The sequence below is a fragment of the Grus americana genome, chromosome 1 (genome assembly GCF_028858705.1).
Source record: "Grus americana isolate bGruAme1 chromosome 1, bGruAme1.mat, whole genome shotgun sequence".
Classification (NCBI taxonomy): Eukaryota; Metazoa; Chordata; class Aves; order Gruiformes; family Gruidae; genus Grus; species Grus americana.
In genome coordinates, this window is record NC_072852.1 from 109,016,765 (window position 1) to 109,160,943 (window position 144,179).

General features: G+C 40.6%; 1 protein-coding gene across 2 annotated transcripts; it reads right to left on the reverse strand.

The window, feature by feature from the left end:
• Positions 1–21,985: 21,985 nt before the first annotated feature.
• SAMSN1 (SAM domain, SH3 domain and nuclear localization signals 1) lies at positions 21,986–116,758 on the reverse strand. 2 transcript variants are annotated; one of them, XM_054811403.1, is made up of 16 exons: positions 116,683–116,758; positions 104,212–104,349; positions 97,853–97,893; positions 95,483–95,520; positions 93,949–94,035; positions 89,427–89,494; positions 85,634–85,702; positions 80,538–80,661; positions 79,022–79,398; positions 40,407–40,478; positions 39,680–39,835; positions 37,499–37,619; positions 35,917–36,068; positions 33,410–33,616; positions 32,246–32,396; positions 21,986–23,248 (listed from the first exon to the last, which is right to left on the reverse strand). In XM_054811403.1, exons 1-16 carry the CDS (start codon positions 116,704–116,706, stop codon positions 23,043–23,045), a joined length of 2,031 nt encoding a protein of 676 aa, XP_054667378.1. In that variant the 5' UTR covers positions 116,707–116,758; the 3' UTR covers positions 21,986–23,042. The 2 variants fall into 2 exon arrangements, with proteins under 2 accessions (XP_054667378.1, XP_054667384.1); XM_054811409.1 differs by lacking the exons at positions 79,022–79,398; positions 80,538–80,661; positions 85,634–85,702; ... (4 more) ...; positions 104,212–104,349; positions 116,683–116,758 and adding an exon at positions 61,456–61,642.
• Positions 116,759–144,179: the final 27,421 nt, after the last annotated feature.

Below are 144,179 nucleotides of genomic sequence, written 5' to 3' on the forward strand. Positions count from 1 at the left end.
GATGTAACAGAAGTAGATTAATTTCTGCTGACTTGTTGGGACAGAGAATGTATATCTTCATATGATCTGGAGAAGCCCCAAATGTTTCCCATCTCAGTCTAACAGCTCTCTTCTTGCTGTCAGGCAGTCCCAAAGTGAGCAGAGCTGACAGATGTCAATTCTTTCTGATTTTCCCTTTCCTAAGGACCTTGACAGCTTCGGCTTCAGGAACAACAAACTTACTCCCTTTTTTCCCCTTACCTGCGTACTCCCACCGTAGCTGTCCTCTCTCTCACAAGGAGACGTATATCCAGTTCATGTCATGCAACATCAGTGCTTTACCCTCACTTTGCTGAAAAGGATCCAAGTACCAGTACGATGTGCACCCTGTCCTCTGTCTGCCGTATGCTGTGGTAACCATCTTCCATGCTTTCATTTCAGAAGCAGTCAGGTATGACAGAAGAACTGTAGGAGAGATAGAGAAATATAACGATGTGCTACTCAAAAAGAATATAGTTAGGCAACTGCTACACATCTACAATACCTGCAATACCCATATATGTGCAAAATAAAACAAAAACAAATGGTAAAGAAAAGTTTTGTAATTGCAGTGGTAATAGATAATCCAAATTGAAAGATCAGTGTCTGCATCCTTGTTGCTATTACATTCATTTAAAGCCAAACAATAGTTGCATGTCATGCTGTGTATGGACACAATTAGTACTATGCTGCTTTTTGAAGTCGGATTACACATTCTGGCTGAATATAGGGAAGATACAGCATGTCCAGATAGTTCTAAAGGGCATGAGATTGGAAGCCAAATAGTTAAACCTCTTTGGTAATTTGATTTCATACAGTAGATCTCCCATAAGATAACATTGAGTTGATTGTTACCTGCAGTCACTGAGGGCTAGTAATCCATTGCCATTCTGTTTCTTCGTTCCGATTTCTATATGCGGGTGAGGATGCTATGGATAAGCCTGTTTCTGTGTGACTGGTTTACGTATTTTAGTTTTGAATTGTACAGCCCTAAAATCTGATCAGGACAAGCAAAGCCTATTTATTTTTTCTGGAAAGTTCATTAGACAAAAACCTTCACTATCTTAAACCTTTCCCTGGTTCTCAGAAGAACTCTTATTTTTTTAGTGCAGATTGATAGATTTTAGCTCAAATGTGTGATAAACAGTTAGGAGCAGAGCCCTTCCTGTAAAAGGCAGTCCTCAGAAAAATGCGGTTTAGTTTGCAGGCTATGATAATCTTAATGAGATAATTCATGGAGGGCCTGCCAGGAAAATCAGTTTACCATCTCTATGCCATTTTTAAACAACGTGTATTATCTGTCTTCTTTTCCTCCTTTTTTGACAGAAACATGAAACTTTCTTTATCCTGTACTAAAGGATGGCAAAAGAAACAGAGGAAAAAAAGAGTTTTATTTTTAAACACAAACATTTTAAACGACTTGGGGGAAGTGATCACTGCTGGGAAACTGATCCACCTCTCTGCTCCTCCTGCTGCTGATCTCCATCCAGCTGGGTGCTTTGCAACCTCCCTGGCAACCTCGCGGAGCACTGGGAGAGCCCTACGCACGGAACACGATGGTGAATCATGTGCCTGCCCCTCTGGGGGGAGCGCACAGTCCGATAATGCCGTCTGGTAACATAGTCTTCCTGGCTCATTTTCAGCAGTTAACCAAAAAGTCCATTGCAAACCCAGCTGTGCAACAATATTTAGAGCTAAACACAATTGAGAAAGTCTGGATCGGGGAGAAAACTTTTCATGATGAAAGAAGGCTGCATTTGTTGGATAGTGCTTTAACCAGCTGAAGCGGCTGGTTCAGCCTGCTCTCACCACCATTGCGCCTTTCTGCAGCTATTTTCCAGCTCTTGGGTTTTTTAATATAGAATAAATGTTCTGTCTGCCCTTACATTTAAGTTATTCTATGTGACTGTAACATTCTGCTTTTCTATCTGAGCAGGCTCTGTTCCATCTGAATAGCAAAATGGATAGAGGATTGCCATAGTTAGAGAAGGAAAAGCCATGTTAGACTGGAGTCCATCATCCTGTAAGGATATGATATAATACCCTGACAGAGGCCATATCAGATATTAAATTGATATAATACAGAAGTGGTTTACGCTATCTGAAATTATAGTGAGAAAGAGCAGCCCAGGAGTGGATTTCTTGTTGGTGCAATAGCCAAGTTACCCTATGAGCAAGAGGTGATGCCCAGACTATTACAAGAAACAGGCCACCGGGTTAGTTCATGTGGTTAAGTCTTCTCCAGCATCAGCCCTGTGCGTTTGGGACTGTAAGGTCCGGAGCAACGTGCTCTTGCGCTGTGCTGTGGTCCTGTTGGCTCTCGCTAGCCGAGCGGGAGGGGACTGATGCAGTCCTTAGGGCTTGAGCCAAAATCCATCAAGGCCGAGGAGAGTTTTACCTGTGATTTTGGAGCAAACCGCTGCCAGGCTCTGCACAGCCCCGGAGGGAAGGACGGGGCTCAGTGCCGCGGTAGGTGGCACTCTGTCCCCAGTCAGCCCGGCCTCCGTCCCCGCAGCCTCGCAGGACCTGGGCAGCTGGAGGTGGTAATTTTTGCTTAGCATCTGAAGGCAACGCTGATGTCTTGCTGGGAGGATGAAATATCCCATGGCATGTTTGCAGAACAAGGGATATAAACCTTTTGGTAGCCTGATTGGACCCAAAATTAAATGGATCTGTTCTAATTTCTCTTGCATTTTAATTGATGCAGCTGTAACTGATGCCTTGCTTCTCCCAGACTGAAACAGGTTTTGAAAGAGCCCTTTAAATGTCTGTTCCCTCACTCCTCCCCCCAAATGTCAGGTAAACCAGCATTTAACAGTGCTTATTAAATTTGTTCTGCACATTAATACAGTCATGGAAACTGGCACTGTAGAAATATTCTCTTTCATAACAGTTTTCTGTAGATTTTTTCATCAGAATATGAAACCATGGAATAGAAATGCTTTTATGGTCTTCTGCTGCTGGAGATATAATTGTGAGACAAGGAATATCTTTAGTGCAGTGCTTTAAACTCTCACAACAGTTTTTTCTCTCAAAATAGTTGTAACAAAAATACATTGCACCAGGTGTCCTGGTTTCATTTCTGCATGCTCTCTTCTCAGAGGTTTCACATAGCTCAGAAATGGAAAGTCAAACTACACAGCATGCATCTGCTGCTGATGGGCATATACACAGGAGTAGACTAATAAAAATACCACATTTCTTCTCAATACAGCGTACATTTCCACTGCTGAGTAAATACTAAACACAATGGCTGAAATCCTGTTACGAAGGCAACCAACTCCCATGTTATCTTTATATATATACATACTCCCTACGCTACTTGAAAAAAAAAGTTCTTGTCAAGATTTGGTGAACTGAATGCTTGATGAGATCTGTCTTGTACCATATGGAGTATGGTATGTAGTCTCTAACATCTTGTTAGTATTTATTTCTGTGTACATATTTTCAATATTAGAACATGTTGTATACTATAGCAAGCAAGTGTGCATAACTCAGTGCTGCTCCAAAAGAGTGAAGAGAGTAGTTGAGGCACCACTTACATAGTAGTTCTTATCCAGCTGTCTTGGCCACGACTGACTGGGGTTTTTTTTTGCCATAAATGTTTTTTTTGAGGATCACTCAGCTGTATTTTATACCCAATGAAAAAAAAGAAGGGTTCCCTCAGTGGGGGTTTAGTGCTCATGCTTATGCTGGTGCATTGCCTGTTTAATCAGGACTGAAAATTAACTCAGCAACACACTCCAACAGGGAGGTTGTCTGAAAGCCCAGAACTTTGTGGGCTGACCTAAACCATCCTTGAAGGCAATCCTTGGTTTCATTGCATGTGGCCTGGGGAGTACATATTCTTGAGTGGACGTTGGACTGGACAAGTTTGCAGCTTCTTATAACTCACCATGCTTTCAGCAAAGTACTGCAAGTAATATTAAGGTTTTTAGGAGTGACTCTTTTTTTTTTTTTAAATAAAGAATATTTAAATGACTGCAGCTTAGAATCCTGTCCCAGCAGCTTGGGACACTAAATGAAGTTATCTCTGAAGGTGTTGTTCGGCCCCCCCCACACACTGGCAGTGAGTGTCTCTGAAGACACCATTATCAGCAGGTAGAAAAGGGGTCACAGAATAAGCTTGAGAAACAGTGAAATGGTGTTAGGGGAGACTACCTCCTCCAAGTGAAGTCTTAACCCCATCTGTCTCTTGCAGCTGTAAGTACTGAGGCAATTTGCAAATACTTTTCCCATCTTCTCTGTTATGTCGAAAAAGTTATTGTCCAGAATTGGGGAAATTCACCTGTAGGGGACTCTCTCTCTGCCTTTTTTTTTTAACCCCTAGAGAAGTGTCTGTCCCTTCTCTCAGATCATGTAATAAGGCCAGGAGGTCCTTATCCATGTCCCTCAGTTAGGTTGTTCTCTCTCCATGGCTTGAGTCCAAGTACTTTCAGCTCTTTTCTACATCTCAGAAGTGACACCATTCTGTTCCCATTTTTAGAAAATACCAGTGATACACCGAGGCTGAGAAAAATCCTTGTTCCTAAATAAACTGTTCTGGAAGAAACTTTTCTTTTCTCATTTCTTTCCCAGCCTTTTCGGAGGTTTCCCTCAAGTGGTTGTAAAGGCAATGCTTGTAATTAGGGAAACTCTTGTTCCAAGCACAATTGATACAACAGGAATAATAGTATTTTATTTTCCTTAAAGGCAAAGGTTAAATGCATTTTAACCAAAGTGCCCAAACCCAATGCTTAACTGCAATGTAAATGAGGTCTGTCCCATACAGTCATTTTCCTGGCTCACCAGCAGATGCTCAAGGAACGCACCCGCCCCTTGGAGGCCTCCATCCATCTGGAGTTCCCAAGCAGCCCTTAGGCTGAGCTTCTCCCTCTTCATCAACAGTAAGCTCCTTGCTCGCAAAACCTTCAGGGAACGTGGATTACACATGCATGGAAATGGGATTTTTAGTAACAAGTGGCCAAATGTTCAGACGCCTCCTCTAAAGACATTTGTGCTTCTAGTGAAAAAAAGAGCCTGATCCCAATAAGGAATCTATTTCTAAATTAATAATAATTTAAAAAACCCCTCAAGTCTGAGATACATTAAAATACAAGGTGACATTTGAATATGTACTGTGGGTCAGACTCGGATGCTTGAAGGCACGTTGAGTACTGTTTTACTTGCAAGTAGTTCCATTAATTTCAGTGACCCAGTTATGGAGTAAGACACCACTCAGCAAGAGAAAAGATGTTAAAAATCTGCCCACAGTATTTGATGATAATTTGATTTCTGTACTGCCTCCCAGACCCAGTCACCCCATTCTGCTTTCACCACAGTGCAGCATCTCTTTCATAGATGCTGACATCTCTAGACGGCTGTCAGCCTTTGTGATGAAGAATATTAGAATAACATTGTAGCTGTGTCAATAAAGTGGATATGCATCCATTCATGAGGAGGATATTTTTTCAGTGATTCTTGTAAAATTCCTTGGATTTTTTTCTGTTAAGTTTGATATTCAGGTTTCTGTGACTATGGTAACTTATGTGCATTTGCATATTGTAGGCTGTGCAGCCACGAAACTGCATTGGAGATAATTGATTTTCTCCCCGAAGTAATTTGGTGCTCTTCACTTCAGAGATCATCCTTTGGATTATCGACTCCTTATTATTAGTCATTTGCAAAATTATTGCTATGGCTATGAGGTTCACAGCCCTGTCAGACTTTTGGCTTCTTTTCCTCAGGATTTGCTTCCTGACCAGGAAGGTTTTAATCCTCTTGTACTTGTAAAAAAAAAAAAAAAAAAAAAAAGCCAGCTAGCTCTACTGGCACCTTCTCCCATAAGGCTGACATTTCCAATCAGTTCTTTATCAACACATGCTTCTTGCCTGCCTTTACGATAGCCTCAAAAAATGTTACAAAAAGCTTGGTCAGTGATGATAACCTCTGCAGAGCACTGACCTACAGCAAGGAGAGGAGTGTTTTCCAGATGACTACAGTATATGAGCAAATAAGTAGTTTGTGCTTGCACTTGACTACACTGCCACCCTTTTCAGTGTTTCACAGCTGGACTAACACTTTGTTTATGATAGCTTCTCCCCATTCTTTTTTTTCTGTTTCAAATGAATTGATAACTTCAGCATAAAACCTCACTCTAGGCTAAATGGTACATAAACTGCCTGCCTGCAATTAATTGCATTATTTAGTCCAAAATTTTCAAAATTAGCAGAATAACCTTTGAAGATTCAGAGTGGACCGAGTGTGTGAACCTTTTTGGTTTGGGTTGGACATTCTTTTAATGACAAAAGGTGAAATTCTTGTTTTAGAAAAATTTCACCAAATGTATCGATAGCTATTAAATTTCTAAAGCACAGTGGTTGTTCATGTTGATTTTCAAAGCATTGAAGACTTACAGAAGTGGTAGTGATAATCTAAATATAAGGGAATGTTTGAGTTTCAGATACTGCTATTTCTCTGTTTGCACTCTATTTTCATAGCAAGAACGTGGCATTTATCAGGCTCTACAGACTTCAAACACTGCAAGTAGTAGTAAGAGTGACTCAGTGCTTCCATTACCATCTGTGGTTCCCCATCTGCACCTTTGATGATTTCTACCTTGTAGTTAAGGTAATCAATGAGTAGGAAAGCTGATTTTAGTTGTGTAGTTGTATGTGAACTAGGCATGGGGGTGCAAATGATGGAGCTGTCGCAGTAGCATCCATGGCAGTTGCACAGTAACTTCCACGTTGTGTGTTCATTTGATTGTAAATCAAGCTCCATGAGCTTCCTGCCGAGCTCATCATCCTGTGGGAAAAAGAATGCAGAACTGGGACCCAAAAACATATATATAGGTTTACTAATATCCTAGTCATAGTGCTGGAGCAAGACTGATGTGGAGGTATGGTGTTTGGGGACAAAACATGGGATAACAATAAGGGCTGTGATTACTGATAACGCTTCTTTCATTGTATAGTGTTCATTTCTGCAGCATTCATATACATGCACATGCATGTATATATACACAAACCTCCTGTTTTCCTCTGAATTGAGTGTTTTCTGTTTATTAGGAGCCCTTGTCGTCTGCCCGTGAGGGGCTCAGGAAAATCCTCGTGCACTGGAGAAGGATTCTGAGTTTCATTAGTCTTAGCCTAGCCCTGGCAGACTCAGCCACATATTTCTCTGGTAATGGCGATTGCTCAATCTTCTCTGTAAACTTGTTCCGTTGCCTAACTTTTCCAATAGTTATAACATTTGCCTAATACTAAATCTAAATTCCCCCTTGCTGCATCTTAAACCCATTACTTCTTGTTCTGTCCTTGTTCTCTAATGAGAATAATTGGTCTACGTCCTCTCCATAACAGCCCTTTACATATTTGTAGACAGTAATGCTTCCCCTCAGTCCTCTTTCCTCCAGACCAAGCAGGCCCTGCTCTCGTAACCTTTTCTCAGAGGTCTTATTTACTAACTCTTTAATCATTTTTGTTGCTCTCATCTGAACTCTCTCCAATTTCTCTGTCTGTTTTAAAATGTGGTGCCCCAAAATGAATGCCGTTCTTCGAACAAGGCTTAGCCAATGCTAAGTAGAGCAGAATAATTATCTTGCTTGTTTAACATGAGGTATTCCTCAGCATGGCTGTTGCCTTATCTGTCAGAGCTTGGTCCTCTGGCTTCTCTGTCCATTTGTTATCCTTTATAACCCCACAGAAAACAGGAGCTTTCTAATGCAATGTTTTTAGGGCAAAGACAAATAAATTAAGTCCCAATGTCTTAATTACCACCCTTTCCAAAGGAGAGGCACTCCCCTCCCCATGTGCTTACAACATGGAGGAGCACCCGGCAGCTGAGCTGTCGGGTCTCGGGTAGGTCCAGGAGGCCCTGAGGTCCCTCACCCCGCCCCACAGGTGCTCCTTGCCACAAGCCATTGTGCTGCGCCTCACGCTCCCCTTCCCCGCGCCTGCCATGGGGCTGTGACCTCCCACGCCTTCCCCTCACGCGTGCCCTGTCTGCTGCTCACTGCAGCCCCTGCAGCCGGAACACTTTCCTTGTGTGCCATTAATGGAGACCAGCCCTCCCCTGAAGCGTTGCCGTGACCTGGGCCTGCAAGAGCCACCATTCCCCAGGAGGCTTTGCTTGATGAGGTGGTTTCAGCTTGGCTGTCCTCATGCATGCATGAGCTGGCAATTTCAGTGCTGTCTCCCCACATCACCACGCAGTTCAATGTTACTTCTCGGGTAAAACCCAGTGCTGAGCCCATGATGGCTGCCACAAGCCCACATCACAGAGCAGTGTGTGGGAAGCACTGCAAGAGCCCACCTTTGGGTGAGATGCACCCCGCCATTTTTAGTGAGGGGAGCCTCGCACGGATGGGAAGGATGGGTCTGGGGAGGGGGAGATGGTGACAGAAACAGCACGGGCAGAGGAGGAAGAGCATATTAATTTTTTCAGTCACATCCAACCAGTGCAGGATGCATTTATTTTAATTCAGAAACAATTATCATGGCAAGGGTTTTTATTTTGTTTCCGTGAACTGTTTGCCTGAGCATCATTCCTGATGTTTGGTCGGGCATTTGGTACAGAAGATTTGAGGGGTGAGGCCGCTTTGCAAGGGCTGCCCAGCAGCATGGGATCTGCTTGGGCAGTGTGGCCTCACAGCTGGTGGCTCGCTGCTCGTGGCAGGCTGGCACTGTTTTGAAGTTCCCTCGCAGGTGGCAGCTAAGAGGTGATTTCCAATGGTTATGTCCCAGCTCACACCATTGAGAGCTGAGGTGGTAGTACCGTCAGATGTACATGATCAAACACAGAGTGATGCTCATAATAGCAGTCGCCAGTGTTTTGTGTAGGAACCTTTAGCAAAACTTGGGTCTCTGTACGTTACAATTTATGCCTGCAATACAGGGACAGCGATACTTCCCAAGGAGTGCCACGTGCCATACTTAAAATGTCTGACAGGCTTTGGAGCTTGAGCCCTCTCTTTCAAACATCCCCTTTGACTTTGCAGAGCTTGGAGTCGGCCCTGGAGACCCTCTGACTGGAAGGGCTGCTGAGGATGATTACTTCTTTCAGAGAGCAAGACAATACTTGCTGACACACCATTTTGCCTGCAAAGAATTAAAAACTCAGCGAATGAATTCTGCATAAGTGTTCCAGTCTCAGACTTTGAGGGAGAATGCAAGTAGTAAAATTACACCCGTGTCCCAGGCTCAGTGTTCAGCAAAGGCGCTGGGCCAGAACTTCAGCTTTGCTGAGTCCACGTTTGTTGACGCAGAGTGAGGAACTGGTTATGGCTTCCTAACTCCTGGCCTGGCTGCCAGCCCACAGCCAGGTTGGAGCAGCTGGGGAGCTGCTCTGACATGTAGCATCTATCGCCATCTCCAAGGGCTTAGCCACAATGAATATGGACGGACAGCAGTATAACCTCAGCGCATCCTCTGCGTCCTTCTTTCTCCTTCTTGTCTCTGCCTCCCCTGCTGACATGCCCCTTGGAGCAAAGGTGGCAAAGGAGCAGCAGCGTGCTCTGAGGGAACGTTTCAGTGCTGGCAATCAATCATGCATGCAGGTAGCACAGCTTCTCTCTTTTACCTCAGCACCTCTTAAGCGATGCAGAGAATGTGCCCACAATTTACGAGGCTCCTGCTGAATGCAGCCAGCATCATTGACTGCTACATTTTTCCAGATCGGTGCACCAGTATGCTGCTTAATAGACCTCTGGCATAATGTGCAACAGTACTGAGCTCTATACCTTGGAGCTAAAAATCAGGAGACAGGAAGAGATGAACAGCATAGTTGTTTTTCATGTCGCACAGAGTGAAATTACACAGGAAGTAAGACACCTCCTGAAGAGACACAAGAAGAGATATCTTTCTCACTTAAATTAAAAATAATAATTAAATGCCAGATAGTTAGAGCACATATGGCAGATACTGCACAAGAGCTTTTCTTGCTAAGAAAGTGACCACGTAAGTTACCAACTGACTTTAAAATGACTGAGAAAATGTAGTTGTAAAAATCGCTACTGCTAATTTACCTTCTGGCAGGAGTAGGAGAAACCAGATTTGGCTGGGCGTATTACGTCATATAGTATTAAAATACTGTGGCTTGTAAAGAGCATCTGAACATGTGAGTACGTAGTGTCTGGGTTGCTCCATGCTTGACTGGTGAACTTGCATGGCCCTGACAAAAGCTTCACATATTGAGCAAAGAACTGTGAAACCCAAACCCAGCCGACTGCATAGTCTGCTGTCTCTTTTGGCTTTGCAAAGGTGTGGAACACTGACTGAAGGTGGGGACACTGGAGCAAGGTCTCCTCAAACCTCCTCTCAAATCTGGCATCTCTTTGGCATTTCTTGCTAGCCAGGGTCAATACACCTGCCAGAGGAAATCCTTTTCACAGGGAATTTCTCTTGCTGTCCCAACACTAACCCTGTTCTGCCTCAATCGCAGCAGGTAAGCAGGACCAGAATGGTCCCTCCAAAGCACTAGAGGGTTTTCAGCACAACCTACATAGCAAATATCTCTATATCAGATCTTGCACCCAAGGAAAGATTTTTTTTTCACCTTTCTGATTTCATCCCTTTCACTTCTCACAAGCTAGCATATTACTCATATTTAAAGGAAAAGTACAATTCATTTTAAAGACCACCCCACTCTGTATCAAAGCCTTTCCATTAATCTCAGCAAATGTTGGTAAGTTGTAAACCTAACTACTAAGGGACAGTCCTACAGGGAAGAGGGACTCATCACATCTCTAATCTCTCTGATTCTAGAGTTTAGCAATTTTCTCTTGTGAAGATTTGCCTCCAAGAAATATGTGCATGAGTATTGTAACTGGGGCTTAACTGGAACTGATCTCCTGTACAAATCTTCCCATACAACCCTAGTTTCTTCATAAAGAGGAAAGAATTGCTGCATTACAGCAGAATAAAATTGTCTGCACAGAGCCCTGGCACAGTATTACTGCCCCACATGGGCTATTTCATGCAATCAAACCTTAAGTGAGGACCTAACACCTACAGGAGTTTCAGCTCCCCAGTCAATGGGAAGTTTGGGGGAATTTCTTCATAGGCTCCTGCTCTTTCAAACTCCCAGCATTACCACAGGTTCTCTGACTCAGTGGAATAGTAGTTAAAAATAAACGAGGGGTATGTGAACTCATCTGTCTGGTGTCCTAGGCCAGAGAGAGAAGTGGAAAAACTTTACTGTTCAGATCAGCAGCATATAAACTCAGTTCTTCCCTGCTTGTCTTTGGTTACTTCTCTGATTGCTGTCTGGGAGCAGTAGGGGAAGGAGAACACCACAGCCTAATATTTTCAGTTCATATGAAAAGCTAACCAAGACAACTTTGCCTCTTTCTCCTCCATCCTTATAAATGATAGTGATAACCTTTACAGGATAGAATAAGAAGGGATCAAACAGTTGTTATTATACCTTGCTCCTTTGAAATATATAGTTCCAATTGTCCCTATCTACTTTGCTACTGAGCTGCTAACAATGTGGTAGTAGGCTATCAATAACATTTTTTAAAAATTATCTTTAAGGGGTGAGTGGGTCAGGAAGCCCCTCTGCCTTTTAGAGACCAACCCCAAAAGCAGATTCCTTCTAAACCCAGCTGTTGCACTTAATAGGGCTTGGCACAGCCACAGTGTCTACTATCCCAGACCTTAAAAGATAATTTACAACAGAACTTTGAATGTTTCCTGGCTCAATGCATTTTTTAATATACTGGATCATTTGCATCAGTGTCTCTGTTCACCTTATATTTCATGAGTAAGTAAATTGTGGGAGGTTAACCTTTTCTATAAAAAAATAGTACTTTATGTGAAAGTCAATATTGGCACAGTCTGTAGAAGAACCGTGTCTCAGCTGTCTGGGTATATGTTTTGTCTGGCCCTCCTTGCAAGTCTTTTGGTTTTAATCTTTTCTTTCTTTCTTTCTTTCTTTCTTTCTTTCTTTCTTTCTTTCTTTCTTTTCTTATTTATTATTTTTCCTCTAAGGCTAAAAAAAAAATTAATAAACTTACATTAGTATCAAATTCTTTAAATTGTCAAGTCATACTTTGGCTAGCTTTCCCCCCTGTATAGTGCTTTGCGCCATAGTGAACATTAATGCTTACAGCACATCCCTTCTTGAGTAATTTATAGCATTTAAAAGCTTAGATGATCTTGTGGGCTTCTTGGTTCCTTGGTGCTTAAGTGGACTCTTGGCTCTGTAGCAGTGATTCCAGATCTAGCAGGCAGCAGTGTGCCACTGCAGTGCTTGATTGCTACCATACTCATCCAAGGACATAACTAGCAGTATGAAAGATTTCTCCAAAGACTGATGCACACAATTAACTGAATTACTTCAACAGGGTGTAGATAGGATAGATTTAAAGTGGAACGTGTTACTGTGCCAGTGGCTGTATGAGGATCGCACTGTGCCAGTCGAGGGGGAAGAAAATCCTTCTCTGCCAGTTCTCAATGAAGAAGTTCTTGCTGTGACAGCAGATCTAGCTCACGTGCTTGATTTAATGCCCTCAATTACCATATCTTTGTAATTATCGTCCATGTCTGATAAGTCTTGTGGAAACTATCAGGTCTTGAGTAGAGGATCTAGGAGTCTTGTAAGAATATGATGTCTTGAATTGATCTTTCTGTTTAATGTTTCATCACTCTGCTACCGATTGATCATTCTTTGAATAAAATGATAGCATAGCTGTACGCCAACGCTCGTGATTCATTTTCACTTAGCTAATCAAAATGTTGTTTCACAAGACCCTGATGATGTTCAGGATGCCTTTTAGGAGGTATTACCTTACTCCTCGCTGGCTGACTCAAATGGTCTTTCTTATAACGCTACCAGACCAAACCCCATGATTTATGAGGCATGTTTTCCTCTAGCAAATAGTTCTTAAGGGGGTACAGAACCGTTTCATTGCAAAGTTTTTCAACCCGTAAGAACTCATAGTAGATTTTTTTTTTTTTTTCACTTGAAGGATCTGCAGCATCTTAGCATATCCTGGATCAATAACTGCGCATTTTCTCTTTTTACATGAAACTTAGGGATTAGCAGAAGATTTCTAGCCTGGTCCATACAGATCAACCATTCATCATTAGGTAGCCAAGCCAAGCATGTGTCTTTTCTCTATCTCATGCTGAAACCATAATGCTAAGATTCACACAGACTTGTTTGTAGGAGGGCCTCTTTTAGCAATGTGACCAAATTAAAATAACATTTTTTTGCTTCTGCAGTCGTCATGAACCGTGTTCACGTTTGTAGCTGAATTTTGAAAGGCATACCCATCAGACAGGGATGTGACTGTTACTTTTTTAAGAAGAATAGTTGCTCTTTTTACAAATGTAATCCTACTAAGTTAAACAGTGCAATGGAGTTTGATGTTTGCTATAGCAACGAAGTGGTAAGTAAAGATCACCTTTAGGAAGGCTTACGCACTGAAGCAGGAAGGAGCAGTGAGTCAGGGTACTCTAATGTAGTTAAGAGACTCTGTAGTTCTTAGGCTTCAATAGTAGGCGAGTGTTTCATAGGCCTTAGGGACACAGGTGAATTTTACCCAGAAAACTAAGCATTTTTCTACAGTTTTATGTCCAGTATAATTATGTTTTCAAGTTTTAGCATATTTTTTTATATTCCATGAGCCTCAGTAGCAGTAGCATTGGGAAAATTACACTGTAGCACTGAATGCTGTCTGCCTGCAGCAAAGACGAAGTTCATAAAGGACAGAGAAAGCACAGAGCCCCTGTTAACCTTCTGTGAATGAAGTTGTGTTAGCACACTCCAAGAAAGCAATCTTTTTTCCCCCTAGGTCTTTGTACAGTCTCGTATGTTTTCTTTTCTAAAGAGAGGAGACACCGCTGTAGTCATTTTATAACTATCAGCAGTTTCAAAAAGACTGTGGAAGCATCTGGTAGGGCCAGCATTGTGGTTCATGATGTCAGCCGCCACCTTTCATGTTATTTTTTAAGAAGTGAGTTAAACTGCCTCTCAAACACTGACAGGTTAAGAAAAGTCTGAGAAAACAAGCCTTTCTATAAGTCCAGTGATTCACCTGTATTTTCCTGAGTGTGATTACAAATATTCTCATTTGAAGTGTCACGCATACTCCTCCTTCACAGACCAATATGTCAGACCTCTAACCACTTGCTTTTGCTTTCTACAACATTGATGGTCCTTTGAGTTAGCAATGCTTGTGCAATTCCAGATGAGAGCTCCTAGTGCTCACGTGGTACCATTTCTTCCTGATTAAGCAGAACAAGTGAGCACCTGATTGACTTTTACCATAAATGCTGACATTCTGCAGCCAAAGGGGAGAGGGGGAAAAAAAAATCTTTGATACTGCTTAAAGCACACAGGCCATTTTTAGTGAGGAGTTCCATTTCAAGAGATTTGTTAGTGTAGTCTTGGATTAGCGTATGCATCGAAAGCTTTGCTTAGGAAGATTTTCATCCTTGAGGCACACATTTACCAAAGCTCTTTGTTGTTCCAAATCTGTATGTTTATATGCTGAATAATGAATATTTTTTTAAAAGCTTTATGCAGCCACATTGTGACACCTCACCAATTTCAGCCAATCTCTCTCTCTTTTTTTTTTAATATATATTTCCTAACATAAAACTTTTAGCAAAGACTTTTAGCAATTTACAAGTTCTTCAGTGCCAGGCAACTGAATTGCTGAGATGCTGATTTAAAAAAAAAAAAAAGGTATCTTATGCTGATTTTGTTTTAGAACAAGCTGACTAGCTGCAATTGAGGTTAATTGACCTTTATAATGGATACACAGGACAGTACTAAAGCTGTATACATAAACTGCAAGTTTATTTGAAAGCAAATTGTGTTAATTGACATTCATTGTGCATCTTTCTGTTGTTTATTGCTAGTTGCTCATGTGAATAGTTTGTTGATATTATAGATAGGACAAACATTTGTTTCAGATAAATAGGATTTTCAGTTGAATAGGTTTTAATTAAATGATCCCCTGTACTCAATTTTGAAACTATGAAGTACTATACAGTATGTAGCTAATCCTGTTATCTAGGATCTTAAATTGTTGAATCGTGTCTCACACAGATTTGTTTATTTTTGGCAAATAATATCTAAATTCTCTGCCAGTTGTGCAAGATTAAGGTCTTTTTCCAGAGTAAAACATGAAATTATGGTGCTGCAGAGACTGAGTTTATGCAAGAATTATAGGTGGTTGGTTTGCCTTACAAGGCAAGCCGGTGTTATATTAAACACATTCACTGCTGTATTAAAAGCGTAAGTCAGAGTATATACGGCTTCTCTCATACCTGGTCCTGTTCTGCTACGCACTTCTTGTCTTTCCTTTCATAGACCTCACTAACCACCTGAGGGCCTGGCCTACACAGCCGCACTCTTAATGCTTTTCACAACATACAGTATTTTTGATCCCGTAACTCAGTTCGACATAGGTCTACAAATTCAGTCCAAACCAGTTTACTTTCCTATTTTTTTCACCAATGAAGGAAAGCCATAGCTGACAAAGTCACGGGTCATACAACCACTTCCACTAATGATGGCTTTCCCTTCATTCTGAAAGCAAAATGAAAAAGCAACCCCTCCAAAGCCCCAAATGGAAGAAGCCTTTTCTAGGTTACAAAGCACATTTTGCTTAACAAAGTTAAAATGAACAAAGATTGCTAATGCATTTTGTCTAAAAATAAAGCAGAACTAAGAAGACAGGTAGATGTCCTGTAAGCATGTTCATAGCATTAATTGAGTGGTGCAGAACTATTAGTTACGCTAATAATCTTCTAGCTCCTTCTGATACTTCATCCCTGTCTTTAAATAGCTATGCAGCTAGACAGATAGGCAAGGAAATAAAATAAGTATTTACTGTATATTTTTACCACAAAGGTATTTAAAGAGAAGTAACTGTTCTTCCAGTAAGGTACATTTTATTTTAATATGCCAGTGTAAAGAATGTGCTAGTCATTCACCTTTTATGTTAGAGATGAGAACAAACTTAGGAGGCAAAGCAGTTAGGTAAGATACAGAGAGATTTCTTTGAAAGCATGCAAGTTCCTCAGTTTTGCTGTATTCATTGTTCTCTGAAGTGTATTTTCCCCACATGAGTGGCTTTCTCTTTCCATTTCTTCTACATCTGCACTCTGTAAAGTGTAAGGTTATTTCCAATAGTATTTTAAGAAGTGCTTTCTCTGGAGGATGTTTTTTTGATCGCCACCAAGGGACTGCTCACAAATATGATGGTGAACATTTTAGAGAGGTTTGTGATATAATGTGTGTCACAGACACAACTTACAAATACCTTATTTCTTGTCATGGAAAAGTGGCAAAAGGCTGGGGCCTGATTTTCAGCTCTGACTGAGCTAACCGTCTCCAGGAGCAGTCCCTGAGACCTGCACTGAGTACTTGGCATCCAAACAAAGCACATCAGAAGTGTCTAGGTGAGGGTGTTTAAAAAACTGAAAGAGTAGAAGCAGCAGAGGCTGGCTGTCATGACTCGTATTCAAACTTGATCGCCAGTCAGCAAGCAACTCTTAACCCTGGTATGCTAGTTTGGACTCAGGGTAGCTGTGATTCATACAGTTTGGCTCCTTCTGCAGGAAGGCTGAGGCTTGGGAATCATAGAATCATAGAATAATAGAATGGTTTGGGTTGGAAAGGACCTCAAAGACCATCTAGTTCCAACCCCCCTGCTGCGGGCAGGGACACCCTCCACTAGACCAGGTTGCCCAAAGCCTCATCCAACCTGGCCTTAAAAACCTCCAGGGATGGGGCCACCACAACCTCTCTGGGCAACCTGTTCCACTGCCTCACCACTCTAAGAGTAAAGAATTTCTTCCTAGCATCTAATCTAAATCGACCCTCCTTCAGCTTAAACCCATTACCCCTTGTCCTATCACTACACTCCCTGAAAAAGTCCCTCTCCATCTTTCCTGTAGGCCCCTTCAGGTACTGGAAGGCCGCAACGAGGTCTCCCCGGAGCCTTCTCTTCTCCAGGCTGAACAACCCCAACTCTCTCAGCCTGTCCTCACAGGAGAGGTGCTCCAGCCTTCTGATCTTTTTTATGGTCTTCCTCTGGACTCGCTCCAACAGCTCCATGTCTCTCTTGTTCTGGGGCCCCCAGAGCTGGACGCAGTACTCCAGGTGGGGTCTCACAAGAATGGAGTAGAGGGGCAGGATCACCTCCCTCGACCTGCTGGTCACACCTCTTTTGATGCAGCCCAGGACACGGTTGGCTTTCTGGGCTGCAAGCGCGCACTGCTGGCTCATGTTGAGCTTCTCATCAATCAACACCCCCAAGTCCTTCTCCTCGGGGCTGCTTTCAATCCATTCCTCGCCCAGCCTATAGTCATGCTTGGGATTGCGCCGACCCACGTGCATGATTCAGGTTGAAGTCCTCCCACTTCCTCCCTTGGCCATACGGACATGACTGGTAGCCAAACAGTGTCAACTAGCTTGCCCACAGTCTCACAAAACTACCCCATGGCCCTGCACACTCTTGACTTGTGTCCGTGTCCCAGTGCTGAGTTGCTCGACATTTCTACACCTTTGATGTTCCACCCAAAAAAATCCACATATGGCACACAACAAGACAGCCCTTCCATATGTGGAGAACACCTCCAGAAACTGTGACTGAGGAAAGGAGACCTGGAAAACCTGGGCTGCACAGCTTCTGTAATGGGAAAGTAATGGGACAGTAGTAAGGGTGCATCTAACCCTCATTCACTGTGAGCACAGAGGAGCTATGGAGAATCAAACTTCAAAACCTGAGATCTCTGAAAGTGGATAATTTAATAAAGCCCAGGGTTTGCCATAGCTCCACGTCAGAGCACCAGTGAGTAGGGAGGCATTAATGTAGTTGGTTGGCATGGGGAATGCGCCTTAGGAGGTGAGGACATGTGGGCTCTGCCCAGGGAACATACATGTTGTGTGACACTGGTCAGGTTTAAATTAAGCAGCCAAGGTATGTGAGCTGTTAAGGAACACCACTTGCCCTCCAGCCCTTTTGTACCTCATTTGTGCATGACTTCTGGCACAGGTAGATTTTCTGTGCTCTTGCTGTCGGCTGACAGATCTCATGCCTAGCAGACATCACTGGGCATGTCAGACCATCTCAGGTCCCCCTAACCTATCATGGAAGTCCTCCCACCTGTTTCCTCCTTCTAGAGAATACATGTTTCCCAAGAAATTCAAGTTCATTGCAATGACTGCTGTTTATTATGCCTACATGATGTGACTCTAGATTTCACAACTGTGTTTCCCTGAATGTATTACCCATTGCTATCCCCAATTCCGTTTTGCCTTGTGCTTGTAGTGGCATTTTTTCACCTTTCATAGACGGGGAGAAATAGAAGATTTGACACCACTTTTGTTGGTCTTCCAGTGAACAGACAAGCCCTTCTTCTAGGGCCAGGTAAAATACAGAGCTTGATAGAATCACTGGCTGGTTGTCAGTCTGCAGCAAGGATGCTAGCTAGTGCCAGTCCTGTGGCCAGCCCTCAGGGCTTCGGAGGCAGACAAGGAGCTACAGGCTTATGGGTTGATCATGTAAGACAGACACTGGACACATACAAACTGGATGCTCTGAATAGCCATTTTACAGCCTTTTCCACATTCTCCCCTGAGATGTAGGGAAAAATCTGCCCATTGCCTACCAGGAACCAAAGATCAAGGACGCAAGCGAACACCTCATGCAGGAACTCTTAGACCAAAAGAAGACGCTTATACCATCCTGTGTGATATATTCTTGGAACTGACCAAAGACCGTCATTGCACAAAGCAGTACTACAACATACACAGCCAGCAGACACGAGAGTGTGATGCAAATAACCTCTTCAGTGGCTAACATAACCCAAACCTCAGCTTCGAGCTGTGAAAAAGAGGCAGAGGGTTTGCCATGCTGTTACTAGAAGTGATAGAACTACTTCCCTCTGACATGAAGAAAGGCTCAGCCATCTATGATGACATGTGACTCATTTGTGAAACTGCCATTGAGGCTGTCTTAGGACAGAAACCAAGCTGCTAATGTGACCCAAGAAAATGAAAGAGTCTATGGTATGTCTTCCTTTAACTGTTGACACCACAGAGTTGTGTGTGCACGTATGCATGTATCTGTGGGCAGAAAGAACTGTACTGACTTTGGCTTGATGGAACAGCTAATTTCCAGGGAAAGGGGCAGGTTGGACTCACCTGTGAACCTAGTGACATCTAGAAACTGGTCTGTCTGGTTCACAGCACCCAAGGTATCCTTTCTTTCTTTCACTATTGCCTTGTGCTCTCTGCACCAGTTTTCTTTTGTAATGGCTCCACCAGTGTGATGCAGATCTCCTGACAATGCCAGAAATTATTTTAATTGCCACTGCCTGGGACCAAGTACTATGGTATAAGGACCCCTTGTATATCATAGCTAGTGAGATGTGTGCTTCCTCATATCACAGGAGAGACTGGCCGCTCAGTGGTAGGATTGAAGTACAGGATGGATAACTGGGTGGTAAGGTGGGTGGAAAATTGGCTGCAGAGGGTTATGTGAGCGGTGCAAATTCCAGCTGGCAGCCAGTAATTAGTCGAGTCCCTCGGAGGTCAGTCTCCTCCGGAATTTCCACAGGTATGCCCACGTTCTGCCTTATGCTTCATGTGCTCATTCACGCCTCAACAAAATGAATGCAAACCCCTCCTTGCTGCTAACCTCTACACTGATGTGTGTATGCCCACTGACTTTCAAAACTTTTGTTACAAAGCCAGGAGAGCAGGATGCTGACTCCCAGGATCATCAGGCTAGTCCGTGTGGATCGCCGGGCTGTGGTCTGGCACTCTGCCACCCTCTTTAATGGTAAAGCAGCCCTCCTTTAACGCAATGCCAGCTGCGAACGGCAGTCAAATGGGGCTGAGCATGAGGCAATGCCGCTAAAAGCGACGTTAACTTTGACCAGAGGTGGCTTTTCCCTGGGGACGAAGGTGCCTGCCATCACCTGAATTTTTCTGCAGGTCACCTCAGTCTTTCTCAGTTACCGGCTTTCTGCCGCGGGCAGGCAGCAGCACATGTGCCGGCAGCCAGCCCCACGCCGCAGCCCCGGGGGGATGTCTGCTGCACCTGCACCGCAGCCCTCTGCGACAGGGGAAATCCCCACCGGCTAAAGGCTAGTAGGGCTACCTTTGTTAGCTTCTCCTCTACTATTACTGACTGGTTTTGCATCTTTTTGTATGCTTCGTAACTGCAGGGTACAATGGACTCTCAGTTATCTCCGAAAACGAGACTTACAAACCTTGCAGTCCTCCTTAATTGTAGAGGAAGGTTAATAAAAATGGACATGACATCATTGAGCAAGCTACGGAGAGGAACAGAACCTCTGCTGCTTGCTTCTCTTCCCTGTCTCTGGGACATTTTAAAGATTCCTGTACAGTAGCTCAGTTCTCCACCAGACTTGCTCCAGCAGTTGCTAGAATTATCTTTTATTCAGATTATCCAGCACTAAAGCCTATCAAGGACTGTTTCTGCTATTACAAGCAGTGTAAATAACAAGACCACTGCAACAAAAGAAGGTTGGTTATGCTTCTTGTAGGAAACGCACTTTTTTTTTCTTTGTGGTACAAAATTTCCTCATTCTTTTTCTCAGAATAGCTCGAGAGAGCGGAAGTTTCTCAGCTTGAGATCTAATCTACTCTGCCTTCGCAGCAAGTTACAAATGTCTTGAATAAGCTTTCAGTTGACGCATTTTTCTAAACAAGAAGCCCTTTGGACAAAGCCTTACCGAGTAGAGACAGGAGTGGTTAAAGCACAGCTCATGCCCATAGTTAGCAACTGGTTACCCTTACACCTTTATCCTCTTACCATCAGCCCAAATTATGCAGGGTTTGATTTCTGTAAAATAATGGCAGCTGTTGGGTGTTTTGCTCTATGGAAGGCCTTGCCTGTCTCACTGTAACTAGTTAGGGAGGCCTATTTTCATTTGTAAACCTATGCGAATAAACATTTCTCAGGGTATTCATATCACAGTACATCTCTGGTCTCTGTGGTTGTTAGTCCTTGACCCAGCTATCTGAGCTGTTTTTTGACAGTCATAATCATATTTAAACTCACCTCAACATATTTTTACAGGTTCAGCAATTTCACAGATGTCTAGATAGAAGCAACCTGAAGACTAAACACCTCTGCTGCAAAAGCCAAAAGATAAGCCCCTCTTAAAGGAATTCAAACTGCCTTTAGTCCTTCTGTAAAACGAGGAGATGATAGAAGCCAATCCAACTACATTATTTCAGAAAAAATTAATAAAGTCATATTAAGTGAAGTCAGTACTGCGTGTCATGACACACTAGTGGTTAGAAAAGCATTAAGAAACAAATACAGCTGCTTGATACAAGCTCCCACGAACTTCATCCCTTCAAGGGATTCTGCCTCCCCACCACGCCTGGCAATACAGGGTCATTGCTGCTAAACGAAGCTGATTGTTGCCAGCGTAAAAAGTAAGTTAAAACCAGAACCAAATCTTAGTGTCTCCCTTTCTTGTTTATTTTCCTAAACAGATTTTATTTACTCCAAATCTTTGAAATCTAGTTAATGCAATTTTCTAAAATTGCTGGTTTTATACTATCGCCGTCAAAGCAGATCTGTGTATTAGGAGTCTGACAGCAGTAGACATGAAAACTACAGAGGCATTTCCACTGGACCAAAAAAAAAAAAAGGGGGGGGGGGGAGAAAAGAAAAGCTTTCCATTTGTTTATAGCCTCTTCAGAAATACTTTTTTGGGGGTGGAACTTTCCATGTTTCATCTGTTCTGGAGGTGATTTTCTTTTAAGCTGTCAGCAATATGTGGAAACTTTTTAACATAAATGCAAAATGCCTTAAATTATGAAAATTGTGTGACTAATTGGTGAGCAAAAAGTTTCTCTATTGATTTAATACACAGATTGTTATGCATGATAAAAATGCTGAGTGGAGTTGCCATTTACTGTGTTAGTCTTAGAACAGAGCAGACTTTGAAATGTAATGACCACATTAAAAATCAAGTAGTTTTTAAAGGGCTCAAACACGCGATTCTGTTTATTTTTGAAGGAAGTACTCTAAAAGAAGACAGGCAGTTAAAGTGTGTATTCCAGTGCAAAATATACTGGGAAATGACAATAAAATCTCACATGAAAGACAATAGTGCACAATAACCATATTATCTTCCAAGTTTTGGATACAAACAAATACTCTATTAACAAACTTCACACCACACACAAAAGGCAAGAGCTTCACAAAAAATGATCATAAAAGCACAGCATTGATACTGTTTTGTTTCGTTTTGTTTTGTTTTTTTTTCTCCAAGCTTGTATTCTCTGTATAATGCTTGGGAAGAATGAGAACAGGTGTGAAAATAACAATAAAGAAATTGCCAGTGCATAAGCCATTCAGATGGCTATGTTCTCTAAAAGATAATGAACACAGAAAGCTTGATTCAGATTCACACTACAGTTCTTTCGTACCTCCAGGACAAAGTGTAGGAGATGATAGTCTACTTTAGAGCCCGTTTTGGAGACGAATGGTGTGAAACAGCTTTAATATTAATGAGAATCAGCTTGGTACTTTTCAAAGTAGGATGTGAATGTATCCACCTTTTTATTATGAAGATATGTCAATGAAAATACAATCTGTACAAATATCAGCAAAACACATCTGAAAAATAGAGGCAGTGTGATTAATCCGTATCTTTTTAAAATAAATATGTACAATATTTACATTTTGGACAGTTCCAGAAATGAACACATCCAGATTATTTACGACTACCTAAACCAATTCTCTATTATTATAGAAAATGCATTTTCTGTACAAATATTTATAAATACATATGTATAAACTTTTTCAATGAAATGTCTGTGGATTCATTGAAAAGAAAAGCAGGAGATATTCTTATTATCATCTAACGTTTAACTATCAAGTGTCTACATATTAAACAGTCTAGAGCATTGTACATCAGACAGAAGTAGATTTTCAGTGTTGAGAATATTTTCTGTTCTGCTTCTGTGACATCATACCAGCAAATCTGATTGTCTTTTCTGAAAATCTGCAGAAAAGCAGCAGGACTGATTCAATTTGACTCACTGATTGTTATTGACTGCACCATGTCAGAGAGGCTCTCTGGGTCTACTTCTTCTTTACCATTATCTGAATTTTCTGATGAGACGTAACAGCCAGAATCTCTTGGGCAGTCGTTTAATTGTGATTTGTCAAAGCCATCATGAGGGCTTAAGCTCCGCATCTCCTGACCACCCTCTCTCTTCTGCTGTTGTTCAGCTAGAAAGAACAGAAAAAGAAAGAAAAAAATTGTCAAAATAAATATCCTGGGAAAGAGTTAGAGATAGAAACATGACTGATCTTTAAGAACTGTAGAAACAGTTGGTATATACACATGACTAGATCAATATCTTGTGTCTATCAGAAACAGAAACCTCAGCATCAAAGAACTAAAAATATGATTACACGAGTATAACAACATCTAAGTTGATGTTGAGGTTGGTTTTGATCCTGCAGTGTGTTGCTCAGAGATGAATGCCGGAGACTTTGGCCTCATCCTTTAAAGTGAGGTCCTTTAGGCTGTCCCCTGGTACAACAGTCACCATGCGTGGTCGCTGTGCCCACAGTAGAGGTGGCAGCTTTCCCCCTCCCACACTCATCTATTCCAGAGCCTGCTTATGCCATTAATCATGTAGCCTACTGCGCCTTGTTTGTAACACGCTGCATTATAGATGTTGTGTCTTTTGAATGTAACCCCCACCATTGTACCTACTCTGTGCACTGTCTGGTGAGACATAATGCGCTGGTCTTCAGAAGCGCTCAGCGTAAAGATGTGGTAGTCAGGTATTCTAAAGCACTGGACTTTTCAGAGGGAGTGGGTGGCTGATGGAAACTTCCTAAGCTTAGCTTGAAATCCAAAAGGTTATTTTCCAAAACACAGTGGCCTCAGCGAAGCTGAGATGCTTAACTCCTGCTGTCTGGTTTTTGACCACTGTTCCAAAACTAAGTAGAAGCAAAGTATCTTGCAAATAATTTGTCCTTGTTTAGCTGCTGTACGACTAATCTATTCAAACTCAAAAATCTGCAAATCAGGGACAGTATTGAGACACCTCTCAAAAAAAGCTCAGCAAGCTGGTGCCTTGCAGACAGGATATACCTGTGTGTCATGAATCTAATATATCTTGTGGTTAAAGTTCGTGTTCATATTTTCTGGCTGTGAAATACAAAAATTTCTTCAGAAAATAAGCTATAAAATGTAAAATCTTTCCCTTTCATACTTTTCTTTTTCCTTATCGCCCTCCTGTGACTGCATTTTTACCTCAAACTGTGACTTGCTTTCCAAACAAAGTATAAGGAACTAAATGGTTTTACCCCAGATTTTAGCCCTTCAGAAAAATGGTACCTTTTTGCTTTTGCAAAGAAAGCTCCCTTATTTCACTTGACTTGTTGCTCAATGGTTAAATAGGTAGCTTCGAATCTTTAGTCAGATTTAAGCTGTCTCAATTCAAGTACGAGCAGAATGGAAGTCCTAGTTCGTGAAGGATTTTATCCTTCATCAAAATCTTAATCTGGTTTAGCTCTAGGGTGGAATCCCAGAATTACAAAATTTCCACAAGGAAAATTCATACTGACATTTGTTTCAGTTGTTGGGAATGATAAGCTTTAGCAACATGGGAAAGATTTACAATTTGGACTATTATTTTTTTCAAATCTTGCATTATATTGTATAACAAAGAATAAATTAGAAATTAAAAATTGAAAAGTTTCACTCTGAAAATATCAAAATGGAACAGCAGGAGAGTTAGGACCTGTCGTCTTTGTGTGAGATTTCAATGAACTTACTTCACGAAGCATTTTGATATATTGAGAAATATTTCTAGGTCCTGACAGAAGTCTTGAAGATTTGTTTGGACTGATTAATTCTGTTTAATATTTTCTAACTTTCGGTTGCCTAATTAAGTTAATAAACTAATCTGATTTTGAAGAAAAGAATCCAACACCCCACTTAGTAATTTTTGCGTGAATGGGTTATAGGCATAAACTTATGTATTTAAAAAAGAAAGAAAATAAAGGATTTCTGATTACTTTAAATACTTTCCAAGGAAGAGAAGTCCCACCTTGTTGCCAAATAAATTAATGGTTAATTGCACTTGCGTGAAAGAGTACACCTTTCATCAGATTTAATTGATAACTGTAACCGTTTGATCTCCTTCTCACCTTACAGAACATAGTTTGTCATGTCAAATGTTATCTCGCTTTGCAGGGAGAATATTTGATCACGTAGGGTCCAATTGATTTCTGATTTAAGTCGGGACGGAATTACAAAAGGCATTACACCAATGAAGGTATTACTGCTACTATTAGTAGCAACAGAAGTAGTTTAGCACAAATAGCAGCAGATGCCCTAGTAAAGCCTTGTCTAAACTGTGTCATTAGCTCCTTGCACCCATCCCATCCGCGCCAAGACAACCCAGGTCTCGGTCACTGTGGGCTGACAGAGCTCAGCCTGGGGCCGTGGGGCCGTGGGGCCGTGGGGCCGTGGGGCTGCGGGGCTGTAGGCAGGGCTCCCCTGCCCTCCGCTGTAATCCCTTCATCAGCCTAATGCTGCTTGCTGGTACTTTTATCAGCTTCTGTAGCATCATCTGCTGCCCCGGCAAGCAGTGACCTAAAAAGTGTTAATCCTGTTTACATTTTCAAGGTCAAAGAGGGACCTCCATCCACTATGTTTGTTTTACAGTGGAAAGAAGACCAAGTAACTAGCAGATTAAAAAGAAAATACAGTTTCAGTCAGTATATTAGTGCCCTGTAACTAATTGTGATAATCTGAGTAGTTCCTCTGTGAAAAACAGATCCTAAATTCTTTTGTAGCGATGTCTTTTTCTTGTGTGTTTCAGGGAAAAAGACACTGACAAGCCTGGAACTGAGGATTTTTAAACTCTGAATTTACATCTGTTAGGAGAATAGGAAATTTTGATTTAGAAAACATAGAAATGTGAAACTTCTGACTCCTCCCATAACAATAGAAGAATTTCTTACATGAAAAACTGAAAACCAAAAATGTTCAGGAGTTTGAGACAGTGAAAGCATTATATTTTCAATTTTTCATTCTGAGCAGAAAAAGTTGAATACCCCCATATTTAAGAAGAAAAGACGGAAAGCCAACTTTGACACTTTTTTTTTTTTTCTCTTTAAAGCAGCCTTAAATACTATGCAGTAACTACTAAACCACTTGAACGGATACTGAGTATTGTAAATATATGTAGCATACAGCTTTAGATGTTGCTTCATGAGAAAAGAAACTATGGCGTTTTTTTCTTTTTAGCTTTTGGCTCTTACATTCAGTTCCACTTAATTCCTTCCTCTAACACACACATGTTCAAGGTCCACATTAGTAAAGGTAAGTTTACTGTCTTAATCTTTTGGACATCAGAAGAAAGATACAGTGCACAGGAAACAGGAATTGATAAAATTAAACTGCCTTTAGATGTTGCAGAATCATCAGAAATAACTATCTTATCAACAAATGGAAGTCCTATCTTTTTTCTACAGTAAAGCAGTTTCATATAAGATAAATAGCTTTCAGTCACTGTTGTCTATGATATGGCCAGAAAAGTCCAAGATATGCATCATTTTGACACATATATTCTAATACTACTTTAGACGGTAGGATTATATTCAGACTTCTGAAAAAAAATGCTAAAGCCTTGTTAATAGATGTGCAATTCATACTTATCTTCCTTGCTATTTAGATCTCTGAAATGAATATTTGTTATTCAATGACACATATGTGCATGACACATGCAGGCATAGATCTCTTTTTTTTTCCTTCACCAGCTTTTTTCCCTTTTTTTTAATAAGTTTAAAGTCCTGATTAGGAAGGCACTTTAAGCTTAGGTTTAAGGCAATTCAGCTCAAGAATGTACTGAGGTCACACTGACTCCCATCCGGTTAGGTCAGTTTAAACCAGTTGAGTGGCAGAAGGCTTGGATTTTACCTTGGAAAAAAAAAGAAGGTCACCCAACAGCAAGCCATATTTTATGAGCGTGCCCTCTGAGAGTTTGCCTTCATGAGTTTTGCCCAGAAGGAGAAGTGGGCTAGGAGCATGGTGCTTTAGGCTAAAAGTCACTTGCGTGCCTCCCTGGAAGGTGCAGCAGTGACGTGCTGAGCAGCACGACACAATAACTAAATAGAACAAAGTGTGTCTTCAAGGCTGACGTTAGACCTCCATGAAAGCCATGTATCAACCTGTAGTGCCTGTACCAGTTAGATCACCTAATTGTTAAAATTAAATGAAAAGTCATAAAGCATCAAACTCAGAAAGGATCATTTTGAAGCAGTAAATGGTGATACTTCTTGAAAAAGAAGCAGAGAAACCTGAAGTGGGTCTGTACATGCATGCAATACTTTGGGGACTCAAAGGAGTAAACCTTTTGTGGATATTTACAGACATGCAACTTAAAAAATTGCACTCACTGAAGTCAGTGACATAGCTTTTCTGGGAGGGATACTGAACTGATGTGAGAGGAGAGTCAGTGGTGAAAACGGAAACGAGAAGCTTCTTTTTCCTCTAAAATCAGGAAGCAAACAGATGTGCCTGAAAAAAGGTCAAAAATACTAATACGCACGCAAGGATGAGCTTCCTTGGGAAATCTGGAAATATTGTGTCCAGGTCAATGAGTTGTACCACAGTACGGAAGGGGAGATTGTCTTTGAGCACTATTTGACCTTGACATGATATTGTCTAATCCCACTATTTAAAGGGACTGCCCAGCGTATAATGGTGCTCTTGATGAGTCCTCACATAGGTCCTCACATAAAGAACGCAACTGACAACTGTAAGTCATGTCCTCACCTATCCACTATCTTGCCGTCCAAGTACAATAAATAAGGAACAAACCTTATCTGGTACTGACACTGGGATTTAGAGTATGATCTGGCACTTAAATATGAAAAGTAAGCTAACGAAGTGGATTTGGGGAGATAAGTGTAAAATATTATCCCCCAAATTGGACGTATGCACCTTTTTTTTTTCTAGAAAATGAACTGTATGCACTTACCCAATGAAGTCTAATTCTTCTTTAACTCAGAATAGCTTCGAACTAATGTAACCCACTGGACTTCAGGAATGAACCTCTTGACTTACATCATGTCAGTGAGAAAAGAATCGAGGTTATTTTGCACACACAAAAACGACGTGTGTGCTGGGAACCAGTCAAGAAAAAAGTTCTAAACTTCTTTTATTACTTTACTCATTAAAGTATCCAGCAACTGCTTCACTTTAAAAATAGCATCCTACAAAAGCACAGACATCCATCTCCTGTCTAGAAGCCATCTGGGAGAAGAATGGAAAGCTATTAAGAAATACTTTATGAAAAAGAGGGGGTTTTTTCCTCCCCAGCCATGACTTCATGGAAACCAATCATTTTGTCCCAAATATATAGGTCTGATGAACTTATAGAAAATCTAAAAAGAGATCTGAGAGAGTGGGGAAGGTCATGAGGAGCTTACAAGACCTTGAAGTTCTAGGATAGCCTTGCTACGCAAAGTACTTGAAGATGGTGAATTTGGGCCTGGAGTCCCAGAAAAGGTAGAAAGAAGATAATGCAGTACCAGGAAGCAAAATCTGCTTAAAATCCACTTTGTGGTAGCATTTGCTAAATAAAATCTACTTTTTAATTCCTGGTATGAGATGGGTAAAGTTTTTCCTTTCAAATTTATTCAGGTTTAAGTCACATGCAAGATGATGAAAAAATTCTCACTGCCAGAAATCCTATATTTTGGACGGCTTTAAGGAGCATATAATGTGGAAACTATTGCTGCAGGTCTTTTGGTTAGAAAACTCAGTAAGTGTTTATTCTGCAACATGAATTACATAGTCACAAGTATGCGGCATGAAGAAATCACTTAGTATAACATACAATAAATGTCAAGAAAAAGCCAAGGAAAGAAAAAGAAATTATAAGCCCTGTAAAAACATCTGTACATTTCACAATATCAGATATCACATTAAAGAAATATTAAATCTTGTTTTATTACATTTATAGTAGAATCTAGTAAAACGAAGCTATATTCCAGCATGCTTGGCTGTTCTGAATAATAGCAGAATCACAAAAACTCGGAAACCCTTGCATTTCAACTCTGGACCATACCTGAGACTCCATCTATTAATCAAACATATGCTTCATGGAAGCACGAATGTAATGCAAAGACATGGAAATCTTCCAAGCTCTATGAGAAGGACGGGCTTAGAACAGTAAAGACGCTCCGTGGCCTTAGTATATTTTTTCACAAAGCTTATAAAAACAGTGAACTTTTACCTGGAAGAGTACTGAACTTACATCTAGAATACTGTTGGCCAGTAAACAGATTACCTTGTAGCTGTGGGTAATTATGCTACTCACTTCTAAGCAATGCAGAAAATCAATTTTAATTAAAAAATCATTTATGCTGGACTGAGTCATGCACATTTAGGAAAAAAAAAATAAATATTGACCTAGGAAAGTTCAGTTCAGATGCAGAATTCACTTTCACAGCAGCACCCAGCTCTTTCAACCCAATTTTCCAATCAGATTGATGGAAGGACAAAGAGGTCAAATGATTCAGATGAAGTCAGACTCATGCTGAGCTTATCCCCAAGATCATCTTGACTCCCCATCTTTCGTTATAACGACTTAACAGATGGCTTCTATCAATTGCAGTTGTTAGTATCTTCCCTTTTAGAGCAAGTTGTTAAATTCTGTTCTGTCACTACCAGTCACGTGACAGATGTATGAACCTTTGGCAACCAGATAAGGCAAGGATTTGATTCAGTCCTCATTCAAGACAGTATCCCAAACCAGGTAAGTGTTTATGTGTGACTTACCTTAAAATATACATGAGCCTTATGAAACTCAATTAGACTTAAATGAATGCATATAGCTGACATGGTATATAAAGATGTCTTGGTTCTGGTCCTTGTGAGTATTCATAAATTCTGGGAATATTATTTTATTGAATGTGAATAGTAGAAAGACTGGCTATATCTATCTAAAGTGGATGTGAAGCAAATATTCATTTAATCTCTTGATCTAAGACTACAGTGTCATCACTGATTTTGAAGCATGGGCCACTTTGTAAGATTTGATGTTGTTATTTCCAGAACCATTACAAGAATTAAAATTATTAAACTACCATACAAATAACATCAGGGACATGGTTTTGCCTGGCAAAGTGACTTAATCCCATGCTGCCAATTAGGAAGAACCCTATTTGGATAATTAAGGTAAATTTATTAATTTTCATTGTATGGGATATGTAAGGACCTTCTTAGGTTTGGTCCTTGCACAGATGTATGCAGAGTATTAAGAGTTAAGACACCTTCAGGAAAAGAAAAAAATTGGTGTCATCTTCTAAAAAGGTTAGGGGTCTAAGGCTGCTTGCAATGCTTTTGTTACACAAGGAATATAAATAGTAAACCGTATCCTCACTACTCCAGAATAGTTTGACATTTGCGTGGTCTGTTAAAAACCATTATGTTTTGGTTTTGTTTTTCACATTGATGCAAAACTCTGCAAAATTACAATCTAGCTTTTTGTGTGTGTGTGTGTGTGTGTGTTAAATATTGATATAGAAAATACATACGCAATAAAAGGTGCAGAAAGTATAGCAAGGCTAGTTGAAGTACACACAAATATATGTATACTCAGTTTAAGGGCAAACTAGGAAAATGATCACATTTTCTTCTGATTTCCAGGTAGATCACTGCAATACAATTCTTGGAAAATGTAACCTTTTTTTTTTCCTGGATTCACTCTTTCGGTCACTGCTTCTACATAGACAGCGCTTCAAAAGTCCTTTCCTAGCCCATCATCTCACAAAGCTGTAGACCAGAAAGAGGTACTAATCCTGGTGGGCAAAGAAAACCCTTTAAATGCCTCTCCAACATGGTTACAAGAATCTTACCTTTCCCCAGAAGCTGACTAAGAACAGGAAAGACTGCATGTGTAAATGGGTTCACGAAAAAGCCCAAACAAATAGCCAAAAAAACAGGTCAGCAAAGGCACGAAGAGGGAGATTAGAGAACATCTGCAGGGAAAGCTGAATGGAGGAGGTAGCGAGAGGCGTTCTCAGAAACCCAGAGAGATTTAAGTACTGATGCACATAGGGTGCATACGTGTGCACGCAGGTATGTGCATACCTATGTACATGTGCTGAGTAAGAAATGGAAAGTGACCTATCTGCTGAGAGAGAAAAAGTGGACAGCTGACAAGATGTTAAAATATCCCAAGAAGTCATTGCTTTTCCAGGTCTTCTTTTCTTTCTTTCAGATGCTTCTCAATTGGGAATGCACATCTGATGAAATGACTGCTCAGGATGGGTGCACGAATATTAATGAAGAAAAAAACATCTCCTGTTTTGGCTGAGTGTCTAATTAAGTAGATGCTTAGCTGAAGTTTCTAGCAACTTGACATAAATTATATAAAATTAGAAGTCAGGCTGGAGCTATCATGAAAATATAATGAGAAAAGTATTTTCTGTTCTGTATGCTAGCTTTTTTACTCCCAGTGAAAAGAACAAGTGAAGAAAATATAATGATGATCGGTACACATGCATATACACGCACTGTATGATCAACTTTCAGAAGCTCACTGGAAGCTTGAGTCAGATTCATTTTGAGAAAAGAATGCAAACCAGCTATTAGGGTTTTGTAGTGGGTCTTTTTTGGGGGGGTGTTGGGTTTTGGGTTTTTTTTTTTTTTCACAAAACCTTCCTACAAATGAGACTGATTTGGATAAGGATTTAAGTGTGGCATGAAGTGAGAGAAGGAAAAACTGTATTATTCTGTGGAATGTTGTTTTAAAAAAATAAAATTATTTACTGTAGCTATTTGAAATAAGCTCTGTTTTGGTTAAGATACTAGCATAGCGTTTGGGAGGTTTTATTTTCTGCTCCTGCACAGACCTTGTGACTTTTGGGAAGTCATTTAACCTCTCTGAGGGTTGGCTCCCCAACCATAGATAGAGTTGTTCTCAAGCAATAGTTGCTACAAATCTCTAGTTTAGGACCTATAAATGAGAATTTTTAAATCATGCATGTGTTACTAGTATAGTTAATCATGCACATAACTAGAAGAGATGTACAGTTTGCTATCTGAACAAATAAGAAAACCATCTGACTCCATGTTTCATATTTAAAAGAAAAATCATTTAACAGATGAATGTGAGAATCACTATTTCTTTAAATGTGTTTCTTCAATTAAAACTTGCACATGACTCTTAACAAAGCTTAAACACTTACTGTCACAGTCCTGTAGATTTTCAATTGCTGATAACAATCTTGCCCTGTCTTCTGGGTTTGAAATATTTAATTCAATTAGGTGGCTCTCCTGCAGATCCTTCAAGTCCTCTAGAGTTTCATAGCCATTTAGCAAGAGGGTTGAGGCATATTCCTACACAAAGAAACAAGGAAATCCTCTCATGGAAAGAAGCACTATTTTTAGTAGAGGAATAGGCACAATTTCTTCTCTTTTACTTTTTTCTCAGGTTGAAATGGGCTCCGTTCCCCAGTGTGATCAACCAGCCTTTGTTATAAAACCAGAGCTGGAGAGCAAGAGACGACAGAGGCAGAGATGCGTTGGGGTCCTCTTGGCCATCCCAGCATCTGTGGCTGAGCTGTCTAACAGAGTCCAGCAGCAAATTGGACCAGGACAGCGCTCTGCCAGAAATGACTGAATCTGCTGAGCTTCTGGGCTTTCGTGGGTCAGCCCAAAGAAAGCCTCCCATGCTGGGCCCAGGAGGGTCTCTGAGGCAGGGTACGCTCTGCCTTTGCACAGGAGGAGCCCTTCAGGGGCCGAGAAGCTGAGGGAGCCCTCACCCATGGTGTCTCACATATGGTCCCCCTTGAGCAGTGTTTTGACACAGTATGAAACCCTGCGCGTACTCCAGGGAAAGGAGTGTTTGCATCAGCATAAAAGCAATAACCGTTATTAAAAATGTTGCCTATAAATCATGACCTAATTACACTTTGACACTCAGTCAAGAACTAGGGTTGCAGAGAGGGAGAGAGGCACAACACAAGCAGAGTACAAAAAGACTATTGCTCCATAAAGGTCACAAGAAATTAGAAACCCAAATTCTAAATGTTAGTAGTGGAGTCAGACTGCAGTCCTGTCCCTGAGGTGTCCATAGTCACACACCTCCTACCCTTAGGCACACAACTGCAGTTGAGTTACAGTGACTTGACAGGTCACCACTGTGCCTCTTCGCGTGGAGTCTCTTGGCCTAACCAAATGATGTGCTAAATGCAGTTCTATAAGCCACTCACATCAGCTAAAAGACAGACCCGAAGCCGCCTTGCTGACTGCTGAAACCTGCCTTTCTACTTCTGCCTGTAAATGACATCCAAACCCAGGCTCACGGAAATGAAACATTTCAAGTACAGCTGGGAATTGCGTTGGCTGACCTGCAGGTGGACACAATCCAGGAGCTCTTGCAATGTTTTAGGCTTGGTCCTTTTGCTTCCTCTGCGTGGCTTTATCTTTCTGGGTGCAGCTTCCTCTTCCAAGATAATATCCACGTAAATGAACTTGAAGTTTCCTACTTTGTTGTTCAGCATGCCTGTCCATATGCCCATGGGGGTTTTACAGATGATATCTATAATGTCTCCTTTCTAGAACAATAAAAAAAAGCACACCACTTCTTACACATCTGGTTTGTCATATGTAGCTTTTCCTCTGTGGACCAAAACCTGCACAGAATCTTAACTAGTCAGTGCAAAGTCACTTTCAAAAATTACCTAGATTTAGCTCCTTTGCTTTTATAACATCCCAGCAAAATAATTACAGAAAATGCAGCTAGTCCTTATCTCCAAACCTTTGTGAAGGACAGACCAGCATAAGCAGCACCTTTCACCTTTTTTGTGCTCTTCTTGATCCCTAAAAGGGGATAGGGCTGCATCAGCAATCAACTTTTGCCATGAATAGTGGGCAGAGCTTTGGCAAAAATCAAGGGGACGCTGTGAGGTTGTTTTCCAAATACGTGCCAAACTACACAATAATCTTACTATCCAGCATCTCAAGGGTCTTCAAAAACTCATAGCTGAGCTATGTGAAAGGTGGACTTTTAGCCATTTTACAGTGAAAACCACTGGCTGCATTTCTCAAAGGCAATAGAGAACATTTAACTCCCTTAATATCTTCCTGTTGGTTCTTCCCAAAAGACTGTCAATTTTTCCCACTCTTATTAACACAATTGACTGAGAAAATAGTGGAAGGTGTCTTAGCAGACAGATCTAAAAGCTTCAGCTGTCCACACTTGTTCATGCACTCGCCAATGTGAGAGCAAAAAAGAGTAACAACACAGCAATTTCAAGAGGGCTTTTTGGTAAAGGTGTTCAGAGTCATGCTGTGGGAACCAAGGTCTCAGCTCAGCAAAACAGTCACTCTGAGTAATTCTCGTAGTAAAAAGGCTGCCTTGTAAATCACACAACTTGCTCGCCTGACCTCAGAACTGAGTCCTCACTTCTGGGCAGGTGCCACAGAACTTATAAAATATTGAAAGTCTTTAAAGAGTTGTCCAGCTAATCCCCATGTACACACTTCATTTGGCATTCTGCTACAAACTTAAACTCAGTTTGTTAAAATATCTGTTAACTCCAAGACTTTCAAATCTTTTCTGGTCTGGTTAAGAAATTGTAAGTTTAGTGGTCATCCTAGTTTTGGTACAAACCCAAGTATGAAATTCACAGTGTTCCAGTGACCTGGTTTTGTTAGAATATGGAGCTCAGAGCTATAAACACATTTGAAATGGAAACTAAACCAACATTTGTTTAAAGCTCCATAAGCATACATATTATTCTACACACTCATGGAGGCTCAGGAATTTCAGACATGGATGCAGATCAGGATTAAGCAGTGGCTCTAAGCCAAGCTGCAGACGCACTTTGAATTCAGATTCAGGGTACTGAAATTTTGTGAGATGCATTTAGGGGATTTCAGCCCTAAGTATTAGTTTATAATTCTAAAATATACCACCGCGGTGACTAAAAAAGGAACCTATGTGAGCCAGCAGATATTTGCAATTTCATGACCAGTTAAACAGAAAGAAATGCCCTAGGTGTAGGTGGAAGTGGAGGGCAAGTGGTGAAGACTGCAAGTACTGGCAGAGCAATGGCTGTAACATTTACAGGCCAGAGAGGAGGAGGGGGAGACTGCAGTGCGATACAGATGAGCATTTTAACAAGAAGAGGCTGTGAAGAAGAAGAAAAGATGCTGAAGTGTGAAGATAAAATCTGGATATTAAGGTGTTTTCAAAGAAGAAAAAGAAAGAAGTCCAGATTACAGATGTGAGTAATCTTGAAGGATGATGTTATTGAATGTATCTGTGCATGGAAGGAGAAGAAAAGGGCTGCGCTTTTTTAGTCATGTTCAACTGTGCCCATGTCTGGAGGCCCTTTTTCTCACTCACACAGCCTGGACACCTCTGCCATGTTGTCAGTATCAGAGAAAATTCATAGTTCAAAGGTATGCTTAAAGAAAAGCTTAATAGGAAGGTGAACTGTTTTCATTAAAGACAATAGGTGCCACTGAGCTTTTGATATATCCTAGTTGTGACTGAATAAGATGGGAGGCAACTTCACATCCCATAAGACTCAAGTTTTTCTTGCTCCAGACCTAGTATGTGGGAAGCAACATGTGTTTTACTCTGAGGAAGGCTGTGGTATCCAGGTGGATACCACGATGAGGTACCTACCTGGAGTCTATGCCTTAAAATGCCTTTAGCAGCAGTTGGCTTTGCAGCATTGTCTGAACTAAGTCCTTATAGAAGCATTGCAAAACCAGGTTGGTCTTGCTTTTAGAGTGTTACATGTGCTTAACAGTTAAAAATGCATTAGTAAATATATTCTTCACATGTAAGAAATGTCCCCCTGCATTCTCACTGGAAAAGAAGAAATCCTGGTGGTTGTCTTACCTTGATTTTCAGAGAGTCGGTGTCATAAGGACTTGGTGTGAAGTCAGTGTGAACTTTGGCTCGACCGCAGAAGGGCCCACTGTAAGGGACTTCATCATCAAACCGGAGGCTGTCCCTGTTGCTCGTTCCATCGGAGCAGCTGGTCACCCCACCTTAGAGAGAGTCAAGTTGGGATATCTCCTGCACCAAATGCCCAGACATGCAATTCTGCTCGGCAGCCAAGAGGAGAGTGTTCAAAAGCACAGCAGTAGAGAAAGAGCGTACTCTGTGTGGTTTTGACACATTCCAGGAAAAATACATACAATAAAAAGCACACTACAGGAGACTGAAGAAAATAGGTAAGAGATCTTTCATTAACATCTTCCCCACAATAATCTTTTTCTGGTGATGATACTGATAGACTACACATTTTACTTACAGAATTTTTGAAATATTACCTCTGCAGATTAATAAAATGTACTCTAAAAGTGCAATTTAGGGAATTAATTCTGCTGAACTTCTCCTGTTTATTCAGAGAAATGAAAACAAGTACTGTAGAAGTTATTTTATTTCATTATAGAGCTAGCTGAAACACGAAAGGAACCTGCATTGCAGAGGGAAATTCTAATCTTATCAACATTTCTGCCTGTCATTTTATCCAAGTTGAGCAATAAAATATCGGCAGAGTAATTCAAGCAAATTTGAGCCAGCTCTGCAATATCCCATCCAAATATGTTTTTAGATAAGAGCAGCAGTGTGTTGGAAGTAAACTCCCATATACAATTTTCACTAATCACATCACAGAAAATGATCATAAAAATGGTTTTGTTTGAGGTGATTGCTTAAGTGCACGGCTCCATCTCAGGGCCAGATTAACTACTAAGTTCAAATGGTCTGGCCTGCAGCTCGAGTCCCCACTTAGGGCTCACGTGGTGCCTGCAGTGATGGCACAGCAACGTCATCATGGGCAGCTGTAGCCTGCTGCCCAGCAAATGTCCACAGCAGAGCAATAGATAGAGAGGTGGAGGCAAACTCCACTTCTCATCAGAGATTCATCTGCCCTCCGACTGAGACTACTCTGTTGGGGGAGTGGTTTCAGTGGGGTTGTGGAGAAGCAGGCTGTCTCTCTGCATCATGACCTGAAGCCGCCAGGCCAGATCCCCATCACACGTCGTCTCAGAGGGACCTCTCACTTTGTCTGCCTCACATCTGCAGGGCGAAGGATGAACTCACAGCCACTACTCCCAGAGAGGATGCTTGTGTGGCTGCCCCCAGTGACTGCAACCCTATGGGTGCCAGCACCATAGCAGTGATAACCCCCCCAAAAAAATTTATGGCATATATACCAGCAATGTGCCCTATAACCCATGTTATTTTTTTTTACTTCAGTTAATATTTCCGTGCTTCAAAACACTCAGCTTATTTCTGGAGAGAGGTATATCTGCACTAGCTGCCACCCATTTAATCAAATTACACTTTAGTCTGCCAGACTGAAGAGCTCTCTACTATCACATTTTTGATCACCAGCTCTGATATCTCAGACTTAAACAATAACAATATTGATCCAGTGACTGAATAAGAAGTATGGATATCTTGTACTTACTAGATGAGCTCTGGCCACTGTTCAGACTATAGAGACTTTCCATAGAGTCACTGGCTTTTAGGGAGACCTTCTCAGTGTGTATTCCACCACCGGGATCACTGTCATCTTTTCCTTCTTCATTCTTCAACACAAAAATCAGATGTTAACCACCAAGAAATGTATTTGAGACAAACATTTGTTTTTTTCTTCTAAATCTAAATCTTTCAATCATTGGAGATTAACTCACCGTTACACTTTATTAAGAACCACTCTATGAGAGAAGGCATTTTAGAGGCTGATGCCTGGTACTAAGGATGCCCAGCACCACCCCTAGCATCTTATGATCCTGGAGAAATCCCTTGTCTCCTCTCTGCCCCACTCATTTCATTCCACTCCCACTCAAGCACCTAAACTGATTCTCCATCTCAGAAGACTGCAATATACCACAGCAACGACAAAGGCTGTAACAGGAAATTCACAGGTAGCCAGATAAGGTGGTTTTTCTGATTGTCTCAGAGGAGGAAATATAGCATTTAATTCTGAAAGCACATGGTGAAGTGCTACCTGAACAGCTGTGTTTTGCATTGAACTTCTGAAAATCATGGGTGCTTGGTGGCGGGCTGGCACCCCAGCCAGGGCGTTAGGAGCCAGCTTGCACATGTGTACGGCATCGGTGGGTTCCAGTACCTTGCTCACCACATTGCCTGACCTACACGTTGGCCTCAAAATCCAGTGCATTTCAGAATTAACAGATGCATGTTTCTCTCACAAAATCTAATGGTGTATGAAATTGGCCCCTTGAGTTTATATTATTAAATCACACCTCAGGAATCACAGCCTGTTCAAAACAATAAGATCCATATTTCAGTCACAGGTAAGTTAGGGACGATGTAACAACTAAATGAAATAGTGATGAGTTTTTCAAAGGAAGGAATTTCTTCAGCAGATTTCATCACGTTGTCAATGTGCGTGATATCCTGATGCAACCGAAATATCCTGCAGTACTTAGGATGTTACGTTATATTTGGCGAAATATGAATTACTCATCAGTTGGCTGATGAAGTCAAGCAAAGATGGTAGTGCATGTATGAAATAGAGACCCATACAGGTATGTATAAGGCATAGCATTGAAATGAAAGACTATATTTGTTTCCAACAAGGACAGTGCTTGTTACACTGGTCAGCAGCATAACCCATAGATTAATCGGTGGGCTGGTATTGCTTGTCATCATCTCCTGCAGGAATGAAGATCATGCTACATGTCTGTTCAACCAGATAATTCATTGAGTTTCTGTTATGTGAATCGTTGCTGTAAATGTGCAAAAGGTAAATGTTGAAATTCTGATTTGTTTTTCTTATAATATAAAAAACACAGATTGAAACTTCTTGAATTTTAGCAAAAAATGCAAACTAAACTAATGAAATAGGAATCCTTGTCTTTAACCTCCAAAACCTGTCTAAATGTATCCTGTGAAACACTATTTTCTACTTATTTATTTTCCCTACTTATTTGATATTGACACATTTGTGAGATAGGATGCAGATTAGCTAGATTTTTTAGGATGATTAAGTATGACAAGTCCTTTTTCCTTATGTTTTTTAACATTTGGAACTTACTGACACAACATATTGAGAAAACAGGGTTTGCAGTGTGTGAAACACGATATGTTTTTTATGTTTAATAGAGATAGGTTCACTAAGATTAGATAAGGTAAAAGCAGATAAGACATATGAGTTTTCATGCTGTAAGATGCTGGCTGACCTCTACAAAATGGACTTTGGAAATAATTCTTGTATTGAAAGATAAGTTCTTCTAATGAAGCATTTTGTACAACTTGAGTATCAGACTGACGATGGGGTTCATCCAATACTCCCTTGTGTCCATGTCAGGAGATGTTTTTGTGATGCTTATACAAATGCTCTTTGATGAAAAAGCAAAATTAAATGATGTAAAACTCCTATGTTTATCCTGGGCCCTTACCGTGTGATGCTGTAATTGTATATGTGCATGTGTATGTACATTAACATGCACATGAAAAAAGGGTACATCATACCAAAAGCTGTTTTAATTCAATATGTGTTACCATGTTTTTATGGATTGTCATAACTGATGACAATTGAAACATGAACAGGAAAAATGCACATAACATTTTTACTTCACACGTATTATCATCAAACAGGAGATTCTTAAGCTGTATTTACCATCTCCTCGGAGAGTGTCTTGATGTACTTTTTACCCATCTTTTTCTTCATAGTAAGGGAAATGGCTCTCATCTTCTTACCCAAACTTCGTCCATTATTTGCTGCTTTAGTTTGTACTGCTTCTCCAATGTCGCTTACAGACTCCAGCTCAGGTACCTGATTTGAAATAAAAAAGTAAGCAACTTGAAAATGGAATTCAGTGTAGTGGAATAGGAATTACAGGCAAATATTAAGGAGACCAATGCAGTTAAGATGACAAAAGTCAGTCACAGCCATTTTCCTGGGCGATCCTGTACCTAACTGTGTTTGCAGCACACCACTATATGTGTCAATGACAGAAAGAAAACATACTTTATGCTAGAAAATGTTGTTTCCAATTGTTTATTGTCCTTGATCCAAATAAGAATTGAGGGGATTTTTGCAGGGGTCTTGAAAACAAAAATGACACATCCGTGGGTTGCATACACGTGCTGGTCACTTTGGGCATGCACCAACCTGAAGTGCACTTTTGTCTTTCTGAAAAATTGTTTCTAATCTTCCCATCAAAGTACCAAAGTTTAGGCGTGATTCTCTTGTTCGTTCTGGCAAGGACTCAGTCACCCAGACAGATCCAGGTACACAAGCAAAGTTCTCACCAGTGTAAAATTTACACAATAGTTTCCCAATGTTTTTGCATAACGTCGTGGGAAAGTGAACAGAAGAAAGTAAAACTTTGTGTTATACAGACCTCAGCTGAATCATCTGTCTTTGATATTGCATGATGCCTGAAACGGTCAAAGCTTCCAAAGCTGCTTGTGCGCTGTAAAGAAAGAGAAGACAAACCGTGATTCACTGATGGTGTTTTGTTCTGTTATTAAGACTTAAATAAAACTGCCAAGTCACCCGTTTGTGTTAAAAATTCCTCCCAGATCAGTGGACTATGAACTTCTACATCCAGCTAGAAACAAACTAGGAGGTGGCTATAGGGCAAAAAAAATGTGACTATACAGCCAGAAGCAGAAAAATGAATAAGAGAAACAATTCTGCTTCAAATACTAATTAGGTAATAGATATGAGTTATTCTACATCAGTTATCAGTATATCAGTGTATCAGTTATACACAGGTATCTATGAGTTACTTCTAGGTAAGATTGCTGTCTATGAGCTTAGAAAAATAGGTGTTTCCATGGAAGGGCATCCATTGCACCTGGAAGTGACTGCCCCAGGGCTGGAAACACAGCCCCACCATTTGCCACGGGCTGATCCAGACTGCACTGAAACAGAGTGAGGCTCCAGGACACCTGCAATACATTGATGACATCATTGTGTGGGGCAACACAGCAGAAGTTTTTGAGAAAGGGAAGAAAATAATCCAAATCTTTCTGAAAGCAAAGGATAAAATGAAGTAAGGTCAAGCGACCTGCACAGGAGATGCAGCATTGTCAGATCCCAATGGATGTGATCAACAAAACAGCAGCTATGTCTCCACCAACTAACAAAAAAGAAACACAAGCTTTCTTAGGCATTGTGGGTTTCTGGTGAATGCCTATCCCAAGCCCTTTCTATCAGGTGACCCAGAAGAAGAATGATTTCAAATGGGGCCCTGAGCAACGACAAGCCTTTGAACAAATTAAACAGGAAATAATTCATGCGGTAGCCCTTGGGCCAGTCCAGGCAGGACCAGATATAAAACATGTGCTGTACACCGCAGCCAGGGAGAATGGCCCTACCTGGAGTCTCTGGCAGAAAGCACCAGGGGAGACTCGAGGTCGACCCCTTGGGTTTTGGAGTTGGGGATACAGAGGATCTGAGGCCCGCTACACTCCAACAGAAAAGGAGATATTGGCAGCCTATGAAGGGGTTCGAGCTGCTTCAGAGGTGATTGGCACTGAAGCACAGCTCCTCCTGGCACCCTGACTGCCGGTGCTGGGCTGGATGTTCAAAGGCAGGGTCCCCTCTACACACCATGCAACTGATGCTACGTGGAGTAAGTGGGTCACACTGATCACACAGTGGGCTCGTATAGGAAAGTTCAGCTGCCCAGGAGTCTTGCATGTGATCATGGACTGGCCAGAAGGCAAAGATTTCGGAACATCACCAGAGGAGGAGGTGACACGTGCTGAAGAAGCCCCACCATATAATAAACTGACAGAAAATGAGAAGCAATATGCCCTGTTCACTGATGGGTCCTGTCGCATCGTGGGACAAAATCAGAGAGGAGAAGGTGAATTGACCCAGTTTGCAGAGGTGAAAGCCATCCAGCTGGCTTTAGGCATTGCTGAACAAGAAAAGTGGCCGATGCTCTACCTCTATACTGACTCATGGATGGTGGCAAATGCCCAGTGCAGAGGCAAACCCATCTGGGCTGCCCCAGTGTGGCAAGATATTGCTGCCCGGCTAGAAAACCTAACTGTAAAAGTATGTCATGTAGATGCCCACATATCCAAGACTTGGGCCACTGAAGAATATCTGAACAACCAGCAGGTGGATCAGGCTGCCAAGATTGAAGTGGATCAGGTGGATCTGGACTGGCAACATAAGGCTGAACTATTTATAGCTCGGTGGGCCCATGACACCTCAGGCCATCAAGGAAGAGATGCAACATATAGACGGGCTCATGATTGAGCTATTGCACAGGTCATCCATGAATGTGAAACATGTGCTGCAATCAAGCAAGCCAAGTGGTTAAAGCCTCTCTGGTATGGAGGACGATGGCTGAAATATAAATATGGGGAGGCCTGGCAGATTGATTACATCACACTTCCACAAACCCATCAAAGCAAGTGCTGTGTGCTTACAATGGTGGAAGCCACCACCGGATGGCTGGAAACATATCCGGTGCCCCATGCCACTGCTTGGAACACTGTCCTGGGCCTTGAAATACAAGTCCTGTGGCGACATGGCACCTCAGAAAGAATTGAGTCAGACAACAGGACTCATTTCCAAACAAAAACCTCATAGACACCTGGGCCAAAGAACGTGGCAGTGAGTGGCACATCCCCCATCATGCACCAGCCTCCGGGAAAATCGAACAATACAATGGACTGCTAAAGACTACACTGAGAGCAAGGGGTGCTGGGACCCTCAAACATTGGCATACACATTTAGCAAAGGCTGCCTCGTTAGTCAACACTAGGGCATCTACCAATCGAGCTGGCCCTGCCCAATCAAAACTACGTACTGTAGAAGGGGATAAAGTCCCCATAGTGCACATAAAGAATATGTTGGGGAAGACAATCTGGGTTATTCCTACATCAGGCAAAGGCAAATCCATCTATGGGATTGCTTTTGCTCAAAGACCTGGATGCACTTGGTGGGTGATGCAGAAGGATGGGGAAGTCCAGTGTGTACCTCAAGGGGATATGGTTTTGGGTGGAATAGCCAATGATTTGAATTGTTTGATGTTAATTCCTACGTAACACTGCATGTCATCACTAGTATGACTGCTATATGCCATATCATGGGTATTACAGTAAGAATCACCCAGATTAACGAAGAATGAACTTTGATGAAACTGAGCAAGGTGCAGAGGTGATTAAACCAGAACTGGCTTCAGCAAGTGCCCAGCAACTTTCTCAAGACTGATATCTTCAACGCGTAGCCCGTGAGCATGGGCTGCACCAGATACACCAGCCGGGAGCTCCGGATGCAGTGTGCAACCATCCAACTCCACACACCATCTCCCCTGCCCTGAGAAGCTGTGATGACAGATGGAGCCCAGAGTCATGGACACAGTAAAGGAACTCAGTGGACACTTTGTGGACATTTTAGAGATGTTTTACAGGGGTGGTCCATAGACCAAGGGAATGATATCTGTGTATTATATCAAAGGATGGGAAGGGGTTTGTTAATGAGGTTGTGTTGGATAGTGTGGAACCTGAGCATGACATGAATAGTATGGAATAAGTGGTGGAGAATGTGCTGGTTTGGGCTGAAATAGCGTTAATTTTCTTCATAGTAGCTAGTATGGGGCTGTGTTTTGGGTTTGTGCTGAAAACAGTGTTGAGAATATAGAGATGTTTTTGTTACTGCTGAGCAGTGCTTACACAGAGCCAAGGCCTTTTCTGCTCCTCACACCATCCCACCAGTGAGTGGGCTGGGGGTGCACAAGAAGCTGGGAGGGGACACAGCTGGGACAGCTGACCCTGACTGACCAAAGGGATACTCCATACCATATGACATCATGCTCTGTATATAACTGAGGAAGTTAGCCAGGAGGCAGGATTGCAGCTTGGGAACTAGCTGAGCATTGGTTTCGGGTGGTGAGAAATTGTGCTGTGCATGTGTTGTATATTCTATCATCACCATCATCATCATCATCATCATCATCATAATCTTCCTTTTCTGTCCTATTAAACTCTCTTTATCTCAGCCCACGAGTTTTACTTTATGTTTTTTTTTTCTCCTTTTCAATTCTATCCTCCATCCCACGGGGGGGTGGGGGTGGGGGTGGGGGAGGGAGGGAGCAAACGGCTGTGCGGTTGTTTTAGCTGCTGGCAGGGTTAAACCACAACACATGAATATTATACAAGCTATAGAGTCGGTTATAGTGGTGTCAAGTGTGGCCATTTATACAGTTTACGGTTCTGTACCAACAGGAATCAGCAAGGACTGCCGAGGATTATGAATACGTTTTGTCCAAAATGGGTATGTTGCGGAGGGAGTAAATAACAGAATAATCAGGCAGGCCTCATGTTTTTCTTCCCAATCCTCCAGTTTGAAAATTCGATTTTTAAACATAAACAGGTACAATTTTTCCCTATGCCATTTGATTCTCATCCTAAATCCAAAACACAGCACTATACCAGCTGCTAGGAAGAAAATTAACTCTATTCCTGCCGAAACCAAGACACCACTCTTCAGTGTCTTTAAGAGCTTGTTTTTATATCTTCACCAATATTTAAAGCTAAATCCAGAACGACTCATTTTTTTTAAAAGTCCTTCACTCTTCCATACTAAATGAAAGTCTAATGCAGTATCAGAGTTGTTGAGCAATATCATCTCAGTATATTTCTGAGTATTCAAAATCCCTTCTGGAGGAAAAAAACACTGAACTAAATAGAAAACCACAAAATAAATACATCCTGAATGATTTAATAAGTGATTTCAGACTACCTGGCTACAGGTTTTCTTGTATTTATTCATACATTCATCCTTGCTCACGTGATTTCAGCAACACCAGTTCTTTGCTCCATTGCTTTCTTTGCCCACTCCCAGCCATGCGAACTTGTCATCTCCCCCCAGGTTTGTAAAGCACCAATCGTGCCCCCTTCCCCTGGCATCTCCAGCTACCTCCTGTCGCTCTCTGTCTGGGAACGCCGCAAGCACCAAAAGGGCCTGCAAACTGGTGGCTCTGCTCTACCACTACAGCTTTCCAATCTTCTCCACCAGGTAAGAGTTTTCATGAGGTAGCCTCAGAGGCAACCGAGGTAGATCATTCTTTAGCAACAAAAGAGGAGGAGAACAGGGCTGGTTTAATAGTCTGTCCCGTTGCCTGCCTTCACGTTGCAGACTCAGGGAACACCACCCTTGCTGCGTTCGTCCTCCAGTTCCCCACCCAGGCGGCAGGGTTAGTAACACTACGGGAGTGCCGTCCTCTGGAAAGCTGGAAACCAAAGACCTGTTTGAGCCGAGACCTAAGTAACGATTTCAGCTGCTGGCAAGTTTCTGAGTGCTGGTATGTCATAGAATCATAGAACCATAGAATGCTTTGGGTTGGAAGGGACCTCAGAGACCATCTAGTTCCAACCCCTTTGCCACAGGCAGGGACACCCTCCACTAGACCAGGTTGCCCAAAGCCCCATCCAACCTGGCCTTGAACACTTCCAGGGATGGGGCATCCACAGCTTCTCTGGGCAACCTGTTCCAGTGCCTCACCACCCTCACAGTGAAGAATTCGTCCTTTATATCTAATCTAAATTGACTCTACCTACTCTTCCCACAGCCACCCAGCTGCTGTTTGCTGCTCTGCCTCCTTACGCTCTCCTCTCCTGGCAGCAGTTAGTCCTCTGCATCAGGCTCCTGATGCCGCACAGGCGGGAGAGGTGGCATTCAGGCTTCGCAACCGTCATCTTAGGGAGGAACTTCATCAAAATGATACCAGCTACGTGGAGCACACACATACCTCCCCTGGGTGTTTCCATCCAAGAAGGACCCCGTCTTATTCTGTGCCTGCTCATAAATCACAGGGTTACTAGCCATGTTAGCTCCTTTATCTCTTACACACAGTCACTTTTAAACTAAAAATAGTTTGCAGAGGAAAAAAAAATAAATGACAAAAGCTACTGGAAACCATGTGCAACTACTTTGTCTTAAAGTCTCCATTTGAGAAGAAAATCGGCATGATCTGGAACACAATTGAAAATAAAAGCTCCTTGCTGTTTAATTTCCCTATTTTCCCACACTTATTTATTAACCAGCTCCCCCCTCTCCAAAAAAAAAAAAAAAAAAAAAATAATGTGGACATAGCAGTGGGAGAGACCTGAGCACAGTCAGATGGAAGAGGAAAGTGTACCCACATTTTGGGTCCCTGTTCTAACCACTTCAGCTTAAAAGAAAAAGAAATAACACCATTTTTTTCACTACATTTCTGGGCACATCTAACCTGAAAAATTTTTCCAGCCAAAGGTTATTTGAAGAAGCTGACCCAGATTTGTGAATATTTTTGGACAAGTAAAATGACATTTACTATTCACTGAGGGGGAAAAAAAAAAAAAAAGGAAAGAAAAAAAAAATCACACAGCTCTCCTCTTAATTGATTGAAATCTCTCAGAAAATCTCTGTTGGCTAAACATTGTGGTTTATTTGTTTGTTTTTACCCTGTGAAATTGAAGAGAACAATTTGGATTGTACACTTTAATTTTATCTAAAATTCCCATAAAGAACCTTGCTATTAAGTAGATGAACAATATCCTGTGACAAGGGGTTAGCTCAATAGTATGATATAAAAACACAGCCCCAAGGATTATGGTTCTATTAGATGGGATTAACACCTTTCGCTGGCTTGTCAACCCAGCCAAATGTGCCCTGCAGCATGGAGCGGGAGGGATAGAAAGAGGGAGGCTGGGATTCACAGCAATATCGGGAAAGTATAAAATAGTCTCACGCGGTGATCTCTAAACATACACTGACCTTTCTGTTGCAGTCAATCGCTTCAAGATGTCTAGTAGGAATAACTGTATATTAAAGTGCAGATGTGCTGCAAATACTTTAAAGGGAACAAGAGGAAAAACATTGTTTATTGTTGGTCTTACCTATAAACAGCTTGAGCACAGGGAAATCAGTTATTCTTTTTCGACCCTCGAAACAACCTCATATCCTACATGTGCAGAAGCCTTGGGCTATTTTGTAGTGTACTTCAATGTAGCTTCATCCCTATTAAATATTAATAAGGGTAACAGGATGATTTCCACTATTCCAGATAATGGTCTCGTTGCACTGGAGAGCACTAAATAGGGCTGCTTCAGCAATTCTCTATACTAACTTTTTCCATTAAGTAATCAACAGCTACCACCTTTTAAAAATGTATTCAACCCCATTATACTGATAACGAAAAGCAGATTTAGGAGCTCTGGGCTGCAAGGGGAACAGGACTGTTACTTTCAGTAGTGTCAGTCACTGCATTAGTGACAGGGAACACCTACTTTGTGAAGATACGGACAGGCCTTATTTCCAGGTGAAGGGAGGCTTTTAGAGTAAATGTAAAACTACCAGGAGAAAATATGCTATTGACTTTTGATACTAGGATTCAGCATCCTATAAAGGTAAGTGATTTTTCTGGCTGGACTCTCATGCAAGAGCTACCAATGGACACATTAAGCGAATATGAATTTGCTCAGTAAAATCTAATGGAGGGACGGTCAGGCGAGAAACACTCGTATTTTCCCACACAAGGACCGATCAAATCATTTCTATGAAGCAATGCGTTAACTTTCATCCCTTCAGTATACCAAATTAGCATAATAGAAAATATCAAAGATATTTTTCAGTATCTTAAATCCTTCTTCCGTCTTTTCTTATATCTTCAATTCCCTGAAATCCAGGAGCTTTAAATAATCATTTTAAAGGGGTAAGTGCTAAGCAATTTCTGTTTATTTTAATTTGAATAGTCTGCAGTTGGTGATCTGGTTTGTCTGTAAATAGCCTATCATTTTCCCCAGAAAATGGTATGGTATACAAATAGATAAATAACAACAAGAAAAGGTTCTGCAATCCACATCTTTCTGTTATAAAACATCCTTCCTTTGTAGGGCATATCATAGGAGAAATGAGTTAGTTCTTATGATAAACTAGTCAGAGCTCCTCCATGTCTAAAAACAACCTTTGAGCCAAAACTGACAGCAGTTACCCTGCTAAATGATCGTTATGGTTGACACCCATCTCATATTTTTCCTTGGACAGTTTGCACTGCTCAGGGATCTGTTTCCCTGTTGTGAGAAATTCTGGCCCATTATGTTTTGCTTCGAGTCCTATTCAAAATAGCTTTCAAGTCCAGCATGATGCAATGGCTTTGTACCGACCCTCTCACACAAGTAAATCTCTTCAAATTCCTCCATCCATTTTCATTTTTAGCTTCCATTCATCCTTAGACTGCCCAGACCACGTAAGCTATATAGGGGCAAGCGCGGTCACTGAGTGAAACAAAAAGGGAGCTCAGCACGTCGCCCAATTTCCTCGCCTGCCACAGACACTTGTATTCTTCCCTCTCTGCTCGGAAGAAGCCACGGCAGCTCCTATGGCTGCTTCGATCGATGGAGATAAGTGGAGCTCAGGATTTGATTCGTTTCTTCTATTCTCTGATGCTCCTAGTTCCTTCAGAGGGAGGAGACTACTCTGAGAATGAAATTAACTGTTACCAAAGTAGGGATGAATATTGCCACTCTGCTAGCTTATCTTCTTGCATAGATAATCAAAGAAATGGTCTCCTATTTTCCCAAAAGGCAAGATAGCAGTTTTTTAGCTTTTGGGATGTTCTGTGAAGAAACCCCAACCGAACAACAACAAAACCCCCCTCACTTCTGTATAAAGAATGAGAATTTGCATACAAGATTCAGTAAGTCTCCAAAGAGTAATATAGAAGTAAAAAAACCAAAGACATTGTGACCTCCCTACCTCAGGGATTTTTTTCCTATTTACACATTAGTTACACATATAGAACTTCTGACCACTAACCAAGCAATTAATATAACTTTATAGCCTGCACAAAACGTGGCCTAAACCTTGTACTTCGCCAGTCAAAAGCAATAAAAAAGATACAGCTTGTTCTTGCTAACTCAAATAGGGCAATCTACTGAAATGGCATTTTTAACTGGCTTAAAAATGACTCTATAAAAGACTGGTTGTTATCATGGTCTGGTATTCAGTAACTGCATGGAGCTGGGGAGAGAGGGGAGCAAAGTGGTCTTTGAACAAAAGTGCCACCATGAAGCATCAGAGCAAACATCCTAATTGTAATGACGGAAAATGACTGGAAAAGAAAAGCTGTATAAAATAATGAGTTAATCGTACTTAACACTCCTCCAGGTCAACAAACTTGGCTCTCCAAAGTAAACACTGAACGGCTTTTTTATCAGTACCGCTATCTGGTACCAGCCTCGGTCTCCCAAGCCTGAAGCGATGCTGACACAAAGCACATAGTTCCTGATAACCCAGCCCGCACGTCAGAGTTTCCACTAGAAACTCCATTCTCAAGTGCTTTCAAAGGGCACCTCGCGCAGGGCAGGCACCGACGCAGCTGAGGTCAAGGGGAAGCTGCCGTTCGTGAAGCTAAACAAGGGCGAGATGGTTCGCGAGGTCTGCGTAAGTCTTCCTTCCACGTAGGAAGTCTGAGCAAAAACGCAATTTCATCTGGCAAAAAATGTGCTGTGTTGATCAAACAAGTTTGTGAGGAACTAAATAAGGAAGCGATTTCAGAAACGTCGATCTTAACACTCAGAAAATTTTTTGCAACTGAGTGTTGCAAAATGTGCAAGGGGGGGGGGAAGGATCTGACTCCTCTTCCTTTAAATGCACATTGACCCTGAATTTTGAGCACCATCACCCTGGCCAGTTGCTGCAGAACGCTCTCAGTTCCTAGTGAGAAAAGTCGCTCCAAGTGCTCCTCGGCAGTCTGTCCAATGCTGGGAGTGTGCACACAGGTATTTGCAATAATTATGTAATTAAGACTTTATTATTTATATGACATTTAATTAAAAGTGACTTTCAGTGGCACACAAAACCATGAAAAGAAAATGACTTTAAAAGAAGGTTAAGGATGTGTGACAAACTCAGAGGAGCTATGAAAATGACAGTTAAGGACTTGGCATGATGTGCACATCTACCTCCCTGCTATCCTTTTTTACCCTTCATTTACACGTGGGCAGAAACATCGAGGGACAAGCCTTGAAATCCACCTTGCACAGCCCTGTGACTGCAGTAAAGGGGAGCGCTGTCTGAGTAAAGGCTGGTTAAACACTGCGTAACCACTGCAGACTTTGATCTTTAACATCTTAAATACCAACATCTTTCCTCTCCTCAAACTTTCTCTTCTCCGAACCAGACGAATTCACAGGCGAATCCTCATATTTTCAAAACGAATCACCCTGCTTCAATTAAAGTCCTTTCCCTGCTTACTTATACAGCACGATTTTATTAACGCTGTGTGTTATCTAGGTCCCGACCTTGCAGGGTTCAGCTGGATTTCTCGTGCGAGAGAAATTACTCACATGCGCGTTTGCAGGCTTTAAGCGAAGACGAAAATACATACGCGCAAAGGTGAGCTGAGAAGCACGTAGCCCCCAAGGGCTCAATTTTAAAGGGACCCCACGCCTGTCCAGCGCGCACGGAGTGGGGCAGCCGCCGTCCTCCCCCAGCGGAGGTGGGAACGCGACTACCATGAACGCTCCCACGCCAGAGCAGAAGCGGCTGTAAGGAGCCTACGGCCTCGCCGTGCTATGCGTAGACCGCACGCAGAATAGCGCGGGGAGACGCCGCGCGTCCGAGGGCTTTGCTGTTCCCTTTGGCCAGCCTGAGAAGCGGCCACAGCTGCCGGCTGCAGCACGCTCGCCTGCCCACCCCGGAGCGGAGCAGCAGGGGATAGGCGGAAAATACTCCTGCCTGGTGTGACGGTGGTTTTGGTCAGAGCCTCTGCGACTCAGCCGTTGTACCACAGCCACACCAGATCCTTTACAGAGGTTATTTTGATAGCAGCGAGAGCCTCCTTGCCTATATTATGCTTCGTTCGTGCATGACGTGGAGCTGGTCCTGCTCCCGGGGAGTCACCGAGAACGAAAGGCAGCTTCTGCATTCCTTGCTAGGGAGAGGCATGTTTTCAGTAGAAGGTGTTCCTTCAAATGGCCTTCCAGAGGGAAATGAGATTAAAAAATAACCTCTAAGTCATGGTTAAATCTGACCGTCGCAAAAGCTCGTTTGATTTTTCCGAAGGGTAAGCAAACTTTAGAAAACCCTCATACAAGTTTTACTGCTGTCCTGCAGTCTTATCCTTGACAACAGGTAATGACCAACAATCAGCTAATTCTAAGAAACTTGGGGGAGGGGGAAGAGAGAGAGTTAGTTTTTATTACTTTTAAATGAGTGTTTGATACATCATGTTGGTTCCCCTGATTAATGTTCACAGCAAACTCAGCCATTGGAGTTGTAATGTTTCTGCAAGCTTCCCTACAGCAAAGCTTAGCCATTAATTCAGTGGCATATGTCAGCTCAGCAGAGCAAGGTCACTCTTCTCTTTCAAGGGGAACCTTTTTAGAAATAATAAAACTGACAGAAAGTTCTTTTTTGCATGCTTTATGTCACCTGAGGTTGAGTGCTGCAGTTAATATCACAGAGCTTATAAACATTCCCATCTTCAGCAGTCTCCAACCCCACTGGGCTCTTGGAACCACAACTTTTTTTTTTTTTTAAAGTAATATAGTGACAGCTTTATGTGGGGCAGATATACAGTATGTAATCCTAAATGAGTAAAAAATGAGTAAAAAATGAACAAATCTTTTCTTAGGCTTTTTAGAGGAGAAATTTTGGAAGGCACTAAGAGACTGCTGATACTGCAGTGTGCATTTAGGATGATAGTGCTTAGAGAAAAAGATGTAGGATTAGGGACTTTGTCTCCATGGATGCTTGCACCTTTGGCTAAAAGAAAGGAAATTTTAAAATGGTACTGGTCCACTTTGTTTCCATTTCACTGTTAACTGATACTGCAGGTTGGAAATCTGTAGAGGCATGCAATGTAAAGAGAAGAAAAAGTTAATTGATCTATTTATGGAATAATTTTGAACTTGTAAGTAAATAAAGGTGTGTTAGTCATCTGGTATGATAACTAATTGTGACTGGAATTTATTTATCGGGATACAGATATTAGTGAACATGATAAACTAACTAACTAGCTGAAGAATAAGATCCAAACAATAGGCCAATTTTTTCCCCCTCATTATCTCCCTTCAGACATCCTGACTACACTTGATTAATGAATCTATAGTGAGATTAGCTGAAATTGCCGTAATGGAGATGCACTACAGTAGGGAAGCAAAATTCAGTGCAGTATCTATCATCAGTCACTGTGAATTTTAGTGTTGCACCAAATCTATATGTCCATTTATGTACATTATTTTTATCTTGGAAAACAAACAAACAAACAAGCAAACAAAAAAAAAAAGACTATACTCATTACATTGGGTTAACTTTTGACTCCTTTACAATGATGACCATCATCAAGTGTCACCATTTTTTCCCCTTCATGTATCCTCCCTTGTCAGAAGGCTGAGTTCCAATGCTGGCTTATTGCCATCCACGGGCCAAAGTTATCCTTATTGTGCAGTTGAAGAAAGCACACGTGGCACTTCATTGCAGCCTTGCAGGCTTCAAAAACTGGACATATTTGCACAACATATGCCTGGGAATCTAAAATATGCTCCTTGGAAATTTAAACTCATAAAATAAATCCAATAAGCTTTTGGTTTTGGACCAGTATGGAAGCTGAAAGAAGGTTTCCAACTCAGGGTTTCCTCGTGGTTTAGCACTGTGTAAGAATACTTCTTAGTGCACAAGTTATAATGTGTTAAATTCTGAGTTTTCTTTGTAGCATAACCTCTATAACTGCAATCCCAGGAAAAAAATCTAGTCGTCTGAAGACAAGATAGCATCCTGATTCTGTTCAGGTCACTTATACCAGCAAGGAATGAACACCATCAACAGCTCACTGCGGGTACTGGGCACAGCAAATGGTACTAGTCTAGTATGGGCACATCAGTTCCCCTCTCTCCGTTCGATTATCTCTGTGGTATGGGGTTATTGCGATCACAGCTCAGTGGAAAACTACAGTTTCATCTCATGAAAAACAAACGTACCAGATGCTTGGAAGCGTGTTTTCATTCTCACACATGACAAAACCATGACTGAGCTTTTCACCCCTCCCCTGCTCCCGCAACCTCTGTGAAAACCACGCATAGCTGAGAGACACTCACCAATGAGATGGTGCTACCAAGGCATAGACAGCAGTGAAGGCTTTGAGGTGTGCTTTGAACCCCAACTTCAAGGCCATACTCCAAATTCTACTCAAATCTGGCCTATCGCTGCAAAGGGGAGCGTGCCAGTTACAAGGTTTTAAGCTTTCATGAGTGAGTAGGAACATGTTGCCTCTTCCCATTCCTTCAGATACTAACTAAAATCCCAAACACATAGTTTTCAAATATTTTACCACAATTATCGTAAGACATTAATCAAGCAAATATAAGCTCCATAATAGAGACAGGAATAAAATCATGGAAACACCCCAATAGACAATATCAGGAGAGCCTTGCCATGTACTTGTGACTACAGCTGAATGCCTGCTCTACCATCATCAGTCATTTCATGCACCCTGTACACAGGCTCTGAGCTGGTCATCTATCAGTGAACCATGTCCCCTTTCCAGCTCTGTGAAGCAGTATTTGGTCTTAACATCCGATCTTAAAAAAGGAGGCAGACAGACAGACGTATAAGAGAGAAACAGTGCAGCTGCAGTGAGTGAAAGCAGTTCATGGGCATTAAAGCTCAGAATCCGCTTTGTACAGGTGAAGGCAGCAGAGAGTCAAGCTGTGTGAGCTCATTCAGCTGTCTTGGCCACTTTCTCATCTTCACACATCTGCTTTTGGCTGTGCTGTTGCTTAGTGAAGCCGATTTCTTTCTCTCATGGCTGCAGGCTGTCAGTTACAAAGCTCCATCTCTATCTCAAACATAATGGTAGAGGGAAGACATGAAACTGCACCACAGCTTTTCCATGTTTCCTGGTTGAACAGCACTCCTCTAGTGCTCTTCTCCCTGCAGAAGCCATGAGAAACATTGCAGAAAAACCTAAAGCCAAGTTCTCAAGTTTTCCAGTAGCCTCATGTCTCACTTGCCTTTCAACATACCTGAAAGAACAGCAAACCTATATCACACCTTCTGAATGAGGTCAGCATGACCAAGCAGAGGAACTTACAACTTCCTACAGTTCTCAGGGAAGTAACCATTCAGCGTCCCAGGGAAATCAAGTACAGGAGCGTGAGGTTACTTGGTTGTTCATGTGAAGATGATAAAAGAGATGAAGACGTAAAAGGGTAGGAAAGGGACTAAAAGTCTATCCAGAAGACATAATGGTGCAAAACAGCAGGTGGATCACTAGATCTTCCCAGAGAAAGCTTGTCAGCCTCAGTGCTGGGTGATGGTTAGAGATGACAGACCCTTTTCTGTTGACATTCAGCTTACCAGAAAGATGCCAGTAGATGTTGCGACTGGCAATTAAGCAGCCTGAAGACTGTGTACAGGTAAAGTCATTATCCAGCTTTCTGTGTATCCATGGAATAAATCAAAGAGGTACGGGGAAGAAAGTTGCAGAACGGTATATAATATGTATAGTCAAAGAAGCAGCTACCTTGAAGCAGTAAGAAATCTTCAAACTTTTCCCTAGGCTGGAATTTCAGTCTCAAGTTTGGGAAGAAGGAAAAAAAGTAAGAACATGCTCTTGGGTGCACTGTAAGTGGAATAAGATATAAAAAGCTAGAAAGGTAAGAGCAAGCAGGTAGACAGGAGAGAAAAAGTAGGTGGTCATTCATCTTCCTGTGGAATATCAACAAATGTACAACACACCTTCATCTGATGCATGATTCCATTAGGATGGTTTAAAGGATGTGTGACTTGCTAAATATTCAGAGTATATATAATCTGTAGCCTGGTGCCTAGCAGCAAAATGTCTAGCAAAAACACTGACATTGCTAATTTGTGGAAGAGAGAATAACTGTTTCTAACAACTGAAGTAACTCTGCTGTCTCTGTAGCAAGCTTTCAGAAGGCAAGGTTAAGAGATATTGTGATTACAGAGGCCTGGAAGACTTTCTTTTCCTTCTCTGGAGCAGGTATTGCCAGGCGTTTCTGCCCTCACATCAAGGGATTGATTCTTCTGGCTGAAGTGTTTGTAGCCACCCACAAGTTGCTAATACAAGCTGGCCAGTGATGGGTTTATAACAACTTCAGTCCACATTTATGCTATGACACAGATTACTAGAAGAGCATTGAAACCTACAGAAAACGTAGGCCACATCCTCTGCCTGTCCTGCACTGTTTTTTCCCAGCAATGACAGATATCCTGGCCAATGTTTAATTTGGGGTATTTTGGGTTTCCTAGACACACAATATCGAAGTAAGTCAACTGCTCTATAAAGCTAGTTAAAGAATTAGAAGGCAATTAAAGCTGATTTATGTCACCTTGGTAGTCATGCTACAGTATTTATCAAAGAGTACAGTTACAAATTATGTGGTTGATAGCCCGCTTTCTAAAAATGGCTGGAGAAGGTGGTTCAGACATATTTCTTGAAATGTTCTTGCTTGCTTAGGAAAACAAACAAAGAACCGAACTGGATTTGTTACTTTAAGCAAAATGAATATTAATGTGAAAATATTCCCTTTGGGAAATTTGCTCTCATTTGTTTTAAAATATTCTGCTATTAAGAACTTAAGCCTGGCTAGTGAAAGAAAACCAAGACAGGAAAGAAATAAGAAATTACATTAATTTTGTGCGAAGTTGGTGAAAATTTTAAATGTGCTGTAGTCAAAGGAACACAAAAAAGAGGCCAGGACTGGACCTGGCCACAGATGGCATTTTTTTCTTTTGGCTAGTCAAGAGTTGTGTGAGACCTCAGTGAGCCTGTGTGTTGATCTGGGCATCAAAATGTGGAGTCTGGTCATCCTAATCAGCCTTCTGGCAAGTGGTAGGAGAGACACAGCTATTCTTTCCCCGCAAATACTCTAGACCCTTACTTTCTGCTAAGAAAACAAAATTCCTCAAATTTCAAGACCTTACTAGAAGAGATATGCTAACATATATGTTAAGACACAAACAACTTTCTGAAACTGCTGTTGGAAAAAAAATTAAAAATTGGCTGATGATCAAGAAGCAAGATGACAATATAAATGAAGGAAAAATACCAGAGGTAAGAGGAGTAGTAATATGTAAAGCCTTCCACGCAGACAAGAAAAATAACCCAAGGTTAACTCTAACCTTGTTCTAGATTTTTATGAAGCCTGAGGGAGACAGGAAACACCTTCTTAAGTGTCACTTCCAATCCCTTTTTTCCCCATCTACACATACATGGTTATTACAAGTATCATTTTTTCTTTCTCTGAACCCTCCCTGATAAAGGCCCATGGGTATTTCTACTGTAAACCAGGTTCTTAAAACTACTTCCCAGATGTTGTCATCCGTTTCTGCTTATTTAACAGAGTTCAAATGGATTTTGACAAACAGTCTTTCTTCAAGAGGCAATGCAGTAAAGACCTTTAATGACAGAACTATGTGTCATCTTTGCCTATAAGCATAAATTTGCACAGCGGGCAGTACGGTGAAAACAGCTTATCATCAACTCATCACCTCTCATCATTGTTAGAATTAAATGCAAATGGAAACGAACATCTCTTCAGTCATGGTTGTGAAAATTAGCATCTGTGACATTAGCAGTGGCTCATTTATTATGCACTCAAAATTTCAGGGGGAAAGAAAAGAATATAAAACTTGCTATTTTCAGAACTCTACCAGTCTCTACCTTTGAAATAAAATTAAAACCCTCAGCTTTCCCCACTCAAGGATAAATCCTAGTTAATATTCATTAACACTGAGCAATCTCTTCACTGCAGATCTTGTCCTACAGAAGATCTAATTATGTCTTGAATTATTCTTGGTGTTTAGGTTTGCTGTACCTGTTTTCTATTTTCTATTTTCTTTTCCTTAATAAGTATTCCCTGTTAAAGAGTCACAAGCCACCGTCTAAGAAAAAAGCAGCACCAAAAATCTTGCTTATAGCATCTGTCTGCACTACAGGCTCCAAACACTTAGGCAAGCGATAAACTTGACTCAGATGACAAATCCCATTGAAATCAATGGGATCAAACCTAATTTATTCATTTAAGTGTTTTCAGAATCAGGACCAGGCCTTCAGTAAAGAATGTATAAAAAGGGTAAATCCTGGCCTCAAGTCTATGGCAAAAATGTGCATTGATTTCTGTGGAGGCAGGGTTTCATTTAAAGCTTATAAAAAGGAAAATTATTGGTATGAAATAGTACTAGGGAACAAAGTTGCACATTAAAATGTTTCCTCCCATTGGATTTGCCACTATTTTCTCATAACCCTGAAAACAAATAATAGTTTATCATCTAAGTAAGCGAATATTGATTTAATTAGAAGCTTGGACACATTTTTGCCTAAACAAAATGCACAGGCATTGACCCTGAATTGTCTTACACACCAGAGGTAAGCTGAGTTTCAAGCACCAAGCACATTTGGAAGCAGAATAAGGAAACGAAAACGTCTGAAACCTTTAGCATAAACATAGCTCAACTGTCATGTAGAATAATGACACAAGACTTCCTTCAGTCAAGCCAGAAAAAAATGGCACAAAGTCGTCTTTGCTTCAGCTTGAAGTAAAGCCAAGAATCATCAGGCAGTTCTCAAGTTTGCTGTGTCCATAGGAATTTGAGAGAGAGAGAGAAAGGAATAGGCTCTGCCCAGCACATTACATCCTGTGAAGTGCGCAAGACAACGCAGGGACGTTTTACACATTATTCGCACCTTCCGTTGTCATTTGCACCTGGTCAAATGTGTAAAGCAGTGCAAAGTGGAACGCAGAGCAGCTGCGAGATGCTTTAATGGTGTTTTATTTGTATGCTGCCACGGTAGGGTGCTGCCTGAAGCGTACACAGAAGAGGAGACTAGATCTTGTATCATTTCTTAGAATGTGTCTTGCCATCTTTCTAAATCTGCTTCACGCCACTCCCAGATACACTGACATTTGGCCCAACGTCACGAGGGCCAAAGAGGCTAAAACCCAGGTGATTTTAGGGGTCTGTCTTTCATCCTCTAAGTCAACTGCTCTCCTCCTCTCCAGCTCTCTAAGGGGTGATGGGACAGACTGCACAAACTCATAGCTGAAACACATCTGGTAAAAACATCCTTCCCCCTACTTGCTATAGTACTTCTCTGCTCTGTGGCTAAAACTCGAGCGATGCAGGAGACACATGCCTTCCCTGCAGTGAGCTGATGGAGCCGAGACTGACTCCGGCCAGCAGCGTGACTGTGAACCTCAGGGCTGGGTGCAAGACTCAGTTTGTTTATCTTCACCTGCCCACAAATAATACCGCATCTCCGAACAGGTACACCATATAAACCCAGCCGTGTTTCGTCTGACGGAAAAGCAAGGGGAGCAGGTGAGGGCTGACAGGACGCCCTGAGAGAGCTCTCTTGGTGGACGCTCTGATGTGCACAGGCTCTGCTGTGATAGCAAGTCATTGCAGGTCCTGGACAGACAGATAGGTTAGATTAGGCAGGCTTGAAAGAGAGAGCTTAGCTCTTTACTTTGTTGAATTTCTTCAATATTAAGCAGAGTATTTTTAAGCCTTAAGACTTCTCCTTTATAGTTGAGCTACCCGAGTCCTCAGCTGATGTACAAGTTAAAAATGTGCAGTCCCACGGCAGTACGTGCAGCTACAATGATAAACATTGGCAAAGGATCAGAATCCTTCCAGTATCTCTTTTGAAAACTCATGTTTCTCTCCCAATTTTCTCTGGGATGACACCAGGTGTAGATTTTTTTTTTTTTTTTGCCTAACAATGACTGTTTATTTATATAGTTTACATACAATGCATTCAGTAGTTATATGCGTATCCATGCATACACAAAAGCTGCCAGATATGCAAAGAATCTATTAGCATGACTGCAGCACTACAGAAATCCTGCTCTATGACCACAGAAACTGCAACACTACTATTTCATGGCATAGTATCAACCTTTTCATAGCAGACGTTGAGAGTATTAAGATACTACCTTTTGTCTATGTAGCGCCTAATGCATCTGCAGAAGTCCCTTCCTTAAGCACAACAGTAATAAATAAAGGTAATGCATTGCACATAGAGAACTGGCAGGTAGATACTGAAAATCTGTGTTACTCCTGCACTGGTCATTGACTAGTCCACCACTATTAGAGGCTTTATACAGGGACAGCAAATTGTCTTGAGAAGGGTTTTAACACCAGCCTTGCATGGTATTCCTTCATCTTTATCAAAAGGCATAACTGGATGCTGATATTCTTCACATTAGAAAGTAATAAAACCCAAAGGATTAAAAAGAAAAACTTGGTGAAACACTTGAATTAATGCACAGAAGTTCACACAATTGTGACAAAGACGGCTGGTCACTGTGGTTAAGATTCAGTAACCTAACGAGATCTTCCTGGTGTCCTCTTTGAGGGCCTAAGGTACCTGATTCTCCCTTTCCGCTCCAGACCATATGGCTCTCCCACAGGTCTTGTGTCAGCCCCGTGCGGACGTGTTGGAGACACTGGGACATCTAAGCTGCCTAAAGGCAAGGTGAGGTAGCCCAAGACCTCCACAGTGACAACGGCATCCTGCCCTGTGAGCATGAGGAGGTACCAAATGTTGCCGGCTTGGAGCAGGGGCAGCCAGGAAGTGATTTAGGGAAGTCACTTGTGAAATCCTGTGACTTCTGTCGGGAGGTAAGGACTTGCGCCCATGTTACCCAATTCAGAATTAAGCAACTTAAGTATTTGCATTGCTTCTACGGGGCATGTTTCGAAACATGCTACAACAAGCTAAAATTTCTGTTCCGTGCAGCACGGGGTGTCTCCTCCCATGTCCTTTTTGTGAACAGCACATTCAGCAAAGGCATTCTTGTCGTGGAAAGTTTACACAATTCTGTGCAAAAGTGGGACTACAGTACGTGAAGTGTTTCAAAGCGGACACTACGGAGGCAGAAAGACATCCTGAGACACTTTGCCAAGACCTTTCCATTTTTGTAAACATTTACAATAAGACAAAGTCAGCGCAGCAAAGTCAGCAGGTTTGACACTCAGTCAAGTGGTTAGACTCTTTTTATCCCTGCTTTACACATATGGTGAATCAAATGATATATATATATATATTTGAGAAGTCACAATGCCAGCATTTTAATAGCATGGAGTGCATTCATGAATGAATAACTAACTGTATAGAAAAAAAATTAAAAAATGAAAATCAGACTATTGTTAAGGAATGTCTTATTCTGGAAGAAAAGAGTAACAAAAACCGGCTATCGCAAATATTTAACAGACAGGGAAACAAAGCCCATCCACAGAGTCTCTCATGGTCATTTCTTGCTTAACCTATAGTGTAAGTAGATATTAATTATGCTTCTTCCCTGCAATTAAAAAACAGCATGATGATTGACCAGAAGAAAACACGTACCATACCAACCAGTGAAATGCTTAAAAAACCATTAAAATCTGTGGGAAAATGGATTCAATTTTTTTTCCAAACCCATGGAAAAAAACATTAATTTTCATTGTTAATGAGTCATAGTCTAAAATCGCAAGTGCAATACACAAAAGCCAATGCTGTGTAAAACCAGAAGACATTCCTGCTGGAGCAGTGCCTGCAATAATCTTTTAGGACCTGGAAGTCACTAAGTGAGGTGTATTCCCAAACGATGAGAAGATGGGTCTGTAAACTAGGAGGCACTGAGATACCGAGAGCAGAGATATGCTAAAAGGCTTTTCTAATCTCTTAAATTTTCAGCACTGATAAATTGAGGTAGAAATAGATCCTGAAGCACTCAGGTCTAGCAGTAGCCATTTCTCTTCAGGCTTCCAATACACTTGCAGAGGTCATTTAGCACCCAGTCCAGGGACTGAAAATAAATTTCTAGGACAGGACACATCCTTATGCATCTTGCAAAACTCTCACTTTCTTTTGTGCAATTCCAGATTGTAGAAAGTATCTAGTGTAGCACATTATCAATTTATCCAGAGTATTTCTTTCAAGCTGAAAGTATAATCATTCCTAGAAAAGTGAAGATGACAAACACTGACTGCCAAGTACCCTCTCCTCCTTTGGTTATGGTGATGCAAAAGCAAATTTATTAAAATAAGGAGCAAATTCAACAGCTTTTCTAATTCTTCACTGATTCTCACACTCTTATGTGGGACATCATCAGTTTATCATAGATGAAAGAGAAGGAGGGGATTTTTGTGAGCCCCTCTGTTAAAAGACTGATGCAGAACATGTAACAATAGACAAAGTCCAGTACCAGCACTCTTTAGTAGCTTCACAATGATGATTGCTTGAATTGGATCATTACTTTTATAAAGTGAGTATATATACACAAATAGATTCCTGAGATTATGGCACTGAGACACTTCCTAGCACATCATGAAATCCTGAAGCTCGGATTTAAAAGGAAATCCTCCTTTTAAAAATTGCTACGAATTCCTGTTATTAATCATTGACAATAAAGATTAAACATCCTTACCTTTGGCTTGTGACTTTTCTCCTTATCAGAGACGTTAGATGGTTTTCTCTTCAACATTTTTAATTCACGTTTATCCAGCTGATGTGCAACTGCTACTACCTTGTAACCAAACTAAGTACAACAAAGCGTACTACACAAGCGTACACAGGTTACGCAGTTCCTTATTCTATCAGGATGTGACTTCACACAGCTGGTTTGCGGCATGGGTGAGCCTTCTGAAGCTTGGTTTGGGGAGGGAGGGAGGAAACGGGAGGAAGCGACAGGGAAAAGAACGACAGAGGTGCACTAAGGAGATGAGTTGAAAATGAGGACATGGTTCAGAGTGAGAAATGCTTTAAAACTTATCACCTCCTTCTGTGTCACCATCAGGCCTCAGTAAGACTTTGGACAGCCTCAAGAAAATCGTCCTCTTGTCCTCTTTCATTTAGTGCCTTGTGGCACTAACTGCACCCTTCATTTCAACCTGTGCTGGGACTTGAGTGTGAAGAAGGTGTGCTGCTGTTCAGAGGACCAAGGGGTATCAATGCCCAGCAGATTTGCACTGCACTGTGGTACGTGGTCTAGCTGGTCCCTAACACCTCCCTTTTTCTCTTAGCTCTACAGTAATGCAATAAAAGCAATGAAATTAAAGGTCACTGTTGGGTAGAGAAGGGATGCTTTCTAAAGCCATCTTTTTATCTTGCGTGGTGGAACAAATTTTGCCATTCATCACAGAATTTGTACTGCCTGAAACAGCACCTTCCAGTCCTCCGTTGATTTGGCGACGAAGTCACAGGGAGGAAAAGCAAGCCTCACAGAAGGCTTACAACAAGGAGACAGAAGAGAATGACAAAGGTCCTCTTGAAAAACAGCCCAGAGGCTAAATCAAAGTGAAGGTGTTAAGATGGCTTTGAATTTCTGCTTCACTTTGCTTGGTATTATTTGCCAAAGTCAAACAAAGACAAGTCTTGAGTATCCTAAGTAAAACTTATTTGTTGTGAATCATAGGCCACAAAACCTGAAACCATGAAAAATTCCCAACTTTTTGCTGAAAGATGGAGGCAAATTCTCAATTTCAAACCCCACACTCTTGGATTGCCCACAGAGTTTAAATTAAATCTTAATTTAACACTACTAAAATTTTAAAAGAAATCTATGTCTAAGTAAACTGCAAGAAAAAGCTTCAAGATTAAGTGTCAAGAAAAAACTTTGGGTTTTTTTTTTTTTCAAAATTTTGATAACATTTTTTAATTTTTTTTTTCCCAAGCCGACTTTTACTCATAAGTTTTGCATAGATAAAAGCTCTTTTAAAAAAGCAAGTCACTGTGGAGGTCTCTTGCACCAAATAAAAATTCAGAAGCCCTTGTGAATCCAAATAGCGTACAGACCTTTCTTTCTCTATGCCATTCTTTTAATATTAGATCTGGTAGAACTCAAATTTCAACGAAAGCTAGAACAAGAAACCATCCAAATTGAAAACCAAAAGAACTGATGGTTCAAAGCCGGTAAGAAATGCACAAGTCTTATTTCTTAGAATTGCCTTTCCCAGTCCCATAAACACTTTTACCTTTTTGAAGCAGGCACGAAGAGACAATGCTAGATAGGCAAGTAGTCTCTTGGCTGAATTGCTCTCTTCTTCCTCTGTCATATGAATACTGCAGGGAGGGATAAGACATTGCTCATCAGATGAATTCCCATTTCAGTTTGCTATTTGGACTTCTATTTAAATGTTTAAGAAAAGTTTTGGAGGCTTTCTTGGATTCTGATGGTTGGGCAACTGAATGGACTGAGACTGACTGTTGAAAGAATAATTATTATATGCTAATGGTATAATGAGGTTTTCCTTTCCAGACCTTCTAAGAACAAGGTTAGTAAGAAGGGGAGGAGGAACTGGGGTTAAGGTGCCAAAATTCTGCCAGATATAATGCAAGACTGTTCTCTAGGTTATTGGATTGCAGTGGAGGACATGTTGAACCTCAACCCATTAACCAAGATGTTTCATTTCACATTTTAATCAGAACTACACTCATCTAGAACAGAGTTGAATTTATTATTGTTATTACTAATAATAACATATCAGAGTTCATAATCATTGTTATTAATAATAATCATTATTTAATTAATAATAATTATGAAGTCTGAGATATATATTTTTTCTATATCTGATAACACCACCTGATATGTTCATTTAAGTTTCTAACCATAAGTAGGTTTTACCATGGATATTTAATCAGCCTTAGTAATTCAGTAGGGCCATAACTTGTTATAAAAGCTGTATGTATGTTTAACAGTAATTAAACCTGATTATTTATCTACATAGATGTACATTGCAGTATATTGTTTTTCTTTTTAATCTGCTCCAAACGTGAGGATTAAATCAGACTCTGCTGATCATTAGACTGTGATTTCCTGTCTCAGGCCACTGTTAAAATCTTCATGATTAATAAAATGGGAACTCATCTGAAGAGTAATATATGAGCTTCCTTTCTGTAGAATATTTATTGTTAAACAGGAAGAAAGAGGCCATTTCAAGAGATATAGTACCCACCCATATCTATTTCCTTTCCTCATCCACATATCAGAAAAATTATAGCAGCTTGAAAGCTGACCTGATTATGTTCTTGCCCTTGGAAGGGTGACCCACACTAGTTTTAAAAGTAACAAAGTGAAGAAAATCAAACATATATAATATTAAGTTCATTTAATTTAGTTAACCAATACATTTAGAAATGAACTCTTTTGAATTAAAAATTGATAATAAGCTTGGTGCTTATATCCTCTGTATTTGAAGCTAATTTTTCAAAGGGGAATGAGTATTCATGCAAAATTACTTAGTTTTTTTCTGTTGGACATGACTGCAGGTAACTTATTCCATTTCCTTGCTAGTCTTTGAACCTGATCCAAACCCCAATGAAATCAATAGAAGTTTTTCAGGTAAATTTTATGGGGCTTGGATTGACTCCTCCATCCTGAAATACCCAGGCAATGTCACTCTTCTCTCTGGGAAGTCCTGTGGGAAAAAAGGCTATCCACTTAAAAATCATTAAGATACCCCATGAGAATGATTCCTACTGTCATTGTATTTATATAGGCAACACACCTTATAGATTATTATTATTATTATTCAGTTTTAATGAATGGACCATGATGAATGGTCATGGATATTGAAGTATTTTATGTGCCTCCTTCCCATACAATATCAAGTGCCACAGCAGTCCCATATCCCCATAGTGGCTCCATCCAGTTGCCTTGCCCTGAAAGGAGAGATCACTTCCAGTCTAAACTGCAAGTGTAAATTTATCCTTTCGATACCTGATTATTCTGATAAAACTAAAAAGTAGAGTGCAAAGTAGATTGAAGGTTTTAGTGTAGTGGCCACCCATCAAAAAGCAGATGAAATGAGACTTTTTTTGTATTAGCAACTCGTTTTTCATTGTCAGACAAATCTGGTCCAAGTTTAACTGGAAACTCAGAGATACCTTGGGGCTGCACATTGCTTTCCCTAATGCTAAGCAATCCCAGAGTCTGTTATGCTGTTTATTTTAATTAAAATAAGACTTGTATTTTGTACAAGAAAGAAATCATGCCTTCAGCCTCTGCTTTTATGGCCATGCCTCCCCCTATATGATCAAGCTCCCTTAGATATTGCAGAAATCTCAGAATAGCAAGTGGAATAATTTGCAGTGAATAATTTACTTAACAAATTCAATCTTTATTTCCTCAAGGAATGTTCATGAGCAGAACACAATTTCCTCATATGTATTAATTATGGGGTAGAAGATAGCTAGATACTTCCCTCTCCTGGTCTAATCTGAGCAAGGGCCAGCCACAGTTACAGTCACTGCTACATCTCAGCAGAGCTCTCTCCATAAAAGAAATGGAAAATCAAAGGAACAACTGAAAAAGTGAAGTTAAGCCCTTCCTCCCCTGCCAACCACCCATGAAAGAAGCCAGGTGTTGCAGGCTGTGCTGTCTTTATAACTATTTAAACAAAACACTCACTTTTAACTTCAAAGACTGAGGCTGTGATTTTCCATTTGGGATGCTGGGGAACGGAGCTGGATGCTTCAGGGGCCATCTCTGAAACTCCCACTTTCGCTGCAAACTCATCACTGTGAGCATCCAGAACTTAGTACTGAAAATTGGTCCAAAATGCTAAGAGACTTCATGCAACAAGGTGTGTAATTTCCTATTGAATAGGCTCCTATATGCTTTTCATCAGGAGTAAAAAATGAAGAAGCTACAGAAACTCAGAGTCTTCAAGAGACAACATGGGATTAAAGAATATTTTAAGCTTACATCCTTGATTTGGCAGTGTGTTGACACTATATCAAGACGACTCCTATCCCGTACAAAGTATAATTCTTATGAAGTCTGCAGAAACTGGCTATTCAGCAAAGCTAATAACTAACATCTGAAGTTTGCTTCAAAAACTTGATCTTTGCTAAATAATTTACATTGGGGGGATTTTTAAGGCCATACCTCCACTGAAACAGCATGAGGGAACAACAACAGAGTGGCGTCTAAGCTTGTTTACGCAATCATCAGGGTGCAGAGCAGCAGGAATACCCTCACCATGCCAAGTCCCAGGAACTGTGAATTTGGCCTCTCTCAGACTACTGGGCTTCCTTCTCTTCCTGAAAAAAATATTTTCGTGATTCTTCCTTCTCTTATGCTAAACCTTTGCCACTAAGGTCAATGGAGTCACAAAGAAATATGGCAGGGACGGGCTATAGAGCATCACTACCAGAGCTCCTACTGAATTTAAAGCCATGTCTGGTACAAAAAACGGTGGCTACTCTGTGAGTAAGAAAAAGCGTCTCATTGGCAGGCCCTCAGACTGTGTCCTTGGCATGCTCCCAACACCGCCTGGCCTAAAGGGAAAATGAAGTACCAAGAACTTATCTCAAACTTTGATCCCAACACATTCTCTTGCATTAGCAGTAGATGAACAGATCAGTCATACCTACACTATGTCAGGTTAGCACTACCACTAATAAAAATCTATACTATTGTGACAGAGGGATTCTCAAGGAGATTGGCTTTCACCTATTGAACAAATCCCTTTCTTATTATCTTGAAGAGTAACAGTCAAAGTTGTATCTATATCTTCTAGGTATTCCTGCTGGGAAAATTCAAAGTCAGCAAGGTTAGTGTCTTGTAAAACACAGCCACAGGCTTATCCAGGATCTGTGTAATAATTTCCAACAGAAGTACGTGCGTCACTGGTGGTTTTCCTGTACAATTTATTGTAAGCAGAATACACTTTACTGTCTGCGATGAATAACAGAAAGTAACTGGCAGGATGATGATGCTGTGGGTTCAGGGATGTAAGCGAACAGCACGCTGTTTCTCAGAGTGAATGTTAAAATGTAGCTCAAAGCTACATCGCACTGTTCATGCCTAGAACATCTCAATGGATTCTGTTAGTGAACACTGCGATTACTAATCAGCTACAAGGACATTTTATCCTACGTAATTTGCAGGTTTATATGACTGATGTTTTATAGTTGTCCAGCTGAAGCTCAGCCTCCCAGAAATGCATTTACAGATAAAGAGTGACAGTTGCCTTGCACATCCATTCAGAAAGCTCAAATATGAGATTTTTTCGATAAAGGGAACTGATATAAAAATAAATTTAAGTTCTCTGTTTTAATCTCATACACAAAACATGGCATGCTTCATTCGGCATTTAGAAGACCAGCTTAATGCACAAGCACTGGCAGTGCAGCAGGGGATTTTTTCAAGGTATGTACACGATGTCTGCCAGTCTATCTCTGATTAGAATCAAGATCAACAGAAGTAAATTCTGATTAACTCTAATGCGCAGCCTGCTGTCAGGAAACTCTTTGTCGTTTCAACCATCTTTTACCAGTAAACATCTCCTGCTGAATTTCTTCACTGATGTCAGAGTGTCAAGTCGCTGTGCCATCACAGCATTAGGACTGCTGTGCAAATGCTAACGTGAAAAGGAATAAAGTGTGGTACACTGCATATTCACTTGCAGGGCTTTGATTTCATTTTGCTTCTAGAGGAGAATGCTATTCTTCCTTCCTCCTTGAACATGGTTTCCAGTGGGTGAAAATCATAATTCGGAAATGAAAGAGAGGGACAAGATGGCTTTATTTGTAGTTGGTTGTAAAACTTTCTTTCTACCCATGCAATACCTGATTGATAGCCAGCAGAAACACAAAAACGCTTCATCGTCAAGAATACGTGATGGGTTTCAATCTTACATTTTATTTCCTTTTCTTAAAACACTCTGTACCAGACCTGTGGGCTTATCTGTTGCAACATTTGATTCAGGTGCTAACATTAATGGCGATACCTTCAAAATCAAGTGGGATGTGGATCGGGCTAGCTCCATCAGCAGACCTGCCAAATCACGCATAGTGGCAATAAGACTTGAGCGGTTGACTTGCTCTCATGCTCGCTTCCAGGCCTGAATCTAGCTGCAGGGAGGTCTGGCTCCTGCTCTGTATGTCTGTCTGGCAGGTGTAAGTGGTTACCCCGATCCATCAGCCACTTGCTCCGGGGCAGGGGTGACAGAGGGTGGCCAAGCTGCAGCCATGCTGAGCTCCCCCGTAAAGAAGAAGAGGGACTTTTCCTGCTGGATTTTGGCACCAAGTCCCTCACTGAGGAGGACTGGCCAGGCAATTGCTGCACCTTGTGCTGGTCACGGTTAGCGCCCTGCTTGCCTCACTCGGGCTTCATGGGATGCTTCGGGCTGGGGCTGAATGGTCGCGATGGAGTAAGTTGCTCCAGGTCAGCTGAGCCTCACTAATGGGGTGGGAACTTGCTCTTAGCCCATCAACAAGATGAAGTGAAGCACAGTCACATAAATTTATTTCATTAAGGATTTAAGATAACATGCTTTATCTCAGGCTGTGGGCTAAAAGCACTCACAGGGACAGTCATGGTACTCAGTAGGTATAAGGTAATTACGTGTCAGTAACCTGTCTTTGGGGAGAGAAGGGAACGGAAAAGGGAGGCTGTCTCTGAAACTGCTCCGTGGAAAGAGAGATGGATGCTTTGCCTCTTCACAAACACCTCACTTTTCTTTCAGATTCCCTCCACCAATCTTGATCTTTTCTCACTGTATTATCAAACTCCTTCCCCTCTCACTTCCCCACAAAGTATATGAGCTTTTGACTCAGACCTTGCATACCGCTTCTGCAGAGAATCTTTTTTTACCTCCTACTGTCACCTATCTGATCCTTTTTACTTCTTCAACACATATTCTCATGTGTGCTTTCTGCCTGCTTTGCCTTGCTGCTGCCCCAGAAAGCAGAGGCTGATGGAAAGGCAGCGAAACAGTTTCCTCCAACAGCTCCATGATCTGCTACAAGTTCCACTGAGCTACAGACAGGAATCTGGAGAGGAGTCTCACTCCAGGAGCAGCAAAACTCTGAAAGCTAGATATAGGCCTGTTAGTTTAGAGCAAGTAATTTTTTTTTTTTAATATATATACAAACTGGTGAAGAGAAATGTTAATTTTATGCTCCTCTAATTTGGGACCTGAAAGTTCACAAAAATCTTTGAAACATCTTTGGGTTCAAACACTCCTATAAACCTAAATAATAATACCTAAAACTCGAAAAAATAGCACCCTCACGTACAGACACAAACTCATTAGATTAAGAAAACAAAGTTTTAAAGGCAAGAGAAGGCATAATTAATGCTATCTGTGACACCCCAATGTCACCCCTATGCATTTATGCTTTATGATTCAGTTTTAATGATGCAGCTTTAATATATACCACATTTTCTTTACTGAATGTCTGTCTCATTCAGTGCAAAGGATGAATCTAAATGGAGGTGTCGGAGCCTGCAAATAAACTGTTTGAACTCCTGCCCTTTTGGTGCACAAGTTGGTATGTGTATTCTTGCTCGTGCAACAACCATCTGATGTATAAAATAACTTACTAGCCCCATTTTTGCAAATGAGGCAGACAAGTTAAGGGATTTGTCTAATATCACACAAGAGGTCTGTAGAAGTGCAGGGAATTGAATCTGCATTATCTACATCCTTAATCACTGGATTGTGATTCACAGAGTTAAGGAAGCCATGGTGCTACGAAAAACTGGAATAAGGATTTATTTTGTCATTATAGTTCAGTGAAATGCTAAGAAATTGTGTTAAAACACATTTACTTTGCAGTTTATCATTAACTGCATGTAATCCTCAGTTTTTGACCCTGTGGTTAGACGTGCAGAAAATTTGAGCGAATGTAGCTGCAAGCGAAGTTTTGTGAGTTTGTCTTCAAGGATTTCAGACTAAAAAAATCAGAATAATATTCTTCCTCTCTTAAAACGGCCACCCGAATTAACTGATTTTGCCCTTTTCCACCTGTACACGTCTTGCTGTAGGACGTGAGCGGTCGTCTGCATTTATCTGAGAGCAAGAATTGTCTTCTGAGCTAGCAGGGCAGCTAACGCTCCAGTCCCCTGTCGTAACTGAGGCCATAGGTATTGCTGTATTGCCATGCTGATTAATTTTAGGGAAGTTATGTGAAAGCAAGGATGAACTGTGAGGAAGGAAATCTAGGTATTAAAAAAACACCTACACAATCCAGAACTAAATATAGAATCCCTCAAAATACTTGCAAAAGTTTCTGTCTCATGATCTTAAACTATCTGAACTCTTGATTTTCCCACATCCCACGCACCGTTTTTCGTCATTTCTTGTGGTATACTATCAAACATAAGTTGTAAGTAGAAGTGAAAGAGAAGTTTCATGTCATTTAACCTAATTAATTTGGTCCTTTCCATATCTAGCCAGATTTCTTCAAATGAATTGGAGCGTAAGCACTTCCAGCAAGAATTATGTTATGTTCAAGTTTCCAATTCGCTTTGCTTATGTATTAGGGAAGGTGAACTTTTTCAATCAATTAAATGTCTACAGAAAGTCAGTCCAGAAATTTCATTACCATAGGTGAATTCCTTTCAAAATAAAAGAGAATATGCAGATACAAATCATTTCCCAGCTCTTTCTGAAAAGCCTTGGTCTTTGTCTTCTAATGATCTGTTCATATACCTGAAAGTGTTTAAATAGAAGAATTAGAGGTATGTCCACTGCATGTCCATTGTTTCACTTCCAATCCTATTTTTCAGGCCCTATTCTTGTTCATTTTACCCACCATTATTTTTTCAAAGCTGGATGAAAACCCAGTATTCAAATTAAATTTTCAGTTTCTAAAAACAAGTTTGAAATGATGCAAGACATACCCTGCTTTTGGAGAATGTCACAACAGAAGTACTTCTTTTACTGGACTTTGAAAAACATTCATTATAATAATGCTACAGCCCTGGAAATCTTAATGCCTTTCTGGCACTGAAAATACTCACTCTTCCATTTATGCCATTGCTGAGCACTGATATAATGTGACTTTTCCTACATTTCTATGTGAGGGAGATGAAAACAGAACTAATTTCTTCTGATTTATGGAAGGCTTATTTCACAAATAGGCTTTACAGGAACACTTTAAAGCGTACCAAAATGATGTACCAAAGGGAATAACTAGCTCAATCTACACTCACAAAACAAGCAAGCAAACACAATCAGCTCCTGAGCCAGATCCGAACTCCCAGAAAATTAATATTCCCTAAAAGAAAAGTCATTTGAATTAGCTAGGGAAGAAGACAAGGAATACCAGGCCTTGTTGTATGTACTGCTGCCTACCACCTACGTATTCTTGTAACTTAAGGTCGGTGAGGATTCTTGAGTCATCTTAGGTTGTGGCTTCCTTACCGAAGCCTTAGCCTCAAAAATCCTTACCCAATTAGTCACGTGGCTAGCACTTTAATTTCAACTTCATCAGGGACACTGACAAAATCTGAAGCTGAGCTTGCTTGTTCTCCTGAATAAAGATGAGCACACATAAAAGGTATGCTGAGCTAATGCAAGCACAGTGAAGATTAAACATTTTGACTACAAACGGGAAGCTTGTCACCAACTCAGCAAGCACCAGATTAGGCCAAAGTTTAGGTTTCAAAACTGAATCGATGCAGAAGTAAAACTGCATTACTTTGTGTAAGGAGATAAATTGCACTTAGAAAGTTGCGGTCTTGGATAGGCAGATCCCAAGGCACTTAATGGCTTCATTGGTCAAAACGTTCCTGCCAGGATGCATTAGCACAACACAGGATGAAAACACAGCCTGTATTAGCTGATTCATTCAGCAGGAGCACTGCTCAAGCAAAGGAATGTATAGTTTGGGGGGTTTTTTGCTTTGTATGGTGTATGGGAAGAAATTATAGCTTTTATAATTTTTTTTTTAATATAAAAACCCAAGAAGAAAAATGTCAGTTACAAAATACTGGACTGACAGCATATCCACAGAAGGATAATATTATCACAGCATAGGTATATAAAGCAGCAGATGTACAATACAATCTATTTCTTTCGGTATGCAAAAATGCATCATTTTGGCAATTCTAAAGGATGCTAACAGGAAGTCATCCTTTCATCAGACAGTTTGTTATCAACAACTGCACTTAGTTCAATTATATTTTGAATCTTAATCATGTTTCATGAAGCAGGTAGCATTCCTTTTTTCTATTAACAATTCATATGCCATTTACAAAGAATAAGTATATGAAATGCACAATTTTCCCTGCACTTTCAACAATTATATTTCCTTTCATACTACATTCATGACAGTAATCCAAAATAACTTTTCATTTCTCTCTCTAGCTGTAGCTCTGCAGTACCTAACAGCTATGTCAGAAGCAAACCCATGAAATCTGCCGAGGTGAATTGAAACGTTCTTCTGCAGTTATCTGTAACCATACTGAAGATGTTGTGGTATTTTAAAATATCTTTTACTGTAAAAAAAAAAAAAAATCACTTAATTATCATTCTATCTTATATATACTAGCACGTATTAGCAATCCAACTTTACAGAACAGTCCAGCAATGTTTGGAGGGAAAAGTTTGGAATCGTTAAGCTTTTTAGTAGAGTTGGGTATACATGCCTCTAAGATTAATGGAAAATGTGACATAATTCCCTATATAACTATGAAAAATCTAGTAAGGTATTAAAAATATAAAATAGAACAAGAGTTACCATAGTGAAGAACAGCGGCATCAGATTTTTCAAAACCTACTTTGAGACTGCATGGTCAAAGTCACCACAGATGAAGACACTAAATTTCAAATTTTTCACATTACTATGCAGGAAGCAGCAAAAATCACTGCGGGATGCAGAATGGCAGTGGCAGATATTTGCTGTCAGCACAGTGCAATGGTGCAGCTATAGTGAGGCCGGATGCCCTCCCAGGCTCCTCTCTTCCAAGCACAGAGCTTGAGAGATGAAGCCTTGCACTTTAAGAGGTGATTTTCTCTCACTTTCGGTATTTAACTGAAGCAAGCCATACAATATGTACCAACTCCCTGATGCAATAGTTTCTTAAATAAAGCTCCCTATGATAGGAGACAAAGTAAGACTCTACAGATGCTGAAGCTTCAGGACAATGAGTGCTCTTAAGTTCACTGGCATTTGTATCTGAGTACGTATTTTGCTTGGTGTTTCCAGGAAAACTAAACACTGAAAATTCGGTCATGGATCTTGACTCTCCCCCAGTTTTAAAATCAAAGTCATTCAGATTTCACCAGCATTTGACTACAACAGACACGCACAAATATATCTCAATCCCCACCCCCTCACAAGACTTAAAATTCAAAATAAGCTTTCACGAGGTTCTGGGACAGGGTTTGAACTGGGAAATAGTGAGTGCCTTTGAAATTAATCATGTGCTAGATTTAGCTGTAGCACTGTTCCTTTTTGTCTATCAGGTGCGTATCTTCAAAGCCACAGCAGTCTGGGGAGCATGGGGGCTTTCTAGCTGTTGCTTTATCCTGCAGGAGAGGTGCCGAGTACACAGGGTGAAGGGCTGAGCTAATGAACGGATGTGGAGAGCAGGTTAACAGGTGAAATTAGCTAGAATGTTATAAAAAGCAACAGGAAACCTGTCGAGGGGCTTGTAGATGAAGATATGATTAGACAAAGGAGAAGCAGCTGGGGACAGTTTCTTATCTTAGAGAACAAATCCTGTTTTCATGTCTCAGCCACAGCTTATCACCTGAACACCCATCGTCGTGGGCTTGCCCGCTTTGTTTACTGCTACCCTTTCAGCTGCTCTTCGTCCCTTCCTTGGGCAAAGACTTTGGGCCTCAGCGTGGGTACAACTAAGCAGGACTTCCTAACACCAGTAGAAAATAGATTTATACTTCGTGAGGATCTGGCTTCCTACCTTGTCACTGAAACAGGAATAAATAAGAGCTACAGCTTTTAAAAGGACTACTTATTACTGACACTGAAGCAGCTAGAGTGACCGGAGCAGTTGAAAATTGGTGTCTCAGAAAAGCAATCTGGGGATTTCTAGGCTTTCTTTTTAGTGCTATATTTGTGCCAAACGAGGATTCAAAATGTAATTGAGAAAGGTCTTCTAAGGCACATTTGGGTATCTCTCAACAGAAAGACGTTAGCTGAAGAAAGAAAAAAATGCAGAAAACAGTCAAATTGCTTAAGAAAATTGAGCAGCCAGAAAGTCCATTAAAGCCCACAGCATTCTAGTGCGCAGGAGAAACCGCTGGCTGAAATGAAGCAGAAATCTTTCCACAGCCATTCTCTGGGCTGTGCAAATGGTCAAATGCAGCTTTCTGTTTTGAAGCACGTTTTGCTAGAGAAGACCACTCTCTGTCCTGTTTGTTCATTACTGGCTGTCCATACTCTTCCTCCCCACTCCACTAACCTAGGGAACGATCATCAGTCACTGGTATCACAAGAGACCCAACAGCCTGTGTAAACCTCAAGGCAATACCCAGCACCTCTTTGAGAACCGAGATGATCTGGAGCAGCAGAGGCAGTACCGAGTGCAGGGTAAGAGCAATCATAGCAAGCAAGGCTGTTACCGGGCAACCAGGAACCAGAACCTATTAAGCAGAATATATCAGGAAATGTTAGGACAAGAAAATGACCAGAAATAGAGCTGAGAAGAAAAGTGTTTCTTCAACAAACAAATGAGTGTCAAACTAGACGTGCCTACTAAGGGTCAAAGGGAGATGCTGAGAAATGGCTTCTCTGGCAAGAAAGCAAGCTAGACCAGGAGGAAAGCAAAAATCCACAAGGTCACTGAAATGGCAGAACACCATGGCCATAATAGCAGGGCTAACATAACCATGATAAGACCGTAACAGATTCCTGAGAGGAGTATGGAGAGAATGAACACAGGCGTTGGCATAAGGTCACTTGCAGTTTTCCCAAAATTATTGTTCATTCCACCACAATGTAAGGCATTCATATTGGATAGAAACCAAGCTTTTGAAGCTTTCTACTCTCCTCTTAACCTGAAAATGGGAGAGAAAAGGTATCTTGCTCTGCAGCACCCTTAGATTTTTTCTTTCTCCTCACCAAAATGCCAGGTTTTCTCTAGTCTTGGGAAATGACCCTCATCTTTTCATTCTCACTGAATACTAAACACAGATAAATATTCTTATGCTATCAATGACTAAATCCTTCTGTTAAACCTAACCATGCTTCTAAGATACTGCAAGAAGAGAAACCCACTTATGGTAGCTCTCTGCTGACTTGTCTCCAATTGGAGATGTTGTCTCCTCTCCCTTTCCTGTAAAGGATGCCTGTGTCATCCTACAAACACAGCTTCCATATTGCACGGTTATTGGGAGAGTGGATGGGTCAGCCAGTGAAGTAGGTTGTTAAAGTATTGAGGGAGAGGAGAAAGGGATTCATCAGCTTTTCAGGCTGTCCAAGACAGTGAAGAGGACCCCTCAGTTGTGACCCCACTATGTGCTCCACTCTGTGCCTGTTTCAGGGCCAGCCAAGCCCATCAAGCTCCTGTACTTTCCAATTTTCTGACTCTAGATTTTCAATACATTACATGAGGTTGCAAAAGTCTTATGCAATTGCACAGACTGAGAAAAAGAAACAGAAGGCTGAAATGGCTTGTATAAAAGTCATACGGACATGCCCTTCTAAGTATACTACTTTGTTAGAGTAGTGAAGATCTTAGCATACGAATAACAGAAGGACAGCTTCTAGTAACCAGAAATTTAAAAAAAAAAAAAAAAAAAAAGAAAAAAAAAGAGAAGAAAGTCTGAGATAGCTGAACTGTTTTCTGCAGGGCTAAGCCTGAGGAATAAAAATAAGTATAGAAACCAACAACCTTTCATATTAAGGTCAAGTGGTTGGTAAAGTGGTGTCTGGACAATCTTTTCTTGTATCCTCTGCCTGATTTTCAGCTGGTTCATAACATTAGAAACACCGGCCTGGATCACTCATTTCTCTCCCTGATATACTTTGTGGTAATATGAAAATATGCAGCATAGTAGTTTCTTTATCCAAGCATGTTTTTTTTTTTTCTTTTTTGCTGAAGTATTCAGTATTTTCTTAAATATATTCTTCCACTTTCTAAGGAAGAACTATTTCGAAATTACATCTCCTTAGGAAGAATATCAGTTACAATAATTTCACATGGCAATCTTGACACACCAAAAAAAGCAATGCTCTGTGTTGCCCCTAGCAAAATTTTGACCAGCCACTAATTATATTGTAAACAGCTGAACAACGCAGAAAAAAATGACCTATGTCTAAGTTAACTGCACAAAATTGCTAACGGTGGCACTGTGGCTATAAAATGGTAACGCAGCACACTCAGTTCTATATTTAATGAAAAGACAGAAACACAGCCTTCTACAATGCTTTCATAATACATGAAGGTGGGCAGGATGGGTGAGATTTGAGTTGTCTTCGCTGTCCCTGTGCCGGAGGCGGTCAGCTAACACAGGTGCTTGCTGTGCTTCAGCTGGGGGAGGCTGAAGGAGGAGCAGCTGGAGGAGGTTGGTCAGCCTGTTATGGTTGAACATGGCTGTGACTTTGGCAGTCTGTTCTCACAGTCCTTGTGTAGGTGACCAGCTTGGATGATCTCTGTCAGCCTTTGTACTGTTTTAGGCGAAACAAACAGTGGCAATATGAAATAACATAAGGGAGGCTGTGTAAAGTGCTGAGGAGGAAGAAAGGAAGAGGAAGAAAGGAGCCAAGGGAAGAAACTGGAGGAAGGGAATTAGGATCGCTCATATTTTGTCTCTCTAACCAGCAATCTGTCATGAAGACATCCAGGTCTTTTTCCTCATGATTACGGGAGAGCACTACTTAATTTACTATCTGCAATTCAAGCTTTAATTATGGCTAGGCTCAATCAGCTTTGCGTACGTTGCTGAGATGCGTCTGGATAATATGTGTCCAACGTGGATATTTGTGTGTGCCCCAAACCAGATAAGCCACAGTTTGCTGATGGAATAGAAGAGTCTTAGTCTGGCATCTACCAGTTTTGCCCGTTTGCCTCAATTCAGGACATACCAACTAGCATTTCAGTAGTACGTCTCAGGCTCTCTCCTCCACATCATACTGCAGCAAAGACAATAGAGTAGTAGCCAAGCCAAGATCAGCCAAGAAAAGGAAATACTTCACTCATAGAATCAGAAAGAGTATTATGGAATATATTGGTTTTACTCTAATAAGTAAATCAACATCAGAAAGAACATCTGCATCATCCCCAATGTCTGATCCCCTCATAGCAAAGCCACCAGTGTCAGCTTGTTTGATTCTTAAAAAGCAAAACCGAAAATCCAGTCTTTGTAATCTTCGGTTGAGCCAGTTGGTAGAATGCAAATGCAAATAATGAGATGTCTTGCCATTGCCTGTAATCTAAATCTAAAGACGCTAAGCCCACAGAGATACATTAAAGTCAGGGAGCCCATCAGGAAAGCAGATGGCAAAATAAACAATAATGCAGAAAAAAAAGCACTAAACCTCTCGCTGGCACTTAATAGTAACATGGGTAGGACAAATCTCACCAGGGTAGAGAACATTAACAGCCTGTTTGTGACAAAATGAAATAAAATTATTTGAATTGACACTTACGCTCTCATAAATCTGACCGACACGTCTATTATTATTATTTTGCCCTGGGACTTCAGCCTTAGCTTGGGACGCTGCAAGTTGCTTTCATTGGGAGCAGGCGTATGGCGGAGCCCTGCATCCCCGACACAATTTGGTTTCTACAGAGAGCCCTAGTTACCGGCAGACAGGAGGACTCGCCCCACAGAGCGCAGTCTTTGTTCACGGCGCCCAGCCTATTTCTGCCAAGGCTCAGCCCCGAAGTCCTGTCTCCAGGGGCTCTCCCCGGGAGGCTGCAGTGCTGAGGCTGTCCGGGGTCTCACTGCTGCACCTTTCTCAGACTTTTTTAGGGGTAGTTTGCTTTCTCTTTCTTCTAATTACAGTTCCATCAATCAAGGCTTTAGCCTTTCTGTTTTCTGTGTCAAATCCCAGGAAAATCTTCTGGGCTACATTCAGCTAGATAAATCCCATGTTTCAGGTACTGCCTGCCGTTATGTCAGCTACCGTGGCATTGAGAAGAAAGTGAATGGCTACCTCCATGTATTCAGAAATACGGTTGCTGTATTGACCCACACATCTATACGTGTGTACCTTCTAATGTACCATTACTACCTAATGATACATTAGCACACGTTAGAGAAAATGCTGTTTTCAGCAGGAAACTCTCTGATCTAAGGTTGTGGTTGCTCAGGTTTCCACGTGAACACTCAGTTGGCAGGTTTCAGCAGGTATCTTGCCTCCTGTGGTTTAGATGCAATTTCCTGGGAGCTGGCCTTATTGCACAGAGAGAACCAGCTCCATCCCTGGAGCACTGTAGAGGGAATGGGCATAAAGGGAAAAGAGGCTACTCTTTACTTCTTTCCTGACATATTTCAGCCAACTAGTCACCCTTCATGAGCTTACCACTGTGCGGAGTGCCAGAAGACCTGCTGTGCCCAGTGACGAGAGGGAGAAAAGCCTGATTGCAGTGTCCATATTTTGTATATCTCACCAACTAAAGTTTTTCTTGGTTTTGTTTTTCTAGTTCTAAATAGCCCTTTTATAAAAGCCAGCAATTAAAATAGAAAAGCCTCCTCCAGATACCTATGTAGAAAGATAATTTCAGACCAAGATTAAACTTGGCTCCTTCGTATCTGGTCCTAAAAACTTCTTGCTGCCACAAAGGTAATTGCAAAAATAGGCTTCACCAGCTGAGCTGATCCAAGAAGGCAGAAACACCAATACTTCTTCAACCTCTGACATTTGTGTAAATAACTCAAGTCCTTTTCTAGCATTGCAGTGACCTCTAGGGGCCTGATCCACACCCACTGGCTTCATTGTCCCTTACTGACTTACCCCAGACTTCCAGAAAGTTTTCTAAGCCTGGAAGGATGAGTATGTAATGTACAGATGAAAAAAACAGTCTGTCTGATGAGAAACAGAATAGCCTAAGGCCTTCCATCTCAATGCCGCTGATGTCTGCGTGGTTAAAAATGAACTACCTAGGGCTATATGAACCCTTGGTGTTAGTTTGAACAATGCATTCACATCATCTACCTGAAATCTAAATTTCATTTGTTGCATTTCATAGCCACATGGAAGATGACAGAATCTCTTTAATGCTGAATCAGAGCAAAAAGTTTCCACTTTTTATGCTTATCAGCACAAAAGAAACCACTTCCACTTACCCAGGAGTACTGCAGATCCATATCAGTTAGGGAACATGTAAGATGTGGCTGATGAGAAGAGCAAGTACAGTTTTCCCATTCTTCTATTTTTGAAATCAAGAAGTCACAAGGACAGAGCTGGTTATCAGGAAAGGGCTTCCAGTCACTCCACAAGTGAAATTCGGTTTCTGAATGGATTGAAATAGTTCCTAAGTTACTCAGCCTGGAAGTGTATGAGTGGCCCAGAGATGCAGAAATAAAATCTGCCCTAGTCTCAGTCTCTTCTTTTCTCCTCACGTTGTCTTTCCAGGTCTTCTTTTCCTGAGGTTTTGTCAGTTTCATGCAAGAAGTCAGTGCTTCTTCATCCTCTTCTGAGAGATAAGCATCTTCTAGTGTATCTTTAAGAATGCAAATACTTCTGTTATAACATATTGCAATTCATAGAGAAAACAGCACACTTTTTTTTCTTAAATGCTGTCCGTTACATTTTATATAATGAAAAAGCCAAGGACTCCATAAAAAACAAATAATAATGATAATTAGGGAGATGGAAAGGATTTTTTACTGGGTCAGACATCTGAGTCAAAAGAAAGATTTATTCTCTACTTGGTGAATTTGTCTTGTTCCCTCAAAAGCCTGGAAAATTGCACTGGTTCTGCACTGAACATGAAAATTTGCGAATTGAATGTCATATTGCTGTGTAGTTGCAGAGAGCATGAGTTTAGCTTAAATACTGGAAAAATTCAGAAAGCTTTTCTGGATAATTCCTCTCCCACCCCTTCCCAGTAGGTATGTTGTCGTTACAAAGTAGCTGCTGACATCTAAATTTCCTCATGTGTTTCAGCCCAAGCAATGATTTGGCCGGAGTGGTAGTTCATCAGGGAGTTTAAAATCATTTTGCTAATATTGGTTTAAAAATCATCATATACGCAAATGCATTGTACAACAAATGTACGCACTGTTAAATTAATGTTGGCAAAACGAGTTCAGACGAAGAACTGCTGCACAGTCAGAGCAGCGATCTAGAGGAGACTCCAGAAAATAACCTGAGCTCAGCATCAGTTCAGAATTCCTGCGTCTTACGGCCCCAGGCGGTCGGGTATGATGGGAGGGCGACTGCTTATCGCACCCCAGACCTTGTTGCGCTCCCAGCTGCCTCTGACTCATGGATTAACATTGAAAGTTATCTTTGCATTTGTGAGTTTTGCCTTTCTGATCTGAAACGTGACACAAAACTAGGAACTACTCTAAAAACCAATTGTCCCCAGCACGGAGGCCCCTCTGTTATACAATTCTATTTAGCTAAAATCTCCACTCGCAAGATACACTGTTACAAAACTCAAGCTAGTGTGACAGGAAACAGGTTTTCGCACTATGAGGAAGTCAGCACTAAAGTGGTATCACAGTAACATCTCAGCTGGGGTTTGAAAATCGTGGGTGATGAATGACAGACCAGGACAGGATTGTTTACAGTTATGTTCCATACAGTGTCATTTGCCAACTGTTGGAAAGAACGCTGACGTGATGCTTTACTTACTGAGGGGGAGCAAAACATGTTTGACATCCTCCAGGCTTTGTGTACTCGTTTTTTTGGTTCGGACCAATTTCTGCAGTCGTTTTAATGTTCCCATAGACTCCGCTTTATCATCTGGTTCTGTACCCTGGCAAAAAAACAAAGACCTTGTAAGTATTCAGACTCTACAAATAAAAACTAAGGGCGACATGGTGCTTATTTTGAGAGTGACAAAGTCTCAGATTCAAAGAATTAATCATCTACATAATGCTTTAAAAGTTAAAAGACACTTCCTTGCTTGGGACCAATAGATACAAAAAAGGAAAAAGGGAAGTCACAAGAGGCATCGAACTTAGATCGGCATTCATATTGCTGCTCACAAATTACTTTCCTTTAATACCCCAGTATTACTTAATACTTAATTCCAGATTAGTTCCAGAAAACATTTTAATATACGCATCCACTACATTATCCAGAAGCATTTTAGGTATGCACAGAAATCCCAGATGTGGCGAGCTACTGCATTTAAATGCGTATGCAAGTGTGTTCTGAAATACTGATGCCTTCCTTTATCCAAGGCCTTATTTCCTTTCCTAGGTTAAATGACAATAACGTAAATGACAATTAAAATCTGTTAGTGTGCATTCCAACAACGTCCTACTGGAGAAACTCAAGGTTTGTGTACTAGAGGCTCCTAGAGCAGGAACTTTGTGAACATGCAGCCATCTCACACGCTGTCACTTATGTTAAACAGCTGCTCCAGAAACACTTGAGTTCACTTCCAGTCTGACGCTGAACTTCCCTGTGGCCTTCAGAGAGAAGTTTCATACTTTGACAGCAAACAATCTCTCTTCCATAGTCATATGCTGTTTCACAGAGGATATCTGTTTTTCAATAGAAGCGGGGGGGGGGGGAAAGAAGTAAATATATTAGAAATTATTAAAACTGTAATTCACTGATGGCTATTTTTTGGAACAATACTGTCTGGCTTCTATGGATGTTCACCTATTTATACTGATAACAAATTTGGCCTATTGTGGCAATGCATCTTTGGTGATATTACAAGTGATTAAGTGCTATTGCTGATGTTATCAGAAGGTAGAAATGCAGAGACCTTTATTGCACTCTCCCCAACAATTAGGTCACACATCATAGATTCTTTCTGCTTCCTCATATGCATAATCCTTTGAGACAAAGTCATCAGGGAGTTTTGCCAGCACAGCCTAACGTATAGTGGCCGGGCTGCTTAGGGATGGGTCTCAAGAGATCCTGAACTCCTCAGCTTTCATTTGGGTTAAAGGCTTTTTGCAAAGTTTTAGCATGAAGCATGCCTGAAGCCCCAGCATTCAGATATTATGAGTTAAATCCATCCCATGTAGCAATGCTAAGGGAGAGGGTGTATGTTAATTGCAGATTTAAAAAAAAAGTCCACTGTTCACTTGACAGATAACTGCTTATAAAGATGGCTGTGCTTCAAGTGCCAAAGGTTCAGATATTTTTCTTTGAAGACACGGGGTTTTGTAAGCAGAAACAGAAGTCCAAGACTTCTATGCCCAAGCAAAGGACATTTTTATATGTATTTAGTTAGTTTTGTGTCACTAGAGAATTGTGTTGAAATTATAGTAAGTTGAAGCAGAGAGTTAGTGAAAGCTAAGTGAGAATAGGTGAGATGTTGCCCCGTATATTCAGGTGTTTGGTTTCAAGCCTTGAAAAGGTGTGCACTATCAGTTCATCTTGGTCCAGCTATGTATTGGCATGGGGAGTTAATAGCCTACAGAATCTGGGATATCCTCCTCATGTAAGACCAACGGACTAACAGAATATTAGAAATTGTCTTGAACCAAGCATGACGTAGTGAAATAAACATATACCCACATGTATAAAATTATACACAAAAAAAATCTGAAACTATTTTATTCTTTCAAGCACTGTTCTGATGAAATGTTCTTAGCTATGCAAAACCTTATTCTAGATACCCCTTTAATGGCTTCCTTCACATCTGATAAAAATTAGCATTCATGCTGATGCAGCTATGTTGACTTCTTTCCTTAAGGACAGGACCTTAGGAGTCCTCCTCTTGCTAAACACAGCGAGCAATGCAGAATTTCCATGGCGGATAGCACTCGGGTTTAGACTCCCTTCTTCTCAGCAGCATGTTACATTCCTTGAAGTCTGCAGATTGTCCTGGTAACTGGGACTCAACCACAGGAGAACAGTGGGAAGCCAGAGAGTTGAATATAAACACCTTTTCATATCTCCAGTGTCTTTGGTAAGTTATGGCTACATTAGTATTTTAGTTTCGATCAGGCGCATATATTTGAAGTGAATTTCACAGATATCCCTGTAAGCTGCGCTTTGGTCTAAAAGTGCCACAAACTGGATTCGTTGCAGATGAAATTAAGATGAAAGATGCTTTCCAGAAGTTCAGCTGATGAACTCTAGCTACTATTGGATGTCCAACAGAGAGGATCTGAACACACGTAGATCTCCCATCATGCATACAGCGTAGACATACTAGCACATCGGCACCAACTGTCCTGCTGTGCTGACACTCACATATTGCTCTGTGCTAGTTACTAATACAGACAAAACCTAAGTGCTTTCAGGTTCTGCCATTTGAAGAACTAATTATTTTATTCTGTAGACTAATAAAACCTAGCAGTTTTGATTTTAAAACCCTTTAGGTCTTCTTGAGCATCTTCACTGTAGGATAAGGTCTCAGCACATCCACCTTAAAGCTCTAATCAGCTTAGGGCCCTTTCACAGCTTTTATCTGAGTATTCATCATCCACTGTGGGCCAAATCCAAGCATCCTTAGATTAGTCATGTTCTGATTTGTATTTCAAGCCCCCTCTCCCCTCTTCCAAATTCAAGATAGTAGAACTGCAGTTTTAGCTTAGCTAAAGAAAGAAATTGAGGTGTAATTTTCAGTCGCTCGTTGTGAGATGTCTTTGCAAAATAAATCGCAGTGGGTTTAAAATGCTAATATTGCTTTAACATAAGATATCTTGTGGTAATAATCATTTGTTCACTTCTCAATAACGATACAAAAACAACATGATGACGTTGAGTTATGATCTGGGTTTTCTATCATAGAGACCTCAAGATAAATGGAAGATAATCTATTCAGATAATTTAATTAATGGGAAACTCTAATCCTCTTTACCTTAAAAGCACTCATTTTGTACAGTCCACTGTTAGTGAAATGTCATAAGTGTTTAAATAATAAATACAGTAATCCCCTTTTATGGAGAAAAAAGCTCATGCAGTATTGGTTAGTGATGGGACAGCATTTAAATATACAGTATTTTATTTTGGTTTATTTTAGTTATCCAGAAGTTTAGCTGTCTATCCAAACAGAGGTAAAACATTCTTTGATGTAGAAACCAGAGAGACTATCAGGCAAACTGCCCATGCTGGTCTCACGGTTTTGGTATATTGTCCTGGCAACCCTCAGCCACAGCTTAGTGAAAGCATTCATAAAAGCGAGAAAAAACCCGTTAAATGTTATGCTCTGGTTTCAAGCAATATTCTTCTTGCTGTTTGTGTCATCTGGAATCTGGTATCTCTAGTCCAGGATATGGGAGAAGGAAGTGCAGTGACAGAATGTGCAGCGCTACTGGTTGGACCAGTAACGTAGACTCATTTGGAGTATGCTACCTTCAAGTACCTTCCTTCTCTGTGGAAGGGGAAGGATGTACCAAAAGGAACTAGGGAGGAATATTGAAGACCAGTGCACAGAGCAGCAAGTCTCCACTCATAAAAAGCTGTTAATTTAAAACACATTTAAAGACTTTTAAATTTTCCCCACCTCTATGTTCTAGGGTCAGAGCATTAGCTTACTTGAATATTGTAGCTGTGCTTGTGTTTTGCCAAACCTATAAGCAAAGCTATCTATAAGGAAAGAATTCCCTCATGACAAGAATATTCTTTATTTCCCTGCTTAATGGGTTTTAGTCATGTAAAATCATGTCACACCACAAATAAAAATGAATCGTGCAAAAAAATAAATCACAGTCTGCCCTTTCATTGCAAATAATTTGCATGAAGTGTGCATGAATACTTATGGACAAAAAATATACATTTTAAAAATGCAGTTATAAAAATGTATTACAGAAGAAAAGACCTAAATTGTGTCTGGTAAAGTGCTTCCAGTTTATCCTAAGATATTCTAAATACCTTAGAAATCTTTGCCCACTGAGATGTTATGAGGATTAACCTGGTGACAGAAATGCAGCAATTTGGAAGCTAAGTGTAAAACACTGTTGGTCAGATGCCAGCAATCTCAGTCCTGTTGAGCAGTCTCTTTCCTGGGTGTAACTGCATTAATTTCAATAAAAGTACTTGCACAGCATGTCACTTCTCAGCATAAAGAATTTAGTCATGGCAGAGTCTAATCTCTGTGATTTTTCCTCAACTGGTTTGCCTTTCCCAAACAACTGCAAGGATTTAATCATGATTACCTATGCACTTAAATTCAGAGTACAGTGTAATAGTGAGAAGACAAAAATGACCGTATGTTTATTGTGTCAATGGTGCTATCTTTAGTGTATCATAGAAATTTCTTGAAAGTTGCTGCACATAGTGAATATTTAAATAGTACATGATGATAGAGAACTTTCTGCTCTATTTATGCAAAGAGTTAGTTTTGTAAAATGCCCAGAATTTGGATAAATTTTATGTTAAAAAATGTCAGTAAAGCCATGGTCAACCAATATATAGACAAGCACTGTAGAAACTTCTTTCATGTGCTCCTGCTCATACATACCTGACCTTTAAATATTCCCATTATTTTAGTCTGGTACTCCAGCTACTCGAAAATGACTACAGAGTCAAACTAAGCAGGCTAGGATTATAGGCAGATTTTCTCCTGAGAATCACAGAGCAATAATAAGATATTTTATAAAAGATAAAGAAATATCATGATTAATAGCAGAGCAATAATAAGGTATTCTATAAAAGATAAGGAGAAATCATGATTAATAGAATGAATATGGATGAAGATCTTTCAGCTTTTGGGGAAGCAACATACAGTAAAGGAAATCCTACTAAACTGGCATGTTCTTCCAGGCTGCTAGCTGCTGATGAAAAAAAAATGAATGATTTTCATGGCAACTCACCATTTCACTGTTAGCAGCCACACTTGGATTGTGAACTCGTGGTGGAATCCACTGCTCATAGTTTATCACCTAGGTGGTAAGAAAAGTAAATCCAGCATAAATAAGATTAGTAAACATAATTAATATCGTGTCATTGAATACAGATTGAGAGCTCAGCAGTCTTTCAACCCACTACTGTGTGCATACAAAAGGAATGGCTGACATACACCAGCTGATACCCACTTAAATCAGTTTGATATTGAGCTGTCTTAATTTCCTTCGTTATCTGGCACTCAGTAGCATCTTAGAGACATCACAGTGTATGTGGTACAGTGGCAGCGCCATGCATTATACCATGGGGTGCTTGGGTCTCACCCTAGATCTTGGCTCTCCTTTGCGAATGATCAGGAAAGCCACAGAAGACTTACCTCAGCAGCAAGCCCCGAGCTGAGGAGCAAGTGTCACTGATGCATTTCTAAAAAGGGTCTTGTTCAGGTCACCTCATTTTGCTTGGGATTTTGAGCCCCAAGGGTGTCAGTCTGAACTGGATTAACAATGCAGAGCAAATGGGAGGATCCTCAGAACTAAGCCAAGACAAGTCTATATACGCTTTCATCATCTGCCCATAATCCATTTCTTGGTCCCAATGTCTTCGTGATAGGAACACCGTGAGAATGCACTTTCCCTGGGGCACTGATGCAGTCCCTAGTGGGCAAGCCTGACAGTGCTTATAGCTTATCAGTGAAAGTAATGAACACTACCTTTTTTTCTTCATGAATATGAATGACACTTTGAAGGCTGAATGCAACCTAAGAATTTACGTGAGAAATGAGCCATGAAACATTTTTGAAAATGTATTAGCCCAAAGACTGTATTACTTCATATTTTATGTCGTTCCCAATATGCTACAAAGGGTTTGAGCCATCAAGGGAGCACTGCTAGACATGAACAAACAAGAACAAAGATGTGAAAAATAACTGCAGAAAGTAAAGCTATTTTTTATGGTAAGGTACAATTATTTCAGTGTTGCTCATGCTGTGTCCCTCCACCTGTACTTCTATTCAAATCCCCTGTTTTCTGGCACTTACAGAATGAATGAAATGAAATGAGCATCTATTTAGGAAATGGAGAGGGATTAAAGGTTTTGTGAAGCACTCAGGGCAGCTTTTTTGCTTTCTTTTTTCTTTTTTCTTTTTTTTTTTTTTCTGAGAGTGAAAAAAACCTTAAAAGTTCATCTATTTTATTTACTCTTTCTTGTAAATTTGACTCTTCCATGCGTCATAGAATCACAGGCTCACACAGACCGGCTGAGGCAGGAAGGCACCTCTGGGGATTATCTAGTCTAACTCCCTGCTCAGAGCAGGTCCACCAGAGCAAGTTGCCTAGGTCTGTGTGCTGAAAGGTTTTTGAGTATCTCCAAAGATGGACTTTACACAGCCTCTCTGGGAAGCCTCTTCCAGTGTTTGACCTCCCCTCACAGTAGAAAAGTGCTTTCTTTATGTTAAATGAAATTTCCTGTATTTCAGTTTGCACCCATTGCCTCTTGTCCTGTCACGGGGCACAACTGAGAAGAGTCTGGCTTTGTCTTCTTTACTTTACAGCTGTTTGTACACATGTATCAGATCCTCCTGAGCCTTCTTTGCTCCAGGCTGAACAGTCCCCAGATCTCTCAGCCTCTCCTTGTATGACAGATGCTCCAGTCCCTTAATGATCTTCATGGCACTTCATTGGATTTATTCCAGTATTTCCCTGTTTGTCTTGTACCGGGGGAACGATAACTGGACCCAGCACCCATATGTGGTGGGTCAGCTCACCACTGCTGAGCAGAGGGGAATGATCACCTCCCTCGACCTGCTGGCAATGCTCTGCCCAATGCAGCCTGAGAGGCTGTTGGCCTTTTTTGCTCCAAGGGCACATTGCTGGCTCATGGTCAACTTGGCGTCCACTGGGACCCCTGGACTTTTTCCTGCAAAGCTGCTTTCCAGCCAGTTGGCCCCCAGCCTGTATTGGTGGAAGGGGTTGTTCCTCCCCAGGTTCAGCAAACTTGCTGAAAGTGCACTCTGTCCCATTGTCCAGGTGATTAATGAAGATGATAAACAGTAGTGGACCCAGGATCAACTCCTGGGTAGACCACTAGGGACTGGTCTCCAGTGGGACTTTGAGCCATTAATCATATTCCTTTGAGCCTAGCAGCTCAACGCATTTTCAATCCATTTTACCATCCACTTTTCTAGTTCCTATTTCATTAGTTTGTCCATTTGGATGTTATGGAGGACAGTGTTGAAAGCCTCAGTAATGTCAAGATAAACAATGTCCACTGCTTTCCCATCTACCACCAAGGTAGTAATTTCATTGTAGAAGGCCTTCAGGCTGGTCAGACATGATTTCCTCTTCGTAAATCTGCGCTGACTACACCCAACCGGCTTCGTGTCCTTCATATGTTTGGTAATAGTTTCCAGGATGATTTGCTCCATCACCTTCCTAGGGGCTGAAGTAAGACTGACTGGCCTGTAGTTCCCTGGATCCTCTTTCTGGCCCTTTTTGAAGACAGGGATGACATCCATGGCAGCTTGGACTCCAGTTGTGTGAGCTATCCCACCACATTTCTGTGATCCTGATGAGACCACAACCTTGCAACTGTATGCAGACCTCTAATGCCTCCTGTTTGTTCCCCATTTGAGAATGAGAGATGAAGAGGGAAGAGCTCTTTTCTCCTTTCCTTCCTCCCCACCTACATTTTGGCAATGGGGAGAGGAGGTAACCATGGCAACAAACTTGTCTTTTTTTTTAAGCCAGATCATGTCTTGGGCCTACACCGCACTGCTTGAAGTCTGGGTCTTCACAGCTCTCTGTCTTATCTCAGATACCTTTAGCGTGATGCATGTACAGTTTTTTTCTTGTTTTTAACTTAAACATCCAAGAGGACTCCTGATATTGTATAGAATCAGCAGAGAAAATTCAGCTTGGAGCCTTTTATAAAGTTTAATATTCACCTTGAATGTAATATTCTTCTGTAAAGGAAAATTTACCAGATTTTCAGCTTTTAAATAATTTATTGCATTAATTCCTCACTTAGACACACACATACATAGGGGTGTGTGTGGGGGGTGTGGGGGGGTGTGTGTGTGGGTGTGTGTGTGTGTTAAAACTTTTAATCTGGGTAAACTGTTGTGCCATGTGAAATCAGCAGCGCTAAGCTGATTTGCAACAGAAATGAATTGGCCCTTTAAGTATCATATTATCAGGGCAAACAGCAGACTGGAAGTGAAATAAAAAGCAAATGCATTTGTTCTAATTCCCGAGCTACAAGTCCTTCCCCCCACCCCTCTGCTTCTCACCAGCTGATGAGTTGTTACCTACTTTTATGTTATTACTATTTTGCAAACCCAATGGTCAGAATTCCTTAATTACTCATACTAGTGGGATGACTAATGTAGTATTATGAAGAGGAGATACGGTATGTTTATAGAAATTCAGAAAGCATTAGGATACATATGTCAATATGAATCATGCAAGACTGATCTAAACCCTTAGTAGAGATCATGCTAGACACAATCCAGCACATTGATTTAACAGAAATGTATTCATTCAGGGAAAGAAAAAGTTTTCTAAGCATTAAAACCCATATGGTCTGCATAATGAAAATTGTGCACAACTCAGGTAGTCACCAGAGTCTTCTTTTAAACCCAGCTTCTAAAATACACAGGCATACTGAGTATGAAGTTTAGGCTAGGCAAATGCTGAATGGAAGCAATAAATACACATTTTATTTGAATGAAATTTTAGATTCTGAAAAGAAGAGTAGTTCTTTCACCTGGCATGTGGTTTCTTCTATCTTCTTTCCTTGCAGCAAATGTATCCCGTCACCTATAATATTATCTTCTGTGAATTATAACCAAAAAACAAAAAGAAAACGTACTTTAAAATGCTCTGTTTTGAATTATTCTGAGGAATGTAATTTGAGTTGCACTTCATGTTTTGAGCTGACATTTTGAGTCTCTGAACTTAATCTTACATCATTTAAGCATGCATTTTTTTCTCAAACTGCTTTGAAGTAAGACTACAGAACCAATTGGCAAACTGACTCATATAAAGAAAACTCATTCATTGCTTACGTCTTCAGCTGTGCTTAGTCCTCAGAGTTTACTGACCCAGAATCCCACCAAGTGGGATCTTGCCCTGCTAATTTACAGCAGCAGTCTAGAATATTCATGTAAAAAATGAAGGCAAAAATGGGCAAAAATTATCTTTGCAATTGAGATCTGTTTATTTTAGATTAGATTATTAGATTAGATTAGATTACACTAGAAATTGCTTTCAAAGGATGAATATTCTCCCATTTCTTCCAAGAAATTAATGCTTAGCATAGAAAGAGTATTTATCTTCATTATAACAATGAGCAATAATAGGTCAAAGAGCTCTTTGAAATGTTTACTTTCAGTTAAGTCTGCTTTGAAAGACCTACTCTTACTCCCACTCTTTAGGCAGAGCATCCACCATTACACTACTGTAGAAAGGCCCTAGTGATTAGATTCCATCAAAACAGGTATCAGAGGCACTCAGTTCTCTTGCAAGAAAAAACAGAAAAAAAATTATCTGGTAATCACAGCCCAAAGTGCTATCCTATTTTTCCAAAGTTACTAGAAACCAGTATGAATGTGTTGGTTTGTTGAGGGGGTTTTGTTTGGGTTTTTTGCTTGGTTTGTTTGTTTGTGTTTCTCATGAATCCTAACATGGCCTCCTTATTGCTGCTGAGGAATACCTTACATCAGCAATTCTCCTGTTTGAAAAAGGACTGCTAACTTAACATATAGATTCACAAAGGCTAACTGTAGCCAATTGAGACTGATTGCATTGTTTTGCCTACAATCAACAGAAAAAGAAAGATTAATTCAGTGAATAATTCCAAGCGACTGAGATTCCTCAGCTATCGCATGAAAAAAGTGTTTGAACGTGGCCATGAAAATTTATATTCAAAGAGGTAAGTAAGATCCCAGTCCTCAAAATGCCTATGCTTATGAGAGCACAATGTGTGTAAAGCTAGCCAAAAAGCCCTAAACTCATGTGAGTGAAACAATTAGAGAGGCACAAGTTAGCACATAATTTTTCAGATTTTATTTTTAAAGCAAATTCTGAATCAAGAGACTTTTTTTAGGATTCTTAGTTTTCCTAAAAGAAAATCCTCGGCAAACAAAAATCGTAACACAATAACAAATAATCCTCTTTATAATTTTGCAAGTTGGATGTTGTAAGACTGGGTTAAAACTCACAAATTACGATCTGGGCATCAGACAAAAAAGAGCGACACTCTTTTCACATCCTAGTTCTGCCTTGAAACCATAGGTCAGCTGCATCAAAAACCCCATCAAACAATTTCCTTTATTTGCCATGTATGTCAACAGGAAGAGGAAAAATGAGTCACGGAAAATTTTGTTGCACAAGTTTGCACTAAGAGCTTTGTAAGAGCTTCTGTGATTATAGGACAGTGTCTCCTACAGACCTGATGGTTACAATAAAACCAAAAGCTTTTCCAAAATGTATGTTACATTTCAAAATCTAACGTGACCAGATTTTAAGATGTCTCAAGCACCTGCAAATTTTCTCGAAGTCACTGAGGGTCAGGTGTCTGGCAATCCAGTTGTTTATTTAAATAAAGAGCTAGCTGGTCTTCAAGAAGCAGCATAACTCATGTCAGGCAGTGCTTATGCAACACCAGTTTAACATAACTGGGTTGTTTCTGGTCCTCAGGCTAATTTGTTTTCATGTCCTGCAGGCATCTCTGCACACCATGCCCCTGTGCACTGTAAGCTTACTCTACAAGTTAAGTCTGGCAGTGTTTAGTCCTGTGCACACAAGTCCTCCTACAGTCTTGTCCAAAGTCATATTATATTTGGTAGCTCTTTGCAGCCGAATCAAAGAACTGTGGGGCAACACATAATGATTTTAGCCTGAAAGAATACATACAGTTACACTGCTTTAAAGGTAATTTCGGTCAAAACCAAGTGAATAACAGCAACTTATTAAAGTAAAACTTTGTGGTCTCCCCTCAACTATGATCTCTTTTGGTAGCCGTAAAAACATGCATCCACAGTACTCTTAAATCTTGCTTAAATCAGCTCTCCAATCCACTAAAATATGCAATAGGGTATTTGGGTTAAAAACAAAACAAAACAAAACACCACATGCAAAAGATCTCTGTATCTATCTGCAGTGTTCTTTTCTTCCAGGTCTGGCAATGGGTACCAATCACTGAATTGGGAGCAGTGGAGAATTACATCCACTAACTCTGAGAGGTGTTGGCTCTTTTCTGTTTCTCTCTGTAATACTCTTTCGTGGAAGCCCAATGACTGTGACTCACATAGTCACTTTTTCAACAATGATAGTTTTAGGCTGGCAAATCTGATACTGATGATTTGGATTTGGGCTTGTGAGCAAAGACAGGTATTCCCACTATTGTTTCTGTGGGATCTATGTGTTTTAACTGTCTTATCAGTCTGAAAAACTGATTTTTGTAGAGGTTATACACACAGCAGCATTAAGGACCCAATCCAAATGCTACCAGTGTCTGTGGACGTCTTTTCCGTGACTTCAGTGAGATTTGGGTCAGGTCTGTGAATACAACTCTGAAGTAAGCAGAGAAGTCTGTGCTGGCCACCACGCGTGGCTTATTACATCTAACAGAAATTCACATTATGCAATAGACTTGCAGACCTTGAAGGATTATCTCTGTTAAGAGAAAGGTTTGATCAATAGTGACAAATTATCTTGATCAATAGCAATAAAGTGTAAATCTCCTTGCAATGGTTTTCACCATTGTGTGAAGGGGACTTCCCTTGAAATAATTTTACTGCAGTAGGGGAAAGGGAGAAAAGCTGCCAGCTTTGCTTCCTGTTCCCTCTGGGCCCCTGCCCTTCAATTACAACACTTGTCAGCTTTTAAAATGTACGCTGCTTCTTTTGCATGCTTTGGATATTTAAAAAGGTAAAAAAAGCCTTGAGTGGAAAAGACTCTGGAGGAAGGTCAAAAAGTTCTGTTTTCTCATTCAGCCTTTTTCCACCTCCAAGCTTATAACCTCTAGAGTAGTTTGAGGAATCATTCAAAAATGTTTTTGGTTAAAAATAAGACTTGTCTGGAGAAAAATGCCTAATTTTTCTTTCACCTATCATTATAACCTTTTCCCTTGCAAGCCAATAAGACTCACTGAAGGCCCCTTTCCCCCTCATCAGTTCATTGCAATAGCAAATTTTCCTGTCATCTCGTCTTCCTGATTCTGGTTCCAAGAAACCAAATTTTCCATATATTGGCAAATGTAATAAACATTGCCATTTCACATTACTTTTCCAAGAATTTAAGAGTTTATCTTCAAGTGATGAAGTGAATGAAACCCAGAGAGAAAGCTGGTTCCCTGTCCTCTGCTTTCTTTGGCATATCCAGGTAACAGTGGACTCTCCTAACAGTGGATGATATCTATCTAGACCATTTGTACTGGAGATACTAAAAATTAAGGCAATGGCCATTTTCCCTATTTGTTGGCTTAAGTAGAGAACAAAACACGCATTCAGCCTAATCTCGTGTATCTTGGTTTCTGTTTCTGCTGAACCTTGTCTGGTTTGGTCTGATTAGGCAGCTATAATGGATCTGCTTTGACTTTAAAAAGTACAAATACAAATTCCATTCCTGGAAGCAACATCAAGCAGATTATCAAAGCGTTTTGATTTTTAAAACTCCAGTTTATGTTTAAATAGACAAGGTGACTGCTCACTTGCAACTCCTCATAGTTATTTTAATGAATTTATACTGGTCAGGTCTTAGTGTCACTAGCAACTTCCCATGTATTAGCTGTAACGTTGTTTCAATAAAGTTGGTCAAAACAGGTTTAAAAAGAGACTTGGACAAAACTGTTGCCTACAAAATTTCGCCAACTCTCTTTTGCACCTGTCACAAGAGGTTTTTTCCTGGGAAAAGTTACTGTTTCCCTGTTGGGTACCTGGATCAGTGTAAAGTGTACAGGGAACATGGATTCATGCTACAGGCTCCTATTGCAGTTGGCCAGCCCTGTACAACACAGCTATGGCAATTTACTGTAGTAGAAGTCTTCTTTGGCCCGTGGTCTACAGAGTGAATTGGTCACAGAGTGTATTCGTAGCTTCCCAGTTTTAAGGTAAGCTTTATTTTGACTACATTTTTTTTTCCCCCCTTGAGGATAAGATAAATCTCCAAAGGACTTGACAAATTATGTAGCTAGATTACTGGTGAAAAATGAGAATTTTTCCTAGGTGCCCTTTAAAATACTTTCTGGAAAATGCAAAATCAGCTGAAATATGTTTAGCAATTACCTTCAAGCTGACAGTGCCTTCTGATGTACGAATCATTCTCCGGCTTCCTGGAACCCTGCCAAAGTGTGCCATTCACATTTTTCCTGTCTAAAGTAAAAGCACAGAGAGCAGTCACCTGAATTCATAGCAAACTCGTGAAATAACAGGAAAGTCTATAAAAATAGCATCAGAATGCAAATCAAACAAGCTTGCGGAACACTGTAGCGTTTGCTCAAACACAGAAATGAATTGATGATTTTGCAATATAGGAAATTCGATGAAAGGATGGTATTTATTGTGGGCAGACTTCAAGCTTTATCATCTTTTGCTGCTGTCTACTACCTCATTTAACACTGTTAAAACATTATCAGAATGATTGTTATCTTAATCCTGCTTTTAAGACCTAGGATCCCACAGAAAATCTGTGCCTTTATTTTGCTTCCAGGAATTGTATAAATACTATTTAATTTTCCAGTTAACCAGCTAGTGTGTTAGCATCAAAGATACCCGCATCTATGTCACACTCGCTCCAAGGCTGGGACTGGTTCAGCTTGAATGGGAGCAACTAGGTTGGCTTTGAGAACAAGATGGCCATTCTCCTGTTCCCCCAGTGAACCTCAAAGTGGTCACGCTTCACAGCATGTTGATAACTATGAAGTTTTTGTGCTTGCTGGTTTCGTATTTTTGATTTTTTTTTTTTTATGTTGGGTTTCACGCTGACTACATTAGAAAAATTTCTTTATGAAAGCACTTGTTGATTCTGTCAAGTGCTGGGAATTCATTACAGCCTGGATGCTGTAGACCAAATGGTACTGCTCTGCAACAAAGTCTTCCCAGTGCAGGGCTACAAAATGAAGTCTTAACATAGGGGGACTTCCAGCTATCTGAGACACATTGTTATGAAATATAGCTGCATCGTTACAGGCAGATATAATAACCTTTTTACTCAGTAAGGGCTAGATACAACTAAACCCAAACTCCAAAGAATAAAGAATAGAATGTTAACAGGAAGCTCTCACTGAAAAAAATAGGAACTTTTACTTTTTAAGAAACTGATGATTATTTCTTACAGAGAATTTACAAAATAGAACCCACTGAATCACAAGTGTGGATAATAATATGCAGTGTCAGGACGAGTTTTAAAAAACACCACTCGATTTATTCTTGGGTGAACTTGTTTGTGAAAATTGAAGCTAAGTAGTTTAAAATGGGAAAGAGTGGGGACCTGAATATGATTAGATAAGAGATAGTTCAATTTTTTAATTGAAATTATGAAAAGAAACACCGAACATGCTGTGTATTTGTCATGCTGTCCCATAATAGGTTCTTTAAATCTCAATTTGGTTTCTATGTTTAACTAGTTTGTTTTCAATATGTACCTAAAAATGTGTCTGTGGAAAGTGGGAGGGGAGAGGGGAATATATTGATAGCTTAACTATATTTTTTCCTTTCTTTTGCATTTGCTCCAACAGCTGTAAAGCAAATCAGACCCTTAATTAAAGTTGGTTCTGTGAGATTAGCAAGTATATAGTAAATGATTTAAGTAGTTACTAACCAAATGCTTCACTTTCAGACATGGACTTCTGGATGGATCTAAAAGAATTAAAAGAATTTACCATTAGCTGAAAGTCAGAATGGAAAACGAAAGCACATTTAATCAAATATGGATATTTTCAACCTAATTCTTCAAAGCAGGGCACAGGGATTTAGCTGTGCAATTCCCACTGGCTTTAATTGCAGTTACTTGGCTTTTCTCATTCACCCAATCATCTACTCCCCCATGCCACACAAAGCTCTGAAAGCTTGAGAGTTTCCTTTCTATAAAAACATGTTGTTCAAGTTTCTTTTTGGAATGAAGAATTTATGACTGAATCAGAGAGCCCATCGGGAGGAAAATAAAAGATAGTTTTCTTCGGATGTGATGTGGAGTGTCCTACAACTTTTAGAAATTAGTGTCTGAAATTTGGCAGCCTAATAATGAATTGAACCAAAGAGCTACTACATATGAACACACCATCAACATGACCTTGAGTGACATTTTGTTGCCCAAATAAACCTTGAGCTTTTTGCACATTTACATCAAGGAATAGTCCTAACTCATGCTTCCATCCGTGGTCAGTGGTGTATAGATGGTGACTTAAAGAATATACTAACTTAACGGAAGAGAAAGAAATCTTTAAATTAACAAAGATTTACCCTATGAATGAGTTTGTTTCACACTTTATCCATACAGACCCCAGCAGATTATACAAGATGAGACCGGAGACTCTCTAAGCTGTGACGATGATCAGCAGAAGGGAAGAGCACAAGGACTGAGATCTGTGTCCCAACTTCAGGGACGCAGGTGCTGAAGGGTTTCCTGAGCAACAGGGTGCAACTTGAACTATTGTTTTTTTAAGGAATTGGTTCGTAGCACTAGTTTCTTTTGAAACCGCTTGGATTTTTTTGCTTCCAGAGTTCCACAATTCAATTCTTACTGTCTAAACAAGGCTTACTTCTGTTTATTTTATTTCTGCTACTCTATTTAATTTGGTGCTTCCTTGTTTCCCCGTTGTAAGAAAATGAGAATGATAATTCTTCATTCACTTTCTCCATATCTACAGAAAAGGCCAATGGGAAAATTTCTGCATTATCAGTGGGGCTATCATTCCAGGATAGTGATGGCTGGACACTCACAACAAAACAATTTTCATTACAAAATCTTTTCATGTTGAGTGAAATTATTTTCATCCAACTTACTCATTTTTTATACTGACTAGTCAAATGATCTAGACAACCCTTCTAAATTCTGGTAATTCATTTAGAATAGGATTAGGTTTAGAATAGAATAGTTTTATTTGCTTTGTAAAATTTGACACTGTAGCTATAGACTACTATGTTCACTGGGCAGACTTAGTTCTGATCTAAGCAGAAGACTCTTAGGCAACTAGATGATTGCATCATATTTGGTAGAGCTTGGTAGGGTAAATCTACAGTAGTCTACACAGTAGTCTGGCTTCCTTAAAAGTGTTAAAAATTGATGACAAACCAACGAATAATAGAGTTATGTCCATACTTGAATTAATGCAATTTTGGGAGCATTTTTGCAGGGCCCTGGCTGGGGCCAGGATTAAAACTGTTACTTAACACAAAGGAGCTCTTGATTTTCTTTGAAATCTTTATCTATTTTGAAATTGATCAGCAATAGACATAGATAATGTTGATGTTCTGAATTTAGTGGAGCCCCACCTAAAAAAAAAAAAAAAAATAGTCCAGGGATTTTCATATTTGTCACAGACAGACAGATAAATCTGTCTCTATCGTTCCATTAGGCAGAATTTCAGATTTCATCTGAAGGGGACCCCTTCAGTTATGCAATAGCCTTCAACCTGAAGGCAAAAAAGAATTTTCAAAATAAATTCCTCCGCTTACTAAAATATATTAATCATTGGCCCAAACCATAGCATTGTGTATTAATGAATGGATGCAAAGCATGCTGCTGTCACAAATATACTTGATAAAATACAGTCTGACCTGCTTTATCTGAATCATTTCGCAAACTAATTTTTTACTTGGATTAAAAACACAAACAAAAAACTCTTCAGGAGATTATCAGGTCAATGGTACAAACACGCTGTAAAATAGGTTACCACTTCAATCTTTCAGAAAAGCAGACATATGGTTAAACCAAGCTCAGATTAACTGCATTTTATTTTAGCTGTCCTGGTGCTGATATTTTGGAAGAAAGCTTTATGTATATGAAAAAATCATGGCAAAAGAGCTTTAGTAATGCATTACAAGCTTGTTACTTGCTTTCCAACTGCAACATTAATACATGTACTCTATGAGAATTAAAGCAACATTGGCAAACATGAATAAAACAACAAGGATGAAAGGTACAGACAAATATAGTGACACTGCAGACCTCGAACTGGTCTCAACTTACTTTCTTTTTTTGGTCACTGTGTTCTCAAAGTCAGGAAATTCCTTTTAAAAAGATAGAGAAAAAAGTCTATGAAAATCAAAAATGTTTAATCCAGATATAATATCTTCCTCACTAGAAAGACACTGAATGATGTACTTTTGATGCATGTTTTTAATATCCACTAACACATCCAGTCTTTCTTTTTCCAACAGCTGAAACTGTGGAGGACACAGTGCAGCAGAGAATACATGTAGTTATGTGTCCTGATTTTAGGAGGCTTCAATATCCATGGCTCCCAAGAAGATGACAACTGTAATACCCCTGAAAAACCAGAGAACAATACTCTTACCCCAAGAATGAATACTTCCATAGTGTGATTTTTTTTAAATTTTATGAGGATAAATACCAAGCATTACAATGGGATGTGGCTTGCTGAGGGACACAGAAGGACGCGGACCCTGTAACCCCATCACATGCAGAGGAATGTGGAAGAGAGCAGGAAACTCTGCAAGTAAAGTTGAAAGTTGTGCGAGTTGGCCTGGCAAAGCTCCGAGAGGCACCAAATCAGAATCAAGCACTGGCCTGGAGGCACGATCACACAGCCCCAGGGCCCGGGTGATATGTACCCCGACAAGATGTAGGAAGGAAGAGAAGAGTTATACGGGGGTTGAAAGACTGAAAGGGTGTCTCACTCTGCAGTGATGCCAAAACTTCTCACTGCATCTTTGCTAGTCGCAGTTACCCTGGGACTTGAAGTTAATTTTAACTTTAAAAAAAACTGAGGATGTCATGCTAGGACAGAAGAGATCTCTGATCCCTATACTGTTTTGATATCTCCTGAGAAAGAATATCAAAGCACTCTATCACTTTCATATCTATTTCTTCCAGCATGGAAAGCAGAAACTGGGATGAAAATGTCCATGATGAATGCCACTTCAATCTGCTGTGCAACAAGAGACATTAAAAAAAAAATATAACCATTCATTATTTCATAAATGAAAACTTCAGTGTATGGACCTATTTCTCATATTCTTATGTTTAATTTATTTCCTTCACGTAACACTATCTACGTCTGCATGGCTTTGACCAGAGTAATTTAAAAATGTCATCCAGGTTGCATGATGAAAAGCCAAAACATGTACTACATAAAATGATGTAAGTGCATAATTGAGCATTTTATATTTTTCCCTTCCTCTCAGTAAAACCCATCATAGATTTTTTTTTTAAGCTTCTTCAGGAGAGTACATTAAGAAAGGCTATTTTACTGCACTAAGTTTATTTTAGCTGAGTGTAGGAGGTCCTGTTAGCACCTGGACATTTGTGAATGCTAATAATTGTATTCAGTTTCCACAGATTTTTTTTTTTTTTTTGCATGTGTAGATTTGTTCACAGATGCTGTGTGCAGATCAAAAGAATATACAGAATTTATCATCTACTTTGAAATACTGCAAGCAATGTAAGATAAATTTCTTGCTGAAAAAAAAAATCAGCATTTTAGTCTTGGAACAAATCTTTTCAATAGCTCTAAAGAAATGACTAGATGAGGTGCACAGGCACACAGAGAAGTTGAAAAATGTTGAAAAAGTTATTTTGAGGCTCTTTTTAAAGGCTAGTGTCAACATGTCATTAAAAAATATCAAATATATGATTTCAAAGAGGCTTGTTAAAGGAAGCATTATGCATGGAGGTCAGAGACCAAAGGATGTTGTAAGTCAGAATCTGTATAGGATCCAGGGAAAAAATTGGAGACAGGGCCCTTTCTAAACCTCAGTGTGGCCATATACCTGGAAAGGCTATTAATATATACATTCACATGCCAAACGTTTGGTGTAAAGCATGAAACATAGAAGTGTAGGCTGAATCTTTTGCTCCATGGTTTGAAACCAATGCTTCAGCATCAGTTTCTTAAAATCCAGCAAAAGATGCATGCATGACATTACGTCATACATTGAGGTGATACTGATGTGAGTTCACTGGATATCATGGGATGCAGTGCCACAATGAAATATGACAGTGGGTTTAAATGGCCATTTAAAAATGTCACCTTTTATTTGACACACCTCTTCCTGCTATGTTTGAATCAGCTGGCTAAATTGGGGTACATGAATGTATTATTTGTACATTTTTTTAAAAGTATCTTTTCAGTGTTTGACTACACTTAAAATTGTATGTAACTTTAATCTGAAACTAGAAATTAAACAGTTTTAAGAACAAGTTTTGCCTTAGAATGTAAATGAATGTTCATCTAGACTCTACTCTCCACATTCTCTGAGGTGCATCATTACCTTGTTTATGGGAACAATTCTTTCCTTCCTTGTCCCAGATATGAACAACCTGTTTCCTAAAACCAAACTGTGCATGTGGAAACTCGGCATTATGAAATTATTAATGAAGTCCTTTCCTCCCTGCTTTTATCTAATAATGCTGAATTAAAGAACTGAATGAGCCCTTCTGGTGTTTGTAAGCTGGCTGAGAAAGCCAGAGCTCCTGTGTCTCTTAAGACTTGCAAACAGGGAAATGATCATTTCAGATAACTAGCCCTCTTCTTTCCCTCACTGGAATCAAATGCCAATTATAACACCGCAGATTAAAGCAGGTATCATGACTGATTGTGATTTTCCCGGCAGTAACTTAGAAGGACTGATAAATTATTTGGCATTTTTCTGATATACAGGGTAGTCGATCACATCAGAGTCAGCGGATGAAAAATATGTGGATCTCATGACATTTGGTGATTGCAATCTGACAGGAAATATATGAAAATAGTTTTAATACTGAAGACTCTTTTCTTGAGAAGCTTAAGACAGCTCATGAGGTAGAAGACTGTAACACCAAGATACAAGAGGTAGAAATTCGGTTTCCCAGTTAATAGCATCGTTAAGGCAAAGAGCATCCATGTGATTCGTTATTGTTGGCTACCAACTGTTTCTGAGGAAAAGTTGATTCAACTTTGCTATGTATCAGGTTCAAAAATAATCTGAAAATCTATTTTTTGCTCTTCCTGTCTGAGAATATTACCGAAGCTGAGCAACAGGCAAAGTAACCAAAAAGTTAACAGGCCAGTTCCCTGGGAGGATTGAAATCAAAAGACAAGTGTGTGTAACAGGCACAAGACCGGATCATACGAACCCGGAGTGGGAACATCCCAGGCAAAACATTTTGTATACTAAACAGATCTTCTAAGTTATGTGAAGGAGAAGAACAGTGCGCGTGATTATTCTTCATCCAGGATGTGTCATTTGGGCAGATATTTGGCCAGGAGCAAAAATAATCATGATTCAAAATGATGCCCAAGGAGCATGCTCGCTGAATTATGTCCTGCGCATCTTCAGTGACCACAGTAGTCTGTATTTCCAGCCTCTCCAGAGGAGTGTCACAGCCCAACTATGATTAGAACAAATGACAACAGACAAAATAACTGCAAAAAATAACTACCTTGCTGCAGTATAAGGAAAAATTTCCTCTAGCACTAGCCTCTCTTTTTTAAATGGAGGGGGGCAGACCTTGAACGCCAACCCTGTTGATTTCCGAAGTTGTACAGAAAAAAGAAAGGGGGCAAAGCTTCCTGAGAAGGAAATGTGCCGTGCCAGGCTGCTCCACCCTGAGGAGATTTAACAGCTCCGTGGAATCTGCATGGGCATGGTGCAGCCGACCATTTAAACACACACTCGAGCCCATACCTACTTAGCAGTGCACTTAAGTATGCGCATTACTGAATAATGATAGATGGATGAATCAGGGCCTGAGGGAGCCAATAAAGTTCTGAATTTATCATGCTATGGGGGCCGCCCTGCAGCCTGGAACCGAGTGATGGAATTAAAAATGGGAGAGAAGTACAAATGGGCTCAGTTAATAAGCTTAACGGCTTCATCCAAGGTGTAGGTCTAATAACTCACATGCTAGAAATAGCAGATAAGATTACACATAGTCCTTTGGCCTTAGCGGCATTTTTCCATAGGTCTTACTGCTGACACGTCATCACTAATCTTGTTTTCCATTTCTAGAGAGTATTTTATAAATAATCATGTTGATTCTGCAGCCAGCACAGTGACACAGCATCCAGCCGTTATTTTTAGTTAAGTGCTGAACTGAATATTCTCTCAGAACAAAATAAAACCACAGCCAGTCTTGGGAAGCTTCTTGTTAATATCTAGTGAGCCAACAGTTTACTTACTTACTCATTTACCATTACTTTTATTGATAATGAAATTTAAATTTAGTGATGAATAAATGTGCCATCATGAAAATATCCCCTTTAGGAAGACAGAAATGTATGATAAGAGTTAGCAGAAACTAAAGTGCTAGATTTTTCTGTTCATTGCTGTACACGCGCCTTCATGGACTATGCAGTGCCATCCCACAAAACCAGCACTAAGCAGTGTGAAAAATGTTTTGCTACAACAAAACAGATTAACATACAGGATTTCCTAATCCTACACTAGTAGCAAATCTGCTTCTCCAGGCTGTCTCAATGTAAATAAAGTTCTGCACTGCATAGGTTGATTACTTTCATTTAGCTGAAAAATTTATGAAGCCTAGCTCTCTACTAATATAAGAGTCCAAAGTAATTTTGTCAAAACAGAAATCAGAACAGGACAAGAAAAAGTAAGAAACAAAAAGCCTGAGGTAAACTATCACTGCACTTTTCATTCTTAGTCTTAGACATTGTGAAAACCTGGTGCAGAGCATAGTGCTAGGGATGGGTCTCTACCATACCTTGAGAAGATAAAGGATGATTCCTAGTAGTTATCTATTGCAACACATTTTAGAAGGTCTTCCTTCACATGCTGGGCACAAACCAGAAAAAAAATCTGCTTTCAATTTTCAGTTTACTTTGTCTAAGTACTGTCAATAAATAAATACTGTTGTCTAAATACTGTTGATAAGCACCTATTGGACAAAGAAGCATTAGTGTAGTTGTCATTAACTGTTAAGTTGGTTCCTAGTCACAGCAAAGGGGAAAAAGACCGAACAGATGTAGGAGCTGAACTATAATGTCCACCTTTTTTAGTAGAATAGCATGTTTCAATATGGTTGTGTAGACAGAGCTTTGCACAACTGAAATACTGCAAGCATGCCAGGACCAGCTCACAGCCATATTTCACAATCGTGATTAAACACACTTAGCTGGAACAGAGTAGAGGTGGCTCATTTTTATAGTAACAAGGTCACAACCTGGTAATGGGGAGAAACCTGCCACACAGGAGAGCATCTCCCACCTGCTACAGTAAAATTATAATGCAGGCATATTTCAGAGCCCAGGCTCATAGATCTGTGTTGATGCTACGAGGAATCATCTGGAGATGTCTGCACTGCTACGCCCTCGAAGCCAGGACCATTATAAAAAACACCAAGGTGATTATCTTGAAGAGAGAGAGATGTGTGGAGTGACATGGCTGCAGCGGAAGGGTCTGAGAAGAACAAGTTATTTCCATTCCTCTAGGAATTCAACAAGTGCATGCCACACTTCCCCAGGCATGCTCCTGTCCCACCAGCTCCAGCACTCACTCCACGCAAGTTCTGTGTGCAAACCTGCTTTGTGATATTGCAACACCACGGGCCCAGCAGTCCCATAGGTACACGCTGCCTGACCCAGACTGCATATGGGTAAAGCCTGGCATCATTTCTGAAGGGAGGACAGTCTCTCTTTGAACAATGAACATCCTGTTTTCTCTTTATTCCTTCACCACACTGCATCATATGTTGCTATAGATAGCGATAGTAATTATAAATGAAGGAGCACTGTAAAGCAGAGAACAGAGATTATGAAATGAAAAAGATTATGAAATTTAATATACTATGTTAAAGTATTTGTCAAAACCTCAATGATATATTATACCAATAACATTCCAATAATAAAGGATTAAGTAGGGTAACATTATTTAGGAAGAAAAAAACCCCAGAAGACAACCTCCTTCACATGTTTACCTAATGAGGTCTTATAAAATATAAAGGTTATTCTAGAGGCCATCAGTTACAAAATTCATACAACTCACACTTAAGAAATGCATTTTTTTTAATAAAAAGGACAACCAAAGACACTAATAGCATATCCTGTAGAGACAAACTCTACTAATATCCGTACCCAGCATTTTCATATGCTATTACTTGCAAAGAGAAATTCCCTCATACAGTGAAGCTGCACTAATCTCACTTTGCTGCTAGCTGTATAGAAACTCATGACCTGTTTTTCAAGTGTGCTTGTTAAGACTGGACAGAAATCAGGTCATTGGCTAAAGAGATGAGATTTGAACAGTGGCTCTGAAGAGCCTAAATAGTTCAAACTGGCAGTTAAGCCAGCTGAACGTACATGCGCCTGCATACAAAGCAATAGTTTTTTACAAAATACATTGCATACTTGGCAATTCAATTTCACTTACCAAAGACATAGACCTATCGGGTGGTCCACAGTTCACATGCATGCTCACTGGACTGCTAGCCCGGCTGTCAACAGTAGTTGCATCCTTGGGTTCTTGATGTTCTGGGACAGGCTCATACAAGCTGTCCATTGAGCCCTCCTAAAATACATTTAAACAGATTTTCAAGCAACTTGTAAACACATTAAAATAATAGTAATTAAAAAAGCAAGCAGTTTCTGTGATTTACAAAATAGGAGGAGTGATTTTCCTTCCCTATCTTTTGAAATCCTTTATTTACTTCTCTCTCTAAAAAAGCATACAGAAATTGATTTTAGTATGTACCCAAATGCTGGAGTTCACAGTATCACGGCTTAGATTCCACAGACTGGCAGGGGTAAAGCTAAGGGTACAGCTAAAATCAACATTAGTTGCTCGGAATGAGTAAAATCATGTGTATATCTCCACCTGAATACCACATGAAAATTCCTGAAAATGCCTGAAAACTATGAAGACTATAAACTGTGCAAATTTCTATGTAAACTATAAAAATCTTTTATAGTTACTACTTCTTCATAGGAAAAAGTTGATTTGATGCAGAAAGGTAACCCTATTCCTTAGAAATAAATGGCAACAATGCTGCCAGTTCTGAGAATTTGAGAGTCATGATTTAGGCCCCCAAAATATTGAGAATGGCTAAACTTAAAAATAAATTCCAATTGCATTCAAATTTTTGAACTCTGTTATAATGCACATGTAAGCGTTCTTTTTCTCCAACCACCAAGAATATAAACATATTAACAGAAACTAAGATTTTCACATTTATCCCACTACTCCAAGAGCCAGGAGTTGTATACACCACCATTGCATAATTCAAGAGTTAAATGAAAGCAGATGGCAAAACTAAAGACACTCTAACTAATGATCCTAGATTTTAGATGTTGCCGCTTTGATCTGCACTGAATATTTTCCCAATGAATTTTGATTACTGATTTTAACTGCATTAATTAAGGAATAAATCAAATTTATAGCAATGTGACTTACAGCAGAGCAACACCATTGACATTAACATGGTACATTATTATTTAAAAGCATTTGTTCCTCTAGTACAGAAGATAAACACAGATGTATATTTGAAGTTGTATTGTTACTATGTAAAGCTTTACAGGCAATATTTTTGACTGGTGAAACAGAAGGTCAAAGACGTGACTAATTTTTGCAACCACAATGTTTAACTCCAGATCTTTATTTGCTTCAGTCTTACTAGAGTCTTGATAAGCCAAGAAAAACGTTACGGGAGAAATATTACAAGTTGAACCTCTTGAAAATACTCGAGTTATACACTGGAATTTATTCTAGGAACTAAAGAGTTAATGCTTCCTGGGAAAGTGGCACACGGCTTATGAAGCGCACTACACATGCCTTGTGCTCCTAACAGCCAGCTGAGCCTGGGTTTTCACAGCAATTGCATTTATTCATAAGAATATGATTTTTTTCTTCCTGTAGCTATGTTGCCATGTAGCAATGATGTTTTAGATTCCAGGTCTGAAGTTGTGGATTGAGCATTTCTAGACAAAAATGATGAGTTTAAAACCTTGTTACACACTTCCAGGATTCTGCAATGCAGAATGCAACCACATCCTCCTCCCTCAATAGGGAATAATACAGGACTTTTTGGTGAAGAGAGTATTTAATTAAGAGATGGAAGCATAAAAGACAGCTTGTGCGAAAGAGAGATCATGAACAAGAAAAAGATAGGGATAAGAGAGGGCGAGGAAGAGTGAAAGGAGAGAGGAGAGAAAGAGGGTGAGAAGACAGAGGAAAAGAAGACAGAAAGAGAGAAAGAAAAATATGCTAAGGAGAGAAGGGAGGAAAAGAGCAAGAATAAGAGAGGGGAAAGAGATGGGGAGAGAAAAGAAAGGTGGAAAGAAAACAAGAGAGAAAAGGAGAAAGAGCATAAGGGGGAGCATGTGAGACTGAGTGCTCAAGAAAGGGAGGGAGGGCGAGTGTGAGAAGGAGCTCAACCAAGAAAGAGAGAAAGCTCATGTGAGAAAGATGGAGCACGAGGGTGCAAGAAAGGGCAGGTGTGTAAGAACAATCAAGTATGCGGAAAAAGAGCAAGTGCACGTGAGAGAGTGAGGGCACGAGGAATAGGAAGTGCATGAAAGAGAGTGAGGGCATGAGAAAGAGGACGCACGCAAGAAGGGGAGCACATGAGAAAGCACAAGTGCACATGAGAAAGAACACAAGAAAAAGCGAGTGAGAGAGATAGGGAGAAGAGGGAGAGAACGCATGGGAGCAATGAGAGAAAGCGTGAATGAGAGGGAGAGAGGGCAAGAAAGAGCGCATGAGAAAGAGATATCAAATGAGAAAGAGAAAGCTCGCCTGAGGAAGAGTCAGCATAAGGGCATGGGAAAGGGTGTGAGTGCATGAGGGAGCACGTGAGTGTGTGAGAGGGAGGTAAGGGCATGGAAAATAGCAAGTGCGTGCGAGGAAAAGCCAGGGAATGAGAAAGAGTGAGGCCACGAGAAAGAGGGAGGGCACCAAAAAGAGCGAGGGCATGGAAAGGAGCAAGGGTGCGAGAAAGGGAGGGCACTCGGGAAAGGGAAGGCACAGAAGCAGTGTGAGCATGGACAAGACAGTGAGCAAGAGAGCAAAGGCATGAGAAAGAGTGAGTGCATGTGTGCAAGAGCGTGTGAGAAAGAGCACACAAGAAAGAGGGAAATAGTGCATATGAAAGAGAATGTTTGGAAAGGTGCAAGAAAGAGATGGCCTGAGGAAAAAAGCCAGCATGAGGGCGTAGGAAAGAGCGAGTGCACAGCTGCAGTAAAGGCCACAAGGTCGGAAGGAAGAATGCAAGGTTGTGAGAAAGAAAGTGAAGGTGCACCAAAGAGAACAGGCATGAGAAAGAGAGCGAGGAAGGGAGAAAAGGAATGGGCATGAGAAAGAGCGTGCTAATGTCCAGAAAGAGCAAATGTGCAAGAAAAAGTCAGCATGAATGAGAAAAGAGTGTGAGCGTGACAGAAAGAGAGGGAAAGAGAGAGGCTGAGAGAGAAAGTGCAAGAAAGCAAGAAAGAGCAGAAGCTAAATAAAGCAAGAAAGGGTGAGAGAGAGAGAGGGAAGGCAAGATCAAGAGAAAGAAAAAGAGCATGTGAGAAAGAGTGCTAAAGAACAGGGGAGAGAAAGAGAGCACGAGAAAGAAAGCCCACGTGAGAAACAGTGAGTGTGAGGGCATGGGAAGGGGTGGGCACAAGAAGGGAAGGCACAAGGGTGCGATAAAGCACATCAGCACGCGAGAGCACGGTTGCATGAGAAACAGCAAGCATGTGTGAGGAAACCAGGACAGCTGGGAAAAGATGGCATGTGAAAGAAAAAGCAGGCATGAGAAAGTAAGCATGAGGGCACGAGAAAAATGGAGTGCGAGGACACAAGAAAGGGTGGGAGGTCACAAGAAAGGGCACGACTGTGTTAGAAAGGAGGCGCTGGCACAAGAAAGGATGTGCTGGCCTGAGAAAAGGAGCAGGTACGACAAAGTAAGTGTGGGTAGGAAACAGAGTGCCTGTGAGAGAAAAATAGGGGAAACAGAGAGAGGGAAGACCAAGAGAGAGGGAGGGGAATTGTGAGGGAGAGGGAGAGGGAAAGGGTGGGAGAGATCATGAGACAGTTTAGAAAGGTCAAGAGAATGGGGGAGAGCGTGCAAGAGATGGTGCAAGGCCACAGGACAGAGAGGGTGTGAGGAAAGGAGCCATCAAAGAGGAAGACAACTTGTGAGAAAGAGCACGCACGCGAGAAACAGCGAGTGCGTGCAAGGTAGAAAGGGAGTGCTTGTGAGACAGACAGCTCTCAAGAAAGAGTGCAAGAAAGTGAGTGTGAGGGCATGAGAATGAGTGACAGTGAAGTCTCAAGAAAGAGAGCAAGGGCATGAGAAATGGCATGAGGGTGCAACAAAGAGAGTGAGGTCATGAGAAGAAGAGCAAGTAGGTGAAAGAGCAGGACCATGTGCAAGAAAGAGAGGGCACAATAAGAGGTGGGTGTGAGGGCACAAGAGAGAGGTAACACGTGAGAAAGAGTAAGTGTGCAAGAAAGAGTTTGAGTGTGTCAGAGAGATGGCAAGAAAAAGTGTCTGAAAGAGAGCAAGAGTGAGGAAGGATGAGGAGGAAGAGGAAGAAAGATAGAGAGACAGGAGGGGGGGAGATAAAGCTCAAAAAGGGATCAAGAGAGGGATTGCACCAGAAACCAAGAAAGCGTATGGCAGAAGGAGAGAAAGCACACATGAGAAAACGAGTGTGAGAGCATGAGAAACAAGGATGAGGCTGAAAGAAAGTGTGTGAGGTCAGAAGAAAGGGGGTGAGGTCATGAGAATGGGGGTTGTCAGAAAGGGAGACAGGACATGAGAAAGAAAACAGGTTGAGAGAAAGGGAACAAGCACAAGAAAGAGCATTACCGGCTGTGAGAAAAAGCAAGTGCATGTGAGAGAGAGAGAGCTAGATAGAGGGAGAGAGAGATGGAGAGACAGGTAAAGAGGCCCCAAGAAAGAAAGCGCTCAAGAAAGGGGGAGATAAAGCTGCATGAGAAAGAATGGGCATGAGAAAGGATGGGTGTGAGGGCACAAGAAAAAGAGCCAGCACGCAAGAAACAAGAAAGAGCAAGCATGTAAGAAAGAGCAAGGTTGCAAGAACGAGGAACTGCACAAAAAAGAATAAGGACACAAGAAAGCAAATCAAACAGTGAGCACATTAAAGAGCGATAGAGAGGGAGAGACAAAGGGGAGACAAAAAGTGAGAAGAGAAATTAGGAGAGAGAGGAAAAGAAAGGAAAAGATGAAGCAAGAATGAGAGGGAGAGAAAGAAGGTGAAAGAGAAAGAGGGGAAAGAGCAAAGCAGACAATGAGGGAGCTTGAATGAGAGAGGTAGGGATCGCAAGGGAGAACGCAATAATAAGACAGGGTGTTTAGGAAAGAGAGGTGCTGTGAGAAAGAAAGAAAGCACAAGGGCATAAGAAAGCAAGAATGAAGTTGCGAGAAAGGGTGCAAGGTCACAAGAGAGAGGGTAATATTACGGGAATGGGGCAAGGCCAGGAGAAAGGGTTCAAGGGCATGAAAAGGGGTGCCTTGGTGCAGGAAAGAGCAAGGGCATGACAGTGAGCAAGGAAAAGCTTGATCATGTGTGGTAAAGGGCAAGAGCATATGAGAAAAAGTGCGTGTGCATGTGTGAGAGAGAAAGAGATAGTGATTGAGAGAGGGAAAAAACAAGAAACGGAGAGACAGAGACATAAAGAGACAAAAAGAGGAGGACAGAGAGAGGAGACAATGAGTGAGGGGGGAGAGAAAGGAGTGAAGCAGAGAAAGAGATCACTCAGGAAAGAGAAAGCCTGTGTGCAAGAAACAGAGAGTGTGGGAAGGAGAGAGAAAGTGCACATGAGAGCGAGTGCAAGGGCATGAGGAGCGAGAGTGAGGTTGCAAGAAAGGACAGGAAGGTGCAAGATAAGGAGCGGGAGTGCGAGGAAAAGCATGGATGTGAGAAAGGGAGTGGCCACAAGAAAGAATATGATCATTGGCAAGAAAAAGCAAGGGTGCACAAAGAATAAAGAGGGGGAAAGGGAGAGTAAAAGAACACGCAAGAAGGAGCGGGGAGAGGGAGCAAGAAATGGAGAGTACAGGAAATAGAGAGATGGCACAAGAGTACAAGAGCATGGAAGAAAGCTAGTGTGAGCGAGTAAGAAAGAGCGCGCATGAGTCTGCAAGGACGCAATGTTGCAAGAAGTCACACAGTCAAGAGAAAGGGCATGAGGGCATGAGATAACAAGAGTGCATAAGAAAAAGCAAGCATGCACAAGAAAGAGTGCACATGATGGACAGAGGGAGAGGGGGAGAGAGGAGACAGTAGGAGAGAGAAAGAGAAAAAAGAGAGAGAGAAAACAGGAGGGAGAAATGGAAAAAGAGAGCAATAGACTGAGCATGAGGGTGGGGGAAAGGGTGGACACAAGAGAAAGTGGGGACAAGGGTGCAGTATGTGTGAATACGTGAGAACATGCAAGTGCAGAAAAAAGAGTGAGCACTTGAGAAAGCACGAGGGAGTGCACAAGAAAGCACGAGTGTATAGAAGAAAGGGAGCACCGTAGAGAGAGAGTGATGGTGTGAGCATGCAAGAAAAGGAAGGAGGGAGTGAGCGAGGAACAGAGAGAGTGAGAGCACGTGCGAGAGAGAGGTAGAAAGAGAGAGGCGCGATGCAAGAAATAAAGTGTGCCTGAGAAAGCAGGCATGAGGTTGTGAGGAAGACTGAATGTGAATGTGAGGTTGCAAGAAAGGGTGTGAAGATGTGAGAAAAGGAGCAGGCACGAGAGGGTGTGCATAAGAGAGAGAGAAGGAAAGAGGGCAATAAAGAGAGAGATAAAGAGTGAGGCAGCAAGCACTCGAGAAAGGGGGAGAGAGCATGTGAATAGAAAGAGTGTGCTGGAAAGATTGCATGAGACTTGGTGTGAGAAATTGCATGGAAGGGCATGAGAAAACATGAGAGCAAGGGCACAAGAAAGGGCACAAGGTTGCAAGAAATGAGGTGGGGGCATGAGAAAGGGCACAAGGAAAAGAGCAGGTGTGAGAAAGGGAGCGGGTGCAAGAAAGAGTGAGTGAGAAAGAGCGAGTGTGTGAGAGTGATTGTGCGTAAGAATGAGACAGTGTGAAGGAGCAAGAAAAAGAAAGAACTAGATAGAGAAAGAGCAAAGGGATGGAGAGAGCTTTCAAGAAAGAAAGCACTCAAGAACGGGAGACAGAGAGACCGAGTGTGTGGGAAAAAGATAGAGATGGCACAAAAGAAGGGAGAGAGCACGAGAAAAAGCTCATGCAAAAATCCAAGCACAGGTATGTGAGAGAGAGCACAGGGGCACAAGAAAGGGCATGAAGTTGGGAGGACAGCAAGGGCACAAGACATGGAGCAGGTGCACCAGCAAGTGAGAAAGAGTGAGCATGTGTATGAGAGAAAGGACGACTGAAAGAGGGATAGAAGGAGGGAAAGGAGGAGGAGAGAGGAAAGGGGAGAGGGGGCAAGGGAAGAGAGAGAAAAAGAGAAAGAGAAAGGGAAAGAGAGCATGTGAATAAGAGTGTGCAGGAAAGACAGACATGGCAGAAGAAAAAGAAAGCACGTGCAATAAAGTGAGGGTGTGATAAAGAGTGAGAACAAAGTCACAAGAAGGGGTGCAAAGTAACGAGAAAGGGGTGTGAGAAAGCACATACAGGCATGAGAAAGGTGCAAGAAGGGGAGCGAGAAAGAGAATGAAGTCATGAGAAGGAGGAGTGGGCATTCAAAAGATTGTGCAAGCCTGTGTGCAAGAAAGAGCAAGCATGGGAGAAAGAGCAGGTTCGTGTGAGAGAGAATGAGAATGAGACAGCGGGCGAGAGAGAAAGCGAGCATGCAAGGGAGAGAGAGGTAAGGTGCGTGTGAGGAAGAGCGAGTGTGAAGGTGCAAGAAACACTAGGCAGGAGAAAGGGTGTGGGCGCACAAAGGCATGAGCGTGTGCAAAAGAGCAAGTGTGTGCAACAAAGTATGTGAGAAAGAGCTAAAGTACGAGAAAGGCAGCATGTGTGTGACAAAGGGAGAGAAAGAAAGTGATAGAAAGTGAGAGTGCAAGAGAAAGAGATACTGAGAAGGATCATGAGAAACAGTACGCGAGAAAGAGTGCTAGAGAAAGACAGCGCCAACAAAAAGAGAGAATGAGAATGAGAGAGCTTGAGCAATACAAAGAGCGAGTGCAAGGACACAAGACAGGGTGGGCTGAGAAAGCCTTTTGAAGCCCTTTGCCTCAGGAGTTTTATGGGAGAAAAGATCCCAGTTCAGATCTAGAAGAAAATAATTGTCTGTAGCTCTTTTCTTTGCATGATATTATTATCATGGCATGCAGAGTCTAGACCGATCATAAGATGGAGAGAGGTGCATTTAGTAATGCAGTCAGGTCATTCTCCAGCTCAGTGTTTAAATGTGAACTCGTGTGTATGGTGGGATGATAGCAACCCAGTTAAAATGGACAAAGAGTATATGAAGATGATTACATGGGAAACACTAAAAAGCTCAACCACTAAGATCTCTTCTATTCACATTACACTTTAGAGGATGGACTTTCCACATGCACATAATCCTTCTTTGATAAAACACATATTTTTAAGTCGAATCCATTTCTAAGTAACATTGCGTCCCAATAACCATGGCAGCATTAGCATCTTTCTATTTACTCTATGGTTTCTTTAACATATGGACGGCTCCATGTAATTAATAATTACACCACTTTTATTAATACTTATTTTCTCTGCATATTTCACCATAGAAACATTAGGGTTTAGTGCCAAGGGCTGTTTCAGTTTATAACGTTAGATATAATGTATTTTACACTGTGTTGTCAGCACATCTCTAAACCAACTATCAAAATAAAATATATAACTAGTTCAATGCTATTGAAAATCGCTAAGATGATTAGACTTTCACTCTGTACTTTACATTTCACTAGCAAAAGGGATGGTTAGAAAGCTACCATATGGAAGAAAAATAGACAAATGCAAGAGATCTTATTTGGCTTAAACCCTAAGATCAGTGCTCAACTTGAATAACTGATCTGAGCAACCCTGTGATTAGGAGTGTTGTATCCTTTCCCCACTGCTCTTCTTGCACAGGTTTCTGATATACAAGATGTTGGCATCTCTTCAGTATCTGAAATTCTTGCCTGTGTTCATTAGTTCCATTACTAATGCCACTGTTCACTGCCAAAGAAGGTAGGATCTAGCCTTTAAGTATTGCCTCGTGTGAGGAAGTCTTTCATGTTCCTCACATCTACTTTCTCATGGAAACTTTACTGAAATTCAGTTTTTGAAACAGAAATACATCTGACTGTATCTCTCTTAGTAAATGAAATGATGGACAAGAATGAACGAGGGTACTGTAACGTGATCATCTGCACTGGTGCCCCCTGCCAGAACAGTCCCTGGCCCACACTTGTCATATGTCAGCTAACAGATATCCAAATGACTCCTCAGCGCATTTCTTAAAACACCATCAAAACTACACGTGAAAAGCAGGTGGCATATGGCCACCTTGTTTGGGAGCGTTTGCTAGAGCAGACACAGGTTCTTGCATGCCAAGGAGGCTAAAAGCCTGGATGCGTTCCTGGACGTGTGTACTTTATCAATAGAATTGGAGTCTACGTCTTCCTTGTGGGTCTAAAAGCAGAGAAATATCTGAAAAGCCTGTTATTTGGGCTAAGTGTACAACGATGGTCAAAGATGGCCTCATCTAAGGAGACACGTTTGCTACTTCCAGGAGTAAATGCTACCAAACCAGTAAAAGTACACCCTATCGGAAAAGAGAATAACCAGGACAGGATTAACTGGTAGTGCTCCAGGTGAATTGGGGCTAACCCCAGTGTATATATCCTCGATATTGGAGAGTTGATTCAGGAAAATAATGCAAGAAAAAAATTCTACCTGAACTAAAGGACTTGACGCTTCAATAATGTCTTTTATTTCTCAGATTTGTAGGATGCTGCTATTTATTAAGTAGGGTATCAAAACAGATGGTTTAGTGACATAATTTCTTGCAATTCATACAGAAGCAGTGCTTGATTTAGGCACCTCTCTGTATATTGTCCATAACACAAACAGTATTGTTCTGATGTAATTGTCTGACATGCAAAGCACCATAAGATGGAAAAGATGCTGCAAATTCAGAGTCTAAGGTTGACCTTTCAAAATGATATGTCTACAAAAGAAGGGATGTTTATATTTTTTGATCATTTTGTAAGTGGAAAAGGGACACAAGGTTTTGAAGGCAAATCTAATTTGTCTGCAAATCCCTTGAGACTACGGCAATGAGTCTGATGCAAAATTCATCTCAGTTGAGAAACCAAATCATTCTGAAGTCAATTCAGGACACAAAGTACTGCTGGGGAAACACCCCATGCCGGAGCACTCGTACTAGGAGATCAAAGGGCTCCCGGGTGGCAACAGATTGGAGTAATTTCTGTCTGCCTCCCTAGGAAGGGCAGAGCCCAGTCCAGGCTCCAAAGCCCTTACAACCATCTTGTGACTCTTGAGTGTCTTCAGCCTCCATGTCACCACTTGCTAGACTGGCCCATAACACTGTGTCTCTCCTGCTAAAAATACCTCTTAGTTTCATGGACAGATATGAAAGCAAACCCACAGAGAATGAAATCTGACAGCATAAACTGATGTTCCTTTAAGTGCCATAGTATTCCACCACTTTGGATCAGCCAGAAGTCTGGTTCTACTCTGTTTTTAAACAGAACATTCTTCTCACTCCCTCAGGTTATAGCTTATTTCAACCACTATGCTCCATAGGGTAGAAAACTATTGTCTGAGCTATAAAACAATGTATTTTAAAAATATATGCACATATATATATACACACATGTACACACAAGCACACACTCATTGCAGTCTGAAGTCTTGTCAGTCAGTCTACATGAGGAAAATCCTTCCATGAGAATACCATTTTTTTGGAAAGCTTTTTGTTCTGTCTGCCAATAGTCTAACCTTCTCCTCCATGGTTTCAGTTTTAGCAGTTACTCCAGATGTTCACTTGATGTAAATCAGCAGTGATTTCTATTCATCAGCGGCTATTTACATCTACTAAGGTACTGGCTCCTCTGAGGCCTTTAAAAGATGTATTTAAAGCTTAATTATTTTGCTGCTGTGCATTATTTCTGACTTGCTTCTCCTGAAGAGAAAAATACCCTTATCTTGATACTGCAACCACTTTGTTGCCAGCCTTTTCACAGTCACAGGCCGACAGAGTAAAAGTGGCTAGTGTACGTACTTGGATCACTAGCTCATTTCCAAGCTAGACAATCTGATTACAGAAAGCAGCTGCGCTGTGTCATATGCATAGGGAGGACTGCATGGGGCTCCGAGTTTTATGAAATACATTAGTGACCTATGAATTTAGAGCTCGATAACTTTTGAGATGTTTTGCCAGGTGCTCAAAAGATTACCAAAGCGGACAGAATGGCTCCCATGGAAAGCTTGTGAAGAACTTAGGTTATCTTCTTAGCGGCAATCTTTAAACAGAACTAATTATTTCATTACAGAAACTATCATGGCACTAGCTTTCACTTGTCTGAACCATCCATTATTACTGCAGTCATTATCTCTCTCACAGAAACTCCAGTTGCTGCATACCCTGTTTAACAGAGAAACCGCAACTTGACCTACACTCACCCACACGATCTACCTCACATTTCGTCTAAATGCGGATTTCTCAACCAATGCAAGGCTGAACACCTTTTTGCAAAGTGAGCTACATAGAAAGCAAGAAGCTGCTGGAACAATAAAATATTGATAGAACAGTTCTGTCCCAAAGAACTTCAGAAATCAGTATTTTCAAGCTGTTACACATTGCACCAAAAAGCCACTGTTAACTTTGAACAAATACACAGGTATTCACATTAAACTGTGATCAAAAGCGTCATTGAATTCCCAGGGAACTATTTTTTATTAGTGATGCTTGTCACAGAATCCTAAAATACCACTGCATTTTACTTCAAGTACTCCGAAACAGCTTTTAATCCTTATGATCTGGAGAACACCAGTACTATGCGCTAAGATAGCATTAGCAATCAGGAACAACGGTTTACACAAAGCAGCTCCCTTATTTGCATTTGTGTCAGTGCAGTTTGAATATTGATTTTTATTGTTCTTTCTAAATATATGGGGAAGATAGACTAAACATCTGGACGAAAGATGAAAAATGGGCAAACAGATCATTGCGCTGTGTAAATACAGCAAATATACTTATCTAATTACCATTACTAATGCTAAGCATTGGTATTGGCAGATGGTTAAGCTTTGAAAACAAAAACAGTTTCTGTGGATTTCCTATCCTGATTTACCTGTTCATTGTGACCAGTTGTCTTGGGACAAGGAAAGAGAAAAAAAAAAAGAGAAAGTGGAAAAAAAACACCGGAAGAGGGTCTTAAATCAACTCCTCTGTCTGTGAGTAAATATGACTGGATTAGCCCCGATGACTATGTATTCATGCTTGGCTAATACAAAACTAACGCTTGAAAAGTTCTAGCAGTTCTCCCAAACTGCTTAAGAAGGAAAACAGATACTATTATCATGAAGAAAAACTAGCTTCAAGCAAATTATAGCATATATATATATTTAGTAATTTTAACATACATATATGGCATTTTACTGTGTTGGGGTCAAATGCCTCACATTTAAATCTGCATGTTTCTGTAATGGTCACAGATAGTGCACAGTACATTTACTACATGCTTTTTGCTTCATCTTATTTTTACTGAATCATATTTTGCTATGTATAATTTCTCATACATAAACTCTTTCGTCTATGCTAGAAAGATTCGCTGCTGTTACACAACACTTGCACAGTTTGTGATATAACACCTCGATTTTTTTCCCAGCCAAACACACCCACCAGTTCAGTTTATCAACTTAGCAACCCACTAAATAAAAACACGTGTGTGTACACTTACCAGAGAAAAACAGAAAAGATTCATGTTGGTATTGAGATCCACTCCAGCACTCTAAAATTCTGCTCCCCAACTCCCGCCGCACAATGCAGCTCCTCCTTGCTCTCCCAGCTGTTTGTACATTTCTCCCTGGAGATTACTGCAAGATAAAATCCCTGCAATAATCCACTGGATTCAGAGCCCATTATCAAATGACACAGGCTTCCCCAGGCCAGTACAAACTGTTTTCTGAATTAAAGAACAATGTTTACCAACAAAACAAAAGCATGGGCTGAATGATTATGATGGACTTGGGAAATGCTCTCTTGCAGGCTGTTGTTTCTGTTTAGTTTGTCATCTAATAAAATAAAACTCTTTCTGCCTAAGACCACTGGAACATACAGCTAACTCCAATGCAAATCTTCTCAGTTTACTCAGATTATCAAAAGACACACAGAAATTCTTGGAAAACACTGATGTTCTATACGGATGAATTAATTTACAAAATTCAGTAAGTATTGTTGACTACATGGAAGCATTTTACTTAGGGACCTTGGAAAAGAAACTTGTGGGCTACGATTAAATTATTTTTAAAAAAACAACCCCAAACAAAACACAAATTACAACCTCACACTCTGGGCCTGTACATTAAAGAATAATTACCCAACCGGTGTCTGACATGTTGACTGCTTGATGATGCAGATTAGCACTAAACCAATTTTGCTATTAGAAAACACGGCAAATCTGGAAATTAAAAAAATGCAAGTATTCAAAGCTGCTCTGTGGGTTATAATGAGAGGTATTATAGTGTATATGGACAGTCAGGTGAGGGATAAGCAATTGTAAAGAAAAACAGTAGTCTATATCACTAACTGGCATAAATCAGCAAAATTCCATCACCCCTAGTGGAGTAGAACAGTCCGAGGAAGAAATAATGCTGAAAGCACTGAGTCTCAAATTGTTTCAGATTATGAAATAGATTGGTTTTGGAATAATATTGCCTCCCAGCCCACAATTAATTTCCCATAGCTCTTATATGAATGCTATGGTATTTGGTTATGTGAACAAGCAGCAGTTGGCACCAAAGAGATAAGCCGCAATTCACCACAAATGGAGAGGTAGTGTCATTTTGTGACCAAGATCTTGATTTCCTTTCTTTGGGCCCAGACCTTCATATTTGTAAATGTCAAGCATCTCTTTCATTGCTTCTGACTATTTCAGTTTATTCTAGTAATTTTGCTTTTTGATCCTGCACCCCAGTGAATTTGAAATGTCCATATTTTGGCAGGATAAATACATTTTAATATGAGTTAGTTGCTACCCTGAACAAAACCCAAACAAGGCTCACACAAAGGCGCGCTGACAAACACCACAGAACAGATAAGATTCAAGATTTTAAAAGGAAAATATCTTTAGTTTGCACTTTTCCTATTTACTGTGAAGTACATAAAAGTCTTTTTGGAAGACTCTTCCCAGGCCTCCTTTTCAGTTATAATTTCAGGTTGGTTTCACATATTAGAAAAGCAGGGTTGGCTATGGAGAGCTTCATGAAAAATCTTATAGTTTAGAAGCCAATTAACAAGAGACTTCTCATTTACTCCTCCTACAAACTTGAGGAGCACTAACAGATTTTGTTAATTACCACCTAGTGACAGTTTCCTAATGTGATTATACAAAAATAGACATCTGAGAGGCCTAGCTTGCCACAGATGGGCTTCCATTTGCTTTGTGGCTCACTTGCTAGTTTCCTCATGAGGGAGCAAGTTCTTATCCTTCCTGTGCCTCAGGTTCTCCAGCTGGAAAAACTGAAATAACAGCACAAACCTCATGTGCAATGTACTATGAAAGTAATGATCAAAAGCACCCCATCCCAGCTATCAAGAATTATTTTCTTTTTTAATGCCTATTTACGGTAACAGCTATCTGGAAAACTCCAGAAAGACAGAAGAGCTAATAAAATGACAAGATATAATAAGGAACCAACACCTAAGTAACTCAGGGGGAACTTGTTTTTCATTCAGACTGATTCAATCTCTTGATTTCGGGTTGTGGCTTTTGAGGGGGTTTTGCTATGCACATTTACTCTGAAACCTTTAAGAGGAAGTTTCTTAATTTTATACCATAGATCCTCAAAGTAAGAGTAGCTAAGAAAGCACAGATCTCATACTGAGCTATTCAGTTTTCATTTTTGCTTACACTTGTAGGCATGCAGAAAAGAGAATAATTTAAGAAGAAAAACAAATTAAAAGATAAAAAGCAGCCTGCATCTACAGTTACAGACATACAAATATATGGCAAGCAACTATGTAGGAAGGCAAAAATGCAGAGCTGTACAAGACAATCTTTTGTGAAGAGAGATAAATGCTCATCTGGAAACTTTCTAGGGCATTGGGCCAACTCTTGTTTCAGTTGTTCTTACTTCACCATTTGGACAGGTGCAATTCATCACATCAGGCTTGAAATCTCATGAGCTAGGCACTATTCCACTGAAGTCAAACGCGAAAACCAGAGGCAGGCTTTTCGCAAATTCAGAGCTGGAGATTGAAACTGGGAGTCATACCTGTTCAGACTCTGTGGATGTGCCTCCCAAGCGCATGCCCCAGGTGGCTTGTTCGGCTGCCTTCATTCTCCGAAAGGCAGACCTCCAGCATTCAATTCCTCACATTTCATATCCTGGTGCATTCATCCTTTTGTTCTCAGCTGTATCAGCTCTCTGCGTATACCTATACCGAAGGCATTACGGTGACAGTACTGGGTGAAAGTAATTCAAGGCAGGTTTAAAATATTCAGAGTTCAAATATCCTGCTTGAGAAACAGAGAAATTTAACCCACTCTGGTTTCCTGCTGGGCTAATAGCTTTACAAGAAATAGCCTTCAGTGAAGACTTCAGGCAGGATTCCAAAGCACTGCTGCAGATATTCTATATGCAAGCCACTAAGACCGTAAGACTAAAGACTGCAAATTTGTTATTACATGGTTTTGAGTACTTACAGTCCTTACTCCTCTTATGAAAAGGTAACATCTTAGACCGCTACTAATTCACTGACACAGCCATCTGTAAGGGTCAAGTTTGCTGAGAGGCCTAAACTATAGATGATATTACCCATCAGGTTCCAGTGCTAGACTAATGGGTAAATTGCAAAGTATGAGGAAACATTTGCTATAATAATTAAAATAAGATGCAACAGCTTATGATTGGTTGATCAGGATGAATAATATAAATAAAATACTCTTAATGCCGCTTGATATCACAGCTGTCTGTGTAAAGAATTTGAGCTTTGAAAATAATTAAAAAACCAGTAACTAAGTAGAACAAATTTGAAGGTAACATCAGTGTGGTGACATCTATTTACATTTTAACTGGTATAAATAGAGCAATTTGCAGCAGCAGTAGCATACCAGGACTGCAAATCCACACTATAATGAGGGTACAGAATGCAGTTTTACCAAACAGCAAACACTTGAACCTTCACTTCCTAGTTCTAATCCTGCCCTACTATTAGCATTTAATTCTCTTTCTTCACTGCCGCATGATTTCTACATGCTTGGGTTCTACATCCTTGCAAGTTGTTTGAACACATAAAAAAAGAAAAAAAATGCCCACAAATCCAGACTTTCATATATTGAGGTTTCTATTCCTGCAGAATGAGTAGACTTCATAGCCGAGATTTCCAGGCACCCTTGGCCTTTTCAGGAGACTGGATTTCAGCTGTGTATTCACAGTAAGTGGCAATCCGTTATCAAGCCCGGCATACAAGCAGTTAAGGTCGAGCCACGATTCAGGTACTCACCGTTCAGCCTTGTCTCCAGGCTCCCAGTCCTATGATCGCCAGTCTACTGGTGCAGCTTCATCGGTCACTGGGAGAACTCACCAGCAGAGCTGTGCAATTCGCAGATTTCTTTGGTTTGCTGGACAAAGGAAAAATAATGTATTAGTAATTGTTAACCTGGACACATTTCAATAAATCTGAAACTAATATTTACCCCTATTTTCTTCTCTCTCCTTTTTTTCCTTCCACAGCATATCTATCCTTAATGATAATGTACATCGACTTCTCCTCTGATCATCATCTGTCATCTGAGCATCTTCATACAAATTTAAAATTAAGAGCCACAGTGATACTGCTTGATATAGTATGAGTGTTAAATATATAACTAATCATATGCTAAGTGGTCATATTTCTCTATTCATCCACATAAAAGGCTGAATTATTACTTTATCATGATCTCAAGGTAAATGTAGTGCATTGCTACTATGGTCTACAGGCTATTCTGGTGGCAAGTGGGAGATTCAGAAATTAGACTCAGTTAGAGGCTTCCTCTTGGCTCTCCCATTTCTTTGGAAAGAGGCTGTGTGTCTACTTTCAGCAAGTGCCTGCTCGATCCACCACATATTCTCTAACATGTGAAGGCAACCATGTAGGTGGCAGACTGGATAAAACCCCTGCCTCATTTCACCTCCTTCTGTTCACTTACAATAGGCAGATGACAAAGCAGTTCTGTGCAGAACGCTTTCCTTGTTAACCCACAACCCATGACCGAGTGCTCTGTGAGAAGTCACTGTTTGTACCTAGGAAACTGCTATTATAAAACAAGTTTTAACATTTTCTATCATGAACGACCCCTGAAGATACTCCAAATGGTAGAAAGCTCCATTTCAGACCAGAAACACAATAGTGTCTCTAAGACAGAGCTACTAACATTTGATATTCCTGAATCAAATGTTCCAATCACTGGCTCTAAATTACATCTACTTAATAGTTTGGAAAGGACCCATGAAGTACTAACTAAAAATCTGATTCTTTAAACGTTATTGATTTTTTTTTTCTTTTAGAATCTCCTTCAATTTACAGACAGCTTCTTCATTTCCTCCTTTTACATTCAGCAGCTAATTAAAAATTGTTAAGGAAAAAGCTTCACAATCCCTCTCACCCCTGCCAAATTGCAGTATTCCATTCCTCCTTTGAAAAGACAGTTTTACAGATGCGATGATCAATTCAACACAGCAGCTTTTACACCTTTGCAACAAGGATTTGCAACAGAGTTTAGCTCAGTTAAAGATTATTTTAAGCTCACTCAGCATAAATAGCCATAACATTTACTTCAGCCCAGAAAATCAAGCAAATAAAGACACGAAGAGCCAGTATTCTGTAACTCAAAATCAAACAGGCAAGTAAAATGCTTTCACAATTTCCAGAATCCCAGGGAATGTCTGTGCCTATTAAAGTCACTGGCAAAATTCCCATCAAATTCAGTGCAATCAGAATTTCATGCACCTTCTCCTGTTAACTGATCACATTGAATCACAACATCATAAAAGCACATGGTGTTTCCCATACAATTCATTGTAACATTCAGCCATGCCTTGACACTAACATTCCTTTTAGGATAAATAATCACATTGTCCAAGAAGATTTACATTTTTTTCAGAGCAGTTATATTTTAATCAAAGGAAAAACTGCATCTCTGTTCTAGAGAGGAAACGTGTATATCCTAAATGGGAGGGACAAATCCTCCGCTCTATAATTTTACTGAAACTCAATGGATCTGGCCCACACATTCTTTATTGCTACCTAGCACTAGACTGTAATTTAGAGTGAAAACTGCTAACGTCTATCGTCAGGCCAATTTATATATTATCAGACAAAACTGATGTCTACAGTGAATTATGGGTATAGGAGTCATTATCTTCCAGGAGCACCTTGAAAACGAGATGTCTAATCTCAATAATGTAAGTTTCCTGGTTAAATAAATCCCCTGTGCTTAGTAATTCTATGCATTTATAGAAAAGATGTCACCCCCACACACACCTCCTTAGACTTTAAAAAACATTTTAAAGCCTCAAGGGGATTTGAATCCTCACTAAGCAGAATTGATTTCTGTACCTACTACTTAGTATTCTTAATCACACAGTTCATGCATTTTTGTTATGTAATGGATTGGGAAATTCAAAGAGCCAGCCTGTTTTGCAAACATTTAGCTTCCCATCACCCAACTTCCCTTTTACTTTGATGGCTTTTTTTTTTTTTTTTAAATATCAAGATGACAGCCTTATTAAGCACACCCTGCTTGAAACAGCTCCAAACAATCAGCGCTGCCCTCTAAGTTTGTAGCCACCCAGGCCTTGTGTGAGCATTTAAGAACAAAACTTCAAAAGGCCAGCAGAGGTTTTCCAATCCACTCTGCAAGAAAGATTGCCTCTCCACTTTTGTCTATCAGAATTCAGGTTAAGGACTTTAGTCATCTATTTCTTCCTTGAGAGTCTGATCCAAAGCTAAATGATGCCAAAAGGAATCCATCTATCGATCTGAGCACTTCTGGCAACTTAATTCAGAGTTCTTCTACCAATTTATACGCTAAGTTGGATACAGCCTGAGGACAGTCTTTCTAACCTAACTTGCACCCACTGCCTGTGGCCATAGGCACCCACTCCCGTTCCCAGACAGCGCCTTACCTCCGGGAGATGCCCACAGATGGCTGCTGACAGCCCCAAGCTCCAGGCGAAACAGAAGGAGCCAGCTGGCTCACACAGCCCCCCACACCTAGATGAGTAGCCTCTGAGCAGAACGTACACCATCTTATCTGTAGTTTTCTGGGCTGGAGCTGCCAGCCAATTCAGACTTGCATCTATATTTGTAGACACAACACTAGATTAAAAATATTCTTCTGACCTTCAGGAGTCTACACTGAGACTCCTGGGTCCTGCGCTCACTCTCACAAATCAGGAGTAGTTCACTGGAAGACAGTGCAGCCACAGTAGCATCTAGAAAAGAAAAACTAAAGCCGAACAATTTCATTGGTGAGCTCCTGGCTTATGTTTTAATTTTCTTATCAGGTTTGTGCGAGTCTCACCTTTTTGGAAGTCAAAATTAGGGACTCGGACATTCCCCATTCAGTTTTCATACATTTCATGGATCTTTAGCTGATTTAGATATGTACCTGCTGCCAGTAGCCTGCTCTTTTACAAATCATTCCAAATAAATTCTGCTGTACAAGCACCACATTTTGACCACGCTAATTCTAAGCTAGACTCAGTAACTTTTTAAACCCATCTTCCTGATAAAAAAGCAATTCTTTTATACAACCAGAGAAGACCAGCAATCCATATCAGTTATATATTAAAGACTATACAGTTGCTGTTGTGTCAAATAAAACTTCTCTCTAACACTCTGCAGCTTAGGTTTAAACATGTACTTAATAAAATACAGTGATAAAACCTAATGTTCTAGACCAGTTCTGAAGTATGAGTACCAACGCATCTGGGAAAATTTGCTTAAAAGACAATGGTCTGAACACTTTAGGACTGCAAATACAGCCATGAGCTGGAATCACCCACATAAAACAGTTCATTTTGCAGCAAGAAATACATGCTGCTATACAGAGCACTTCTTCCCACCTTACTGTTTTACAGAGCTAAACAGCTCCACATTGTTTGGACGGGCCCTTTATATTCTTTGGAAGTTACTCTGGATAGACCCTTGGTTGCTAGATATTAGCAGTGCTTCATATTTTTCATCTGAGTTATGCCAGATCATCCAGCATCACCAAACAGTTACAGCCGTGTAGCTAATTTTTGCGACAGTGCTATTTTTTTAGAGGCCATGATACATCAACTGATGCAGTGGCAATTTGAGCTGTTTACATCCCTGTGCATGCGATTTGCAGAGCCTCCAGCTTGGAGTGTCCTCGTTTTTGACTATCCATGACCCTGCTATACTGTCTTACTGCCTCTCCATGTGTTATAGCACTTTCTTTCACTTCTGCAAACATACCATGCCATGTGAGAGACGAACTGTATTTGCCTCTTAGGGCCCCTTTAAAGAAAGTGGCAGTCCTCATGCCCTTTGGCAACTCATGCCTTTATGTACCTGCAAAATATGCCCCATCTGTACCCACTATTAGAGAAATTACCGGCTTTTATTACGGTAATGGGATATGCAGAAGAGGCTGACATCAAGGGGAAGAAGTCTGTACACTGCTGTAAAGACATGTTGCAGAAACAACATGTAGGATATCAGTGTGTTCTAAAATATTTGGGGAAAACAAAATTTAAATTTCATTATCACATGCCAGTAAAAAATTGCATCAGCTACATACTGTCTGCACAAGTCGCATTAAACTCAGGCTTATACAGTGGGAACTGTAGATGCCATCTGCAGCCGTAGGATAACCTTGGCGGCATACCAGCACATATTCATTTCTGTGGAGAGCCGCCTTGCTTGCTGTAGCTGAGTCCTCATGGTACCTGACTGCCAAATTGTCTCAGAGCTAGTAACTGGATATTATCACTCATTTAAATCCATCCTAGTTAAACAAGATACTTGGAGCTGGCAGTTCCTGAAACTTTATTAAAGGTTGAGTAGGTAACCTTTCTCACCCCCCCTGCCCTGATTTAGCAGAACACAATTACCTCAGGCAACTCACCAAAAGCCTTTGATGGATAACTTGAAAACTGGAACATACATGAAAAAAACAGTAGAGAAAAAAAACCCCAACATTATTGAGGAAATTTCAGTATTGTTCTGCTTTAGGTAAACAGTCTTTCAACAGGAGAATTACTATCATCCTAATGAATTATAGACTGATTGAGAGGAGAGACAGAGGGGAAACTGCACAGCAGTATTTCTGTATTTGCATAGGAACTTCTACTGTATAGCCTAACTTCTTTTAAGTTATGGGGAAAAGGAACAATCAGGACAGTTCTTGAGGAAGACTGGCATCCAGAGATCTGCAAAAAGAGTACAGGCAACACATACAGTTACAGATCAAAGACTTGTACATCACAGAGTGACCCGTCCCCCTGTGACTCCCCCTGCTTTTATTTCACTCAAATTCTTCAAAGTAGGATTCGATGGAATAGATGACTTTTTCTCCTGGATAACCATGAAACTGTCAAGATTTACTCTATTGAATCCAGATGCAGCTCAACAACCTGTTGCCCTAATAACACACAAAAGAGAACACTGCTGTATGCAGAAAGTAGTGTCCACGAAAAAGCTCCAAATTCCATCAGGAATAGCTTAGTGAATCACGCACGTATTGGTTTAGTGCTACAAACTTGATAGAAGATGTTTTACCTAGTATAGTGTATAAGTAGGACTTCAAAGATGGCTCTGCTAGACATACATTCCCACCTTCATTTCAGGCATTCACATGGTGTCATTCGTACCAGATCCTAAAACTTATCAATCTTTAGCACAGTTATCCTTTGAACTTCCCTAGGACGGGAAAAATGGTATTATCCCCATGTTATCACACAGTTCAGCCTATTGTCTGGATCACTAAAAAGCATATTCTTATACGTGTCATCTAGCGATCATTGATGATGGGATATCTGAATCCAAACCACTGATTTTCAAATCTGTAGTGTAAGTTGCTCCCGCACTCTTCAGATGCTTAAAGATGCTTAGAAATGTAAAGTCTGTCTGTGAAGAAATCCAGATACTGTAGAATTCTTGACTCTATAGAGCAGCTAGACAGCTACCCTACATTTAAGTTAAATCGTAACATGAATTCATAATTTATGCATTCATGTTCCATGTTACCTCAGTGATTAATCTGACTGCTTTCCTCAGAGCAAACTTACTCAAAGAAGCCTCTTTTGCTGCCTCTTACCCAGCAACCCTCTGATTGCAGCCCAGCAATTGCAGCATCCTTTCTCACTATGGGAATTAGGGTTCAAATTCTCTTCATGGTTTCTGTTTTCCTCTTTTGTGCGATTTCTTCAACCACCAGGTGAGAGACTTTCTCCTTCTCCAGAATCTTGAATTAGCTGTTCTGCTTTATACAGGCTAATTATATACCAGTCGAGCTAAGGGCAGGGCGGGTGCACATGTTTGCACATGACTCTCTGGCCTGGTTGCTAGAGCGGTCACTTGACAGGGGATACAATTGGAATCCCCAGGCCCAGCTTCAATAAACATTAAATATGAATTTAGTTCACTGGAGCAGAAATGAAAATTGTTGCAGCAAGTAAAATAAAATGTCTTGCAGAACTGGCTATAGGTGCTCAGGCAAGAAGCCTGCAGAAGACAGAAATCTCAACCACACTCCAGAGTTGTAGATTTGTGTCCTGAGCACGCAGTGAAGACACTTGCTTGTCCTCAGAATGAAACTGGAATCAGTTTAATTCTCCAGCCAGTTTGTAAGCTGTGCAGTATATGTAGTACAACTGCCAGTCTCTAATTTTCTTTGTTATCTCTAATGTGTGACCTCTGGAGGGACAAAGGAGGGCATGCATCTTCTTCCTCTGTCAGCTCCCTCTGCTCACTGCCTACCTCCTTCCTCCAGTCTCGGGGAACGTACAGGAGAGAAACTGCCAGGGTGAGGAAGGAGCCATTTCGTAAAGACAGTGGGAAAGCCAAATGCAAGGAGCTGATTACTAGTAGCTTGCTGCTCTGTGTAGCATTAACCACAAGGAAGTCAGACCGTTTTGTCAACAGCACCTTGCTGTAAAACCCCAGTCAGATTGAATGGATGCGGAACATCTTATTTAAGAGAAAATGATGATACTATGTGAAAATTGAATAGGAGAGAACAAATGTGTATGCATATGTTCTAGCCCAGACCTGGAAATTCTTACTGCCACTACGAGTGGTCTTAGCCGCAGCCATAGATGAGAAAAAGATCTGTTAGCAAACATTTGCAGTGGAAACTGAGACAAAAATACCACCGAACAGAGAGATTCAGTGCAGCTGTCTATGAGAGGTCCGGGCTTTCACGCAGAAGTCCTACTGAATTTGACAGAGAAATCTTATGGAAAACTTTAGATCAACTTACCACTTTCAGGATGAAGTGTATACTCTTGAGGCAGAGAGGTATATATGTGTCTATATATATACCGGATTCCATAAACTGTTTTAAAATAACATCTAGAAAACCCTGCAAGTATAGATCTGCAGCTCTCTTTCTTATTAAAATCCATGTTATGTTAATGGCGTTATTTACAAACTGAACAAGAACTCTGTGATGCCATGTTTTACAGAAAATCACAGTAAACTCGCCACTTGAGCATTATAACTTTGGATTTGTAGAAACTCAGAAATCATTGAAAAACTAATACAGTCATAAAGCTCTGTTAAATCTAAGTGCGCAGCTTAAACAGAAGTGTCTAGAAAAAATACCAAAGCATACAAGTGAAAACAAACATGAGGGGGATATAATTACAAGGGATAACGAGACTTTGGTTGTAATCTCTTGCATGAATTGGTATTATCAGCTGAATCTTTGGATAGGCCTGATCCAAAGTCTGCTACATGTTAATGAGGGTATTTCTTTTGATATTAATAGGTTCTGAACTTAATCCTAAAACATTTTGGTTTTGTGATGTGAAAAACAGTGTATGAACACAAACCTTGTATGACATGAAGTATCACAAATAGTGTCTCATTATTCTTTATCTGTAATGCAGCAAAAATAGTCTTTTTAGAGATAAAGACTCAGGAAAATAAATGTTCAGCAGTGCATTTCTTGGGTCCATGCACTTAGATTTTTGGCTTAGATGTACTATGATCAATATTTCCAGGTGAAGCAATTAATTTCCTCTGTTTGGCATGTGAATAAAACTCTTGCAATGCAACTTTGATTTTCTGTTTTGTTGCAGTCTGTTATTGCTAATAAAAAAAAAAAAAAACCCACCAACCCAACTTCCTAGCTTTTCTAATGTATCAGCTAGATAAATTGTTAACACTTAAGAACTCCCCAGGCAGTAATGAATGGCACAGTTTTCTGTGTTATCCCTGATAAAGTTTAGGATATGGAAAGCAGTTTAATCCTCTTTCTATACTCTCCCATCTGTTCTTTAGAGCTACCACAGTAAATTACTACATACTGAAGCACTGCAATTTCATATTTTCAAAGCTGAGATAATTTTACTCCACAGTCCGTTTTTTTAATCTTTGTAAAAAAAAGTAAAATGTTGAAGGAAGCCAGGTCAGACAAAACTGTTGCATTTGAGATGGATGGGAGTTTTCAGTGAAACAGACCTTACATAAAAGTTGCTTGGAATACAGAGTTAAGCCAAAGCAATCACTTTGTTTACAGAAAATCTGCAATGCAAAGTGTTAAGATCTAACTCAATTGTAATCTTTCATTAATTATAAGACACTCTTTATGCAGGAATAGTTGCTGACAAATATGGCTTGAGCCACTCTTTTAATTGTACGTTGAATATGCTATTGCGTATGCCTAATGTCTTTGATTCTGCTTCCATATTGCAGAATGAATTTACTTGGTACAGTTTTGCCACTAACCTGTTCAGTCACGGTTAGGGTTCATTGCTTTCTCTGTGAGGGAAGCTTAAGTTTTGTGTTGGATTTCTACACATTTTATCAGATGTGCATTTTGCTGCTGTCTAATCATTATGGATAAAAGGACTGATTTAGAATCTATTGGAGTAAAATGACTGACTCAGTTCAGAGGCTGAGCATAAGCAGCTGCTGCAAGAGCAGAAGTGAATACCGAGAGAAAGAGAGACTGATTTAATAAACTTCTCTATCTTGCATTTTTCTGCATCCGCATAAAAACCTACATTCAATAACACCACAGAAATCCAGTCAGTCCAGTGTCTTGCTCAGGTCACCATATGGTTGTGGAACAGCTGGTTAATGTGAAACCTTCACAAAATTGAGATTATACTTACAGGAAGCAGCAGATACTTTGAAGAATCTGCAGCCACAGCACAGCATCTAAGACAGACAGCCACAAACCATCAAAACACTCCGCCAGAGAAAGAGTTCCTCCGTAACCCTTTGTTACATTGAATTTCAAAACGACATCTTGCTACCTATCTTATGTCCTGGGACTAACCTGAAGGCTATAGCCCATCCCATGTGATGACCTAAACCCAGCTAAACAAACTGTCACCTCACAACCAGATTACTGCAATCCAGCACTTCCTCTGAGACTTGACGATTGCTTCTAAGACTACCGAATTGTCAAACCTGAGTTAAATCTCCTGAATTCAGGGTGGAGAAAAAGGGTCTGTGGATTTTTCGGTGGGGGCAGGTAACCCAGCTCTGCAGAGGATAGCCTGCTGACATTGAAACAGAACTGCTTCACCCTGCGTATGCCAATAGGAAAATCCTCCTGTTCATTTTATTTTCCTCTAGGATCTTCAGTGCCACACTCCTGCTGCTGGGATTGCTAAGGAACAGGCTCCCGTCTTCACTGCCCTGCCCACACGCATCATCTGCTCCTCGGGCAAGGAGCAAAGAGCACCCCGGCCGGCAAACAGGGATTTGTGCTCACCAGTGGGAAAAGTGGCACAGGGAGATGAAGACAGCTTGATAGCAGTGGAAAACTAGCCAGCGTGGCTAAATTATAGTTGTATATTGTTGAAAGAATAATGAAGTGGCACAGCTATGCTACTGTAAAGAGGGAAGTTTCAGAAAGCGCTTGAAAAAAATAGAAATACCTCAATATAAAGCATTCATGTGGTCTGAAGTTTGCCCTTTTGGGTACCTAGTGTGATGTTATTGATATTGAACGCACCCCCGGGACCTCTGAAGAACAGGAGGGGGAAACAAAAAAAGGAGGAGGAGGGGGACCTGGCTACTCTTCTGCTGTTTGACCTGAACGCTGTTTCATAAAATTAAACAGCAGATGCTTCTCAAGGGCATGGCACATTGTAGAGGCCTCCTTGAAGCAGGGGAACTGCTAAAGCCTTCCAGCTAAGGTTGACAGATTTTCTGATAACAGAAAATGAAGCGATCTAAAAATATGCTCTTCCCGCTACCCCTACAATCAGTTACAGGTAGATCATAGCATGTTTCATAAATGCCAAAGCAAGCTGTCCTGACACTGACAGAAGAAGATGTGCTAATTATTTATGAGTATTCAAAGTGCTATTAGGACAAACAAAGCATGTAAGCAGATTGATACGAACACTCTTAATAACGTGATCCAAAGAGAACTCATGGTTTCCAGTTCTGATAATTTCTTTTTTACTTTTTGTGGCTATGATACTACTTGACTATGTGTTGTTTATTGTACTGCTGTATGCAATAACGATTTAAAAGTATACAAACAGAAAGCAAGCAGGCTTTTGAAATGGCTAGCTAAAAATTAGCTAGTTTTTATAACTAGTTGATAAAATAATAGAAATACTATACTTGGTATGATAGAAATTAAGTTTAGGCCTTGAATACAAATATAGAGAGCAAGACACGTGGTTTTGTTAATGGAACAATAAAATTAGTTAGCCTTTTAGTGAATTTGTGTGTTAGGTTGGAAATCTTTGTAAACAAGGCAACTGAGATATTTTGGAACCGAGCGTTCATATAAACTGGGATTTCTGAGATGTGCGAAGTTACTGCTTGAATAATACTGTGACTCTGCAAACATCATAATATAGGAGGGTTGTAAATGAAATACTAAGTATATCCAAAATATTAAGTATTCAAAGTATATTCAAAGTATATTATGGAACACCAAGCCAATGGATGGAACGCAAGTAAACTGTGTGGTTTAGGCCTAAAAGCAGCAGGAGGTTCAGTCACAGGAGGATCTGTTTCTATAAGACATCTTTGTCAAGTCTTGTGAAGCCACAGAAATCCTGACTGGGATGTAGAGGTCTTCTTAATAGTAAAGAACATTAATAAAAAACAGTCTTTAACTTATATGTTGCTATGTCTACCATGCAAGTGCACCATATTTCCTACTAATTTTTAAATAACATTCATGGAACTGTTTAGAAGGAAAAGCAGCATTCAATAGCCATCATAGAGATTTACGTGGCCTATCATTATCTGGCAATCAACACTTCTTCCCTGGATACAGGGAAGGATACAGACAACCAGTCTCATTGTGAAACCAGAATATATGACACGAGAAGCTGGGAGAATGTTTAACAAGAGTAAAATGACAGGTAAGAAGGTTTTGATAAAACTATGAAAAGAATTCTTTGTTCTTTTTTTTAAAGGAAAATTTGTGCTTCCTCTCAAAATGCTTTCCAGGAAATACTTATTTCCTAATCAGCTCTAATCATAAGTTATTAAGGGCACTAGTCTTTTTTTCTCCCTCTGACAAGGAAAAAAAAAAAAGCAATTAAATGACACAGATGTCATTTGTTCTCATGAGTGTGTCCAACTGTGCCAAAATAGTATTACCCGTAAAAGACAGTAAGCAGCGTTTGAAAATATTAGTGTAACCAGCCAGGGACAGATTACATACGGGCTCATAAAGAACAAGAGTAACAAAAAGGAAGGGGGGGATTGGGGTGTTAGAGGAAGCAGGAGCAAAGAAGGATACGAGAGAGCTCCATTCATTCCCTGCCTTGAGTTCACTTCCAGACAGAAGACCCAGTCTGGATTTTTGCAGCTTTGTAGAAATGTCAAGAGTGTTGAAAGCAGCATCCATCATTTCACCAAAGGGGACAGGGATTTGACCCTATTCACTCATGCATTGGCCCACAGAGTTGGCTGCATATGTATGCCGTATATGTATATTCACTCTATTAAGATGACCCTGTCAGAGGCTACCAGAGGGCTTTCAGGAGAACTGCGTAATGTTCTCTGAGTGACTCCCTCTGTTCTTTGGAGATGAGGTGTCAAAGGGGTAGCTCGCCCAGACAGGCCCAAGAACCCTTGAAAACCTTCATGTTGGTTAATCCTGTGCTTTCCACATAGCGTGTATAGCCAGTCTATACACCGAATTAAATAATAGTGGTTAATCAGTGGCAGCCTTAATTAAACTTTTGCCGAGCAAATTTAGTTAATCGTTCAAAACACATTTGTGAGATTCTGCAAAATGAGCAGCTTACCCTCCACCTTTGTGAAATTACTGTTAATCATTCACTAATGTCTGCATCATCCTATTTAAACCTTCCCCCTGTGGTTTTAGACTTCTTTCTGCTTGCTAATCCACCACAGGGGAGTGATATGTAAACATGCAAATACATTTTTATAGGCTTTTCCTATTTGTGGTGGTAGGTTCTATCAAGCCATATTTATAGCCTCTCCGAGAATTATTTATAATTCATTCGTTTCACATTCAATTGAATTAATTTAAAGGTATAATTCAATTTAACAAACATGCAGCTCAGTGTACTGAGCAGTGAGACATACTGCAGCTGTTTCAGGCATGCTGCACTTCACCTCATCTTTCTGTTTTCAGCCAGCCTCCTGGCTCAGTGGTATTCTAATATATCAAACCAAGTACCACACCAGAACAACAATGGGCCATAACAAGACAACAACAGCTTTTAAACCTCCAAGCTGTGTAACTATTACCTAGCTGTCCCAAATTTCTCTAAATTCTCCTTCTCCATCAAGAGTATGTCCTTTACTGTGCAGCTCTCTGTTATAAAATCCTGTTGATATGAACTACTGCACTCTTGCTCTTAACTCTGCTGAAGTCCATTATAGACAACCCTTCCTGTGATTTACACCTCATTATAAAAATCAAATTTCTTGGTTGTCAAAAGTAAATTGACTGCAGCAAGCTGAAGGAACTAACCCCCTGACATACAGAGCCATCCCATCAGCCTATGGGTGTAACTTCAAATGTGATGGAAGGATATCCTATAAATACAGACCTCTCTTAGAAAGGAAAATGAAAAACCAGTTATCAGGTTGAGTGAAGAAAGTGCAAACTCTCTTTTTCCTAACCTTAACCCCAACCATCAGGATGGACTGAGACTTGGCCCACACTCAGAAACCATCACCCAGATAAAAAAAGCTGTCAGGAGAGAAATTGTTCTGCAGGATACTGCTCTTCTTGCCAGCCCTTTTGCAGCTGGAGATCCAGGCATTGTCTCTCTCCTAACACCAAACCTAATCTCCACTGTACTTTTAACCATAAGCCTAAAATGTGTTGTGCTCTGATCCATAGCCTGGGACCTCAAGCCATGGTTGAGATGAAAAAGTTATTACAGAATAAATCTTTTTGTAGCCTCCTCCTTCCCTTGGCAGCCCCCATGCAGCCTCACTCCACCCAGAACCCTAAGATTTGTTTCTCTCCTAACCCTTTGCCTAACTATAATACTAATTCTAATGGTGGATATGGACTAAGGTTCAGCTAAGGATGAATAACAGGTGCCCAGAAAAGAAATATTTTGGTAACCTATCCCTTTCCCTAGCAATGGCTCTGCAATTGTACTCCAAAGGGGAATATAGGCTTTATCTCTCTCCTAACTCTAATCCTAACTCTAAAGTGAAGGATGAGGTGAACCTTAATCCAGGATACCAGCCATGGCCCAGATGAAAAAGGTTTCAAGAGAGAAATATTTAGCAGCCTAATCCTATCCTTAGCATTCTCTTTGCAGTCACGCTCCAATGGAAGCTCAATGCTTTGTCACTCTCCTATCCCTAACCCAAAAGCTAGACAGCAGCATGGTGCTCGCACACCACTGCCCTTGGTAGCTCCTTTCCAGCTGCTTTGCAACAGGAGAACAAGATTCTGCCTCCCTCTAAAACTAAATACAACCCCAACAGTTTAGCTTGGCCCTGGCTCAGCACTAGTCTAAGACTCCCAAATATGGTACAGATTAAAAAGTAGTCAGGGTAGAAGTCTTTTTGCAGCCTACCCCATTCCCTGATACAGTTTTTTAACATCCACTCCAATGAGTGTTCTAGGTTTTGTCTCTAAACGCAAAGCTAAGCTTAAACCCAACCCTAACCTCAACCTTATTGCTTGACATTTGCTGAACCTTAGTTAAGGATCCCGTGTGCATGGCTAGATAAAAAAGTCAGGAGATTAATAGTCTTCTAGCCCACCACTTCCTTTGGCAGCCCCTTTGCAGTCTGACTCCAACAAGAGTCCTGGGCTTTGTCTCTATCCTAATGCTAACCTTAACCCCAACCCTAAGGGCTGGCCTTTGCTCAGCACTGACCTGGCAACCCTGGTCATGGACAGAACTGAAAAGTCAAGGGAGTAAGGCTTTTGTAGCCCACCACATCCCTTGGCAGCTACTTTGCAACCCCACTAGCCCTTGTCTCTCTCCCGGCACCAAATGCAAATCATTTTAGAAAGATCAGGCTTGCCACACAGCCCCTGGGCAAAGCCCAAATTAACAAAAAAAAATATTGAGTAATATTTGTCTATTCCAGCACTCCTATTGGCAGACCTTTCCAACCCCACTCTGTCTTGAGCTCCAGGCTTTGCGTCTCTCCTGACCCTAACAATTACCCTAACAATAACTATCACAGAGAGCTCGGCCTTACCCCAGAACCCTCAGGCATGGTCCAGATGAAAAAGTTGTCAGGGGAGTAATATTTCTGTAGCCCACATCTTCCCTTAGCTGTCCCTTTCCAGCCCTACTCCAACAAGAGCTCTGCACTTGATGTCTTATAAGCCTAATCCTAATTCTAAGCATTACAGAGAGTTCAGCTTTTTACCAGGATTCCCATGCATGGCCTGGATAAATTTGTCAGGGTAATAATCTTTTCATAACCTACCACTTTCCTTGAAAGCTACTTTGCAGACACAATCTAAAAGAAAAGCTAGGCTTTGTATCTCTCCTAACTCTAAAGCTATCTCCAACGCTAAGGGTGGTCTGAATCTTACCACTTGGCCCCCAGGAATAGCCCTAATGAAAAAATGTTCAGGGGATAAATCCTTCTGTAGCCTACCACTTCCATAGACAGACACTTTCCAGTCCCACTCCTGCAGGAGCTCTGGTCTTTCATTCCCTCCTAACCTTCACCCTATCTATCCCCAACCCTATGTCTTGACATTGGCGGAGCATCAGGCAAGGACCCTCAGGCAGGGCCTAGATGAAAAAGTTGTCTGGGGACTAATCTTTTTGTAGTCTGCTACTTCTTTGGCAGTCCTTTGCTGCTCCACTCCAAAAGTAGCTCTAGCTTTTGACTCCCTCCTAACCCTAATGCTCACCATCATAGAGGGCTCAGCCTTAGATCAGGACACCCAGGCACCAACTGCTCACCAAGTGCAGTCAGGGAAGAAGTCTTTCTGTAACCCATCACTACCTTTGGGAGCCTCTTTCCCACCCCACTCCAATGGGAGCTCTTGGGTTTCTCTCTCACCTAACTGTGGCTTCAACACAAGGGGTGGGATGAACCTTACTCAAGGATCCCCAGTCATAGTCCAGGTGAAAAATTGTTCAGTAGAATAATCATTCTGAGCCCACGACTTGCCTTGGGATTCCTTTTCCAGCCCTACTCCAGCGCTGGACTTAGTCTCTTTCCTAACCTCTCCCCTAAGCTTAGGCTTGGGCTGCACCTTACCCCAGGACTCTGCTTTCTACCTCTTACTCCACACAATACCCTCTAAAAGGTCACTGTGAAAAACAAAGAAAATTATGTGTAACTATTGTAATTTCCAAGTAAGATTGCATTTTTACTTTACGTGTATTTTATAGATAATTATTTGTTGAATCAAAATAAGAAGCACAGTACATGTTCAACAGACCCTTCATTATATCTTTCGTCAGTGATCTAATCAACCATTCCTCATCAGTGCTGAAACCCTACTTATATTCCAAACTTCCTTCCAACCATTGGCAATTCTAGCAAAAGAGTTGACAAAGATATACTGTTATAGGCCGTACATTTAAAATAAAACAAAGGATCTAGGTTTAACTTTTTCCTTAAAAAAATAGATGTAATAAAAAATTTCTTTTATTGGATATTTTTCCATTAAAATCAATGACACTATTTGATTGCATAAAGATACATAGTCTTTCTTACACACGCACATAAATGCTACAGACTCTAGCCCCCAGCATATTTCCTCAAATTTTCTTAATTTTCCTCAGCGATTTGGCAATATTTTAAAATTATTATTATTAATTTTTCTGTGTAGTGTGAGTTTTCAAACATTATTTTCTTCTTCTATTTACTTTCAGGGCGTGCAAGTTAATTGTTTGAATGCACCAATACTATTAGAGGTCTATAGGCTACCCCACATATCCCGAACCCTTTGTTTCCAGAGGAGTAAAGTTACACCAGCTTCTGCAGCAAATAGCACTGAAGGTATCGTATAGCCAGCTGCATTTCTGACTGACTTTGACTTCCCCATGCACATGGCCAAGAAGCTATTGTCAGCAAGGTTAGCAACAGTCAGCTGTGGGGCTGAATCTGGAACAAGTTTTGAACTCCCACCTCTAGCTCTGCAGAGAAACACCTTAGCTATGTCATCAAAAGGTCATAGCTAAACTAACTTTGCTTAATATTTTAAAAAGTATATCCTTATGCTGCATATATTAAATGGTGGTAAATGACATGTAGACATTTAGATATTAAATTTTTCCTATTTTTCTATAGGTAGGAAATCTTAGCATATTTACACATCATTCTCCTTTTTCCCATAATTCCTTTTCTCTGTTCATGCACACATACATCAAATCCCTTACTAGTTTTAGCTTCATTCTTTTCTGTTATTCTTTTTCATTACCAATCTACCTTAAAACTTCAGAAAGGCATGTATAACAGTTACTGCTCTGTGTATCCCATACCAACAGAGCAACCTATATCATCAGAACAAAAAAGCTGAATATGTCAAATGCATTGCATGAACAACCCGAAAAAGAAGAAAGCATTTTCTCTACATTTTTCTGTTTTGATACTGCTAGACTTATTTATCACAATAGAGGGGACCATATTTATACCCTGATAGGTGATTCTTGAGTTGATATGCCCCTTCAAGCTTTAAAGCAACCATCTTCTCAGCACAGATTGTGACTTTAGTAAAACCTGAAATTAGCAACTATACCAGGCTTTAGACCAAAATGGTTTATTAGTGGTCCATCCCCCACTCCCGTCATATCTGAAGAATGTCACAGCCTTACAATGGCACACTTTTGATCCCTTTCCAATTTCAGATATTTCCTTCTCTTTTAATACCTCATTGCTTTTGCATCAATTACAGCCTGACCTAAAGCCACACTGGCAGTGAATGTGATATATAGTAGAATCCATTTAAATGAATTTCTGATGAAAGAATAAAACTGTTAAAAGAATAAATTTACTACACAGATTTATACAAATCCTGTATATGCACTGCAATCCTCTTAAAGGAAAAACTGATGGAAGATTAAAATGTTAAATGAATTAAACCCCAGCATCCTAGTGAAATATAATGATTATTTGACCTATTAAATGAATAGCTCCACTGACCATATAATAGTAAGTATTCAAATATATGTCAATTTTAAATATGTAGTGAAAAAATGTAAAGCAAACAGTGATCAATGGGAATATCTATTAAGACAATAAACTTACAGAACAGCAGTGAAATGTTCTTGAAAGGTCTTTGTTCACCCAGGCATGAAGCTAGCAAGTCCTTCATTTGTGTTGAGAAACAGAGACTTATGATTATTAAAAGCTATTAATTGCGCAGCATAAATGTAATTTTTGCTTTGCTTAATTTCAACATGTTAAAATGTCTGAGAAAGCCATTCTCTTCCCTTCCAGCTGGACTCTCCACTTGTGGTAAGTTTTTAGCGATCTGTTTTAAAAAAGATGTTGACCAACATCTGCCATTAGGGCTGTCTGTATTCCATATTATGGAAAGTATCTTTTAAAACTGTGCCAAATTTGTCAGTGCTAGTGAAACATACAAAAACATACATGTTGTGAGCACTGTAACATTTATTTAGCTTTTGTAATTTTAATGTATAGTCAACAACATAGCATATAGACATATTTCTGATAAACATTATGTCCATGTATGTCAATGCTGAAATAAAAATTAAGCATTTTGTCTTTCCCCATCAAAAGCATTTTGGTAACACTAAAATCCTGTGAAGTGATCCCATTTTGAAAAAAATGTATGCTTTATCTGTATATCTTGGTTTTGACCAGCTCTTCAAGTAACTGCTTTCAGGTTTAAATCCCAGATTAAACCACTAAGAATGTGGACTCTAAATCCTCTGGCAACGAGATGAAAATAATTTTATACATTGGCTTCCTACCTGAGAAGAGTTGAGTTCATATTCAGTTTAGGTCATAGGTGAAATGAGTTTGTCAGTCGTAATCTACTCTCTAATGAATTTATATCTTGATCACAAAATTGCTGTACTACCCAATTAAATATTGCCTGAAGGGACTGTTCATTAGAGATGGAGACCCAACAATGGATATTAGAGACTGAAGTGCATTTCCAATGTACAAAGAACTGTACAATCCCTAGATAGCCCTGTCTTGGTAGCAAGATGCTATGCATGGAAATGGCATCCTTCCTTCTGTCAAGACTTCACATTTGCACCACTTTGTGTTTATATGACCTTGCAAATTTCAAAAATTTCATACCAAGAAATACTATAAACCTTGAGTCACAGCCTTCTCTGCAGAAAATGCTTTGTAGAAATTCAAGGGGTTTTTAGTGGCTACTTATACAACTCATCCCTAAAATTGTGTTCTACTGTACCTTAGAGAGCAAAAATGTACACTGAAAATACAAGTAGATGATAATAGGGAGACATAGAAGATTAACTCCATGAATAAAAACATATTGGGTCAGGGTTTTGCAAATTACAAGTTTGATGAAGAGATGATCACATTTGAACTTTGACACTTATGTTAAGATAGTCTGTGAGACTACCTTATTGAGGAATGTGAACTAGTTGAGAGCTGGGAAATAAACAGCTCCTGTTGATCATGGACAGCGGGATCGAGTGCTGATGGCACCAAGCTGTGTGGTGGGGTCGACACGCTGGAGGGAAGGGATGCCATCCAGAGGAACCTTGACAGGCTGGAGAGGTGGGCCCATGCAAACTGCATGAAGTTCAACAAGGCCAAGTGCTAGGTCCTGCACGTGGGTCGGCGCAAACCCAAGCACGACTATAGGCTGGGCGAGGAATGGATTGAAAGCAGCCCTGAGGAGAAGGCACATGGAAAATAAGGAGGGGACTGGTGACAGCCAACACGGCTTCACTAGGGGCAAATCGTGCCTGACAAACTTGGTGGCCTTCTATGATGGGGTTACAGCGTCGGTGGATAAGGGAAGGGCAACTGACGTCATCTACCTGGACTTGTGCAGGGCATTTGACACTGTCCCGCACGACATCCTTGTCTCTAAATTGGAGACACATGGATTCGATGGATGGACCACGCGGTGGATAAGGAATTGGCTGGATGGTTGCACTCAAACAGTTGTGGTCAACGGCTCAATGTCCAAGTGGAGAATGGTGACAAGTGGTGTTCCTCAGGGGTTGGTACTGGGACCGGCACTGTTCAACATCTTTGTCAGTGACATGGACAGCGGGATCGAGCGCACCCTCAGCAAGTTTGCCGATGACACCACGCTGTGTGGTGGGGTCAACACGCTGGAGGGAAGGGATGCCATCCAGAGGGACCTTGTCAGGCTGGAGAGGTGGGCCCGTGCAAACCGCATGGAGTTCAACAAGGCCAAGTGCAAGGTCCTGCATGTGGGTCAGCGCAATCCCAAGCACAGCTACAGACTTGGCAGGGCATGGATTGAAAGCAGCCCTGAGGAGAAGGACTTGGGGGTATTGATTGATGAGAAGCTCAGCATGAGCCGGCAGTGTGCACTTGCAGCCCAGAAAGCCAACCGTGTCCTGGGCTGCATCAAAAGAGGTGTGACCAGCAGGTCGAGGGAGGTGATCCTGCCCCTCTACTCCGCTCTTGTGAGACCCCACCTGGAGTACTGCGTCCAGCTCTGGGGGCCCCAGTACAGGAGAGACATGGAGCTGTTGGAGCGAGTCCAGAGGAGGGCCACGAAGCTGATCAGAGGGCTGGAGCACCTCTCCTATGAGGACAGGCTGAGAGAGTTGGGATTGTTCAACCTGGAGAAAAGAAAGCTTCGGGGAGATCTCGTTGCAGCCTTCCAGTACCTGAAGGGGGCCTACAGGAAAGCTGGAGAGGGACTGTTTGTCAGGGGGTGTAGCGACAGGACAAGGGGTAATGGGTTTAAACTAAATGGGTAGATTTAGATTAGATGTAAGGAAGAAATTCTTTACTGTTAGAATGGTGAGGCACTGGAACAGGTTGCCCAGGGAAGTTGTGGAGGCCCCCTCCCTGGAAGTATTTAAAGCCAGGTTGGATGAGGCTTTGGGCAACATGGTCTAGTGGAGGGTGTCCCTGCCCATGGCAGGGGGGTTGGAACTAGATGGTCTTTGAGGTCCTTTCCAACCCAAACCATTCTATGATTCTATGATTCTATGATTCTATAACAAGCTGCTACAGACACCAACCACCGAAAAGAACAGGAGATGGCTGCATAAGAAATAGGCGGTATCCAAAACCAACTAGGAATCAGCAAGGCTCAGGTGAGAAGCTGCATGAGAAATATGGATACAGAAACCTGTTTTGGTAATGGTTTCACCAGACAGCCAGAGCACTTTTTCTTAATGATGAAGTGACAAAATAGATGAAGTGTGGAGCACATTCCAGGAAGCCCTTCAAAGCAAGGATGGAGAGGATGTTGCACATACATGCAAGACTTAAATAGCTTCTGAGAGATATACAAGCATAACTAGCTTTACAGGACAGCAGAAAAATGTTAATGTAAGGGAGGTCTTGATTGTTCCGCTGTCACACATAAATAACATCTTGCATAATCCAATATTCACAGTAAAATCTTTGGCCACACTCCAGAGAAAACCGCATTTCCATCCTCATCTCTTGGGAGTCCTTTTCTGAAAGAGTCCTCCTTTTTAACAGTTCAGGCCACATCACTTTCTATTAGTATAAAAAGGAAAGTCAGCTCAACATAGCTGATTATCCTTCTGTTTGAACACTCAGATCAGGTAGCTGCAACCTGTCCTCTAACCCCTTTTTTGCCAGACTCTTCTTTTAAATCCTTGCTTGTCACAGTGGTGAAAAAGACTGAATCAACACAAGAAGGACTTAAACATCTTTGAGCTTAAGGAAAAGAAATAACTGAATCGGGAACTGAAAGTATGAATGGTGCTTAGTGGGTTAATCTGATTTAATCCAAGAAAATCAGACTCAAGCCATGCTCATTAAGAGGACTTTAATTTTGGTTTGTGTTTTTAAACAACCTAGGAATCATCTGACTTCCCTGCCAATAATCTCTCTGTACTATTTATAAGCATTTTTGAAGGTGCTGATTACAGTGCTGAATGTCAATAGGATCGTCTCTACTATTAATGATATTACTATTGCTCTAGTGCTTAAAAGCTGCAATTATGGAGCAAGGCCTGACTAGGCTAAGGGCTACACAGATCCAGAGTAAAAGACAGTTACTGTCATAAGAACAATATCAGAGACCAATAGTTAACATGGATCTACACAAGGAAAAATGTGAAACAGTGGTGGTCAGTATGGCACAGGGATCACCGATGCCTTCATTGACAAGAAGAATTTTAAGGAAGATTTGAAGCATGATAAAACATTAGTTTTTCAGATATTTATTTGGATCATTGCCTAAGGATGAGGGCCATCATGAGAAAGGTTTGATATGTTTGATATTTGATAGGAATGTAATTGATATATCAAGAAGAATAAACCCTGAGTAACAGTCCTCAGCTTTTCCAAGAGAAAAGGTTTTAGGAAGTTCAGCAGAAGAGATCTGATGAAGCAAGAGGGAAAGAAAAGTGAGAATATAACTGGAAAAGTGGACCTTCAGAGTTCTAAATAGCACATTGAATTACACAGAAATGAACAGGAGAAAGACAATGGAGAACGTACTTGTAAAGGCACACAAAGCTAAGGGTGCATATGCAATTTTTATTAAGATAGGAAAGACTGAAGTATGATTGTACTGTGAAGAGAAAATATCGAGCAGAGGAAAGGAAAGGACAAGGTAAAGGAGGGAAAATATATAGATACGAGGCAGACTGAGGACAAAATAGGATGGTATTGAAGCAACTGGAGGTGATTAGAAAAGGAGCACAACTCAGGAACTGGCACCTGAATCAGGGGAGATGACACTTGCAGAACCATTACAAAGACTGTAAGGCAATCTGGGATGGGGCAGGGAGGTCAAATGGTCATTTCATGGAAGAAAAGCACATACAGCTTTCACTGGAATAAATTGCTGTCAACATGTGCAGAGAAGTCAAGAGTAGGGGTGTAGAAGGTTTCAAAAGGGGGTGCAAGGTGGGAAAAATGTGATTGAAGTTGTAGGTATGGGGTTCAGCTGAGCTGGAAGAGAAAAACTGTTTAGTCAGGAAGACTGTAGAATGGAAATAGAAGATAAATTCTTTTGTAGTAGAAGGAGACAGGCATGGAGAAGCAGAAACACTGCAGTGCATACACACAAGTGCAGCAAGTTGGATGCTGAAAGTGATTCAGAGTTGCAGCTTAGTGGGACATAACAAGCAATTAGAGACCACATTGAAAGAACTAATGGTAAAAGAGAGTGGAAAGAAAGCAACACATCAATGTATAAGTTAAAACAACAAACAAGACCTAGCTCTCCCCCCCTCAAAAAAAACCCCACCAAAACAAAACAAAACAAACAAAACAAACAAACAAAAACCAACCCCCCCCCCCAAAAAAAAAAAATTCCCTAAGCTAGAAAAAAGCCTGAGAGTGGATGAGAAGTTATCTGCTATTGGCTATAAGAAAGATGGAGAAAAACATCAAGCAAGAAGGCTTGTGGGTGACACTGACCTCAGTATCTTGAGAATAAATACTTTCTTACCATGTGTTCTCCAGGGTGGAGAAATTCCACACTTCAGATCAATTCTATTGATGCAGAACAGGAATGCGTAATGATTAAATGATCTGCGTGAGGTGACACAGAAATCAGAGTCAAACATTGACCCCAATCCCAGGTCAGACAGTTTGTGAGCTAGTAACTGTCTGTTTGTTGGTACAGACAGAAGTCTGACATCCTCCTACTCTCTGCAGAACCTTCTCCTTTTTTTCCCAGTATAGGTCTATTAATGGAAGGGCATCTTAATTAAGATGTTACTCAGGCTAAAGAGCAGATTATGTCTCAAAATATTTTGCTTTTCTCAGTTTTCTGTATTCACTATGAACTTTGAAATGGTAGGAACAAAGGCACACCCAGAGATGGCTCATTTTTTTATCTGCTGATAGGTGGGCAGAGAGGAAAGCAAACTATGCCCCATCACACCATAGAGTTTAATGCTTCCCACAGCATGGAGAAATAAAAGGTAAAAATTCAGTACTCATGAAGTATCTACCTATGTCAACAGCTAATTTAGGCCCAATATACATGCTGTGCAGAGAGAATAAATTCTTATGACACATCGAGTCTGGAATCCAGGGCAGCCTGGTAGTGATATTGAAGCAACACACTGTTTGCATACTGATTTCTGTGGTACTGCTCTTTGTTTTGGGAAAAAAACCCATATTTACGCAGTTTCACTGGGAGCACAGGTGTCATATCCAAATAAATGAGGAAATCCAGCCAGAGTGAATAGTTTGTTAACAGCTCATCCTATAGCTGGGGAGAGATGCCTTCTAGGGTTTGGGGGCTTGGATTCTGTTTGTAAAATAAAAGTTGGGGATATGCTTCTTGTTCTTTCAGATTTTGGAGATTTAAAATATCTCCTCATCTATTTTTATAGATTCTGTGTACCCTGTGGAGTCATTTCATGCATAATTTTGATCTACTGATAGTTCACTGAACATTTAGAAACAACACAATTCAGTAGCTTCTTATTT

What these genes read in the sequence shown, in the direction of transcription:
- SAMSN1 (XM_054811403.1), bottom strand. Translation starts at nt 116,706, where the DNA reads ATGAATCTTTTCTGTTTTTCTCTG. An exon ending in ACAGTGACCAAAAAAAGAAA is followed by an intron (nt 95,521 to 97,852) that starts GTAAGTTGAGAC and finishes TAATTCTTTTAG; the next exon opens with ATCCATCCAGAAGTCCATGT. An exon ending in CCGACTCTCTGAAAATCAAG is followed by an intron (nt 33,617 to 35,916) that starts GTAAGACAACCA and finishes TTATTGTTCTAG; the next exon opens with AAAGGAGACATTATAGATAT.